Source organism: Oratosquilla oratoria, chromosome 4 (genome assembly GCF_046742065.1).
Source record: "Oratosquilla oratoria isolate Oo_2021 chromosome 4, ASM4674206v1, whole genome shotgun sequence".
Classification (NCBI taxonomy): domain Eukaryota; kingdom Metazoa; phylum Arthropoda; class Malacostraca; order Stomatopoda; family Squillidae; genus Oratosquilla; species Oratosquilla oratoria.
Window position 1 is genome coordinate 62,834,699 of NC_134780.1, and position 116,596 is coordinate 62,951,294.

Consider the following 116,596-nt stretch of genomic DNA (forward strand, 5'->3'; position numbering starts at 1 on the left):
AGATGTATAAATACTTGGAATGGCTTAGAGGAAGATGTAACCCAAGTTGGAACAATAAATGAATCCAAATCTAAATATGAGAATTGGAAATCAATGATATAAAGTTGGAACTGTTCGTGAATTTGAGGCTAGGTATAATCAATTGGAAAGTAGGGACCCAACGAGCGTTGCTCCTTTCCTGTGTACAAAAATTGGGTAAATAGGCACATACACACACAATTAGGTCAATATAATTAGGTAACTTATAATTGGGGAGTAAGAGACGAGACACAACGAACGTTACTACTTTCTGTATCCTATAATCCGGCAAATAGACACGGACACACACACACACACACACACACACACACACACACACACACACACACACACACACACACACACACACACACACACACACACACACACACACACACACACACACACACACACACACACACACACGCGTAGTTGGTAGAGCACTGAGCTGCCACAATAGTGGCCCGCAGCTCATGGTTCGAATCCTGCCCAGGGCCGAAATTATTTCGGTACCGCTGCGCTTCGGGTCGTTACTCTGACTCTCGTGGGCGGGGAGTTGGGTGTGTGTGTGTGTGCAAGGTCATAGCATTACCCATAGATCGGACCTACGAGCTCTGAGCTCTCTTCCAGGAGGGAAATAGCTGTCGATCACGAGTCCAACACGTGATCTAAAGACCAAGTGAATACACACACACATACACACACACACACATACGACTCGGTGGCGCGGTTGGTAGAGTCCCCGACTGTCCGGCGGTCCGGGTTCGAATCCTGCCCAGGGCTGAAATTATTTCAGTATCGCTGCGCTTCGAGTCGTTACTCCAACTCTCGTGGGCGGGGAGTTGGGTGTGTGTGTGCATGTAAGGTCACAACATTACCTATAGATCGGCCATACGAGCTCTGAGCTCTCTTCCGGGAGAGAAATAGCTGTCGGTCACGAGTCCAACACGTGATCCTAAGACCAAGGTGAATACACACACACACACACACACACACACACACACGGTGTAGTAGTAGAGTTTGCAACTGGTACTCCAGCGGTCCGAGTTCGATTCCTACCCAAGGCTGAAATAACTTTAGTATACCTGCGCTGCGACCCGGTACTCCAGATCCCGTGGGCGGGAAGTTGTGTGTGTGGGTGCGTGTGGGTGTTTCTGTGTAAAGTCACAGCTTTACCCACACATCGGTCATACATGAACTCTGAGCTCTCACCCGGGAGGGTAATAGCTGTCGACCACGAGTCCAACACGTGATCCAAGACCATACTGAATCACACACACACACACTGCACCTAATTGCACATAATGTACAAGAGAGTATCTACAGTCATCTCTTCTTTCCGTTTATGCTGCTCTAAGAAATAACACACGCGTAGGAAAAGCCGTTTAATTCGTTTCATATCCTCCAGAGGTAGACTCTTCTTCAATTGATTCATATGATCTTGTGTCACAAGTCTCAAAGTAAAGAGTTTTATCCATTGATCTAAGCACCGCCATCAAGTTGCCTTTACCTCTTCCACTGATGACAAGTCCCTTGTCCCGTAGAACGGGGATATATATATATATATATATATATATATATATATATATATGTGTGTGTGTGTGTGTGTGTGTGTGTGTGTGTGTGTGTGTGTGTGTGTGTGTGTGTGTGTGTGTGTGTGTGTGTGTGTGTGTGTGTGTGTGTGTGTGTGTGTGTGTGTATTCTGTGTTATTTGTATTCTTCTTCAACTCACTATTCACGTAAAGAAAATGTTCTTTTATGTTCATCAACAGTCTTCTTCACAATCTTGCCTGTGTGTCTGTTAGGTGACAAATCATTCAGAAACAGTACTTCAAGGTTCCTTTCCTCCTTCGCTTCTGTATTTGTTTCAGTTTCCATTTATATATTTTTCTTTTTTACTTTATCCCATGTCCAATAACTTCCATTATTTTGCCCATTGGAGTTCCATTTTTCACACTCAATATATTTATATATTCTGTCTAGATCCTTTTGTAATAATTTGCATTATTTCTAATTTCATTCTTTTCGTGACTTTTGCGTCGTTAGCAAACATGTTAGTGTAGATATTTTTGTAACCATCTACATTTTTTATTGTTCTCGTGACTTTTCCGTCGTCTGCAAACATGTTTGTGCAGTTCACTCTTTTCCTCGTGTCTTTCATATGATATTTTCGTGTGCATTTACCTAATTGTATACAGAAAAGAAGCAACATTCGCGGGGTCCTGTCTCTTTATTCCAATATATCATACCTAGCTACAAATTATACGGTTTCAACTTAAGATTTGAAATAATTTATTGTTCTAGTTTGGACCATGTCACTCTTTAAGCTATTCTAGGTATCTATGCATCTGTATGGAAAACCGTATTTCTCCACATCCTTTAAACATTTGGTCTTTCTCAATTTGTCCCCATGGCCTCTTAAAGCCTACTCATTCTTTATCAAGAGATCTGAATACTGTAATCATTTTGCTTCTTTCTCTTCGATCTTTCAACGTTGGCAATCCAGTACGTTTGGTCTCTCCTCATTTATCTGCTAGACTGGGGACCAGTTTGGTTACTACCTTCTGTATTCTCTCGATCTTGCTTACATCCTTCATTCTGTGTGAGGACCATGTCACGGACACATATTCTAATATTGAATGAATCAGGATTTCCATGAACTTTTTCATCATATCTTGATCCACTTAGTGAAAAGCCAATTCAATATCCTGCAGCAGTCCATGTGGCTCTCCACACAATCCTACTGCTATGTCTGTTAAATGACAGGTTGTATTTTACCAACACTTCCAAATATTTACATCTTTTATTTTTTTTAGGAATGTCCCCTTTTGGGGCTACAGGTAGTAGGACTCCTAATCCCATCCCCCGTACCGTTTTTTTTTTTTTTTTTTTTTTTTTTTTTTTTTTTTTTTTTTTTTTTTTTTTCTTTTTCTTTTACGACTGAAGTGGAAAGACTTGGTGGTAGCATTCTCTTCCCCCACCACAGGGTCGGCGAAAAAAGGAAATGAATAATCAGAGAAATGGTACAGGACAGTAACATGGGGTTGGGGGACAGCATAACGGAGGGATAGTCGTACTATAAAAGTGTCATAATTTCTCTATGAACAGAATTTTCCTCTATCACAGACAAAATGATGTGTGGCTCTGGTCCGTTGGGGCGCCCCATATAGACCCTAAAGTATCAACTGCATGCTACTTTGCCACAATAATATGCAGCCAATACCCCAGACGGGGAGTGGAATATATAGGAAATGGAATGGGTGGGAGTGGTTCTGCCTTTTCTTTTTGGCTACCCCCCGTGTAGGGGGAAAAAGCCTTTGGTGTATGTATGTATGTACTTCCAAATATTTCTCCTCTTTTGCTTTTGCAACGGATTTGCATCCCAATGTATAGTTAAATAATGGTCCATCAGAACTATTGCCCATTTGTATTAATTTTCCATTCTTGGCTCCGAGGGAACCTGCTGTCGAGATCTTGCGCACGCGCGCGCGCGCGTGTGTGTGTGCGTGTGTGTATTTACCTAGTTGCATTTACCTAGTTGTATAATACGGGAAGAGAGCTATGCTCGTGGGAACCCGTCTTTGTATCTTTCAGCATAGATTTTTTTCTCTATCTAAATTATTCTACGCTCTGTGTGGGAAGCTGGTTTTTTTTTTCAGATCTCTTCCATAGTCATCTTTTTTGAGTTTCTTTTTGTGTCCTCTTGTTTTTCCATTGTCCCATTTTAGCAAATTATTTTTATCAAGGATTTCCATTCCTTTCATGATTCTTTAGATAGTCAGTAGATCTCCTCTTTCTCTTCTCTACTCCAGTGTTGGTAATTCCAATTTGGATCATCTTTGTAGGTATGTTAATTTGGAAAGAGCTTGTGCCAACTTTGTCGTTGCTCTCTGTGTTCTTTCTAATTTCTTTATATTCTTTTTAGTACTGGGTATCCATAGTGTTGTTGCGTAGTCCAGTTTTGGTCTTATCAATGTAACTAATATTTCTTTAATCATTTCCTCATCCAAATAGTCAAATCCCACTTTCACTGACCTTAATTGGTTGAAGGTTTCTCCGACTATTTTGTCGATATGTTTGTCCGATGTCATGTCTTTGCTGATATTACTCCAAGGTCTGTTTCCGAGTTCACTTTTTTTACTTTTTCTTCACCAATTTTATAATTTCTTGATATTCTGTTTTTACTTTTTCCAAACTCCATTATACTACATTTCTTGATACTGAAGTTCACTTCCCACTTTTGAGTCCATTTCCAGATTTTGTCCAGGTCTAACTGTAATAATTCACAATCTTCCTCTGTTCTTACTTTCTTTAGTATTTTGCGTCATCTGCGAAGAAATTCATATAACACTCTACTCCTTCATCCATGTCGTCTATATATATGGTAAACATGATTGGAGCCAGCACCGAACCTTGCGGGACACTACTTATCATTTCTTCCCTTTCGAGTATTCATCTCTAATAACTACCCTAATTTTTCTCCCAGTCAGGAAGTCTTCCATCCACTCCAATAATTTTTCTTTGACGCCACCTATTGATTCTATTTTTCTTATTATTTTCTTGTGTGGTACCTTATCAAATGCTTTTTGTGGGTCTAGATAGGCACAGTCTGCCCATCCATCCCTCTCTTGTATTATTTCTATTGGTCTCGAATATAAGCAGATCAGGATTATTGTGCATGATCTTCCTTGTCTAAATCCAAATTGATTTGGATTCAGTATATCTTTTTCTTCCCATCTACTTTTGATAACTTTTTCACATATTTTTGCTACTGTGATTGTTAGGGAGACCGGTCTGTAGTTGGTTGGATTTTCCTTGTTTCATCCTTTATATATTGGTACAATATTTGCATTTTTTCTATCTTGTGGTACTTTTCCTTTTTTGAGTGAGCATTTGATTATATTGTATATTTTATCTGTTAACCTCTCTATACATTCTTTCAGTATCCAATTTGCAATTCCATCCGGATCATGCAATTTTCTGACATCAAGGTTTTTTATTTGGTCGCTAATTTCCTCCTGTATCACAGTTATTTCCTTCATGGGGAGGGGGGGGGGTTCTGTCTCTCTATTCCCTTACAGTTACATGAGTTCTCAATTTTGAATACCGATTTGAAATGATTGCTCATCATTTCCGCCATTTCTTGTTCTTCTGTATATTCATAATTTCCCTGTCGTAGTTTTTTCTATTACTTGTTTTTTTTTTTTTTAGTTTACCATTCACATACCTGTAAAATAGTTTAGGTTGTTCCTTGCATTTTCTATTATTTCTTTTTTATGGTTTCTCTTTTCATCTCTGCGTATTTTTACATACCCGTTTCTTAGTTTGATGTATGTTTGCCATTTGCTCGATTTTTGTTCTTTTTTCCATTTTTCCAAGCTATATCTCTTTTATCCTTAGCTTCACTACATTTTTTGTTGTACCAGTATTTTATGTATACTCTTTCTTGCTTTTGTTGTGAAGCATATTTGTTCATTCCCTCATTATAAATTTATTTTAGTATATTCAATATCTATTCTATCCTTGTTTCTTCCTTTAGGAGTTTTTCCCAGTTTGCGTTACGAAAGAATTTTTTAAGTTTCTCAAATTCGTTTTGTTGTACATTGGTCTTCTTACATACATTGGTTTCTCATTTCTTCTTAGGTCTATTTGCTCTTTTAGTTCAAATTCTATTAGTACATGGTCACCCTTTCCTATTGGTGTTTTGTAATCTATTCTGTCCACAATTTCAGGTTCTGACGTAAGTATTAGATCCAGTCTTGATGGTTCCTCATTGTTTCTGTATCTGGTATTTTCCTTTATCCACTGAGTCATTGTGTATTCAATGGTCATATCGAGCAGCATGTTGCCCCAGATGTCTTTTCCACCCTTTACTGCCATTTCTTTCCAACATATTTCTTTTGAATTAAAATCACCCATAATTACTATATTTCCTCTTTCCTTCAGTATATCAATCAGTTCATACTTTGTATCTTCCAACAGTTTGGGATGATCCTTTTTTGTCTAGAACTGTGTTTTGGGGAGCACATACACTACTACAAAATTTCTACTTTTCATGTGATTGCTTTCAACTTATAACTGATACTACATTATTTTTTCTTCTGTTATCTTTGTCACCTTTAAGTCTTTCCTAGTCAAAAATAATACTCCCCCACCCTGTTTTTCCTTTCTATTCTTCGTCCAACAGTTGTATAGACCTTGTCCCACAGTATTTGGTGGTAGAGTACTTTTTAATTTAGTTTCTAGTATTACCATTATGTCTGGTTTTTCTAATGCCAGATAGTCATTTAGATCAATCAGTCCTGAAATCTTTCTATGTTGGTATAGGCTAACTTTAATTTTTTTTCTTACGCTTCTTCTTCTGTCTGCTTTATTTCCTTTTTCCTAGTATACCATTTTCTCAGCCTCAGGTCCACCACTTCAAAAAAGAATAAATAATAATTCTTTTCAGTTTCAGTTCTTTTTTATTTTCTCATTTGCTTCATTTCTAAGTTCCTTCTCTCTCTATCTCTCTCTCTCTCTCTCTCTCTCTCTCTCTCTCTCTCTCTCTCTCTCTCTCTCTCTCTCTCTCTCTCTCTCTCTCTGCGTGTGTGTGTGTATGTGTGTGTGTACGTGTGAGCGTGCATGTGAGCGTGCATGTATTGTGTGTGTGTGTGTGTGTGTGTGTGTGTGTGTGTGTGTTTCTGTGTGTGTGTTTCTGTGTGTGTGTGTGTGTGTGTGTGTGTGTGTGTGTGTGTGTGTGCGCGCGCGCGTACATGTGTGTGTGTGTGTGTGTGTGTGTGCGTACATGTGTGTGTGTGTGTGTACATGTGTGTGTGTGTGTGTGTGTGTGTGTGTGTGCTTACATGTGTGTGTGTGTGTGTGTGTGTGTGTGTGTGTGTGTATGTGTGTGTGTATTCGTGTGTGTGTGTGTGTGTGTGTGTGTGTGTGTGTGTGTGTGTGTGTGTGTGTGTGTGTGTGTGTGTGTGTTCGTGTGTGTGTGTGTTCGTGTGTGTGTGTGTGTGTGTGTGTGTGTGTGTGTGTGTGTGTGTGTGTGTGTGTGTGTGTGTGTGTGTGTGTGTGTGTGTGTGTGTGTGTGTGTGTGTGTGTGTGTGTGTGTGTGTGTGTGTGTATGTGTGTGTGTGTGTGTGTGTGTGTGTGTGTGTGTGTGTGTGTGCGCGCGCGTGCATATATATGTGTGTGTGTGTGTGTGTGTATTTACCTAGTTGTATTTACCTAGTTGTATTTTACGGGAAGGGGAGCTATGCTCGTGGGGCCCCGTCTTCATATCTCATTTTATCTAAACTATTTTTAAATTCATGTATTGTTTTTGCACACACCACTTTCTCATCTAACTTGTTCCAACTGTCTATTACTCTGTGAGGAAAGCTGTTCTTTTTCAAATCTCTTCTATAGCTGTCTTTTTTTTTTTTTTTTCGTGTCCTCTTGTATTTCTGTCATCCCATTTTATCAGATTCTCTCTATCAGTAATTTCTATTCCTTTCATGATTCTGTAAATAGCTATCAAATCTCCTCTCTCTCTTCTTTGCTCTAGTGTCTGTAGTTCAAGTTTTTCTAGTCTCTCTTCATATGATAGTTTTGAGAGTGTTGGTGCCAATTTTGTAATTGCTCTTTGTATTCTTTCAAGTTTTTTTTTATACATTTTTTTGTACTTGGTGACCATATCGTTGCTGCATATTCCAATCTTGGTCTTATCAGGGTGATTAGGATTTTCTTCACCATTTCTTCATCCAGGTATGTAAATGCCACTTTGATTGTTCTTATTAAATTATAAGTTTCTCCAAAAATCTTATTTATATGTTTCTCAGGTGACATATTATTCATAACAATGACTCCCAGGTCCTTCTCATTTTCTACTTTTTTATTCCTTCTTCTCCTAATTTATATGCTCCTGTTATTCTGTTTTTGCTTTTTCCAAATTCCATTATACTACACTTTTTTGTATTGAACTCCATCTCCTACTTCCTACTCCATTCCTGTACTTTATTTAGATCTCTCTGTAGTGATTCACAATCTTCTTCAGTTTTCACTCTTTTCAGTAGTTTTGCATCATCTGCAAAGAAGCTCATATAGTTTTCAATTCCTTCATCCATATCATTAATATATATAGCAAACATTATTGGGGCCAGAACTGTTCCCTGCGGAACACCGCTTATTACTTCATCCCATTTTGAGTGCTGGTTTCTTATCACTACTCTCATTTTTCTTTCTTGCAAAAAGTCTTCCATCCAATTTAGTAGTTTGCCCTGTATTCCTCCTTCAGTTTCTAATTTCTTAAGCAACTTCTTATGTGGTACTTTGTCAAAAGCTTTCTTTAGATCTAAAAATCCACAGTCCGCCCATCCATCTCTTTCTTGTATTATATCTATTAGCCTTGAATAGAAACATATTAAATTGGTGACGCATGATCGTCCTTGTCTGAATCCAAATTGCCTTGGATTTAACACTTTTTTTTTTTTTTATATTTTACCCATCTACTTTTGATAATTCTTTCACAAATTTTTGCTATTGTACTTGTTAGAGAGACTGGTCTATAGTTGGTAGGTTCTTCTTTATTTCCTCCTTTATATATAGTTACTATATTTGCTTTTTTCCAATCTTCTGGGACTTTTCCTTCTTTCAAGGAACTATTTAGTATGCTATGTATTTTGTCTGCCAGTTCATTCCTGCATTCTTTCAGTATCCAGTTTGCTATTTCATCTGGTCCATGCGATTTTCTGACATCAAGATTACTTTGTTACTTCTATTTCTTCCATAGGGGGGACTTTCTCTTTCCATTCGATCTCTTCAGGTTGTATGTTCTCCCTTGTAAACACTGATTTAAAATGTTTGTTCATAATTTCCGCCATTTCCATTTCCTCAGTGTATTCAACTCCCTCTTGTCTTAATTTCTCCAAGTCTTGTTTGTTTTTTCAGTTTATTGTTTACAAATCTGTAGATTAGTTTTGGTTGATCTTTACACTTTTCTATTATATCTTTTTCATATTTTCTCTTTTCCTCTCTGCACGTTTGTACATATTCATTTCTATAACAGGTATATATTTTCAATTTTTCAGGTCTTCTGTCTTTTTTCCATCTGGTCCAGGCTTTGTCTCTTTTGTCTTTTAACTCCCTACAACTTTTGTTGTACCAGCATTTTACATATTCTTTTTCTTGTTTTTGTCTTGGGACATACTTTTCCACTCCTTTTTTGTAATTTTTTGTCAAAATACTCCATTTCTCTTCTACTGTTGTTTCTTCTTTGTATATTTCTTCCCAGTTTTCCTTTTGAAAGAATTCTCTTATTTTATCAAAGTTTGTTTTTTCATACATCATTCTTCCTTTTCTATATTGTTCATTTCTTTCCATATATTTTTCTTCATTAAGTTCCAGTTCAATCAATATGTGGTCACTTTTACTTATTGGTGTTTTATATTCAATTTTGTCCACTATTCTAGGTTCGGATGTAATTAGTAGGTCTAGTCTCGATGGCTCTTCTTCATTTCTATACCTAGTGTTCTCCTGTATCCATTGTGTCATTGTATGGTCAGTAACCATCTCAAGTAGAGCGTTTCCCCATGAGCCGTCTCCACCCTTTACTGTCATTTCTTCCCAGCAGATTTCTTTGCAATTAAAGTCGCCCATCATAACTATTTTTCCTCCCTCTTCCATCATCTTGTTAAATGTTATCTTTGTGTCCTCTAACATACTTTTATGTTCACTCTCTTCCCATGAGGCTGTTTTCGGGGGCACATAATTTATCACAAACTTTCTGCTCTTCTTATCTCTGTCTTCTACTTCCATCATTATCATCTCTACTGTATTCTTTCCATATGTGACACACTTCACGTTTATATCCTTCTTAGTCAGGAACATAACTCCACCCCCTTCCTTTTTCACTCTGTTTCTAATCCAATAATTATATGCATCATGTCCTACACTGTTGGGTGGTAGTGGACCTTTTAATTTTGTTTCTACAATTCCCATTATGTCTGGTTCTTTTTCTTTCAAATAATCATTCAGCTCATTCAATCCTGTTATTAATCCATCTATATTTGTGTAAGACACTCTTAGTTTTCTGCCACTTCCATTGTGTTCTCTGTTTCCCTTTTGTTTTTCTCTTGTTTGTCGACTTTCTTTAGTTTCATATTCACTACTCTCCAATAAAATCTCTCTTTTTCTGACTCCGTTCTTATCTCGTTTTTTTCCTTAGCTTCAAGTCTTTTCTGTTTTTCTTCCTCTCTTTCCTCTTTATTCATTTCCCTTTTTATCCATACCTTTTTATATTGTTCACTTGTTGCTAGTTTCCCTGTTTTGGATAAGATATTCTCAGCCGTAGTTTGTGACCTGAATTTAATCTTAATTGGTCTGGTCTTGTCTGTACTATATTTCCCGAGCCTGAATTTCTTTTCGATTTGTTTCATTATTTCTGGTTCATCTTCCTGAACTAATTCTAGTAAATTTCTTACTTTTTCATTTTCCTCTTTGATTCTTGTGGTTCTATCTGGGTTATGTTTCTCTTCCATTCCTAATATAATTATACATTTCTTTCTGTCTGCTAAGTCTCTTACTATATTCTCCTTCTGTCTCATCACTTTAATAACTGAGTTTTCAGTTTGTTCATTCATTTGCTGTCTGATTATGTCAGTGAATGCAACTTTGCTATTTTCTTGGATTTTTTTCCAACCCTCCTTGTTCTCCTTATTATTCTCCTTTAAGACTTTATTCTCATCTTTTACTTCTTTTAACTGTTTTTTTAATTCTTAAATTTCCTTAGTTAAGTTTTTGTTCGCCTTCTCTAGTTCTTCCAATTTTTCAACCCTCTGTACAATGTTGTTAACATCACCGAACCTACGCTCCAAGTCCTCGATCATCTTATCGACCTTCTCTTCTAGTCTTGTCAGTCGGGGGGGTTTGTGTCCCCCCCACCCTCTTTAAATCCCTGGAAAATATTCTCATCACTTTCTACTGTATTGCTCTTATCTATACTTCTAATCTTTACATTTTTATTAGACATTTCATCGTCGCTCAGCTGGTCGGGGGGCCGTTTGTTTACCTTTCGCCTGTCTGCCTGGGCCAAGTCCTCTCCTTCCTCATTTCCTTCCATTTCCCTCAGCAATCCCTCCCCTTCTCCTCTTTCCCTACTTTCCCACTACCCCACGAGCAATTTCCCCCCACCCTGTAAATACAATAGGCACTTCTCTTTGCGTTGGGATCCACGAAACTTCAATTTTCTTCAGAACGTCTTCTAAGCCGTCCGTTCGTTGAAGTGTGTGTGTATGTGTGTGTGCATGTACGCGAGCAAAATATATTAATTCCACGTCAACCAAGGGCGGAAGCCCAAGTACAACAACAGCCAGCGTAATGAAGGGGTGGACTTCATTAGAATGAATAAAACCCAATTTGGGATATAAGATACTAAAAACATCGCGTTGCTCCCTAATAAAATTCATCTTGAAAATAGCAGCACATACTAGGTTTCCCTTTACGAGAAAACATATAAAACGACACGAGAAAATTACTACACGGAATTACAAATAATATATTCCAAAGGGCAAATGTGAATTAGGGAAAACGAGGGTCTCTGGGAAGAAAAGCCCCACCCTTCTATAGTTAGTACTAATGAAAAAATATATAACTACACTGAACATGATAAGGGCACCCCACTGTCCATGAATACAGTCAAAACTTCGCCAGTGCCAGCTTCTCCTCAAGGGAATGTGCTTTGAAGTGTGACTCATATACCTAATGCACCTCTACACGGTCGTTATTCTCTTGCACACTGAGTACATTTAGCGTTGGGACACATTCGCAACACTTGTGATCTAGTGAGCTTCAAGGAATACCATGGACCACTGCAGGACCGGGTTATCCTCTTTGGGAATGATACAACATCTGTATGTCACTATGGTAGCTAAATCCGGTTCGGTCCAAGGAACACAGATGAACGAAGATTGAAATCAGTCTTCTCCTTCTTCCTCAATTATGTATGGAGACTGTCTCCTTCACACAAACGAAAACATAGTGCACATGATTCTGTATTCCTTAAAGAATTAATCACACTCATTCTTCAAGCCACCACGACCCACCAAAAAAAAAAAAAATAGTTTACAGGTCCTGGCCATGTTCTGGAAGATTCCAAATCATAACCCCTTTTCGGGGGTTCGGGGGTTCATTTACTAAACCACCACCACAATCCGTACGGTCCTGTTCACACTAGCGATTTCAGCCGCGGCGGTTTAATGACACTGTAAGTCGGTGGAGGCGTTCAGACACAACCGCGCAGTTTTTTCTTGGCTATGCGGTACTGCCGCGGTTCCCGTGCGGTTCAAACCACCAGCGCGAAAAGGGCCTAACATTACTTCCGGAAACCTCCTTCAAGGTCAAACCTGAATCTCCAAGTTTTCTTTTGATCTGCACCAGATGCAGGCAATGCAGATCATGTGTTCACTTTGGGTGACAGAAACAACACAAGCTCCTTACCCCTCCCACCTCCAACCCCTCCTGTAACGCAACAGGCACTCCATCGAAGCACGCACTGACGACGTTTATACTTGATGACCAATGTGCCGCTTCGGGATGCCACCGTTCCATTCAAAGAATATACGTTCCATCTTGCAGCAACAGCTGGCTGTATATTACGAAAATGATAGTCACTTTGAAAGTGATGCTACCAGTAGTGGAATTAGTGGTCATAACACTACAGTGTTTGCAGTGCTTAAGCTGAGATTTCATTGAAATACATCTAGTGTAAGACAAGTTGCCATAACAACTAAAATACCTTAATAAATCTTAATAGAAAAATACAGGTAGATCGCATACCAAAGTAGCATCTGTCTGTTGTAGACAGCTTTGGTGGATGAATCACACTCTAACTGGGAGCAAAATATTGTTATGAGAAGGAAAATGGATTTCGATACTTTGCGAAAAAAAAAAAAAGATAATCCAGGATGTTTGGGCCACGGATGTTCGGGCCATAAGCCAGTAACCTAGGACGTCTAGGACACGGAGGGTAGGACATTTGGGACAAGGGACAAAATATGAAAATACAATATTTTTAATATATTTTTTAATAATGAACCTAACCCAACATTATGTATATATATATATATATATATATATATATATATATATAATATGTACAGTATATATATACATATATATGTATATATATATGTATATATACATATATATATGTATATTTATGAATATATATATATACATATATATATATACATATATATATATATATATATATATATATATATATACCTTGTGTGTGTGTGTGTGTGTGTGTGTGTGTGTGTGTGTGTGTGTGTGTGTGTGTGTGTGTGTGTGTGTGTGTGTGTGTGTGTGTGTGTGTGTGTGTGTGTGTGTGTGTGTGTGTGTGTGTGTGAGAGAGAGAGAGAGAGAGAGAGAGAGAGAGAGAGAGAGAGAGAGCAATCTTTTATTCCGTGGCTCAAACCTCCACGTAAGGTCGAATCCGCGGACCGAACGTCCGGGCACCCTTGATAACAGATACCACTTGAGTAGCTATGAGGTGAGTTGGCGCCTAGCGAGGACTTTTGTCTCTCTGACACCACGTGGGAATATCGCGTGCTTTTGTCTCTCTGACACCACGTGGACCTTCTCTGTACACCTCGTGCCTTTGTGTACACCACGTGGTGCCAGCCCGCCAACCACGTGGGCCTTGTCCCTCAGTTTCTCATGCCTGGCACCGCGCCCGACAGGCAGCCCCGTGCCCAAGCCATGTTATCTCCGCCCTACGTTACCAGAGCTGGGTCACGTGATTGTTGCTCTGGAAGATGATTGGCTAGGTGCCCAGGCAGTTCGGGCAACCAGGAAGCAAGAAGGGTCGCGTGGGCTTGAGGTGCCGTTCAGTTAGGTGATGACACTGGTACATCCAGGACGTACCCTGTACCGCGTCCACCCTAAAGGTAATCTGCTTTTCCCCTTTCGTAAATAGACATTCACTGTGTTCCACCACAATCATTAATTACAAATAAAACAAACACAGAGCCCCACTGAGTTTATGTTACGCCTCACCCTCGTGGCACGGACTGTCATGGCTACGTGCTTACAATGTTGCACATACGTAAGGTGAATGCCATTATAGGACTACCATATGTGTCGATGAATTCTGGAATCCTGTTGAAGCGGCCAACCAACATAGCTTCTTTTTTATTAATTAAAGGAAAATAGATTATGTGAACCAATATTCGTACTACGTTAAAGTATGTTAACAAGGTGCTTTTTCTTTCCTGCCATTATTACCTAACCTAAAAGAATAATGATCAACTTTGCTCGAAACCCTGGTCTTTAGGCACCCCTACACCTTCGAATTACACTTCTATACGTCATAAACTTTATTGCAGTCCTCCACCACGCTGGTCATGATTCTGAAGTTCGCCCACATTGTAATTTTTAGCAAAAAAAAAAAAAAAAAAAAAAAAAAATAATAATAATAATAATAATAATAATAATAAATAAATAAATAAATAAATAAATAAATATATAAACTCAGAGATCTTCGAAGTCGTTATCTACAACCTTTCAAGAAGTCTTTCCTACTTCAAATCCGTTCATTACGGCAGGACCGATTCTTCTCCTGGTGGACGATCAATTTCGACTAATTCTTATTCTCCTTCCTTATATGTATGGGGTTCCCTGTGCTCAGCAGCGTTTGGCACATTAATATATATATTTTTTATTTTAACGTAAATCGCTCACATGTTGTTTCTTCTTTTTTTTTTTTTTTGCCTTGATGGTATTAGTTAGACATATTATCTAAACCCTTGGCAGGAGAATTATAGACTAGGTTTGGTGAAATATTCGTTTAATTATGGAGTTCTTCATTTTTACGGTAGTTTACCTAAGATAATAGCAGAGATAACACATTCAGACAAAAGAGACAATCCCTGAGGGTCTACAAAACTAGACTGGGCAAGTTTAAGGGCTAAAAGGGGTTTATGTTATTGACGTGAGTTAAGACAAAATTTTTTTTTATGATGCTAACTTTTTTTTATGATGCTTTGTTGTCCTATTTTATCATTCTTAGACCGACTGCTAATCTTTCCTTTCACTACAGTGTCACATCTTTACCCTGGCATTAACCATAAAAAATATTTAAAGGGCGCCATTGTGCCTAAGGATTAAGTGTGACATAAGGCTCTGGAGTTCCCGTTCATAAAGCGACCGCACAAGTATATCAAAACACTGAATTCCCCCAAAGCAACATATCTATAAGTAGATTCGACAATCCCCCCCCTCACCCGCCTGCCTGCCCAGGAGGACCCAATGTGCCATCAAGCCCATTTGAGTCCGAGCCCAGTCCACCAGACAAATCATCCTTAGGGTCAACACCTGTACCTTCAGTGAGTAAGCTATCCATGCCAACAGATACACGACCTCGCAGAGTGCCTCAGAAGTTCCAGACTTCGGGAAAGACTTCGCGAACACCTCCCACCGGATGACCATCTGCCCTTCTGATAGTCAACATCCTGAAGTCGCGGTCCATCAGGCGTTACCGAGGACTCTGAAACTATCTTTCTTAAGGTTACCCTTCACAAGGACACTGATCCAGCAAGCTCCTGGAGAGCCTCCCCCCCCCCACCATCCATGCCGACACACAACAACCACAACACCAACATCGACAACTACTCCCATTCATGCTCATACTTGAAGTTAAGTGTCGTAGTATGTAGCTATTGGCTCTGTATGTGTAATGTAGTAATAATGATAATAGTAATAATGATAATAATAATAATAATAATAATAATAATAATAATAATAATAATAATAATAATAATAATAATAATAATAATAATAATAATAATAATAATAATAATAATAATAATAATAATAATAATAATAATAATAATAGTAATAATAATAATGATGATAATAATAATAATGATAATGATGATGATAATACATACATATACAATAGGCTCTTTTCCCCCTTACAAGGGAGGTAGCCAAAAAACATAGGCACAAAAACCACTTCCACCCATTCCATCCCTATTACACTCCACTCCCCTCCACCCTCCCTCTTATCTTAGCACCTCCTGGATAACGGGTCATCCCTGCATCTTGCCCACTGTCCTGGGTCAGAAGCAGTGTTGCAAGACACAGCACATCCACAGCAAGGTCGCTTCATTAAATCGGCGACCCCCCCCCCCCTCTCTCTCTGTCCCCTCATGCAGAAAAGGAGACGGGGAGAAATACCTTCGGGCTGCGTCAAATTTTTCTCACACATACTCTTTCACCCCCCATCCCCCACCCATTCCACCTCATGGATCACAACATCATCCATATACAACCATTCTCCATTCACCCCTTGCCTTCTGTCCTCTCCCGTCCTTCCTCAACAAATATTCCCCTCTTTTCCAAAGCCCCTTTTACCCAATTCATCCATCTCATCCTAGGTCGCCCCCTTATATTCACTCCTTCCACACCTCTTTTACTAATCTTTCTTCACTCATTTTTTCTATGTGTTCAAACCATCCCAATACTCTTTCATCAATCCTATCTCCCAACTCCCTTTCCACCCCCGTTCTCCTCCTCATTTCTCACTCTATCCACCCTAGTAACCCCTATCATACTTCTCAGACACTTCATCCCAAACACATTCAAACTCCTTCTCTCTTCCTCTCTTATGTTCCATGTTTCTGCCCCATACAGTGCTGTTGGTACAATCACTCCTTCATACAATCTCCTCTTAGCATTCATTCCCAAATGTCTATTTCTCATTACACTTTTTAATCCACCAAGGCATTTACTCGTTTCTCCCAATCTACATTCTACCTTCACCTCCACCCCTCCCTTTCCTGCCACATTCGCACCCAAGTATCTAAAACTATCCACTTCCTCCAGTCTCTCTCCCTTGATACCCACTTCCAGTCTGCTGCCATTTCCACCCCTTGTACATCTCACCATCTTACTTTTGCCCACATTTATCTTTAGCTTCCTTCTTTCACACACTTTCCCAAACTCTGTCACTAGCTTCCTCAATCCCTCCTCTGATCCTCCTACAAGCGCAGTGTGGTCAGCAAACAACAGCTGGCTTATCTCCCACTTTTCTCCATTTTCTTTAACCATCTCCAATCCCTGACCGACTACCCTTGCATTTGCCTCTCGCACTACCTCATCCATTTATAAATTGAACAGCCAGGGCAACATAACACATCCCTGACGAAGTCCCAACTCTACCTCAAACCACTCATTTTCTCTATTTCTAATCCTGACACAAGCTCTACTACTCTCGTAAAAACTCTTGGCAGCTTCTAAAAGCTTTCTTCGTATCCCGTATATCTGCAATACCTCCCACAGTGCCTTCCTGTCATAAGCCTTTTCCAGATCCATAAAAGCCAAAAAAAAAAAAAAAAATCTTTCCCTTTTCCTACAGCTTTCTCACATATCTGTCTTACCACAAAAATCTGATCTACGCAACCCCTTCCTGTCTTAAACCCACACTGTTTCTCACCAATTACTCCCTTTGTTCCTCTCCTAATCCTCTCAATCAAGATCCTCCCATAAGCCTTCCCAACTACACTTAACAAGCTAATCCCTCTAAAACTACTACACTCACACTTGTCCCCTTTTCCCTTGTTGAGTGGGACTATACAGGTATTCCTCCGGCACTCTACCCTCTCTTAAATAAACATTAAATAACCTCACCAGCCAGTCCACCACCACTGCACCTCCTTTTTTCAGACATTCTGCATGACATCCATCCAGCCCAGGAGCCTTACCTGCTCGCATCATCTTAACAGCTGCCTTCACTTCATCCTTCCTTATTTCTCCTCCATTTTCCTCATCATCACTCTCATTTTCTTAGCACTTTCCACTGCAACTGCCTTTCTCTCCCTATCCTCCTTCACCTTTAGGAACTCCCTAAAATACTTTGCCCATCATCCTCTTATTACCTTCTCTTCCATTATCATCTCTCCATCTGCACCTTTTACCTTTTCTTCTCTGATTCGCCTCCTCTTCCTCTCTTAATTTCTCCAAAACATCTTTTTATTACTTTCAAAATTTTCTGCCATACTCTTACCCCATTTCACATCTGCTCTCCTCTTTGCCTCCTTTATCTTATGCTTTACTTCTCTTCTCATTTCTTTGTACCTTTCATATGATTCCATCGTTTTATTTTGTAACAAAACTGTGAAAGTTCGCTTCTTCTCTTCTACAACCTTCTTTGTTTCCTCATCCCACCACTCACTACCCTTTCTTCTATTTCATCCCGTCCTCCTTGTTCGACACACCATCTTTGCACACCTTGTGACTCCCTCCTTGAACCATTCCCATTCCTCCTCCACTCCTAGTTCTATTCTATCCTTCACTCCCTCCCACTCCTCTCTCAGCTTCTTTTTGTACTCCTTCTCCTTTTCTTTCTCCTTTAAGCAGTTCACTCTAAGCACCTCCCAAACTTTTGTCCTTTTCTTCTTTCTCCATCTATCCTTCACTTTCAACTTACTTTCCACCTGAACATTATCTGATATTCCCTCATTCTCTCCCCTTAGAACATGTATATCCTTAACTATTTCTATTATACTCCTCTCTACCACTACATAGTCAATTAACGCTCTATCTACCACCCTTCCATCCACCACCCTCTCCCATGTGTACTTATGCTTGTCTTCCTTCCTAAACACTGTATTTGCTATCATCAACTCTCTTTCTAGACACATCTCCACCATCAACTCTCCACTACAATTCTTTCCTGGAACTCCACATTTCCCAAACACTCCGCTTATTGGTTAATTTCTTACCCTAGCATTAAGGTCTTCCAATACTACATTGACATTTCTCCCTAATCCCTCTATGCACTCATTTAAATCTATCCAAAAAGCCTCCCTTTCTTCTACACTCTTCTCACTACCAGGCCCATATGCACTTACAAAAACCCACATCTCCTTTCCCAGTTTCACCTTCAACCACATTAACCTTGAAGAAACCTCCTTCCACTCCACTACACGTTTACCTATCTCTTCACTTACTAGTATAGCCACCCCTTCTCTTCCTCGCCCTCTCTTCACTCCTGAAAACCTCCCACTTACACTCCCAAACTCACACTCGCCCCTCCCTCTCAACTTAGTTTCACTCAAGGCCAACACATCCATCTTTCTTCTCACAAACATACTGCATATCTCTTCCCTTTTACTCTCATCTGTACCACATCCATGCATATTAAAAGACCCAAACCTTAGGGTACTGGTTGGAAATCTCCTAGACCCTCTTCTGCCTTTACTTTTTTTAGGGATGTCCACTGTGGGGCTACAGGGAGAAGGATGCCTAGTCCAAATTCCCGTCCCGCTTTTCTCGCCTCTTACGATTCAAGTGGGAAGACTTGGTGATTGTATTCTATCCCCCACCACACGGTAGGCGAAAAAAGGAAATGGATATTTAGAGAAACGGTACAGGACAGTAACAAGGGGTTGGGGGACAGCATAACGGAGAGACAGTCGCAATATACTAAAAGTGTCATCATTTCTTTGTGAACAGAGTCCTCCTCTATCGCAGACAAAATGATGTGTGACTCTGGTCTGTAGGGACGCCCCATATAGACCCTAAAGTATCAACTGCATGCTAATTTGCCACAATAACATCCAACCAATACCCCCAGACAGGGATATTATAATAATGATGATAATGATAATAATAATAATAATAATAATAATAATAATAATAATAATAATAATAATAATAATAATAATAATAATAATAATAATAATAATAATAATAATAATAAATGATAATAATAACAACAATAACAATAATAATAATAATAATAATAATAGTAATAATGATAATAATAATTAATAATAATAATAGTAATAATAATTATAATAATAATAATAATAATAAGTAACAAAATAAAGGTTATGTTTGATTGAAGAGCAAAATTCCATCAAGGACAAAATCTGCTAAAATTGCTAGAATCTGCTAGAATAAATCTCTAATCCCAAAGCGCCCAACGTGGTGGTAAAGGGTGGGTGTGTACTAGGCGAGGGCGCTGATGTCGGCTATACAGATTTACATGGGCTTGATCAGGTCAGATAAGTGTACCTGGACAGACCTGACCAAACCAACCACACCAAGTATATACTTGTATACTCCTTTGGAAAAAGAAAAGGATATATATATATATATATATATATATATATATATATATATAATATAATTGATATCTGCATTCAGTTACGTTCAACCGCTGTCGACTTTTAAAAAATGTAACACGAAAGAATGAACCTAAAACACTTACCACCACCTTTTCATCTGTCTTCCTGAGGTACAGTTCCACTGGTATATTATATCATGTCAAGTGTCATTCGACTCTACCACATATTCCCTATCCTCCATAACCCTTTCTTGAAAGCTTCATGATATTCTTGACACAGAAGACAGAAAGATCTTGATTGGAAAGCAAAATCCATCAAACTATCGCCCATATTGTAAAAATTATGCTTCAGCGGTATTTTTCATTATATTTGGGACGAATACACTTTAGTATGGTCTCCTTAGGAAGTAATTATACAACAATACAAGTTTACTGTTAGGTATCATACCATATTCTATCCAAATGAAAAATTGCACATCATTAAAATTGCTTCACAAAGTTATATCATCTGGGGTAGCTTACATAGGAATGAAGGAGACTGCAAGAGACCATAAGGCTTATACTAGGCGGTTCCATCATGTGGACATAGTACTTCTTATGGACGGGGTCAGTGTTTGTGGAAGGGGAAGAGAAATTTAGAAAAATTAAACGACAGTCATGTATAAACATAGGAACATAAGAATGAAGAAGACTGCAAGAGACCATAAGGCCTACACTAGGCAGTTCCATGTCCATTTAAAAGAGGGCTACTGCCGCTGGGCGTTTTTAAGGATATTTATTACTGTATGTGTTGGGGGTCAAAAGACGGGCAGTTGGACTTAAAGTTCGAGGCCTGCATTAGTAGTTAGGGATTTTTTTTTTTTGGGGGGGGGAGGTATTTATGATCAATATCTCAACCAACAAGGTTATGAAAGGAGTCGAAGGCTTAGTTGTAGGGAAAGTCAGAAAGATAGATTGACGCCATATGAGGACGGAGCCTTTATTTGTACGACGTTTCGCTTATTACAGCTTTTAGTGGTAGGAGGTAAACTGAAATAAGACGTAGTAGTAGAGATAGAAATTAAAATAAGTTCAGTAGCAAGAAAACTCTATGTAGATGCTTGTACGTGTTAGTCGTATTTCTTGTCGTCAAGGGTCAAAACAGGTCAACAAACCGACGCGTTGTCCCGAATCGTTTCACTGCGCATGCGCCCCGGCAGCTAATCACAATGCAGTATTTTACAACCAATAAGAACACAGATGTTTCACATTTACAGACATGGTTTAAGCCAATCACAGAGCACTTTCACCCAAACATTTCCTAGCTAGCGCGAAAATCTAAGTTCATCATTGACTGTGATGCAAAGTGTAAAATATCTCCAGCCAGCTATATTGGGTATTGTATAATTAGATTCCTCGTTGCACAGACTGTGTGTATTCGTTATCCTGTGTTCAATGATATGGGAACATTTTCTTTAATCCAAACTTTTTGTCTTACGAAGGACTGTTGTGCACGACATCGGATTCCGTAAGAGCTTAATGGAATTATAACTAATATTCCACCCTCCTTCAGTCGATAGGTGATATTTATGTATTGAAATATTTGTGGGAAAGGAAACAGGAGACAATGCAGTTGTAGAAATACATTCGGATACTCCAGCTTGATGTTTGGAGGATGTCTGGGCAGCTGCGTTAGTGTAGAGGTAATATCATCTGGGATCTGTTTTTGGTGCTGATACAAGGTTTTAGGTCTTTTGGTAAAAAAAAAAAAAAAAAAAAAAGAACTTATTTATGGTTTGGTGGGATTTGGTGCGTGGGAATTAAATGTTGCGTGTGGTGGGTTCTAAAAGAAGTTCATTGTTGCCTCTATTTACCACGGTCAAACACTCGACTAAGGCGTGGTGCGGTGAAAATAGCGGGTTGACGCTATCATCGTTGTATATATCCGACTACTAATAGTCACCGTTGGGTTGAATATAGCAAACTATATTGAATTTTTCTTCTTTTCGTTGTCTCTTGTTGTGTGTTCAGGGTAAGGCCCCGTGTTCTTATATGAGGGCATTATTACTTTATTTTTATATCATTACCACAAGTATCATAATTTCACCATCTGAATTATTGCTATTATCATTCTATCATTGCTACTGCTATTATCACTGGAACACATCTTCCCACCCAAATTATTCACATTCCCTGCACAGTTATATGAACTCAGGTAATTTCAAAATTGAGACGGGCTTCATTTACTTACAATTCACTACCCATCTATGATTATTGACTATAACCCAGTTATTTGTTTATAGGCTGGCCCAACGGCAGTATCGACCATTCTGGTCTCCCTCTACTTAAAGACTATTTCTTGACTCTGGGAAAAGTTATTCAATTTTAACTTAGGAGTTATGTAATGCCATTACATAACTCCATTACTAATGGGAAGCTGCCGTCACAGTAAGAAATTTGAAGCACTGCCATATTGTATTCTTTATAAAAAAAATACTGGATATCTTCTCCCCATCTGATATTACAAATGGGCTTGGTCACTCCCAATCCTCTCGATCCTACGTCATTGATGTACTTCAGTAACATGAGTGAGCATGGAGAAAGCGTTGGTCACTATAAAGTTGTGGCAATGTAAACAACAGGTGTACAATCGGTATCGCCAAGGTACTGCGGTATTATGTAAATCCCAGTCAATACTTGCCTTTTAACTACTACCTATCCTCCGATTCCAACTTAACAAAAACTCATGGTTAACGTAATGGAGGGTGTTAGAAAACTACATAACAACGGCAATATTATAATCTTGATTTAACAAGGCGTTTCTGGCGTGTAAGCGAATTAACGTCAACTATCAATTCTATGAATATCTACTCATTACAAAGAAATACCTTTCAGATGTGCAATTGTTTGTGTAGTTGATTTTATATGTATATGGGCACTTAATGCATACTTCTTTGTTCATTTTGTGTAGCAAAAAGATATTTTTTGCTGTCAGTTTTGTTTTTAGCGCTGAAACAGACGACAGCACCCTGCAACAGCTGTAGAATATCACTTTTAGCTAGATTTAGTTTTCCTTATTTCTGATTAGAAGATATAGAATGTCATTTTAATTATTATTCTATTGAAACGAATTAGTTAATATCGTGTGATTTTAGCATATTTTTTGTCTGTCATTATTTCTGTATTTATCGGATGCTGAAATACGTCACGGTCGAAAACAAAACAGTCTATGACAAGTAAGGATGGATGACATTATAGCAGGTAATTTCGAACGCTGAATTTCACAGCAGTGTGTCTAATAGAAGCTTGAATCACATATTTGATTTTATGAAACTGAGATAGAAGGCGGAGTTCTACTAGTACAGAGGATGTAATGGAATTTCAGTGAATATAGTAAAAGTAAAGGACAATGTTTGGTTTGATCAGCTGATCGTCAAGTCACTGGTAAACAGGGCTGAGTCATACAATACACGAGTACTTTATCCTTGTGTAAGAATTACAATGAATGGAAAACTGCAGTGAGCCACTATTGTGAAAACTGGACGTATACGGAATATATTTATATTCCCATATTTTGAACGAAAATGGTAACAGAAGCAATGATAGTTGTCGGATATTCACACTACTGTAACTATACTATTTCTTCATCCTTTGTTTTATTATTTGTAATTTCACTCATTTTAACTTGAGTTTCAATTGAAAGCTGTTATTGGTACATTTATGCCCATCGAATGCCTGTATGATTCTTTTATCCCATATGGTTGTCAATTACAGTTGTGTATACATATGCCAACTTGCCATACATGATACTAGTCTTGTGACTCATTCCTGGTGGCTCATGCCAGTATGTGTACCCTTAGGTGTAATACATTGTGAGAAGTAGATCATCCACTTCTATTCTCATTTAAGGACTTTTGGTTGGTATACGAAATTGCACAGTAGAATAAATCTAAATATTAGTATAATTTTCTTCTGTCCTATTTGCAAACCAAGTCTGTAAATGGATACAAGAAACGAATCCTCAGGAAATATCCAGAGATACACATATTGGAAAAGAGACCACAAATTTTTGTAAAATATAATTTCTTATTAGGTCATTGACATTGGTTTAGGAATGTTTACAGTGTTCATGATCGCACTTTAAATCATGTGTCTGTTTTTAACTTGTTGAGATGAAATGGTAGGGAGTTTATCAAATTTGTCAGAATTGTTTAGTTTGTGAAAAATATATTGTCAGGTTTTTGTTTCTACATATAAATTTTATTGTCCATAATATAAGTATTACTTTTCTCTGTCTCAAGATCAAGTTTTTTTTAGACAATTTTTTTTTTATAAAAATATTTGTCACAAACAAATTATAATAGTCCCAGTTCATTGTTAAATGCAAAACTCATTATAGAATGGGGGATGAGGTCAGATCTGACAAAACATTACTTGCTTAGAGTATAATAATACATGTCATTGTATTCATTTGTGAATATTAAGCTACATCAATCCATTGCCCCTGGTCTCTTGCAGAAGACCCACTGCCTTCAAGTAACAGGGTGCAGCCTCTTTTTTATTTTCTCACAAACTAAACAATAGCAATGGGGACCTTATAGATGAGCTCCTAAATGTTTTAACCTAACATTTTAAGAATGCATCCAAATTAAGGTGTGATGTGTTCTGTAATTCACCTCCAAACACATTACTTTATTTGCTGCCATATGTGGCCACAAATACTTTAAACTTTACTCTCTGAAGCCACTCTTCATACTTTTATTCAATCTACCCCCATCATCTTTCCTTATAGTTCTTATCACTTTGATTCTGTCCTAATTTACTCACAAATGTTTTCTGTTTCAGTCTCCTTAAAACCAGCCACAAATGCAGTGTCATCTACATATAACACATGATTCATATCCAAAGTTTCTATGCCAAACTAGTTTCATGGACTTGAAAGCTGTAGCCCCACAGTGGTAAAAAAAAATGTGGACTCTCATCTGTATCCTATTAGTGTGTAGCAGTTTCTCTTTCCCTGACTTATAGTTATAGGAAGATAGAAACACTCACTGGTTGTCATTCCCACTTAGGTAATAACTTAGAGGAGATGCACCTGAAATTGATGGGATAGATATCTTGAGTTTGGTCTGGAGACCAAATGTCAGCCTTTCAGGGTTGTGCCATTAAATGGAGGTGTGGGTGTTGATGAGTTCTGAAGATGTGTGGTAGGGAAATGATTCCACCTTGCAGGATTACCACTTACAAGTACTTATTGTTGGCCTCTGATAATATGTAAAGGAACGGTAGTTTGACTATTTAACTACTTTGTTGGTTGGGTGGGCAGGCATTCCATCAGGAAAATGGGAGTAATTTGAATATTAAAATACACATTGACCCTGTGGCATACAATACAAAATTTAAGTTAATGCTAGGCAGTTTTTTCAGCTGATGTTAGGACCCCCCTCTCCCCTGAAGAGGTTAAGGTTCACTTGACTAATTCTTGCTGATGAAGGGATACCTTTTGCTTTTATTTGGGCTAATGCCAGGTGTTTTTGTTTAGCTTAGGCTGAGATCGAGGCTAAATGTAATCAAGCTATTGTACATATATATATATATATATATATATATATATGTATATATATATATATATATACCAAAGACTTTTTTCCCCTTACAAGGGAGGTAGCCAAAAAACAAAGGCATAAAATCCACATCTCATGCGCAAGCTATTCACTCACTTATTTGATGTAGTGATGATGGGGCCAATGACAGGTGTGTGCACAAGGTGGTCCTGCAAGAACAATGTCAGAAAAGGTCATCTCCCTTCTGCCCATTTGTAAAACCCGTCAACCTCCTCACTTCCATTTGGAAGTTGACACTTTGTGTTTAGACTGCACCCAAGATATCTTTCAATTTAGGCTGTATTTCCTAAACCTTGTGGCACAAGGAGAGATGACAACCTGTGATTTTTCCCTTTCTACTTTCAGCCAGTAACATAGAAATAGCCATAGACTAATATAGTGTAGCAGTACTCATTGGCAGCTGTTGTAAGGCTGTATGTTTTCAGTTAGTAAAACTTGAGGTAACAGTTATTATTATCCAATGATGCATTTTCATGTCATATACTTTTATTCATCTGAAGGTAGTAATATTCAAACAGTTCATCAGGCAAATCAGTCAATCAGGTAGTTGATCCAGGTCTCTTGCAGGATAGCTACAGCTTCCATGTTTAATAGACAATTTGTATAATGATTCTTTTTTCTGAAGAAAATTATATTTGCATAACAATTTGAAATCAAAACAATGAACTGTGAGTAGATTATTAGGTAGATATCTTTAATATGAGTATATTATATTGATTTGGTTTAACATCACAAACTCCCCTTTATCAGGGGGCTATGATGGTACTCCTTACAGAGGACTTTGTAGCATGGAATTTAATGAACCATCCCCTTAGTTCAACCTGTATTATATTTCTTGTTTGCTTTTGTATGGGTTTTAGATGGGGCTTGTAATGCATTCATATAAACAGTTCAATTGACAAATAAGGTTTTAGAATGAATCATGTATGTATATAGACCCCACCAATGTATTTGATCAAATTATATATTTTTAGGTTTTGTTTGGTGTTATGTCATATAACATTCCTCTGATGTAGGAATCAGGAGTTAGTGGTAATGCTCATTCTGCCCATCATCCTATTGTCCAACTAAGCAAATACACAGCTGCATTGCTACTACCAGTTGTATTATTGTTTATGGGTCATTTTTATGGTTGGCTAGCTAGCATCTAGCCTGGGAGGTCATTTCATCCTAAAATTATCCCATAAACCAAAGGCAGGTACCTAATTGTGGCAATCCTGTGAGATGCATAAGAAAAAAAAAAAAACTTCCCATTTTCAAAACCTGTCAACCCCCACACTTTCATCAGGAGGTGGAGCCTTAATAAGGTGCTGACACTAAAACCTTTCACTGTTAAATTCAGCTGTATTTCTTACACTTTTTTCACACACGGGGAGTTGACAACTAGTGGCTTTCTCCTCTTCTTACCACTTTCAGCCAGTGACATAGAAACAAATTAGACAACGAAGCAGTGTGTGCAAACACTATTCAAGATTTTAAGAAAAAACTTGATGCTGAGAGATACAAAGATGGGTCACTACAAGCATAGCTCTCTTCCCGTATAATACAACTAGGTAAATACACTGATGAAACACAGGCTAAAGTCCAAAATTTCTTCTTGGAGAGATCGGTGGGAAGTTTGGAGGACCATTGCCAGCCACTGTTGGGCTGCAGGTTTTCCACTTGTGAAGGTCAAGGCAACAATTGATTGCTAGGTTTTTGATTTAATAGATTTTTAAGTGCATGGTTACCTTTTCATATTAGTAGGTGAATTCTTTGGCAAAAACATGTAAAATCAGAACCTGCCTAATGCAAAGCAATACACCTGTGAGAGGAGACTGTTTTGGCTTTCATACAGAACTAATCCTTGGTCTCAGGATCTCTTTCAACCTCCACTTTTTTTCCACCATTTGTTTGCATAAGGAGAGCCAATATCTTGTGACTGCTCTCCTTGTAGCCAGTGACATAACAATTGGAGTTGGTGATTTGAGGGGCAAAAATGAAAATAAAAACAAACCTTTTCTCTTTTTTTCTGTTTCTCCATCATTTTCTCATTCTTTTTATCTCATTCTCCTTTATTTCTTTCACATTTCCTCATTTTCTTTATCTCATTCTCCCTAAGGATGTTCTCTCATTCATTTTTTCTCATTCTCTCATTTACAAAATCTCATTTTTCTCATTCTCTCAATTATTCTCTGTCTCATTCATTATCTTGTAATAATTCTCTCAATCATTCTTTCTATAATAATTCTGTATTAATTCTCTCTAATTCTCTCAATACTACTCTCTATAATAATTCTCTCTATACTACTCTCTATAGTAATTATCTCTCTCCTTTCTCTCTCCTCTCTCTCTCCCCTCTCTCTCCTCTCTCTCTCCTCTCTCTCTCCTCTCTCTCTTCTCTCTTTCTCCTCTCTCTCTCTCTCTCTCTCTCTCTCTCTCTCTCTCTCTCTCTCTCTCTCTCTCTCTCTCTCTCTCTCTCTCTCTCTCTCTCTCTCTCTCTCTCTCTCTCTCTCTCTCTCTCTCTCTCTCTCTCTCTCTCTCTCTCTCTCTCTCTCTCTCTTTCTCTTTCTCTTTCTCTTTCTCTGTATGTATTTACCTAGTTGTATTTACCTGGTTGTATTTTACAGGAAGGGGAGCTATGCTTGTGGTGTCCTGTCTTCATAACTCGTTTTATCTAGACTGTTTTTAAATTCATGTATCATTTTTGCACACACCACATTTTCATCTAACTTGTTCCAAACATCTATTAACCTGTGGGGAAAGCTGTTCTTTTTCAGGTCTCTTCTATAATTGTCTTTCTTGATTTTCTTTCCATGACCTCTTGTATCTCTACTGTCCCATATTATTAGATCCTCTCTATCAATAATTTCTATCCCTTTCATGATTCTATAAATAGTTATCAAGTTTCCTCTCTCTCTTCTTTGCTCTAATGTCTTTAGCTCAAGTTTTCCTACCCTCTCCTCATATGATAGTTCGGAGAATGTTGGTGCCAACTTCGTAATTGCTTTTTGTATTCTTTCAAGTTTTGTTATACATTTTTTTGTACTTGGTGACCACGATTTATTGAAGTGACTAGTATTTTCTTCATCATTTCTTCGTCCAGGTATGTAAATGCCACTTTGATTGTTCTTATTAAGTTATAAGTTTCTCCAAAAATTGTGTTTATATTTCTCAGGGGACATGTTATTCATAATAATGACTCCCAGGTCTTTCTCATTTTCTACTTTTTTAATTTCTTCCTCTCCCAGTTTATATGATCCCAGTATTCTTTTTTTGTTTCTTCCAAATTCAATTATGCTACACTTTTTGATATTGAATTCCATCTCCCACTTCCTACTTCATTCCCATACTTTATTGAGATCACTGCAGCGACTCACAATCTTCTAGTGTTCACTTTTTTCAACAATTTCGCATCATCCGCAAAGAAACTCGTATAACTTTCAATTCCTTTATCCATATCATTAATATATATAGCAAACATTATTGGGGCCAGTACTGTTCCTTGTGGAACTCCACTAATTACTTCTTCCCAATTAGAATGTTTGTCTCCTATCACCACTCTCATTTTTCTCTCATGCAAGAAGTCTTCCATTCACTTCAGCAGTTTGCCCTGTATTCCTCCAGCAGTTTCTAATTTCTTTAGCAATTTCTTGTGTGGCACCTTATCAAAAGCTTTTTTTCAGGTCTAGAAAGGCACAATCAGCCCATCTATCTCTTTTTTGTATTACATCTATTAGCCTTGAATAGAAACACATCAAGTTTGTGACACATGATTGTTCTTGTATAAATCCAAATTGCCTTGGATTTAGTACATTGTTTTTTCCAAATGCCTTACCCATCTCATTTTGATCATTCTCTCACAAATTTTAGCTACCATACTTGTAAGAGAGACTGGTCTATAGTTAGTAGGGTCTTCCTTGTTTCCCCCTTTATATATTGGTACTATATTTGCTCTTTTCCAATCTTCTGGAACTTTTCCTTCTTTCGATGAACTGTTTATTAGACTGTGTATTTTGTCTGTTAGTTCGTTCCTGCATTCTCTCAAAATCCAGTTTGCCATTTCATCTGGCATCAAGATTACTCAAGTGATTCATTATTTCTTTTCTTGTTACTTCTATCTCTTTTATAGGGCAACATTCTCCTCCAACTTAACATCTAAGTTGTATGTTCTCCCTCGTAAACTCTGATTTAAAATGCTTGTTCACAATTTCTGCCATTTCTGTTCCCTCTGTATATTCAACTCCTCCTTGTAGTTTCACTAATTCTTGTTTGTTTTTCAGTTTGTTTACAAATATATAAAATAGATTTGGTTGATCTTTACATTTTTCTATGACATCCTTTTTGTATTTTCTCATTTCTTCTCTGCGTACTTGTACATATTGATTTCTATAATGATATATATTTTTCATTTTTCAGGTCTTTTGTCTTTCCTCCATTTTATCCAAGCTTTATCCCTTTTGTCTTTTAACTCCCTACATCTTTTGTTGCACCAACACTTTACATATCCTTTTTCTTGTTTTTGTCTTGGAATATACTTGTCCACTCCTTTATAAATTTTTGTCAAAATATTCCATTTCTCTTCTGTTGTTTCCTCCTTGTGTATCCTTTCCCAATCTGCTTTTTTAAAAAATTCTCTTATTTTATCAACATTTGTTTTTCCATACATCAATCTTCCCTTTCTATATTGTTCATTTTTTCCATGTATTTTTCCTCATTTAGTTCCAGTTCAACCAATATGTGGTCACTTTTACTTATTGGTGTCTTATATTCAATCTTGTCCACTATTTCAGGTTCTGATGTGATTATTAGGTCCAGCCTCAATGGTTCTTCCTCATTTCTATACCTAGTATTCTCTTGCATCCATTGCATCATTGTATGTTCTATAATCATATCAAGTAGTACATTTCCCCATAGGTCATCTCCACCCTTCACTATCATCTCTTCCCAGCAGATTTCTTTACAATTAAAGTCACCCATTATAATTATTCTTCCTCCATCTTCCATTATCTTATTTAGTGTTATCTTTATGTCTTCTAACATTTTTTGTGTTCTCTTCCCATGAAGCCATTTTAGGAGGCACATAATTTACCACAAACTTCCTGCTCTTCTTGTCCCAGTCCTCTATTTCCATCATAATCATCTCTACTCTATTCTTTCCATATGTAACATTCCTCACATTTATATCCTTCTTCATCAGGAACATAGCTCCACCCCCTTGTTTTACTTCTCTGTTTGTAATCCAATAATTTTATGCACCATGTCCTACTTAATTGGGTGGTAATGGACCTTTCAATTTTGTGTCTACAATTCCCATTATGTCCTGTTCTTTTTCCTTCAGGTAATCATTCAGTTCATTGAAGCCTATATTTGTGAAAGACACTTTTAATTTTCTGTTACCTCCATCCTGTTTTCTGTTTCCCTTCTGTTTTTCTCTACTATGAACCATTTCCTCACTTTCATATTCACTGCTCTCTAATAGAATTTTTCTTTGATTCTGTTCAGTTCTTGTTTTTCCTTAGCTTTGATTCTTTTTGTTTTCTCATTCTCTCTTTAAATCCATACCTGTTTATACTGATCGCTTTTTGCTAGTTTCTCTATTCAAAGAGGGATGTTGGTCACATAACTATAGTAATACTGCCCCTCCTTTCTGCTACCCTTCTTAAATCTCTTGTACCACCAATGCCTTCCTCTTAAGCTCAGTAATGTCCCTAAGGAGAGAGTGCTTACTGTTTGTGCTGAAATACAATGTATTCTCTCTCCTTTCATTGCATTTCATTTTGTGTCACATGTCAAGTGTTAGAGACCAATGATACCTTCTTGTGATGGCTCTGCAAAATGGATGACAATGAAAATCATCTCCCTGTTGCCTGTTTTCAATACCTGTCAACCCTCTTACCATCTCCACCTAGAGATATATCCATGAGGTGCTAGTACTTCATCTCCAAGCCATGCCCAAGATTTCTACAAATATGTACAGTATTTCCTCCATATAACCGGTGACCCCTCCCCTCTTTTTACTAGTAAAAGTAGATGACAATGAAACAGTCACACAATAAAAAAAAAAAAAAGGTACAAAGTTTCTTCCTAGGGGTATCTTTGAGAGGGCATGTTTGGAGGTGTTTTCCAGTCAGTGAGACTTGAGATAACAATATCTATTATCAAATGTTACATGTGTGAGAATTTATATTTATCTCTCAATTTTTGATGTAATTCATGTGTAAGGAAAATCAACTTGTTCCAATATAAAACAATATTTGGTTTAGTGTATTCTACTTCTACATTACATATGAAAATTAGCTTTAGGCAGATTTGTGAGATAGCATTGGTCAGGAAATTTAATTGCTTATATCATTGAAGATTGCAATTTATAAGAGCTTTCAGTTTTGTAATTTGAAATAAATGTAGCAGATGAAAAAACATTACTGTAAGGTTTAGGAACAAAATGTGTAATAGTGTATTTCTTTTAATTGCTCTACCAATAGGCCACATGGAAAGGAATTATGGAATTCCCTTGTGTAATATGTTTTGAGTAGATTGGTTTCCAGGATATGAAGATTGTGTGTTACATTGTAGTTAATGAAAATTTAGGATCAATTCTATGTTCACATATTCAGTCCAATATGAAATACAAATCCATGACATTAAAATCTTTTTAGTAGAGAATGATAAGGAGATTGGTGCGTAAACTTCCTGTGAGGTGTCATCGTACCATACTGTGGCTGGTCGCGACCTTGGAATACTATCTTGCCCGTTTGAAGTACATTATACAGGGCATTTGTAAGATGTTAGGTATGTTTATGTGTCTGTTAATAACTCATCCAGCCTGTATTGTGTATGCTGATCAAACAACCCTTTAAGCTTGTAGTTCAACTGTTTCTCAGGGTCTTGTAATTGTTTTTATGGTAACATTTAATGTATGGAAGTGTAAAATTTTTGAAGGACAAGGTCTTGCATGAAATGTTTTGGTGTCACATTAGTGGTTTGGTGTTGTAATATATATGTATTGCAAAACTTGCTGGGCTCATTGTGGCCTATGCTTTGTAATCCAGTTGTTAATTTGACGTTTTTTAATTCATTGCAGATTGTTAGTAGCCCTAGTGTATTCTTTGAAGTTATACATCTTGTAAACATACATCCTTTTTAAGTTGTTTTAAGTGTGAGAATTATATAATTGGTTTTCTACTTGGTAATTTATCTTATTTACTTATTTTTTTAATCCAATTTAACACTTTTGCAGCATGTATGACTTACGAAGGGACATTAGGAGAGCCAGAGGACTTCCCCCGATGTGAAGAGCCAGTTTGGATACTGGGGAGGAAGTATTCCACACTCACAGGTGCAGTATATTTACATTAATATCATATCCCAATTTCACGAGAAAATATTTTGTTTGACCGTTAGCATATGAGGAGGCCAATGTTGGCATCCTGATTATACATAGTTTGTAGTTGTAGCTGAGTGATCCCAAGCTCTCTCTAGAGATTCTGTATAGGGTCCTTGAGGTTCTGCTGCTCCACCCACCATTCCAAGCTTGCATGAAAAAGAGGAGGCTTCACTGTGTGTGCATGTTGACACCTGAGCTTATTCAAACAGAGGATTTGTGTGGTATATTAAGGATATATGAAATATGAGGAGGCTTGTTGAAGGCAGTGAGAAATGTGGAAGTGAAACTGGGAATGAGGGTGGAAATAGATCTGTTGGACTAGAGAAATCAAAGAGTGCTGAGGTTGTTTGGGCTTATGTAAAGAATGAATAGGGAAAGATAATTAAAAAAGATTGTTGAAAACAAAAGTCGATGGAGTGAAATTGAAAGGAAGCCCAAGAATAAGATGGGTGGATTGGATGAAGGGCATTTTGGAGGCACATGGAATGTCTGCTGAGCAGGGAAAAGTAAGGCCAAGAGATTGGAGCAAATGGATGAATGGATGATATAACCCAAATGGATGTTCTTAACTGCATAATTATTTTGAGGAGTTAGGGTGTGGGGGTGCCTTATAATGAAGCCATGGGGTCAAACCAGTTCTGACTGTAGGGTCCTACTATGGAAGTGCTGTGCCTAGTTGCATTGCCCTTGACTTAAGTGGTGTGGTGGGAGACAAGAATGATCTTTTATCCATGGGGTGCTGAAATTAGAGGAATGTAAAATGAATTTTGTATATGAATTGAGATTTTCCTTTGACTCAGCTTCACTCCATTTTTTAATAGGGAAAGGGGTCTGGTGTGTGTGTGTATTTACTTGTTGTATCTTATGGGAAGGGGAGCTATGTTTGTGGTGTCCTGTCTTTGTATCTCACAGTGTCTAGTTTCCTCTTAATTTGTGTATTGTTTTTGCACACACTATTGTTTTGTCTAGTTTGTTCCAGATGTCTACCACTGTGTGGAAAACTTATTTTTTTCCAGGTCTCTTCAATAACTATCCTTTTTTATTTTTTTTCCATGTCCTCTTGTGTTTCTCTTGTCCCAATTTAATAAGTCCTCTCTAGGACTTCTTTGCCTCTCATGATTCTGTAGATGGTCAGTAGGTCACCTCTCTCTCTTCTTTGTTCCAAAGTTGGTACATACATATACTAAAGGCTCTTTTCCCCCTTATAAGGGAGGTAGCCAAAAAACAAAGGCATAAAAACCACTCCCACCCATTCCATCCCTATCACACTCCACTCCTCTCCACCCTCTTCCCTCCCTCTTATCTTGGCACCTCCTGGATGATGGGTCATCCCTGCATCTTGTCCACTGCCCTGGGTCAGAAGCAGTGTCACAAGACACAGCACATCCACAGCAAGGCTGCTTCATTAAATCGGTGCCCCCCCCCCCCTCCATCCCCTCATGCAGGTAATTTCAATTTAGTCAGTTTCTTTTCATATGACAGGTTTGAAAGTGCTGGGGCCATTTTTGTGGTTGCTCTTTGGATTCTTTCAATTTTCTTTATATTCTTTTTGTTACTGGGTGACTATAATGTTGCAGCATACTCCAGTACTTATTAGTGTGACTAATATTTTTTTTAACCATTTCTTCATCTAAATAGGTGAAAGCCACCTTTATTGATCTTAGCAAGTTGTAGGATTCTCCGACAATTTTATTTATTTGTATGTCAGGGAACAAGTCATTTGAGATAATTACTCCCAGGTCTTTTTCAGATCCCACTTGCTTCACTTCATTTGTTCCAATTGTATATTGTCCTGATATTCTTTTTTTACTTTTTCTGAACTCCATTATGCTACATTTCTTAATGTTGAAGTCTACTTCCCACTTCTGACTCCATTTCTAAACCTTGTTTAGGTCTCTCTGTAGTGATTCACAATCCGTTTCGGTTTTCACTTTCCTCAACAATTTAGCATTCTCTGCAAAGAAGCTCATGTGTGTGTGTATTTACATAGTTCTATTTTACAGAAAGGGAAGCTATGCTCGTGGTGTCCTGTCTCTATATCTTGTTTTATCTAGACTGTTTTTAAATTCGTGTATCGTATTTGCACACACCACATTCTCATCTAATCTGTTCCAAATGTCTGTTATCCTGTGGGGAAAGCTGTTCTTTTTCAAGTCTCTTCTATAATTGTCTTTCTTGATTTTCTTTCCATGTCCTCTTGTATCTCTACTATCCCTTTTTATTAGGTCCTCTCTATCAGTAATTTCCATGTCTTTCATGATTCTATAAATAGTTACCAAGTCTCCTCTCTCTCTTCTTTGCTCTAATGTCTGTAGCTCAAGTTTTGCCAGCCTCTCCTCATAAGATAGTTCTGAGAGCATCGGTGCCAGTTTCGTAATTGCTCTTTGTATTCTTTCAAGTTTTGTTATATATTTTTTTGTACTTGGTGACTATGTCGTCACTGCATACTCCAATTTTGGTCTTATCAAAGTGATTAGTATTTTCTTCACTATTTCTTTGTCCAGGTATGTAAATGCTACTTTGATTGATCATATTAAGATACAAGTTTCTTCAAAAAATTTGTTTATATGTTTCTCAGGGGACATATTATTTCTAATAATGACTAATAGGTCCTTCTCTTTTTCTATTTTTTTATTTCTTCTCCCAATGTATAAGATCCCACTATTCTTTTTTTGCTTCTTCCAAGTTCCATTATACTACACTTCTTAATGTTGAATTCCATCTCCCACTTCTTACTCCATTCCCATACTTTATTGAGATCGCTTTGCAGTGATTCACAATCTTCTTCAGTGTTCACTTTTTTCAAAATTTTTGCATCATCTGCAAAGAAGCTCATATAACTTTCAATTCCTTCATCCATATCATTAATATATATAGCAAACATTATTGGGGCCAGTACTGTTCCTTGTGGAACTCCACTAATCACCTCATCCCAATTGGAATGTTTGTCTCTTATCACCACTCTCATTTTTCTTTCTTGCAAGAAGTCTTCCATCCACTTAAGTAGTTTGCCCTGCATTCCTCATACAGTTTCTAATTTCTTTAGCAATTTCATATGTGGCACCTTATCAAAAGCTTTTTTCAGGTCTAGAAAGGTACAATTAGCCCATCCATCTCTTTCCTGTATTATATCTATTAGTCTTGAATAGAAACACATTACAAAGGATTACAAAGGCGGAGCATGCCGACAGGAGACCTTTTGGTCCATATCTAGGTCGGATGCAAAAAAAAAATTATAATAATGATAAAATAAATAAAAACTGTAATAATGTAAATAACAAATAAAATACATAAATGCATAGGTATAGTTAGATAATAAACAAACAGGTAAATAGTAAATGATAATAAATTGACATATAACTAATACATACATATACCAAGGCTTTTTCCCCCTTACAAGGGAGGTAGCCAAAAAGGGAAAGGCATAAAAACACTCCCACCCATTTCATCCCTACATACACTCCACACCCCTCCCACCCTCCCTCTCATCTGAGCACCTCCTGGATGACGGGTCATCCCTGCACCCTGCCCACCGCCCTGGGTCAGAAGCAGTGTCGCAAGACACAGCACATCCACAGCAAGGATGAAAATCAGACAGACAAATGATAACAAAACAAAAACAAATAATATAAAATAAATTATAACACTGGCCTGCGAAGTTTCAAAGGTAAAGCATCTGATAACTGATTCTAGGGTAATTTGCTATGCAGAATCTAAAAATCACACTCATTTTGTTCAATCAGGTCATGTTTTTGAGATACGAGGCGGTAAAAATAATTAAAAACGCCATTTAGTGCTATTCATTCCCTTTAATTTTGGAAAAAAATTCTTGACAAAAGAAATAATTTTTTCTTGCATAGTTCAGAAGATAAAGAGGATATATTACAGAAAATCTAATCATGGATGAAGGGCCTTTTCAGTGACTTTCTCCTGTGTTGGGCAGCCACCACGTCTCGTTTCAAACACCAACAGTAGTCCGCAAGAAAGTTCACATCCCACCGACCTTGGTAGCGTTCTTCCATGACACGAATATCCTGGTGGAAACGTTCTCCCTGTTCCTCACTGAAGTCACCACAGTTCTGAGGGAAATAGTCTAAGTGGGTCTGTAGAAAGTGCATTTTGACTGACATGCGAGCCCCTAATTTTTGATAGATGTTCAAGAGCTCATCGACTTCTTTCTCGTATTCTGCACTTCGGTTATTTCCTAGAAAGTTTCTTATCACTGACTTAAGCGACCACCAAACGGACAGCTCAGCTGCATTCAGTGCATTGTCAAACATTGAGTCCTTCATAAGTTCCCTTATCTGAGGCCCATCAAAGATGCCAGCCTTAAGCTTTTCCAGACTGATCCGAGGAAACTTCTGCTGAAGAAAAGTAAATACCATGCCGTCCTTGTCCATTGCCTTCACAAAGTTCTTCATCAGTCCCAGTTTGATATGTAAAGGTGGAGTAAGACCTTGTTTGGTTCAACAAGAGAACGAGCCTGAACATTGTGTGAACCAGGTTCCAAACGTTGTCATGGTGGCCATTCTTGTCTGACAAAATGTTGATCATCAGCCCGACTATCCCACAAACACAAAAAGCATGGATACTTTGTGTACCCACCCTGTAGTCCCAAAACCAATCCAACTACCTTAAGATCTCCACAGATCAACCAACCATGGTCATTGTAGTTCAGAGCAGACAGTAGCTGATCCATGTTGTCATGAGTTTCTTTCATTTGCACCGAATGACCGATTGGAATTGAAGAGTATTTATTTCCGTTGTGAAGGAGGACTGCCTTGAGACTTCTGCTGGAAGAGTCGATGAACAGTCTCCATTCAGTAGCAACATAGTCCAGCCCCATTGATTGAATCAAACCAGCAATGTTGTTGCAGTAAACTAATGACGAGTCCTTCTGGGTTGGTGAAGAACTGTCTAAATTCTCTTTCACGCTCTCGGTACCAAAAGAATGTTGTCTCAGGTGCTAGCAAATTTTTCTCACGAAGACGAGAACCCAGAAGCTGTGCTGATTCCTTTGATAGGTTTAGATCCCGTGTCAGGTCCATTGAGATCTGCTTGTGTTAGAGGCACTGGCCGGTCATTCTCTTCTGGCATGTATTCTCCCTTCTCTGCCCTGTCTAGTGCGTTATCAGATTCCGATTCAGAGCTAGATTCCATTGCAACATCTGGCTCGGGAACGGGCAGGCCTGGACCATGAGGGACTGGTCGTATGGCAGACGGAACATTAGGATACTGAATACAATGCTTGTTCCTGCGGTTGACTCCTTTAAGATTAGTCATGCAGAAATAGCAGTCTGACACATGATCTTTACCCTCTCTCCAAACCATTGGAACAGCGAATGGCATACTCTTCCTTTTTTTATTTCTCCAATCACGCAAGTTCTCGACACATATTTTGCAGCTAACATGGGGTGCAAATGGCTTGTCCTGGTCCCCAAGCTTAACTCCAAAGTAAGCATGATATGCCTTCTTCACAAAATCAGTTATATTTGCTAGTCGACGAGGAAGAATCACATTACCACATATGTAGCAGAACCTATCAGGATGATTTGTGCATTTGCGTTCCATTTTCTGTCAATCTAAGATATGTGTCCAAAATAGAAACACAAGAAGCACAGATTCTTGTAAAAAGCACAGATTCTTATAAAATCAGTCACATTGATTGGAGATCACACTTTTCTAAACCATTTTCAGTTTCAGTGTTGTCAATGTAGTCAATGCAGTTTCAGTTTCCTGAAAGTAAACAAAAACATCATTAGGTTTCAGTATCAGTTTCGGGGTGCTACAGTATAATTTTTATGCAAAAAAAAAAAAAAAAGAATAGGCTATACCTGCAGCCTCGTTTTCCTTATACTTAGTACTATACAAGGCCCAAAAGTTGCACTTCTCATATCTCAAAAACTAGACCTGATCCAAGGAAATGGATGGCATTTTTGGATTCAGCGCACCAAAAAACCTATAAATCACTTGAAAAACCTTCGACCTTTGAAAAAAAAAAATTTAAACGCATGCCAGTGTAATCAGTACAGCATCTAAATGATTCTTAAAGCTTGGAACTGAACTACATTGCACTACCTGTGCAGGGAGTTTATTCCATTCATTAACTACACGGTTGGCAAAGTTGTTTCTACCTACTTCCAAATTGAATCTGTTTCTGGACAGTTTGAGACCATTGTTTCTTGTCTGATTCTCATTCAATGTGAAAATTTTAAAATCTTAAAGACCTGTATCAAGTCACCTCTGAGTCTACGCTTTTTTAGGGAAAACAGATTCATATGTTTTAGTCGATTTTCGTATGATTTATTTTTTATATTTGGAATCAGTTTTGTGGCTCGCCATTGTACTTTTTCCATTCTGTCAATGTCTTTAATGAGATTCGGTGACCATACGGAAACAGCATATTCCAAATGTGGACGAACTAACGATTTATATAGCTTGTTAATGAGTGATGGACTTTTGAAGTAAAAAGATCACGCAATCAGTCCTAGAATCTTATTTGCTTTCTCAGAGGCTGAAATACACTGCTTGGATGATTTGAGGTCGTTACTGATAATTACATCGAGATCTTTTTCACTATCCACTTTTGTTAACGAATTTCCAAATAACTTGTAATCATACTTACTGTTATTTTTACCTATGTGCATTACCTTGCATTTACTTGTGATAGGGTAGACAGAAAGGCACTGTGGGAGGTTATGCAGATTTATGGGATAGGAGGAAAGCTTTTGGGAGCTGTCAAGAGTTTTTATGAGAGTAGTAGAGCTTGTGTCAGGATTAGAAATGGAGAGAGTGAGTGGTTTGAAGTAAAGGTGGGACTTCGTCAAGGATGCGTTATGTTGCCCTGGCTGTTCAACTTATACATGGATGGGGTGGTGCGAGAGGTGAATGCTAGGGTAGTGGGTCAGGGATTGGAGATGGTTAAAGAAAATGGAGAAAAGTGGGAGGTGAGCCAGCTGTTGTTTGCGGACGACACTGCGCTTGTGGCAGGGTCAGAGGAGGGATTGAGGAAGCTGGTGGCAGAGTTTGGGAGAGTATGTGATAGAAGAAAGCTAAAGATAAATGTGGGTAAAAGTAAGGTGATGAGATGTACAAGGGATGAAAGTGGCAGTAGACTGGAAGTGAACATTAAGGGAGAGCGACTGGAGGAAGTGGATAGTTTTAGATACTTGGGTGCAAGTGTAGCAGGAAAAGGTGGAGTGAAGGTGGAGGTAGAATGTAGATTGAGAGAAGCGAGTAAATGCCTTGGTGGATTAAAGAGTGTAATGAGGAATAGACATTTGGGAATGGATGCGAAGAGGAGACTGTATGAAGGAGTGATTGTGCCAACAGCACTGTATGGGGCAGAAACGTGGAACATAAGAGAAGAAGAGAGAAGGAGTTTGAATGTGTTTGAGATGAGGTGTCTGAGAAGTATGATGGGGGTTACTAGGCTGGATAGAGTGAGAAATGAGGAGGTGAGGAGGAGAACAGGGGTGAAAAAGGATTTGGGAGATAGGGTTGATGAAAGAATATTAGGATGGTTTGGACACATGGAAAGAATGAGTGAAGAAAGACTAGTAAAAGAGGTATGGAAGGCAGATGTGGAGGGAGTGAACATGAGGGGACGTCCTAGGATGAGGTGGACGGATGGGGTGAAGGGGGCTTTGGGGAAGAGGGGAATGTCTGTTGAGGAAGGAAGGGAGAGGACGGAAGACAGAGGTGAGTGGAGAATGGTTGTATATGGATGATGTTGTGATTGCATGAGGAGGAATGGGCAGGGGGGTGGGGGGTAGGGTAGTATGTGTGAGTAAATTTTGACGCAGCCCGAAGGGATTTCTCCCCGTCCTCTCCTTATATGCAAGGGGGGGACGGAGAGGGGGGGGGTCGCCGATTAAATGAAGCGGCCTTGCTGTGGATGTGCTGTGTCTTGCGACACTGCTTCTGACCCAGGGCGGTGGGCAGGGTGCAGGGATGACCCGTCATCCAGGAGGTGCTCAGATGAGAGGGAGGGTGGGAGGGGTGTGGAGTGTATTTAGTGATGAAATGGGTGGGAGTGTTTTTATGCCTTTCCCTTTTTGGCTACCTCCCTTGGAAGGGGGAAAAAGCCTTGGTATATGTATGTATGTATGTAAATTTCATCAGCCACTTTTCAAACCATTGGTGTAATTTATCTAAATCTTCTTGAATATCTAATTGGTTTGAGTGATCATTTGCCACTCCGCACAGTTTTGTATCATCAGCAAATTTGGAAACGGTAGATTTTAGTCCATGGTCTATATCATTTATATACACTATGAATAGAAGTGGCCCAAGAACGGAACCCTGAGGAACTCCACTTGTAGCATTTTTCCATCTAGAAGTTTTTCCATTTAAAACAACTCTCTGTTTCAGCACTTACTACATGGTTACTAAGTCTATTCCATTCGTCAACCACCCTATTAGTAAACCAATTCATGCCTATTTCCTTCTTAAATCTAAATTTGTCCAGTTTAAATCCATTACTGCGAGTCCTGCCCTGTTGTTTTAATATAATGACCTTGTTTGCATCACCCTTGTTAAAGCCTTTGATCCACTTGAACACCTCTATTAGATCACCCTGCATCATTCCAGAGAGTGTAAGGTAAGGTGCCATAAGGCAAATTTCTGAGTCCATGTATCAATTTGGTCATTCTTCTCTACAGATTCTAGTGAACTGATGTCCATTCTGTGGGATGAAGACCAAAACTGTACCGCATAGTCAAGGATGGGTCTAACTATCACTAGATAGAGTTTGATAATTACCTCTGCACTTCTATTCGTTACCATCCTAGCAATGAAACATAATGCTCTGTTAGCTTTATTCCTGGCACCATTGCACTGTTCCCTGGTTTTAAGGTCCGGACTCACTAGAACTCCCAGGTCTCTCTCGCACTAAGTTTTCTCTAAAAGTGTGTTATCCAAGCTGTATCTATTTTCGGGGTTGTGTAGCCCTACATTTAACATGCTACACTTAGAGATATTGAAGTTCATTTGCCATTTCACCAACCATGTGAACAATTTGTTAAGATCATCCTTCAGAATCTCTGCGTCGTCTCCTGACCTAATTAGGCGTCCTATTTTAGTGTTGTCCGCAAACTTACTAACATCACTATTTATCCCATCATCTAAGTCATTTATGTATATTATGAACAACAAGGGACCCATACATAGTACATACATACATATACCATAGGCTTTTTCCCACTTACAAGGGAGGTAGCCAAAAAGAAAAAGGCATAAAAACCATTCCCACCTATTTCATCCCTAATACACTCCACTCCCCTCCACCCTCCCTCTTATCTTGGCACCTCCTGGATGACAGGTCATCTCTGAATCTTGTCAACTACCCTGGGTCAGCAGTGTTGCAAGACACAGCACATCCACAGCAAGGCCGCTTCATTAAATCGGCGACCCCCCCTCTCCATCCCCTCATGCAGATAAAGAGAAGATGGGGAGAAATCCCTTCAGGCTGCGTCAAATTTTTCTCACACATACTACCTCCCCCACACTCCCCTCACCCATTCCACCTCATGCATCACGTCATCCATATACAACCATTCTCCATTCACCCCTGTCTTCTGTCCTCTTCCATCCTTTCTCAACAGACATTCCCCTCTTCCCCAAAGCCCCCTTCACCCCTTCCATCCATATCATCCTAGGTCGCCCCCTCATGTTCACTCCCTTTACATCTGCCTTCCATACCTCTTTTACTAGTCTTTCTTCACTCATTCTTTCCATGTGTCCAAACCATCCTAATACTTTTTCATCAACCCTATCTCCCAACCCCCTTTCCACCCCTGTTCTCCTCCTCACCTCATTTCTCACTCTATCTAGCCTAGTAACCCCCATCATACTTCTCAGACACCTCATCTCAAACACATTCAAATTCCTTCTCTCTTCCTCTCTTATGTTCCATGTTTCTGCCCCATACAGTATTGTTGGCACAATCACTCCTTCATATAGTCTCCTTAGCATCCATTCCCAAATGTCTATTCCTCATTACACTTTTTAATCCACCAAGGTATTTACTCGCTTCTCTCAATCTACATTCTACCTCCACCTTTTCACCCAAGTATCTAAAACTATCCACTTCCTCCAGTTGCTCTCCCTTAATGCTCACTTCCAGGCTACTGCCACTTTCACCCCTTGTACATCTCATCACCTTACTTTTACCCACATTTATCTTCAGCTTTCTTCTATCACACACTCTCCCAAACTCTGTCACCAACTTCCTCAATCCCTCCTCCGATCCTGCCACAAGCGCAGTGTCGTCCGCAAACAACAGCTGGCTCACCTCCCACTTTTCTCCATTTTCTTTAACCATCTCCAATCCCTGACCCACTACCCTTGCATTTACCTCTCGCACTACCCCATCCATGTATAAGTTGAACAGCCAGGGCAACATAACGCATCCTTGATGAAGTCCCACCTTTACCTCGAACCACTCACTCTCTCCATTTCTAATCCTGGCACAAGCTCTACTACTCTCATAAAAACTCTTGACAGTTCCTAGAAGCTTTCCTCCTATCCCATATATCTGCAAAACCTCCCACAGTGCCTTTCTGTCTACCCTGTCGTAAGCCTTTTCCAGGTCCATAAAGGCCCAAAAAACATCCTTCCCCTTTCCTATAGCTTTCTCACATATCTGTCTTACCACAAAGATCTGATCTACACAACCTCTACCCGTCCTAAATCCACACTGTTCCTCACCAATTACTCCCTCTGTTCCTCTCCTAATCCTCTCAATCAAGATCCTCCCATAAGCCTTCCCAACTACACTTAACAAGCTAATCCCTCTGAAACTACTACATTCACACTTGTCCCCTTTTCCCTTGTAAAGTGGAACTATACAGGCACTCCTCCAGTCCTCCGGCACTCTACCCTCTCTCCAGCAAACATTAAATAACCTCACCAGCCAGTCCACCATCACTGTACCTCCTTTTTTTAGACATTCTGCATAGCATCCATCCAGACCAGGTGCCTTACCTGCTTTCATCATCTTAACAACTGCCTTCACCTCATCCTTCCTTATTTCTCCTCCATTTTCCTCACTCATCACGGTCATTTTCTTAGCATTTCCCACTGCAGCTATCTTTCCCTCCCTATCCTCCTTCACATTTAGAAACTCCCTAAAATACTCTGCCAATCTTCCCCTTACTGTCTTCTCTTCCATTATCATCTCTCCATCTGCACCTTTTACCTTTTCTTCTCTACTTGATTTGCCTCCTCTTCCTCTTTTAATTTCTTTCCAAAACATCTTTTTATTACTTTCAAAATTTTCTGTCATACTCCTACCCCATTTCACATCTGCTCTCCTCTTTGCCTCCTTTACCTTTTGCTTTACTTTTCTCTTTTCTTTTCTTTGTACCTTTCATATGACTCCCTCATCCTATTTTGTAACCAATCTGTGAAAGCTCGCTTCTTCTCTTCTACAACCTTCTTTGTTTCCTCATCCCACCATTCACTACCCTTTCTTCTATTTTCTCCTGTCCTTCTTGTTCCACACACCATCTTTGCACTTTGTGACTCCCTCCTTGAACCATCCCCAATCCTCCTCCACACCTAGCTCTACTCTATCCTTCACCCCCTCCCACTCCTTCAGCTTCTTCTTGTACTCCTTCTCCTTTTCCTTTTCCTTTTCCTTTAAAGAATTCACTCTAAGCACCTCCCTACCTTTTGTCTCTTTCCTCTTCCTCCATCTATCCTCCACTCTCAACTTACCTTCCACCAAAAAATGATCTCGTATTCCCCCACCCTCTCCCCTTAGCACATGTACATCCTTAACTCTTCCTATCATAATCCTATTTACCACTACATAGTCCATTAACGCTCTATCTACCACCCTTCCATCCACCACCCTCTCCCATGTGTACTTATGCTTGACTTTCTTCCGAAACACTGTATTTGCTCTCATCAACTCTCTAGACACATTTCCACCATCAACTCTCCATTACGATTCCTTCCTGGTACTCCACATTTCCCAACCACTCCATCAATTGGATCATTTCCTACCCTAGCATTAAGGTCTCCCAGTACTATTACATTGATATTTCTCCCTAAGTCTTCTATGCACTCATTTAAATCTATCCAAAAAGCCTCCCTTTCTTCTACGCTCTTCTCACTGCCAGGCCCATATGCGCTTACTAACACCCACATCTCCTTTCCCAGTTTCACCTTCATCCACATTATCCTTGAGGAAACCTCCTTCCACTCCACTACACGTTTACCTATCTCTTCACTTACTAGTATAGCCACCCCTTCCCTCCCTCGCCCTCTCTTCACTCCTGATAACCTCCCACTTACACTCCCAAACTTACACTCGCCCTTCCCTTTCAGCTTAGTTTCACTCAAAGCCAACACATCCATCTTTCTTCTCACAAACATACTACCTATCTCTTCCCTTTTACTCTCATCTGTACCACATCCACACACATTAAAAGGGCCAAACCTGAGGGTGCTGGTCGGAAAACTCCCAGACCCTCTTATGCCTTTGCTTTTTCTTTTTGGAATGTCCCCTGTGGGGCTACAAGGAGAAGGATGCCTAGTCCCAATCCCTGTCCCTTTCTTCTCGCCTCTTACGATCCAAGTGGAATTACTTGGTGGCAGTATTCTTTTCCCTCACCACAGGGATAAAAAGATGTCATAGAAAAATGAAAAGATCAACCAAAACTATTCTATAGATTTGTAAACAACAAACTGAAAAACAAACAAGAATTAGTGAAACTATGACTAGGAGGAATAAATACACAGAGGATACAGAAATGGCAGAAATTATGAACAAGCATTTTAAATCAGTGTTTACGTGGGAGAACATGCAACTGAGAGATGACGAGTGGGAGGGGAAAGTCCCCCATATGAAAGAAATAGACATAACAAAGAATGAAATAATGAATCACTTGATTAATCTCAATGTCAGAAAATTGCATGGTCCTGATGAAATGGCAAACTGGATTTTGAGAGAATGCAGGGACGAACTAACAGACAAAACACATAGTCTAATAAGCAGTTCATTGAAGGAAGGAAAAGTTCCAGAAAATTGGAAAAGAGCAAATATAGTACCAATATATAAGGGGGGAAACAAAGAAGACCCTACAAACTATAGACCGGTCTTCCTTACAAGTATGGTAGCAAAAATTTGTGATAAAACTATCAAAATTAGATGGGTAAAACATTTGGAAAAAAACAATGTACTAAATTCAAGGCAGTTTGGATTTAGACAAGGAAGATCATGTGTCACAAACGTTACTCCCATGTTCAAAAAAGGTGACAAAAAGAAGCCAAATAACTATAGGCCTATAAGTTTGACTTCAATCTTTGACTTCACCTCTGTTGTCTGCACATCTCTTGTTGACATTCCTCCTGACTTCCGTGGCCCGTTCATCCCCTTCCTCATTTCCTTCCATTTTCCTCAGTAATCCCTCCCATTTTCCTCAGTAATCCCTCCCCTTCTCCTTTTTCTTCACCTTCCCACTACACCACGAGCTTTCCCCTTCCCTACTAATACAATAAACTAGTGATGTGCCAGAACCAAAATTTTTACCGATACCGATACCGATACCGATATTTTTTTTAGCATTTTACCGATACCGATACCGATACAGGAATTTAATGGGTTACCGATACCGATACCGATACCGATACCGATATTTTGCGCATTGCTCACAATGCCTTGTACTTTATTGTGCACTTTTTCATAAAGCTCTGGGATAGTTGTGTTAGAGATGTATTTCCTGCTTGGGATCTTATAGTTTGGTTTTAAGTGATTAAGGAGCCTAGCAAATCCCAGATCTTCTACAATAGATATAGGTTGACAATCTATTGTGATCATTTCAGCAATATATTTGTGTACCTCTTTTGCTGGAGCACTGTTGATGTCCCAAATCTTTTTGTACTGGAGAGTAGCTTCAAGAGTTGGCTGTTGAGATACCTGTTTTGCACTTGAACAGCCTGTTTGACTTTGACTAGAAGTTGAAGTTGAAATTTTTAGCTTTTTGGTAGGTGGAACATTTAAGAATGAGGCAAGTGTTGGGTTTGATTCAGCTGCTTTTTTCTGCTCCAATTCGGCATTTCCAAACTCATCAGGATGTTTATGTTGAAGATGCTTTCTAATATTTGTTGTTGTTTGGGTTTGCCTGTTTATTCCTCCTCTGCTTAATATTGTATTACAGAAATTACAGGATACTTTTGAAGAATCATCTTTGCATACTGTCACTAGATTCCATATAACACTTTGCTTTGACTTAGGCATTATTGCTAATTCTGGCAATTCTAATTGTAATTTAATAAATTTATCACAATATTGACTATCTGAAAAATGCAAGTTCAAATATTAAATATAAATAAATAATTACAATAAATAAATATTAAGAATGAGATCGAAAAGGGTAATAGGATAATAGCCATCAGCTAGCTCTCTTCTCTTCTTACATAAGACGCAAATGATTCCACAACCACATGGCGTGAAAGACACCCTTTACTTTATATATTTATATAATTATTTATTTGTTTCATGAATGAAAGTAATTTAACTTAAATTTTCTCTCAAGGTATCGGTATCGGTATCGGTATTTATTTTTCAATACCGATACCGATATACCGATACCTTCTATTTTACCGATACCGATATATACCGATACCGATAGCTTGAAAATAAACCGATATTTACCGATACCGATACCGATACCGAAGCTTCGGTACATCACTACCATACAAGTATTCCCTTGTCATTGAATCCATGAAGATTTCGTTTTTTTTTTTTTTTCCTCCGGAGTCCAATTGTCGCCGTCTCTCTGCCGATCGTGTGTGTGTGTATTTACCTAGTTGTATTATACAGGAAGGGAGCTATGCTCGTAGTGACCTGTCTTTGTATCTTTCAGCATCCAGTTTTTTTCTTAAATTCTTGTATGGTTTTTGCACACATTGTTGCTTTGTCCAATTTGTTCCAGACATCCACCACTCTGTGTGGGAAACTATTCTTTTTCAGATCTCTTCTATAACTATTCTTTTTGGAGTTTCCTTTCATGTCCTCTTCTTTTTCTTTTATCCCACTAATAAATCTTCTCTGTCAAGGACTTCCATGCCTTTCATGATTCTGTAAATTGCCAGTAGATCTCCTCATTCTCTTCTTTGTTCCAGGGTTGGTAGTTCCAGTTTGGACAATCTCTGTTCATATGTCAGTTTTGAAAGTGTTGGTGCCATCTTTGTCATTGCTCTTTGGATTCTTTCTAATTTCTTTATATTCTTTTTTGTGTTGGGTGTACATAGTATCACAGCGTACTCCAATCCTGGTCTTATCAGTGTGACTAATATTTTCTTTACCATTACCTCATCCAAGTAGTTAAAGGCCACCTTTATTGATCTTGGTAAATTGTAGATTTCTCCAACTATTTTGTTAATATGCTTGTCTGGTGACATGTCTTTGTTGATAATTACTCCTAAGTGTGTGTGTGTGCATGCATGTATGTATGTGTAGAACAGTATTCTGACTATCTCTCCCACAGAACTTGATGAGCTACGGAGTGATGTTTCTTCTCGTCTGTGGATGAGTTATCGACGCAACTTCCCTCAGATAAGCAACTCTGGCTACACAACAGACAAAGGATGGGGTTGTATGCTCCGATGCGGCCAGATGGTTGTGGCAGAAGCACTATCCAGAAAACATCTTGGTAAGGAATAGCAGTTAAGGTTATTTGGACACTATTTATTCAAGAAAAGATAGTTAATGCTGCTACTGTTGCTCCATTCATATAATAACCTCATCAATATATAGGAAACCCCACCTAAGTTGGGTTAATTAGGGGGAACACCAATCTGAGATATCTGAAAATCCAAATTATCAGGGAAAAGTCTAAGACACTCTTATAACATCACAAAGAATGGCATTCATACACACTCACTTTTCAGTCATAATATTTCTGTACTTGTTGAAGAGGTGGAGTCTGTACTTGCTGAAGAGGTAGAGGCAAGTGATGAATTTCCTGTTGAAGCAACTGTGCCAACAGAGGAGGTGAATACTACTGAGGTGGTTGGGGATGCTGACTCTTTAGACTGGGTATGCATTCTTTTGCAGACTGGGTGTGCATTCTTTTGCAGACTGGTTTGAAGAATGAGGATATTTTTAGCTGGGCCATCTTTCCTACCTGCAGGTGAAAAAGCTGTATCTTCACAACCCTCAGCACTCTATTGTGGTTAGCCAGAGGCCTATCCACATTGTCAGTGAATCTGAGGAGTGTGCCTGTAGCCTCAATTCCTGCAGCTAAAGAAGGGCCAGCTTTGTGTTGTTCCTGCATTTCTTCCACAGGAGTCTCAGGGCACATCTTTTCCTCTGCTATCTCTTCCACTGTCAGGTGGTGGTACCCAGCCACTCCTGGCCTTCCTCCTCCTGCCACTCACCCCAGCCATCCTGTGCCAGTATGCCAGTGATAGTCTTAGAGCCAAGTGTCCAAATTCCCCCACATGTCTTAGTTGACATTCCAAGATATCCAACACTTAAACTAGGGCACAAGTGTATGACTTGTCCAATATCCAAGATAGATGCCTCCAACTCAGGCGGGGTTTAGTATTTGAAAAGAACTTTAATTTGAAATAGAGAATGATGGCCATTGTGGATGCATGTGAGAGAAAGAACATTAAGGAATCCATATAGAATGCATCTTAACATACTTTGTATTTCTGCACCAGGTCGAGACTGGAGATGGACACCAGATATCAGAGATGAAACATATCTACGTATAGTGAGCCTCTTTGAGGACAATAAATGTTCCACATTTTCCATTCACCAAATGGTTCAGCTTGGGGTAGATGAAGGCAAGGAGATTGGGGAATGGTATGGCCCAAACACAGTTGCCCAAGTGCTGAGGTGAGGAAGAACAAGACTGTATTAAGTAATTTCTTTACTTATACTTTTATTTGTTTTATTTTTTATTAGTGTGTATATACATATATAACAAAAAAATATTTTTCTTTTCTTTTTTTAAGGGAATGACTGAGGGTGAGATGTATGAATGGGGTAAAGGGAGTGTTGAGCAAGAAGGAAATGTCTTTTGAGCAAGGAAGGGAGAAGGCAAGAGATAGGGATGAGTGAAGAGTGGCTGTGTATAGATGATACTGTTATGCAAGGAAGGGAGGGGTAAAGGATGGGGAGGAGGGTGCTTATGTGTGAATGATATTCTGACACAGCCCAAAGGGATTTCTCCCCATCTTCTCTATTTCTGCATGAGGTAATGGAGAGGGAGGTAGTCAATTAAGTGAAGTGGCCTTGCTGTGGATGTACTGTGTCTTGTTACATTGCTTCTGACCCAGGGCAGTGGGCAGTAAAGGAAGCTGCATTGTTATAATCCTGAAAAGTTATACTCATTGTACTACACAGCTTTCTTTACTTTGTATAGAATATAAAAAAAATCAGATGGCATATAAGAGAGAAAGGCATGCAGCTTCCTTTACTTTGTATAGAATATAAAAAAATCAGATGGCATATAAGAGAGAAAGGCATGTACTGAGGTTGTTTTTTCAGAATGGCTAGTAGTAAATCACAACATATGTGACACCCTGAACAGACTCCTTGAAGTGCACAGACTATAGCTATCATCAGTACTCTTAACACATCCCCAATATCAACTCTCCACTATGATTTTTACCTGGCTCTCCAAACTTCCCAACAAATTCTAATGGTTCACCCCCTTCTTTAGCATTGAGATCTCCCAACACTACTACATTGACAGTCCTCCCAAAATTCTCTAAGCACTTGTTTAAATCTATCCAAAAAACCTCCCTTTCTTCTACATTCTTCTCACCGTCAGCTCCATATGCACTAACAAAAACCCACATCTCCCATCCCAGTGTCTCCTTCATCTATTAACCTTGGAAATGCTTATTCCACTCCACCACATGCTTTCTCATTTCTTACCAGCAGAGCCAACCCTTCCCTACCTCACCCCCTCCTCACTCCTGACACCCTCCCCACCACACTCCCAAACTCAAAATCACCCCTCCCTTTCAACTTAGTTTCACCTAATGCTAACGCATCCATCTTTCTTCTCACAAACATACTAATCTTTATCCTTATACTCTTATCTGTACCACAACCACATACATTGAATGCCCCAAATCTTAGAGTTTTGGTTGGAAATGCCCCAGACCCTCTTATGCCTTTGCTTCTTGTAGGATAATTTTACAAGGCAGGATATCTAGTCCCATCACTCCATCCCACTTGTCACCTTTTTGGACTTGCATGGAAACACAATAGCAGAATTCTTTTCTCTGCCAAAAGGGACAGAGGTGAAAGGAAAAAATATACTTAAAGAAGTGGTATAAGACAGTTTTAAGAAGGAACAGCATAATGGAGGAATAGTCTTAGTACAAAAGTAGCATCATTCCTCTAGAAGAAAATTTACCTTAAGATAGACAAAATGATGTGTGGCTCTAATCTATAGGGGCACCCCAAAATAGTTTTTAAAGCATTGGCTACATGCTACTGTGCAATTGATACTACACAGTAACATGTAGCCAATACCCCAGTATGTGAGAGTGCAATAATATTTCAAATTTTAATCATAATACACAGAGTACAAACATATTATGTTAAAAGCTTGAAATGTTATTGTAAGGAATTCTAATAAGAATGTTCAGGTTTTAGTGCAGGAGCAAGATTTTTTCCTCTTTTTGCTAAGCATAACAGTTCTTACATTACAGCTTGAAACTGAACAATTTTTCACAGCTTTGCTAGAGTTCAATTTCATTATATAGAAGTTAGAGAAAACATTGTGTGAACCCCTTCAGTATAGTGACACCACATAATCTGAATTAAATTGCTTGAAAAATTACCCAGAGCAAAGTCTGTAAGGTACATTATTATGGCAAGTGAGTTTATCAAAATATAACCCCAGTGGTAGGACCAATGACAGGTACCTGCATGAGATGGGCCTGCAAGATGGATATTGGAGTCATCTCTACTGTCCATCTTCAGAACCCATCAACATCCTCACCTCCACCTGGGGCTGCATCTCCAAGGGGGACACTTAACCTTCAGACTGGGCCCAAGACATCTTTCCATCAACTTCAGCTGTATTTCCTCCACCTTCTCATACAAAGAGAGGTGAAACCAACAACTACCTCTCCAAATACTACAAGCTGGTAACAGAAACAGTCTCACACTAATACAACACACTACCTTTTTTAGAAGTCCTGAAGTGTATTGCAAACTATTTTGGGGCTGTGGGTCTCCAGTCAACCTTGAGGCAACAGTTATTATCATAACCTCGTTGATATAGAGATGCCCCCTTAACTGAACAAAGTCATTTCATTAAAAAAAAAAATGTAAGGTGTATCATCATATTGAAGTGGTTGAATAACAATACCTTGCTGTGGCAGAAATGATATATTCCAGTTCTGGTTCCTCAGAAGTTAAAATTATATGTAAGGACATTGTAAATTCATGACGTCTTTCTATAGAAATTTTCTGTCTCTTGAAAGAATTTATTTATTTGTTTATTCTTAATGTAATTTTTTTTTTTTATAAATTTGGATATATTGAATACAAAATTTTTGTATCTATTCAACAGAAAGCTCACCCCTTTTGATGAATGGAATAAGCTCAGCATTCATGTAGCCTTAGACAACATTGTCATTATGGATGAAATAAGTAAGTGATTTCTATAATACATTTCAACTCATCGAGCATGGACAAGGTTTGTATATTCATAGTATGAAGCAAGAGGGAAGAGAATTAGCAAATGAAATGAGGTTTTGTATTGTTAACGTAAATAGAGGTCAAGAGGAATTTATATGTTTCAGTACTCATTGGAGTTTGAATTATTTTCTGATACATGCAGGGCATTTTCATGATGAATTTGGATGTGGAGGATCAGTGGAAAATATTACTATGTTTTATTACTGTAAGAGAGTACTTTTACAATACATTTTCCATATCATGGCATACTCAGTTTTGCTTCACTTTCATGAACTTCTACTTTTTTCCATTACACAAGAGTTTGATACTTGTATTTATGACAAATGATGTTGTGTGTACAAAGAGGACTTCTGACTTGATAGCTTCATTGATTATGTAAATGGACATTTAGATGACTACCTTGATGATTTATCTATATCCCAAGTGCTTCTTCCCATTTATAAGGGAGGTAGCCAGGCAACGCACATACCCACTCCCTCCTGTTCCACTTCCATCTAACACCTTTGTTTCCCTCTTATCTTACCTCATCATGGATGAAGGATCAACCCTGTCTCCTGCCTATAGCCTGGGTCAGGAGCAATGCAGCAAGACACACACATCCACAGCAGGGCACTTCACTTACACAACAACCCTCCCTCATCCCCTCATGCAGAAAATAGAGAAACCAGAGTGAAATCCCTTATGGCTGCATCAAAATATTGTCCATATACAACTATTCTCCATTCACCCCTATCTCCTGCCCTCTCCCTTCCCTGATGAACAGACATTCCCCTTTTGCTCAAAGCCCCATTCACCCTATCCATCCTTCTCATCTTCAGTCATCCCCTCATGTGCACTCCATCCACCTCTGTTTTTCACACTCTTATTGCTAATCTTTCTTTATTCATTCCATGTGCCCAGGCCATCACAGTAATTTCATTAACCCTATCCTCCAACTCCCTTTCTACTCCAACTCTCCTCCTCACCTCTTAATTTCTCACTCAATCCAACCATGTAACTCTGCCCCATACAGTGCCATGGGCACAATCACCCCTTCATATAATCTTCTCATTGCATCCATTCCCAGGTGCCTATTTTTCATTACATTTTTCACTCCTCCCTCAACATTTACTTGCTTCTTTCAATGTACAGTTTACTTCCACCCCCACTACATTTCCTGATACATGCAACCCCAAATACTTAAACTGTTCACTTCCTTCAGCCTCTCTTCTTTAAGACTTACTTCCAGTTTGCTGCCAACCTATCTTGTACATTTCATTTCATTTTACACACATTTACCTTCAACTTTCTCCTATTGCATGCCTTCCCAAACTCAATCACTAACTGCCTTAATCCCTCATTTGACCCCACCAAAAGCAGTGTTATCCTCAAACAACAACTGGCTTACCTCCTATTTACCTCCACTGTCTTTAGCCAACTCTAATCCCCTGTCCATCATCCTCACATTTACTTCCCATACCATCCCTTCCATGTACACATTGAAGAGCCATGGTGATATGACACAGCCCTGACACAGCCCCATTTTTATCTTAATACACTTTCCAATCCTAACACAGGCTCTATCTATATACCAAAGGTCCCCCCCTTACCAGAGAGATAGCCATGTCAAAAGTCATATACCCACTCCCACCTATTTCATTCCCACCCATTCCACTCCTTTCCACTACCCAGGCACTACTACTCTCAAAAACTCTTGACTGCTCTTAACAGCTTTTCCCCAACCCCATATATCTGCAATACCTCCCACAGTGATGTTTGCAAAAAATAAAAATAAATAAAAATAATGAGTAAAGAAAGACTAGCAAAAAGAGTGGAAAATGGTGGAGTACACATGAGATGACCAAGAATAAGGTGGATGGATAGGGTAAAAGGCATTGAGTGCCATGTCAATCAGGAAAGGGAGAATAAAAGAGAAAAGAGAATGGAGAGTGATTGGGAATGGATGAGAAATTGATGCAGCCTGAAGGGATTTTTTGTATGACCTGCACATTCTCAGGTGGATGAGGGGAAACATTACCTGCTTTGGAGGTGCTGTGTCATGTTCCATTGCCTCTGTCCTAAGTAGTGGGTGGCAGATAGGGATGACCCTACATTCACAAGGAGCTTAGACAGAAGGGACAACAATTGGGTTTTGGGTAGGTGTGGGATGGGTTAGGCTATGTCATAGCCATCCCCTCCTTATAGGAATGAAAGGGCTTTTTAGTATATGTATGTATGGACACATGGAAAGAATGAGTGAAGAAAGATTAGCAAAAGATGTGTGGAAAGCAGAGGTGGATGGAGTGAACTTAATGGGATAACCAAGGATGAGATGGATGGATGGGGTGAAAGGGGCTTTAAAAAAGAGGGTAATGTCTGTTAAGCAAGGAAGGGAGAAAACAGGATAGGGGTGAGTGGAGTATGGTTATGTATGGATGATATTTTGATGCAGCCTGAAGGGATTTCTTCCCATCTTCTCTATTTTTCACATGAGGGGACAGGGAGGGAGCAGCCTTGCTGTGGATGTGCTATGTCTTGCTGCATTATTTCTGAACCAAGGATGAAGGGATAACCCTTCATCCATGAGGAGCTAAGATAAGAGGGAAACAAGGGTGGTGGAAGGGAGTGAGTGCATGCCTTTGACTTGGCTACCTCTCTTGTAAGAGGGAAGAAGCACCTTGGTATATAGATAGATGTATGTACCTTGATTATCCCAAATGTCCTTTATATTCCAGAGTGTGGCTGTCAGAGTGGGTCTGACAGAGCCTGGAGGCCACTAATTCTTTTCATTCCCCTTCGCCTTGGACTCTCAGAAATTAATCCTATATATGTTAATGGTATTAAGGTAAGTAGTGTAAAGGGAAGGAAGTGAATAATCAGTGCTAACATTTTGCAATTTAAATTTACAACATGACTTTATCAAATAATTTCTTTTCAAAGGTAACTTAGATACCCTATACATTGGAAAATATGTTAGTGAAATGAGTTATCATATATCAATTCTGTAAGCTATGTATGTCCAGTAATCCCTCCTGTATTAGAACTGCCATTATCTATAGAAGATTTAAGTGAACTGTATATCATTTTGTATTGTATACAAGAACCTAAGATGAGAGGGAGGAAAGGTGGAGGATGGAAGTGGAATGGGTAGCTACCTCCCTTATAAGAGGGGAAAACCCTTTGGTATATAGGTAGATTATATACTATTTTGATTTCTTCAAAATTTAGAATTTAACTCTGGAGTGGCATATTGGAGACAGGGGGCTAATTTTACCTTGTATATCAAAAAACTCCCCCAAATCTAAACAAACTGTGGCCCAGCTAGTTGAGCTATGAAAGGGATTATTGTACAGAATGTTTTACAGTCACAGGCAGCAAGAGATGGTAATTTAATGTAAAAGAATCTGCCATGTTTGGTTAGCACCAGCCAGAATTATGATGCTTTTTTTGGAACTTGGATTAATCACTGTCTTCCTCATGCATTCAGTCATAGTCAGATAACATTCATCATTGATAAAAATTGTGTTTAACCACTTTGGTATGATGATGTCTATGTAGGTGTCATGAGGAGTGAGTGGGTACACAAGGATGCCAGTGTCAGCGTCTTGATTATATATATTTTTTGTAGTTCACTGGCTCAGTGGGTTAGGGCATTGTTACATGTGGCAGAGGTCGAGATGATGATGATTCAAATCCTGCTTGGGGCGAGTCAGACTAAGGGCATGGTTCATTAAATTCCACACTATAAGGGACACCGTCCTAGCCTCCGAATAGGGGGAATTTTATGATGTTAAACCAAAGCAATCAGTTGTACATGAGTCACCCCTGGTTTGATTACATTTTCTGTTTATTATTATCGTGAGTAAAAGAGAACAAGTAATACAGCAGTGACTTTATATTTCATAATGCAAGTAGCGTGATGCTTCGTACATTTGGCAGCTAATGCTGCATGTGAGAATTTGATTCATACTGAAGTGGTTAAACATAAACACTTTAAATGGGTTATTTATGTTCTCTCATAAGTTAATATTGAAAATTTTTAACTTCTACTATCTCTCTTTAAGGGACTCATTTATATATATATATATATATATTTATTTATTTATTGTATTTATTTTATTTATTTATTCATTTATTTATTTTATTTATTTATTATTATTATTATTTTTTTTTTTTTCAGAAATGTTTACGAATGCCACAGTCCTTGGGCCTCATAGGTGGTAAACCAAACCATGCATCTTACTTTGTTGGATACATGGGTAAGTTAGCAAGGGCAGGCTGTTCTGCTTGGTCACTTAGGACCTACCAAAGGAATATTTATAATTATGGCTGTATACATATACCATATACTTTCCTTTAACTTTGCTCTATATGTATGTATGAGCCCTCCCCCCCAAAAAATAATAAATCTGTCATATTTTATTCAGTTATTTTTATATGTTTAAACTTTAATTGCCCTCAGAGTATTCTCCATTTGAAGCAATGTACTGGTCCAGATGTGTTTTCCACTATTTAAAGCAGTCTAGGAACTGTTACTGCATTTTAACGAGTTCAATATCAATGTTATTTTCAAAAACGGTACGATCCAAGAACTCCTCATTAAAAATTCCACTTGCAATAATGTAGGATGCATCTACAGCATTCCCTGTAAATATTGTAGCTCCTGTTACATTGGCCAAACTGGTAAAGAACTACATATAAGGATGAATCAACATAGATATAGTATAAGGACAGGCCAAATGACTAGTGGGGTTTTTGTCCATGTAAGAGACACAAACCATATCATTGACTGGGACAGTGTTAAAAAAATTGTTGTTTGTAGTTCTGTTTTAAAAAGGAACATCATTGAATCCAATTTTATAGAAAGCAATTTTAATAATAACATCAATTTGAGTTTAGGATAATAAAACAGTTCCATGACTCTTAATTGTGCCAAATGTCCCTGTGGACTTTTCAGCCACATGGTTGTCTGTTTTTTGTTATTACTGTTTTATTATTACTATTATTATTTTCATGTGTATGTGTATGTTTGTATATAGTCAGAAGGTTTTATGTGTCTGTAACCTTCCCCAGTTTTCTTATTGTGTTCTATTTCTCTTTCTTGTACTCCAAAGATGTCATTATAGATGAAAATGTTTAGTATTCCGAACCTTAATTTCCATGCGGTTTCTGCATATATGTGTGTGTATATATATATATATATATATATATATATATATTATATATATATATACAAATATATATATATATATATATACATGATGCATGAGGTGGAGTGGGTGGGGGGATGGGGGGTGAGGTAGTATGTGTGAGAAAAATTTGACGCAGCCCGAAGGGATTTCTCCCTGTCTTATCCTTTTCTGCATGAGGGGACGGAGAGGGGGGTCGCCGATTTAATGAAGCGGCCTTGCTGTGGATGTGCTGTGTCTTGCAACACTGCTTCTGACCTAGGGCAGTGGACAAGATGCAGGGATGACCTGTCATCTAGGAGGTGCCAAGATAAGAGGGAGGGGAGGGGAGTATATTAGGGATGGAATGGGTGGGAATGGTTTTTATGCCTTTGTTTTTTGGCTACCTCCTTTGTGAGGGGAGAAAAAGCCTTTGGTATATGTATGTATGTATATGTATATATATATATATATATATATATATATATATATATATATATATATATATATATATATATATATACACATACATACATACATATACCAAAGGCTTTTTCCCCCTTACACGGGGGGTAGCAAAAAAGAAAAAGGCATAGAAATCACTCCCACCCATTTCATTTCCCATATATTCCACTCCCCTCCACCCTCCTCCCTCCCTCCTATCTTAGCACCTGGATTTTGGGTCATCCCTGCATCCTGTCCACTGCCCTGGGTCAGAAGCAGTGTCGCAAGACACAGCACATCCACAGCAAGGACGCTTCATAAATTCGGCGACCCCCCCTCTCCGTCCCCTCATGCAGAAAAGGAGAAGACGGGGAGAAATCCCTTCGGGCTGCGTCAAATTTTTTCTCATACATACTTCCTCACCCCCCATCCACCACCCACTCCCCCTCATGCATCACAGCCTCATCCATACACAACCCTTCTCCATTCACCCCTATCTTCTGTCCTCTCCCGTCCTTCCTCTATAGACATTCCTCTCTTTTGTAAAGCCCCTTTCACCCTATCCATACATCTCATCCTAGGACGCCCACTCATATTCACTCCTTCCACACTTCTTTTACTAATCTTTCTTCACTCATTCTTTCCATGTGTCCAAACCATCCCAATACTCTTTCATCAACCCTATCTCCCAGCTCTCTTTCCACCCCTGTTCTCCTCCTCACCTCCTCCTTTCTCACACTATCCAGCCTAGTAACCCCTATCATACTTCTCAGACATTTCATCTCAAACACATTCAAACACCTTCTCTCTTCCTCTCTCATGTTCCATGTTTCTGCCCCGTACATTGCTGTTGGCACAATCACTCCTTCATATAACCTCCTCTTAGCATCCATTCCTAGATGTCTATTTCTCATTACACTTTTTAAACCACCAAGGCATTTACTTGCTTCTCTTAATCTACATTCTACCTCCACCCCCCACTCCTCCCTTTCCTGTCACATTCACACCCAAGTATCTGAAACTATCCACTTCCTCCAGTTTCTCACCCTTAATGCTCACTTCCAGCCTACTGTCACTCTCTCCCCTTGTACATCTCATCACCTTACTTTGGCCCACATTTATCTTCAGCTTCCTTCTTTCACACACCTCACACTCTGTCACTAACTTCCTCAATCCCTCCTCTGATCCTGCTACAAGCGCAGTGTTGTCGGCACACAACAACTGGCTCACCTCCCACTTTTCTCCATTTTCTTTAATCATCTCCAACCCCTGACCCACTACCCTTGCATTCACCTCTCGCACCCCCCCATCCATGTAAAGATTGAACAGCCAGGGCGACATAACACACCCCTGATGAAGTCCCACCTTTACCTCAAACCACTCACTCTCTCCATTTCTAATCCTAACACAAGCTCTACTACTCTCGTAAAAACTCTTGACTGCTCTTAACAGCTTTCCTCCTATCGCATATATCTGCAGTACCTCCCACAGTGCCTTCCTGTCTACCCTGTCGCAAGCCTTTTCCAGATCCATAAAAACCCAAAAAACATCCTTACCTTTTCATATAGCTTTCTCACATATCTGTCTTCCTACAAAAATCTGATCTACACATCCCCTACCTGTCCTAAAACCACACTGTTCCTCACCAATTACTCCCTCTGTTCCTCTCAATCAAGACCCTCCCATAAGCCTTCCCAACTACACTCAACAAGCTGATCCCTCTGTAACTACTACACTCACACTTGTCCCACTTTCCTTATGTATATATAGCTGTGTGAATTTTTTCTATTAGGTGATGAGGTTGTCTACTTGGACCCACATACCACACAAGATGCAGGCAGCATTGGCACCAAAAGTGATGAGGGGCAGCTAGAACTGGACCATTCATATCATTGCTTCAACCCCCAGCGTCTTATCGTCACCCTTCTTGACCCTTCTTTATCTTTGGTAAGTATTTAACTATTTCCTACATACATATACCAAGGCTTTTTCCCCCTTACAAGGGAGGTAGCCAAAAAGGAAAAGGCATAAAATCATTCCCAAAGTTAACTATTTCCTAATTTATTTATTTTATTTTTTATTTTTATTTTTTCTCCAGAGGTGCAACTCCTTGTTAATGGATCCTGGACTGGGACCCAGATTTCTCAACTAACTTAACACCCCCTCCCTATCTTTCACTCTTTTTCTCTACCTCTATGTCTATCTCTCTCTCAGATAGCTGATAACTGGTAACCTCTCTTGTCTTCCATGCATATTTTGTTATATGCTCTTGCATTAGGCATTGGAATCATTATAACAATTATGGTGACTATGGTAAAACTGTATGGATTACAAGTAAATATACTGATATTAATATTGTGACTGTTTTGCAGTGAAAATATATAATAACCTTTTAAATCATATAGAGCAAATAAGGATGTAGACTGCCAGCTTAGTTTCCTTAATGTCAAGATTGTAATATACAGCTCTCCTGACAGTTTTCCAATCATCAAACAGACTTTGATGTCTTAGAAAAATGCTACAGACCTTCATGTAATACAAAGTCATTGTGCCAGTTAAATATTAGACATATAAACTATAACTTCAAGTGTATGTTTGTCTTTTTCCCAAGGGCCTATTCCCTCTTATACTGGTGGTAGCTGGCCAAGGCATGCACTCATTATTCCAACCCAATCCACTAACCATTATTTCCCTCTCATCTTAGCTGCTTGTGTATGAAAGGTCTTCCCTGACTCCTGCCCGCTACCTGCGTAATTGAAATTGTCTTCTCAAATTGTAGTGTTTCTACTGTGGTACTGAGAAGGAATATGATGACTTGTGCAACCGGATACGTCAGGAGCTGGTTGATGGAGAGAAGACCCCACTCTTTGAACTCTGTGTGACTCGACCTGACTACATGAAAGAAGATGCAGCTCTTGGGGCAACAGGTGGGTTGCAATCTCAGATAACTGTGATAAAGACTGTTTCTGAAATATACATATATATACATACACCCATACATACCAAAAGGCCTTTTCACTTTTCACATTGTAGGATGAGGTGTACAGTGTCTTCTATGTGGTGATTGCCTCTGTGGCTAGGCCTAGAGAGGCAACTAAAAGAATCTTGACCAAAAAAACATGTTTGTTTTTTGTTTTGTTTTTTAATAACTCAGCAAGGAAAAGAACCATATTACAATAATTTTTCTATGTTAGAATATCAAATAAATCAGTATACCCCTCACTTAAGGTTTTCTATGGTGTTAGGGCACTTCCATTTTCTGTGGTTTCATGTTTTGATGTGTTTTATTTATTTTACAATGTACAGTTGCCCCACTTAGTTTTGGCACAGTTTTAAAAATGTTTCGGACAAGAATAGCAACTCGCCCAGTATTCTTTTTTATTACATTTTCGTGTCTGTTCATTTACATGCTTGTTTTTTTCTTTTTCTTTGCTAAATAGAAAAATATGACAAACAACGAAATACTCAAAATGGTGTAGCAGACGACACATTTTTCTTGACTTACTAATGACATCTATCACTCTTATTTGACAAGTAATACGATTAATATACATTGCAGAGGAGAGAGAGAACGCAGGAATCGGTTCACGTAGTGATTGATGGTAGACTAACAACCAGCTTCAAGCTGTGATTGGTGTTGAGTGCAGTGACAAACTAACCAAAACTAACTCGTATAGTTATAAGTTATGTTATAGCCCTATTATTAAATCAGTTATTTTCCTTTATTCAGCAGAGGGCTTGTGATCCAATTATGTTATGTTTGTGATGCAAAAAAAAAGTTTTTTTTTATCACTTTTTTTTTGTACAAAAAAAATTGTTTTTTATTTATTTATTTATTTATTTATTTTTTAAATCTCATACAAATTTGTTCAGATATTAAATATTTAGTATATAAAAACAGGTGCAAGTATGTTATTCATCCCTCCACATATGTGCATCTATCTTATTCAAAGAGACATTAGACAGAGTATAAAAATAAACAAGTAATTGACCATTTTAGTCACTGTCAGATGCTGCAAGCCTGCAACAAGTGTAGATACTGTATATGGGCCAGTATGGCTATTGGCTGGCTACCTTACAAAATTTACCTTTTATCTTAGCATACTCTTCAAAGATTAAACACTCCAATTTCCCATAGTGACCCTGGATGTTGCCTAAACACAGATCCGCCACTTGGACAGTGGAAAAGGGGTTAACATAGTAATGGGGGGAAACTGTTGTACTCCCTGCCACCCATCAAGGCTTACTTTCTACCTGACTTTTTGCTCGATATCCCTTAACTTTAACCTACAATCATACATAACATACTTGGGTCACAAGCCCTCTGCTGAATAAATAGATGAAAATAATTGATTTAATAATAGGGTTATAACATAACTTATAAGTATACGAGTTATTTTTGGTTAGTTTGTTACTGCACTCAACACCATTCACAGCTTGAAGCTGGTTGTTAGTCTACCATCGACCACTATGTGAACGGATTCCTGTGTTCTCTCTCTCTCTCTCTCCTCTGCAACATATATTAATCGTATTACTTGTCAAATAAGAGTGATAGATGTCATTAGTAAGTCAAGAAAAATGTGTCCTCTGCTACACCATTTTGAGTATTTCGCTGTTTGTCACATTTTTTAAGGTAGTTACTATTTAGCAAAGGAAAAAAAAAAGGCATGTAAATGAACAGACACGAAAATGTAATAAAAAAGAATACTGGGCGAGTTGCTATTCTTGTTCGAAACATTTTTAAAACTGTGCCAAAACTAAGTGGGGCAACTATACATTGTAAAATAAATAAAACACATCAAAACATGAAACCACAGAAAATGGAAGTGCCCTAACACCATAGAAAACCTTAAGTGAGGGGTATACTGATTTATTTGATATTCTAACATAGAAAAATTATTGTAATATGGTTCTTTTCCTTGCCGAGTTATTTTAAAACAAAATATATAAAAAAATGAAAATATCCTCTTTTTTTTTATATAAAAAAACAGCATATTTTTTTTTTTTTTAGTTGCATCTCAACTTATGTATGATTGTAGGTTAAAGTTAAGGGATATCGAGCAAAAAGTCAGGTAGAAAGTAAGCTCTGAGCCTTGATGGGTGGTGGGGAGTACAACAGTTTCCCCCTATTCCTATGTTAACCCCTTTTCCACTGTTCAAGTGGCAGATCTGTGTTTAGGCAACATCCAGGGTCACTATGGGAAATTGGAGTGTTTAATCTTTGAAGAGTATGCTAAGATAAAAGGTAAATTTTGTAAGGTAGCCAGCCAATAGCCATACTGGCCCATATACAGTATCTACACTTGTTGCAGGCTTGCAGCATCTGACAGTGACTAAAATGGTCAATTACTTGTTTATTTTTATACTCTGTCTAATGCCTCTTTGAATAAGGTAGATGCACATATGTGGATGGATGAATAACATACTTGCACCTGTTTTTATATACTAAATATTTAATATCTGAACAAATTGGGACGAGATAAAAAAAAATAAAAAATGCGATTAAGATTTTTTTTCTTTTTTTTTTGCATCACAAGCTGTCCACCATTCAGCCTTAAAAGCTGGATGGTGGCCTGAATAAAGTCATGCTCATGTGGTTCTTGCTTGTCACGGAAGAAATTTCATTAGATCTGACTCTTAGAAAGTTTGGTGGAATATGTGGTTTGGTGGTCAGTCTTGTAGTGCTTGTTTTGTGATCCAAGTTGCATTTACCTAGTTGTATTATATGGGAAGAGAGCTATGCTCATGGTGACCCGTCTTTGTATCTTTCAGCATTAAGTTTTTTCTTAAAATCTTGATTGGTGTTTGCACACACTGTTTTGTTGTCTAATTTGTTCCAAGTATCTATCACTGTGTGGGAAGCTGTTCCTTTTCAGATATCTTCTGTAACTATCCTTTTTTAGTTTCTTTTCGTGTCCTCTTGTTTTACCATTATCCCATATTTACAAGTCATTCTTATCTAAGACTTCCATTCCTTTCATTATTCTATAGATAGTCAGCAAGTCTCCCCTTTCCCATCTCTGTTCCAAAGTTGGTAATTCTAGTTTGGACAGTCTTTGCTCATGTCAGTTTGGAAAGAGTTGGTGCTAGTTTTGTTGTTGCTCTCTGTATTCTTTCTAATTTTTTCTTATTCTTTTTGGTACTGGGTGTCCATAGTGTTGCTGCATACTCAAGTTTTGGTCTTTTTAGTGTAGTTAGAATTTTTTTTATCATTTCCTCATCCAAATAAGCAAATGCCACTTTAATTGACCTCAATAAATTGTAGGTTTCACCAAATATTTTATCAATATGCTTATCCGGTGTCATGTATGTTCTTGTGTGTGTTGCAAGGTGTAGGTGGCTGATGTAATGTCTGAGTAGTACTACCCGCATGTTTTTGTTGCATTCAGTTGGTAGAATTTGTGTTATGTGATAGGATGGATGGATGGTATTCAGGGCCCTTGCAGAGAACTGTGCACCTCTCATTTTCTTGTGCTGCTGTATGGGGAGGATTTTGGTTTTGATGTTTCCAGTCATTGTTCTTAATGCTTTGATTTATAAAGTTTGTGGGGTGTCTTTGATTTCTTAACAGTAGTAAACCGTGTCAGGAGGTATAGTTGAGTTTGGCTCTTATGATCTGTTTGTATACTGTGATTAGTTTTCTTATGTTGACCAAAACTTGAGTGCTCCAGATTTTATTTTTATGTTGATTTTCACAGTCAGGTCCTTGACATTTTCTTTCCCTGACTCCTCAGTTAACCCCTCGACTACGATGACCCCTACATAGGCATCATGAGGTGCAAGTGAGCATATGAGGATTATATTTTAGTTTTATCAGAGTGATCCGCATATTCTATGAATAGGCTTGATTGCATTTTCTGTGGTTATAAACAATCTGGGTGAAAGAGAATTATTATAACAGCTGTAACTTAATATTCTATAACATGTATATTGCAATGAATCATCATACATCAGGCAACCTAATGTGCATTGAAGAGGTAATGCATCTACTTCACCTCCCACCTACTTTTCTATTGGCCTCCCTCACTTTGTATTTTGCTTGGACCCTCTTTATACTTCTAATGTATCCAAATTTTTTCTTTGTAATCATTCCTCATTTGCTCACTTCTTTTCTGCCATAACTGCCCTCACCTCTTCATTCCACCATTCACCAACCTTCCTTGTGATCCCTCCTGTCCTCTTCACTCTACTCAGTCTTTGTGCACTTCTACTCCCACTTTTAATTTATCTTTATTCCATACCTCTCCCACCTTCACCTGGTGTTTTCTCCTCATTCAACATTTCAATTTTAGCACCTGTCTTCCTCCCATTTCTTTTCTCTATTTTACTTCCATCAGTTCATGATTATATATCCCATTGCCCTCTCCTTTGAACACATTCATGTCCAGAATTCCTTCAGTTCTCCTTTTAAGCACCAGTACATAATTCATTAATGCCCTTTGTTTTGACTGCCTTCCACTAACCACCCTTGTCCACATATATTTATCTTTCATCTTAAAACATCTTTTTAATATCATTTTCCTTTCAGTATATATCTTCAACATCTCTGCTATTGTTCTTTTGTGTCACACCATACCTTCCCACTACTCCATCTACTGGATTATCTCTTACTCTAGCATGAAGATTCCTCAGTACCAATACATTCACATTCCTCCCAAAATTCTCCACACACTTAAATCAGTCCAAAATGTTTCTTTCTCCTCACTTTTCTCACTACCACGGCTGTATGCACTCGCAAGTACCCATGTCTCACCTTTGTCTTCATCATCCTTGATGACATTTTTCTCCACTCTATCATGCATGCATGTCTCATCACATACTATTGCCACTCTGTCTCACCACTCCTGACACCCTGCCATCCATGCACCCAAACTCTAACCCATCATTTCTCTTTCAGTTGCATTTCATTCAAGTCTAACATCCATCTTTCTTCTCATAAACATACTACCCATTTTTTTTTCTCATTCGCATATACATTGCACATTCAAGAACCCAGTTACTAGTTCTGGCTGGGGTCTTCACACCACCCATTGGCCATGGCCAATCTCCTTCAAGAGGCTAAATACAGACTGATTATGTGTATACAGATTACATATTTACATATGTACCTATATTTTTTGTGTATAGATTAATATATGAAAGCAAACCTCTTCTTTTATTAGGTATAGAAATGGAGGACCATCACCTTGAATCTGATGACGATGAGGAATTTGAAGTCTTGCAGTGATTCAGCACAAGTCACATAGTGCAAATGATGGAGCATGATTTTTCATTGTGTATTGTGGTTATGATTGCTGTTATCAGAAATTTAAGTAACAGTTTGATATAAATAGTTATTGTTCAAGGTATATAAAACTATTTAAGAAATGTTAAATCTTCAAAATTTGAAGAAAAAATAATACATACATACATACATATACCAAGGCTTTTTCCCCCTTCCAAGGGAGGTAGCCAAAAAATAATAGTAATAAAAAATAAATAAAAATAGAACAAAATTTAAAATTCAAGAAAGGCTCCCATGGGGTGAACTCACATCAGTTGAGTCAGGATTTCTCATATATAAATATATATCAAGGCAAGTGTGAATTGGAGTAAGTGTGTGAATCTGTGTTAGACTAATGTGTATTTTTTGTATAAAGTTAGATGGACTTGTTAATGCATGAAGAATTGTACTGCAATTAGGGGGCATGGTCTTGTATATCTTCTCAGATGAAGCAACAGCTTGAAGTCTGCGTTGTATTTTTGTATGCATTTTATCAAAGTTATTTTGTACTCTGCTTCAGGGTTAAGCCTATTGCTTTGAATACACAATCACTTGGATGTTCAAATATGTTAAGACGTGCTTTGTTCACAGTCAACCATGATAAACACTTGGTACATGTACATGTTACCAGAGGGAGCAGAACCCTATTATGTTTTGTGAACTAAAAGGTCTGGGGTTGAAATTGGAAAAATTATTCCAAGATCTCAGTTGGGGAGACCCATTCCAACTTTGTCTTCATTTAATCTTTGACTCTTACACACTTAGCATGGGATGGATCTTTCCTTTAAATGCTCTCACATTCTCATACTTGTTTAGATTTATGAAAAAGAACACTAACAACTCAGGTGATTATATAGTGTTTTGTGACACGCACACACACACTCACTCAAACATCCTTCTCCCAAATATGGGGAGTGCCCAAGTCAAAGCAGACACGTGTGATAGTTGATTTTTTGTATTTGAATTTTTCATGATTTTGTCATTATCAGTGTACTTTTTTATACATCTTATTGTTTCTCCCAGGCTAACTGTACTTGTCAAAGAAAATTTGGGTTTGTTTTGTATCATCTGAGTTCCTTTGAAAGTTGAAATTGCTGAAACAAAGTCACATGTAAATTAAGAATTTTTCACAGGTGTGTAATTGAGTGGTTTGAAAATAGTGTAAGGTTTGGATGTTGTTCATTGCAAATTGATGCAGGCATATATATTCCCAATGTAAATACAAATGTAAATATGCCGCATGTCCTTGTCCCTTGCTTGCTTCTCCCTTTGTTATCAAGCCTTTTTATCAATGTTGCAGTGCTGCTCAATGGAGAACAGCAGAAAATAAAAGTAGATTGATTTCCCACCTTAAATATAGGTTCTATAGAAAATAATTCATTGGCTATATTAAAGTTTTATTCTGTAACATAATTTATTTTGTTTTTTCTTGCTTTAAATATCCTTTTTCCTGCACTTGATACATCTGTTCACAGATTTACCATTCCCCATGCTTGATGTTGTCATGCATTTGACATGAACCGAGTACAGTTCAACGAATTCTTTAATTCAAACTAGTTTACAGTAATTACATACACCGATTTTTCTTCTCCAGTGTCTTACTATATTAAATTTTACCACATTCAAGGTCTCCACATGTGTATGAAAGTATGTACTATGATTAGCACCATTATTTACCTTGAAAAACAATAACATGAAGTGAAAATAATATAATGAATAAACAACTGGTTACAGTGTTCACAGGTGTATAAAAATTGCAATATGCATATACAGGAACATGAAATATGTTAATAATGGATGATGGTTTGTTTGTAATAAAAATATCATTGAAAATAATAATAATAAAAGATCAATTGATATATTGAAAATGTTACTATTTCTTTAGTAAAATCATACAAATACTGGTCTTCCCATATGAATCATGTGTACCATCAACATACAATATTGGTGGAAATTCTGAAGTGCTTCCTACAAACAAGTGTTGTCTCCTTGTTCCAATGTAAATTCTCTGAATATTTGCTCCATTAATAATAATAACAATTGATGCCTTGAGTGTTGCTAACTGGAAACCTGCCCCTGGCAATGGTACTCAGGTTCTCCCAAAGAACTCTCTGGGAAGTAACTTTTGACTGTGTTGTATTAGTGTGAGTCAGTTTCTAGTAATAGGAGGGAAGCAGTCATTAGGAGCTTAAAGAGGGATCTTGAGCTCTGTTGAGAGATTGTCAACCCCTTAATAGTGCATCTCCAGATAGAAGTAGTGTTGTTGAGTTTTGATGATGGGTAGCAGGGGGATGGTTTCCGACATCCATATTGCAGGACAATACCTTGCAGGTACTCATCACTGGTCCCTACATTTGCTATTCAGCTTACAAAACCAAGTTCTTTATACATAATCCAATTCTGATAAAAAAACAAAAAGATGGGCTTCCATATACGGAAGTATACTAGCAATAAATAACATAACATAACTTCAACTGTTATGTGCAATAATTAGCAAGTCGTAGCCGTGGAACAATATTCATGGACTGTAGTTCTTGAAACAAAAGCTTGCATGCATACGGAATGCGGATGGAGGAGACATTGGCAGAGGATCGGCAGAAATGACACCATCCCGAGTACCCAAGGAGACCACATGAGTTACACACATCAACATCAAAGGCATCTGAAGATATCATCAGTCGTTCCAGGAGTAGCATACTGCCAAAAGACATTTCAGGTAGTGAGTAAAAACAATAATGTAGATGAAAGATAAAATCAAGAACATAATCACATCATCATGGTGGCATTCTTTATTCTGACTAATGCCTGATGAGTTCAGTCACCTGAGGGATGGACCAGTGTGAACAATATTATTAATCAAGATCCACTTTAACCTCCAGGTACATATCAGCAACATTATCTACACTATAAAAAGGAGAGAAACTTACCTTGCTCCATGACCAATCAGACAATCTCGTTCCATTTCACCCAATCGCAGTCCTCCATCCCTAGCTCTTCCTTCTGTGGGCTGTCGTGTAAGCACAGCCCGAGGCCCTCTTGACCTAGCATGCATTTTATCCATGACCATGTGTTTCAATTTCTGGTAGTAAACAGGACCAAAGAAGATATAACCTTTGAGCGTCTCGCCTGTGATGCCACTTGTCAAAAGATCTTTACCCTGAAAAACCAAGTAACAGACCAAGAATCACTGATGAGGCTGTTTATGCAATTTTGTAGATTACATTTAGATGTTGGTAGCACTTCTATCCAAGAGGACAATAGCATCATACCTACGAGGCAGTCATAGAAGTAGTAAAGGAGAGGATTAACGAGGGGACAGTATTATTAAGAGAGATCAGCATTCTTTTGTTTGAAGATTAGTCCAATCATGAAAGTCTGTTGTATGACCTGTACATACATATACACACACACCAAGGGCCTCTTCCCCTTTATAGGGGAGGTAGCCAGCCAAGCCTACCCAACCCCCACCCATTTCACTCTCATGCACCATCTATTATTTACCTCTTATCTTAGCTCCTCATAAATGAAGGGGTCATCCCTGTCTCCTGCCCACTGCCTGGGTCAGGGGCAATGTCAAATAGGATATATCAGAGTGTGGAAAGCAAAGGTGAATGGAATGAGTTTGTGTGGAAGACCAAAAATGAGGGGGATGGATGCATATGAAATGTATGTCAAGCAGGAAAGAGAGTGTGCAGAGACATACGTGAATGGATGAACAAGATATAAAGGGATATTCTTCTCATCTGATTCATATATTATTTTGATTGAATAAGGGGAGGCTGCCACACCATGTTGTCAAGGAGCTGGATACTGCTGTACTGCCTTTTGACCTAAGGAGTGTGATGGAAAATATGAGAATCCTTTATTCTGGGAGTTTTGAGATAGTAGGGGTGGCTGAATGGGTTTTATATGTATATAATGTGGGTCACAATATAATGGAGCATTGGGGGTAAGCCAGGTCCAATGGTGAAAGTGCTGTACCTCCCTGCACTGTCCCTAACACAAGCAATGTAGTGAGCCTAAGGGATGAACCTTCACCCACTAGCCTCAATATGAGGAGCTTTAGTATACAGTATATTTACATATGATAGATGTGACTCATAACCCTGTCCTGCTGGAAACACAAGCAAGGGGTTGACCAAAGAAGCAATGGATACATACATATCAATGGCTTTTCCCCCCCTTACAAGAGAGGTAGTCAAAGGCATAAATCCACTCCCATACATTTCATACCCACATATTTCACTCCCATTCACCACCCCTCAATGGCTGGATAGGGTAAATGGAGCTATTAAAGTTCATGGTCAAAAAGTAGGCAAGAATGACAAGTGTGAAGATTCTTCTCTCCAAAGTCTAGTTATCTCTCTTTGCAAGAAATTGCAAATATGTTGAAAATGAAACAAAATATAATCTTACACTAATACTTAGAATATATATATATATATAAATAAAATACCTGGTAATTAAATCCATGATCGATGAGATCTTCCATGATTTCCCGGCATGGAGTACCACCAAAAGCTGTACCATAATTGAATTTGCCTTTCAATGCTGCTGCTTTACTGCCGAGCAGCTCCAGCAATTTCCCAACTGTCATACGGGATGGGAAACCGTGGGGGTTCATAATCATATCAGGATACAGGCCTGATTAAAAAAGAAAAGGGAAATTTCAATTACTCATGGATACCCTATACAACTAATGTTACACAGCATTTTTTGCTTAACCTCTTCAATACAAGTCAAAATCTCATGGGCAGCATTAGCTGCCTAATGTACGATGATGTATCACAATACTCACATAAAATATAAAGATACAGCTGTATTACTTATTCTCTTTCACTCTGAATATTAATAACCATAGAAAATATGATCAAGTCAGTTCACAAAATATGGGGGTCACTCAGCTATAACTACAAAATAAATATAATCAAGACACCCGATTTCAGTAAAGCTCAGTTCATAGGACTACGTCAGGAGCTTCAGCTTACAGATTGGGAGGCAAAATTAAACGAAAGACCTGTAGATCAGATGTGGGAAATATTTCAAAATATGCTCACTAAGATGATTCAAACTTACATTCCTTTTAGGGACAGACGTCCCCCAAACCAGGCTCGCCCAAAGTGGCTCGACAAAGAAACTGAAAAAAGTATTGCTAAAAAGAGACAGGCTTATAAGAAATATAAGTGCTCGGGTGCATCTAATGACTATGAAAATTATGTATCAATACAGAGAGATTTAAAAAAGACAATAAGGAAAAGAAAACGACAATACGAAATGAACATCGCTGATAAATCCAAAGAGAATCCCAAAGAATTCTATAGTTACATTAGAGATAAAAAGGTTGTTAGGAATCACATTGGTCCACTATTATCTGCTGACGGTCAACTTGAATATTCAAATGAAGGAATGTGTAATATCTTAAACAATTATTTTAGCTCGGTATTCGTAAACGAAACACCTCAAAGTGAATTCCAAACTGAAACCTGTGAAAAGTCTGGGGTAAACTTACTCACTACGGTATATATAACAAAAGAAAAAATTAAAAGGTGTATAGACAAACTCAAAGTTAATAAAACACCAGGCCCTGACGGTTGGCATCCAAGAATCTTAAAGGAAATTAAAAATGAGATTGTTGTTCCATTAGAAATTATTTTCAAGAAATCCATCATATCCGGAGATGTCCCAAGAGAATGGAAGCTAGCTAACGTTACTCCCATATTCAAAAAAGGTGACAAAAAGAAACCAAATAACTATAGACCTATAAGTTTGACTTCAATCGTAGGAAAAATAATGGAAACTATCATCAGAGATGCTATCGAACATCATTTAGAAAGTAACCGTTTGATAAATGATAGCCAGCATGGTTTCAGACGGAAACGTTCTTGCGTGACTAACTTACTCGAATTCTACAACACAGTTATCTCGAATTATGACAAAAGAAACAATATAGATTTAATATATCTAGACTTTGCAAAAGCTTTTGATACCGTCCCACACGAAAGACTACTTACTAAATTAGCTTTGCATGGAATAAGTGGTAGCCTATTAGGTTGGACTAGTAATTGGTTGAATGGTCGAAAACAGAGAGTTGTTTTAAATGGAAAAACTTCTGAATGGAAAAGTGTTGCAAGTGGAGTTCCTCAGGGTTCTGTTCTTGGGCCACTTCTATTCATAGTATATATAAATGATATAGACCATGGACTAAAATCTACTGTTTCCAAATTTGCTGATGATACAAAACTGTGCGGAGTGGCAAATGATCACTCAAACCAATTAGATATTCAAGAAGATTTAGATAAATTACAGCAATGGTCTGAAAAGTGGCTAATGAAATTTAACACAAGTAAATGCAAGGTAATGCACATAGGTAAAAATAACAGTAAGTACGATTACAAGTTATTTGGTAATTCGTTAACAAAAGTGGATAGTGAAAAAGATCTCAGCGTAATTATCAGTAACGACCTCAAATCATCCAAGCAGTGTATTTCAGCCTCTGAGAAAGCAAATAAGATTCTGGGACTGATTAAGCGATCTTTTGATTTCAAAAGTCCATCACTCATTAACAAGCTATATAAATCGTTAGTTCGTCCACATTTGGAATATGCTGTTTCTGTATGGTCACCGAATCTCATTAAAGACATTGACAGACTGGAAAAAGTACAACGGCGAGCCACAAAACTGATTCCGAATATCAAAAATAAATCATACGAAAATCGACTAAAACACATGAATCTGTTTTCCCTAAAAAAGCGTAGACTCAGAGGTGACTTGATACAGGTCTTTAATAAAGGGAATTGACATCAAAAGTGACAAAATTTTCACATTGAATGAGAATCAGACAAGAAACAATGGTCTCAAACTATCCGGAAATAGATTCAATTTAGAAGTAGGTAGAAACAACTTTGCCAACCGTGTAGTAAATGAATGGAATAAACTTCCTGCACAGGTAGTGCAATGTAGTTCAATTCGAAGCTTTAAGAATCAGTTAGATAAATACCTAAGTAAGATGCTGTAATGATTATAATTTATCTTATATTATTTGTTTTTGTTTTGTTATCATTTGTCTGTCTGATTTTCATTTATTATTAGTTATATGTCAATTTATTATTATTTACTATTTACCTGTTTGTTTATTATTTAACTATACCTATGCATTTATTTATGTATTTTATTTGTTATTTACATTATTATAGTTTTTATTTATTGTTTTATTATTAACATGATTTTTTTTTTCGCATCCGACCTAGATATGGATCAAAAGGTCTCCTGTCGGCATGCTCTGCCTTTGTAATCCTTTGTAACCAATGCTGGCATCCTCATATACCATCTTGGACCTCATGACGCCTAAGTAGGTGTCATCATATGGAAGAGGTTAATACTGACTTTGTACTGGTCCCTCAGTGCCACACCTCAAATCACAAAGCATACATATACCAAAGGCTTTTTCCCCCTTGCAAGGAAGGTAGCCAAAAAACAAAGGCATAAAAACTACTCCCACCCATTCCATCTCTACACACTTCACCAGTATCCAGCCCCTCCCTCCCTCTTTTCTTGGCTCCTACTGGATGACAGGTCATCCCTGCATCTTGCCCACTGCCCTGGGTCAGAAGCAGTACTCCATAATATAAACATATACCAAAATACATACATATACCAACAGCTTTTTTCCCCTTACAAGAGAAGTACCATAAGTCAAAGGCATAAATCCACTCCCACCCATTTCATCCCCACGTACTCCACTCCCATTCACCACCCCTTCCTGTCTCTTTTCTTGGCTCCTCCTGGATAACAGGACGTCCCTGCAATTTGCCTATTGCCCTGGGTCAGAAGCAATGAAGCAAGACAGCACATCCACAACAAGGCTGCTCCATTTAATTGGTGACCCCCTCTCCATCCCCTCATGTAGAAAAAGAGAAGACATGGAGAAATCACTTCAGGGTGCATCGAAATATCATTCACACATACTCCTTAACCCCCCCCCCATCCCCCACCCACTGCCTTTCATGCATCACAGCATCATCCATACACCACCATTCTCCACTTACTCCTATCTTTTGGCTTCTCCCTTTCTTCTTCAATGGACATTCCTCTCTTTCCTAATGCCCCTTTTACCCCATCTATATACCAAAATACATACATACATATACCAAAAGCTTTTTACCTCTTACATGGGGGATAGCCAAAAAGAAAAAGGCATAGAAACCACTCCCACCCATTCCATTCCCTACATATTCCACCTCCCTCCCTCTTATCTTGGCACCTCCTGGATGATGGGTCATCCCTGCATCCTATCCACTGCCCTGGGTCAGAAGCAGTGTCGCAAGACACAGCACATCCACAGCAAGGCCACTTCATAAATTTGGTGCCCCCCCCCTCCATCCCCTCATGCAGAAAAGGAGAAGATGGGAAGAAACATTAAATAGCCTCACCTGCCAGTCCACCATAACTGTACCTCTTTTCTTCAGACATTCTGCATGGCATCCATCCAACCCGGGTGCCTTACCTGCTCTCATCATCTTAACAACTGCTTTCACTTCATCCTTCCCTATTTCTTCTCCATTTTCCTCACTCATCACTCTCATTTTCTTAGGGCTTCCCACTGCAACTACCTTTCCCTCCCTATCCTCCTTCACATTTAGCAATTTCCTAAAATACTCTGCCCACCTTCCTCTCACTGCCTTCTCTTCGATTATCATCTCTCCATCTACACCTTTTACCTTTTCTTCTCTACTTGATTTGCCTCCTCTTCCTCTTTTAACTTCCTTCCAAAACATCTTTTTATTACTTTCAAAATTTTCTGTCATACTCTTACCCCATTTCACATCTGCTCTCCTCTTTGCTTCCTTTATCTTATGCTTAACTTCCATTCTCTTTACTTTGTACCTCTCATACGATTCCCTCATCCTAATTTGTAGCCAATCTATGAATGCCTGTTTCTTCTCTTCTACACCTTTCTTTGCTTCCTCACCCCACCACTCACTACCCTTCCTTCTATTTCCTCCCACACTCCTTGTTCCACAAACCATCTTTGCACACCTTATGACTCCCTCCTTGAACCATCTCCATTCCTCCTCCACTCCTAGTTCTACTCCATCCTTCATTCCTCTCTCAGCTTCTTATACTCATTCTCCTTTTCTTTCTCATTTAAGCAGTTCATTCTAAGTACCTCCCTACCTTCTGCCCTTTTCCTCTTTCTCCACCTATTCTCCACTCTCAATTTACCTTCCACCAGAAAATGATCTGATATTCCCCCACTCCCCTTAGAACATGTACATCCTTAACTCTTCCTACCATACTCCTGGTCACCACTATATAGTCCATTAACGCTCTATCTGCCACCCTTCTATCCACCACCCTCTCCCATGTGTACTTATGCTTGACTTTCTTCCTAAACACTGTATTTGTTATCATCAACTCTCTTTCAAGACACATCTCCACCATCAATTCTCCACTACGATTTTTACCTGGAACTCCATACTTCCCAATCACTCCGTCTATTGGTTCGTTTCCTACCCTAGCATTAAGGTCTTCCAATACAACTACACTGACATTTCTCCCTAATCCCTCTATGTACTCATTTATATCTACGTAAAAAACTTCCCTTTCCTCTACGCTCTTCTCACTACCAGGCCCATATGCACTTACAAAACCCACATCTCCCTTCCCAGCTTCACCTTCATCCACATCAACCTTGATGAAAACACCTTCCACTCCACTACACCCTTACTTATCTCTTCACTTACTAGTATAGCCACCCCTTCTCTCCCTCGTCCCCTCTTCACTCCTGAGTACCTCCCAGCTACATTCCCAAACTCACACTCACCCTTCCCTTCCATTTTAGTTTCACTCAAAGCCAGCACATCCATCTTTCTTCTCGCAAACATATTGCCTATCTCTTCCCTTTTACTTTCACCTGTACCACATTTATATATCGAAATGCCTTCTAATAATGGAAGTGGCCAAGTCAAAGCATACACCTACCCTACACTCATCCCACACCCATCTAAAACTTATTTGTTGTCCCTCCATCTTAGTACCTTATGGATGAGGAGTCACTCCTATCCCCTGCAACAGTTTGATGAAATAAACCATTTAGGTTATGAGAAGTAAGAAACTGAGGATGAATCCATAGAGCTTGTATCAAGGAGTGATCAATCTGTCAATAAATCAATGAAGGTTGTACGTCTTCTGCAGGAAAGACCAGAGACAATGAATGAAGAAGTGATTGTACCCACAGTGGTGTATGAAGCAGAATTGGAATATAAGGGATATGGAGAAAACAAGACTGTTTTTAAGATGAGGTGTTTGAGAAATATGAAAAGTATTTCAAGAACAGATAGCAAAAAATGTGGAAGTGAGACAGAGAATGGGTACAGGAAGTAAGCTGTAGGATAAGGTTGAGCAGAGAGTGCCGAGGAGATCTGGGTATATGGAAAGAATAAGGGAAAAGAGTGTGGAAACCAAGTAGGAGGTAGTGAACTTAGAAAGAAGACCAAGAATGAGATGGAGTGAAGACGTCTCTGGATGCACATGGTATATCTGTTGAACAAGGGAAAGAAGAATGCAAAATGATGGTCTTTGCATCTGCTTCATAGATGAGGAATGTACATGTGTATGTGGGGGGGGGGGAGTTTGGACACCATATGGTGAGATGGTAGGTGTAAATCACTTTAGGTACTGGACCTTACTGTGGAATAGCTGTACCTTGCTGCACTACTTTTGACCCAAGCAGTGCGGCATGAGCCAAGGCAGCCATCTATCCCAACTGTTACAACAGGAGTGGTTGAATGAGTGTTATTTCTTATTCATGTGGGTGAGGAAAGGGCCCTCAGTGCATTTATAAGGTCTTTTACTAAGGGGTGGAGGGATGACCTAGTCACAGCATACACTCACCCTTCACTCATTCCATACCTATTTGTTGACCCTTGTGAATGAAGAGCCATCCCTGTCCCGTTTAGGTCAGAAGCAATGCAATGCAGCATGACACAGCATATCTTCAGCAGGTCCTGACAGTCCAAGCTGGTTTACCCCCTATCACTTCATTACATGGCAACCCTCCCCTCTGATCCACTCAATTAATTACAGAACACAGGTAGAAATACCTTTGGAGTACAACAATTTCTTATCCATTCACAACCACTTTCCACTCAACCCTATCTCTTGCCCTGTTCCCTATTCAACAAACATTACCCCTGTAACTATGGCTCCCTTCATGCCTCACACCATCTATCACAAGTTCACTCCATCCACCCCTATTCCACTTTTTTTTTTCACTAGTCTTTCTTCATTCATTCTTTCTGTGTTCACAAATCATCCCAGTATTCTTTAATCGACCCAATCTGTTAGCTCTCTTTTCATCTTCATTCCCTACCTCACCTCTTCATTTCTCACTGTATCCACCTTCATGATCCCCGCCATATTTTCTGCCTTCATCAAATTCCAAGTCTCTACCCTATACAGTGTCATGGGCAAAATCACCCTTTTGTACAGTTACATATATGTGCATACAGCTGTACTTTGGAACTAATTTCATTCCTGGAAGCTGTTTGAATTCTAAAAAGTTTGAGTTTCAAAGCAATTCTTTCTTTGAACTTGAACATTAAGGGACATATACAGTACAAAAAAAATTATATTCTAATTCTAAAAAAATTTATCAAAGTATTCTAGGACACTATCCTTTTATGAGAACATATACACAAAATGCAATACAATGATATAGCTGTCTTTGTGTTCAAGTTCCAAGGAAAGTTCAATTGGGGTCACTTTTTCTCTAAAAAAATAATTCAGATTCCAAGTTGTTTCACTTCTGGGCTACTAGAGCTTCAAGGTACCACCATATGCACTTGAACCCCATTACTCTCCAATATGCTATTTACTGATTCATACATATACAGAAGCCATGTAGCAGCAGCTCCTTCCAACCACAACCTGGGCATTGTCAAATATTCATGCTTCCCACCGAGTTCCTTAAACAAAATATCATAGCCAGTCTCTTGTCAAGGAAATAATTGCTCTGCCTTTAAGGACTATTACACCAGTTTGTCTCTAAATGCCTCCATCACACCTTTGATGAAAACCTCAAACCTGTCTGTCATGGACTAGTGGAAGGAATTTGCCATTGCTGCCTGATGGTGGTTCAAAAGAACCTGCAGGATACCTATCCACAGACTGAATGAATACTGTACAGCTTTATGGCTTGATTATATCCTGGATCACGAGGGATTTTCTCCTCGTGATCTAGTGACAAAGGCAGTGAAATTGATGGTGCAGTTGTTGAGATTTTTGTCATGAGTTGTTGTTGTTGTTGTCGTTCCCTAGACTGTCTGTCCGAGCAGTCCCGTCTCCCCAAGGAAGGCCACAGCCGAAACTGGGTTTTCCCACAAATCCTTTATAGAGTGTATGTTGTGTTGTTTGCGTGCATGAGTAGGCTCCCCCTGCCATGCTGTTACACTCCATCTCACAGTATCTCATCATATAACTGCATGGTTAACCCTCATGATGTTCGATGTATAATACTGTATTGTGTTTACAGTAATAAGTTACATCAGGTTTGTTAAGGTAGGGTTCATATGTAGTATGTGACTTTATGGACCTGGAGACATGCAGGTGGAGAGCAGGGGGGTATAACAAATGGTTGTGATTCTTCCCTAATCACATTTTCATTTCCTTAACTCCTGTGAATAATGGGGCTCATCCAAATATACATACATACATATATATGCTAATAAGAACATGGGTATGTGTGTTCACTTATGCAAAGTAGACCACTTGGAAAAAGAAACTAACGGAGCAGAGCGCTTTCATATATTACATCTTCAGTGCAAAAAGTACATAGTAATAGAAATGCATAGATTATATTTGCATGAAAAAGGAACAAGGACAGTTTGAATAAGGGTAGCAGACAATTACCCCATGGAAAGTGGTAGGTCAATGTCAATACACTAATGATGGTGGGGCGACATTAGGTCACAATTGCAAGGGTCAATGCGTCCAGTAATGATGGTGGGGTGACATTAGGTCACAGTCACTGGGTTAAATTTTAATAAATTTTACATACATAGTCACAGGGTTACATTGTAATCAATTTCGCATAGGTCAAACTGCCAAACCCTTAAACATTAGAATTGAACAATACATCCAGTTGATTGGGGTAATGCCCAGGCAATCTATTATACTAACAACATAATAGCAAGAAACTTAATAGTGTAGTTTGATCCATACCACAAGTGATCAAAATACCAACCTACACCAGGGCTTATATAAACTTGATAATTTCATTTGTCAAGAAATAAGCAAAATAATATCAGGTAAAATGTAACCCTGCGACTGTGACCTAATGTCGCCCTACCATCATTAGTGGGCGCATTGACCCTTGCGACTGTGATCTAATGTCGCCCCACCATCATTAGTGTATTGACATTGACCTACCACCTTCCAGGGGGTAATTATCCACTACCCTTATTCAAACTGTCCTTGGTCCTTTTTCATGTATATATAATCTATGCATTTCTAATACTATGTACTTTTTGCACTGAAGATGTAATATACAAAAGCGCTCTGCTTCATTAGTTTCTTTTTCCAAGTGGTCTACTTTGCACACACACACACACACACATAAATATATATATATATATATATATATATATATATATATATACATACAGTGGCCGCGAAAAGTTTGGGCGCAAAATTATAGGTGCCCCAACTTTCCCCTAAACTCAAAACATGCGAAAAATACAACTTTCCACCCAAACTTTTCGCTATTTTTCAATGCTAGCGTTTGTACCCGTATTTAGCCGAGACAATACCCACTATTTGGCAACTCTGTTTAGGCGCACTCGATGTCACATGGAGTCAGTTTCTAAACATCTCTCACGGAGAGTAGTCTTTTTTTTGCGGTGGTCTCTGTTTTTGTGCCTTGATATCTCCGTAATGGGAAGTGGTAAAGAGCTGGAAAGAGACACAGTTGTTACAATCATAACCCTCTATAAGGAGGGTTATAAGTGTAAAGATATTGCTACTCGTGTGGGAATTGGAGTGCGTCAAGTGCAAAAGTAGACCAAGAAATTTCGAGACGAAGGAAGTGACATCATTCCTACTCCAAAGCATCGCTCTGGTCGGCCAAGGAAGATATCAAATCGTACTTCTACGGTTCTAACTGCCTCCTACGGTTATTAGGAGGCAGTTAGAACTGTAGAAGTATGATTTGATATCTTCCTTGGCCGACCAGAGCGATGCTTTGGAGTAGGAATGATGTCACTTCCTTCGTCTTGAAATTTCTTGGTCCACTTTTGCACTTGACGCACTCCAATTCCCACATGAGTAGCAATATCTTTACACTTATAACCCTCCTTATAGAGGGTTATGATTGTAACAACTGTGTCTCTTTCCAGCTCTTTACCACTTCCCATTACGGAGATATCAAGGCACAAAAACAGAGACCACCGCAAAAAAAAAGACTACTCTCCGTGAGAGATGTTTAGAAACTGACTCCATGTGACATCGAGTGCGCCTAAACAGAGTTGCCAAACAGTGGGTATTGTCTCGGCTAAATACGGGAACAAACGCTAGCATTGAAAAATGGAGAAAAGTTTGGGCGGAAAGTTGTATTTTTCGCATGTTTTGAGTTTAGGGGAAAGTTGGGGCGCCTATAATTTTGCGCCCAAACTTTTCGCGGCCACTGTGTATATATATATATATATATATATATATTTATGTATATATATATATTATATATATATATGTGTATATATTTATATATATGTATATATACTATATATATATATATACAGTGGCTGCGAAAAGTTTCGGCGCAAAATTATAGGCGCCCAGACTTTCCGCTAAACTCAAACATGCGAAAAATACAACTTTCCGCCCAAACTTTTCGCTATTTTTCAATGCTAGCGTTTGTACCCGTATTTAGCTGAGACAATACGCACTACTTGGCAACTCTGTTTAGGCACACTCGATGTCACGTGGAGTCAGTTTCTAAACATGGCTCACGGGGAGTAGTCTTTTTTTTGCGGTGGTCTCTGTTTTTGTGCCTTGATATCTCCGTAATGGGAAGTGGTAAAGAGCTGGAAAGAGACACAGTTGTTACAATCATAACCCTCTATAAGGAGGGTTATAAGTGTAAAGATATTGCTACTCGTGTGGGAATTGGAGTGCGTCAAGTGCAAAAGTGGACCAAGAAATTTCGAGACGGAGGAAGTGACATCATTCCTACTCCAAAGCATCGCTCTGGTCGGCCAAGGAAGATATCAAATCATACTTCTACGGTTATTAGGAGGCAGTTAGATAAAGATCCAACGCTCACAGCTCGAAAACTGAAAGAAAATAACCCTGCACTGCTGCATGATGTGTCTGTAAGATGTATTTCTGATCATTTAGCCAAAGATTTACAATACCGTAGTTGCTGTGCTAAAGTTCTTCCCCTCCTAAGTGCAAAAAACATACGTGATCGCATAGCATTTTGCAAGAAATATAAGGACTGGTCCTTAGAAGACTGGGAACGAGTATTGTGGAATGATGAGTCAACGTTTGTGGTGTTGTCGGGCTGCAGGTCGAAGCGTGTGAGGCGCCCCAGGGGGTCTGACCCTAATGACCCTCGCTATACAGCTAAAGTGGTGAAACATGCTGCAAGTGTTATGGTGTGGGGATGCTTTGCATTTGGTGGAGTTGGCAATTTAGTGTTTCTTGCACAAAATGAGTGTGTAAATCAGCACACTTATTTCGAGTTATTGTGTGATAACCTGCCTGAAAGTTTTGAAAAGTGCAATGCTAGTTGGTTTATGCAGGATGGAGCTCCTGCTCACACAGCTCGGTCTGTTACCCAATGGTTAGAAGACTGTGGTGTTGATTACTTCAAAAAATGGCCTGGAAATTCTCCAGACCTAAATCCCATTGAGCACGTATGGCATATAATTAAAAAACAGCTTCAAGATCGTGACGTCTCCACTGTAGCTAAGCTAAAAACAGAAATACAGGATATTTGGGATAATATTATTCCTCAACACGTACAAAACCTGGCAAGATGCATCCCGGCACGTTTGGAGAAGGTCATAAAGCTTAAAGGAAAATCGCTTGGTAAATAAGGTATGTAATAAGCCATTTATAGGTCTTTAAATGATTATTTAAATGTCATAAGTGTTTACATCTGTGTCTCGTTAATTACGCGCCCAAACTTTTCGCGGCCACTGTATATATATTATATATATATATTATATATATATATATATATATACAATACACAAATATGCTACATGCTCATACTATCTACTTAAGATAACTTTTCTGGGCAAATGCTATGCAATTCACTCACCTTGGTCTGTAAAGGGAAGATCTTCCTGTTGAACAATCAGTCCTGTAACACCCTTCTGTCCATGCCGTGAAGAAAACTTGTCACCAATCTCTGGCCGCCTTGTCTGACGCAGGAGTATTTTGATGAGGTTAAACTCATCAGGATCTGAGGAGAGCATAACCTTTTCCACATACATAGTACCAGGTCCTTTGTGCCCCACAGGTGTGTCTTTATATTCAACCTCTCTTGGACCTTCTTCTCGAGTGTAAGAAAACTGAGTTACTGTTGGCATTTGCTTATTGACCAGTACCTGTCGTGGTTTAACAGGAGCACCAACTCCTGCTATACCATCACTTTCAATTACTTCATGTTTCCAGATGGGCTTCTGCTGTCCACCTTCCAAGACCTGCATTAATGGGCCCTGCACTTTATCAGATGTCTGGTTAGCATAACGTTTGACAGAACATTTGGCATTGCGGTAAACAATACATCGCCCATAGCCACGATCAAGTGAGCATTTGTTGATAATGATGGCATCTTCTATGTCATATCCAGAATAGCTCATAACTGCCACCATTGCATTATGGCCTGCAGGCAAGTGCTCAAAATTTATCAATTCAATGGTACGAGTCTTGACAAGAGGGCGATGAGGATAAACTAAATTGTAGAGTAGTGTATCAATTCGATTACGCTGGTTGTAACCAATAGTACCCATTGCCTGCTTACCCATAGCACACTGATATGTGTTACGAGGACTTTGATTGTGGTGTGGATATGGAATGAGTCCGGCACAAACGCCTAATATTGTGAATGGTTCAATTTCCATATGAGTTGTCTTGGCTGATATCTCACTCTCATACATAGCAATGTTTGAATCATTCTCTTCATTAACATCTAAATATTCTACTAGCCCCTCCTGCAGGAAGTCATCGAAGGACATAAGACCTCGAGTTAGCTTTTTTATATGTGTCTCATTAACAGCTGGACGCTGTCGGGTAACAATGATGTATGGACGGCAGAGACGACCCCCATCAGAGCTGATATAAACACAACGGTGCTTAGAATGAGGGTAGATGGATACAAAACCATTTATGACTCCATGACGCCGCATAGCTCGAAAAACCCTCACAACACGCCTATGGTTCCTCGTCACACCCATGATGTTGCCATTTAGGAACACAAGATACACATCAGGATTGGATAACTCTTCCCCTGAGAGAAGATTGATGTCTTCTACACCACAATTGAATGCAAGGTGAACAATTGGCTCAGGGTCTACCTCTGTTGTTATGTGAGTCATGAGTGCAAGATTCTTCACCAAACCACAGGATTCACCCTCTGGTGTGTCAGAGGGACAAACCATTCCCCACTGTGAAGGCTGCAAAGATCGAGGTCCACTAACTTTCCTTGTTTTCTCAAATTGCGAGTTAACCCTTGTCATCATGCCAAGACAGGAAATATAGGATAATCTAGCTAAGACCTGTGTTACACCCTGACGTTCCATCTTGAATCGTTTGATTGTCCAATTACCTGTAGATATGGCAACTTCCAAGCCATTGGTGATGGCATCCTGACTAGACTGCATGTACTGCACAGCATCAAACTGGGAAACTTTTCCTTTCTTGCCTAAATTGCTGTCTGCCCTTCTCTTCAGGTCAGAATTGAATTTCTTGAACAAATCTTCAAAGAGAAGAGATATGAGAGACCCAGCAAGTTCCAAACGCTTATTACCATAATAGTCTCGGTCATCAATGGTCCTTGTGTCTCCCTGGGCTTCAATAACCCTACGTACCATCAGGGCAAGGTAGATGGATTTCATTTTAAAATTGAATTTTTCAACTGGCACATGTGCTAGAATGGTAGTGGCTAGAAGGTCTCTGGCTTCATCTACAGGTGTCTTCTTAGGACCACGGTCAAAGAAACGTTTCTGTCGTACTTTATTACCAATGTACTTCAGTGCTTGATTTTGAGTGTAAACATTGAGTCTTGCACATTCCTCTAGAGAAGCTGCAAAGGAGGTCATGATGCGATCCTCAGTACCAATCATCTGTACAATTTCTTGATCACTTGCGACTCCCATAGCTTTGAAGACTATACCAATGGGGGCATCATCTGTAAGAGTGTTGTGCTTGAGATAGTATTTACAAGACTTCATTGTGACATTAGTCCTTGACTTCTTTTCATGGGTGGATGATGTCACTTGGCATGTCAACCCTCCCTTCTTATCTTCCTCTACAATCATCCTATTTTTTGACAGCTGTTCTTGAATCAAGATTACCTAGAAAAAAAAGGTGTATGTGAATATTTGTTTGCAATGTACAGTCTTGCAATAAATTTAATTTCTTTCCCATATGACAGAAAAGTTGCACATAAGTGCAAAGCGAAACACTATTTTGACATATACTCAATGAAGTTTTCAAAATCTAAATTAATATAAAAACATAAATTAAGGGATAAAAATAAGGCCTTTATTTGAACTGTAGTATATAATGCATTCTATTTCTTTGTTATCTGAGTGAAAATAATTATATTTATTTAATTTCAAATTTCTATGTTAAAGACATCCTTGTGAAATATAATATACTTATAGGTTTATTCTCAAAACATATGACTTTACAGAAAACAGTAGCATGAAAACTTCAAAGCCAGTAAAATGCTGTTAAACAAGTACATGTTATTTTGTCATTTTTGTTGCTTTTTCTAAAAAATCAGTATTCTGAATACTCATATGTACATTTAAGTTATGTCTCACCTTCTCTTGTCCTTTGATAATAAAATATCCACCTGGGTCATGTGGACATTCATTGTATTTGGCCAAATCAGCATGAGTACGACACTGAGCCAAAACACAATTTGAAGATCGCAGCATTATTGGCATCCGACCTTAAAAAACAAAAATGTAATGATTAAAATGATAAAGAAGTACATGAAAGGGAGGATATAAAAAAGAAGATCAAAACAAAAATAGCAAATCAAAAAAGCAATGATTACTAATAAATTTCTTCAACAATAAAATCTGTGTGAAAAGCTAGTCTTTTCATTCATCCAAAAACTATTTTTGTTGTGTGGTTCTCTATCCAGCCTACACATGTTAACTGGGATTTATCAAGCAATTTTAAACTACATGATTTATACTACCACCACACAGTCCATGACTAAAAAATAAAGATTCTAGGCTTTTTTATTACAGCCACATTCTACTACACAAGAAGCCTATATTCAATTCCCTTTGACTATTTCTTTAGGATCCTATATCATGCCTTAATACTCTACCATTATAGGTTCAACTTACCAATTGGAATGTCTCGTCTGAATATTCTCTGGTCACCTCTCATGTACTCAACATCTACCATGATGGGGGCAGAGTAAGTTATATCTCTTAAGCGGCACTCATGTGGAGCTGTCTCCTTGGCAATGTTCATACCCTCCTCAATGTTGGGCTTGCCAACACGCACATCCATATATCTTAAGAATACATAGAGTTAATCATAATGTAATCATAATAAACCTAACCTAAATATATCTTACTACCACTTCTTTATCACAAAATTTTTAAATCACAAAAAATGAATATGTACACATCAATGAATACTGGAAGTAAAACTATTAGTCTTATTCTTTTCTAACCATATCATTTACCCAGAATTACAAAATGGTAAACAATAACATACCAAGTATATGTACAAATACCAAAAGGCCTTTCAGCCCCTTGTGTTAAAAAGGAGGATGACCAAATGAAAGCATACACCCTCCCATTCCATTAATTTTCAATATCTACCTGTATTTTGAGGACAGTTTTTATTCCATTTTATGTGAGTAATATTAAACCAGTATCTAACACTGAATTTGTTTCTGTTATCTTATAGTATATAATTTTTGTGGCTCAGTTATACTGCAAGCTGAAGTGGCACCAAGGATTGAACTGTATTTTGTTGTCAATAGCCAGTGCTTTAATACTTGGAGACAACATTATGCTGAAGAGATGGAGTCACAAGGATGTTAAAGGAAAGATTTAAGGATAGCAAAAAGGAAGAACAGAAGTTGAGAACAAATGGTTTTCTTGAGTGCTGTCTCCAAATATGGAAGAATGCTGGTGAGTGACGAGATTAGTGTGTGAATGAATGGAATGAAACATCATTATGGGTTGTGACACGAGTCTTTCGATTTTGTACAGCCCTGGTAGTGAAAAAAGGGAGGAGAAGAGACAATAGTTTTGGAATGATTTATGTGAATGTGTGGAAAGAGTTGGAATGAATGTGAATATAATAGTGATTATAGATTTGAATGTTAAGAGCAGATTAGCTAGTGGATGAAGTAACTGGAAGGAATGGTGTATTTTTGGCATTGATTACTATCCAGCCATTACATGAGCCAGTGCTTACTTGACATAAAAGAGAGGATCCACATCACTGGTGACTCTACTGTTTGCTTTGACAATGTTCTTAATATCCACATTGATGAAATAGTTGAAGGAATCTATATGCTGCTTCACTAAGCCCTTGACTCTCAAAAAGGCAGGGACAAGCTTCCATTTATCCTGTAAAATAGAAATATTATTTGTAGTCTATCTCAACCTGTTCATGTACCAAGGGCTTCTTCCCCCCTTCTAAGGGAGGTAGCCAGTCAAGGCATGCAGCCACTGCCATTCACCACCCTTAACCCCTTCGTTACCGACCCATCAACCTTACGTAAACAAACATTTCAAACCTTCCCACGAATGGCGTGTCACGGGGAGTACGCTCGGTTCCTGGCGGGTGCACTCAGCCGTGACACGCAGGTGTCACAAAACACATATCCGGTACTCAAGGGGTTAATGCATGGTACTACATACATATACCAAGGCTTTTTCCCCCTTACAAGGGAGGTAGCCAAAAAGGAAAAGGCATAAAATCATTCCCACCCATTCCATCCCTGAATACACTCCACACCCTCCCTCTCATCTTAGCACCTCCTGGATGACGGGTCATCTCTGCACCTTGTCCACTGCCCTGGGTCAGAAGCAGTGTCGCAAGACACAGCACATCCACAGCAAGGCCGCTTCATTAAATCGGCAACCTCCCCTCTCCGTCCCCCATGCATAAAGGAGAAGACGGGGAGAAATCCCTTCGGGGTGCTTCAAAATTTGCATTTTTGTTATTGGTAGTGCCATGCAAAAAAAAAAAAAAAAAAAAAAAAAAAAAATTCATGGTACTACCAATAACAAAAATGCAATTTGTAGTACCATGCACTATTAAAGCCATTTCTATAAGTAGACCACATGGTGTTGCATACTCTGAAAATAAATTGTTTATGAATATGTATAAACTTGAACAGGCTGAACAGCTGTTATGGAAACAAAAATGAGCTTAAACATTTTCTAATATATATTGAAATAATTCCTTATATATTTTGGCATTTTATATAAAATATAAAGATGACCCAGACCTAGTAAACTGAATAGATATATATGCCAAAATTTCACACCCAGAATTACTGACAAAATAACAAAATTCAAATAGCCTTTCTTCAGCTGTAAAATAAATACCAATATCAAATTCTGACAGTAGTACTATTGGTCTCAATGAAACAAACTATCTTGTATTATACATAAAACAATTTCTATAACTGAAATACCTAGACCTTCAAAAATTTTAGGGTTCCTACAGTAGTAACTGGGTCCAACAACTTGCAAATGGTGGTTTTGTGAGATGGATACCAGAAAGAAACATCCCTCTGCTGCCTATCTTGAGAAGCCATCAACAACCCTAACCTTCATATGGAGATGCAGCCATTCAATACCTAAATTGGACCCAAGGTCTCTCTATCAACTTTTACTGTATTCCCACATTTTCACATCAGAAGAGAAGACAAATGGGAACTGCCCCCCTCCCCCTGCTATTATAAATCAATTGGCATAAAAACCACCCCACATTAATATAACTCAGACAATAATACAACATTTCCTCATAAAAAGGGACCTACGAGAGTTCCCGATTTCAGTAAAACTCAAAGCAACAGCTGCTACAACAACACCAATAATAATATCATCATCACCATCTTTACTTATGCAACTCAAGGCAGCTGTGCTAAAATGAAAACTGCAATTTTACCCAGGAATATTACTAAAAACACAATAGGATGAGTAATTTGCTGTATTTATTACGTACAAGTATTGGAGTATATTACCATAATACACATATAGTATAATGATTCTTCATACATACACCAAGGGCTTTTCTGTCCTTACAAGGGAGGTAGCCAAAGTCAAAGGCATAAATCCACTCCCACCCATTTCATCCCCTTATACTCCACTCCCATTCACCATCCCTCTTTTCTTGGCTCCTCCTGGATGATGGGTCATCCCTGCATCTCGCTCACCATCCTGGGTCAGAAACAATACAGCAGGACACAGCACATCCACAACAAGGCCACTTCATTTAATTGGCAACCCCCCAATATCCGTCCCCTCATGCAGAAAAAGAGAAGATGGGGAGAAATCCCTTTGTGCTGTGTCAAAATATCATTCACACATACTCCTTAATCATCCCCATCCCCCACCCATTCCCTTCCATGCATCACAGCATCATTACACAACCATTCTCCACTCACCCCTATCTTCTGTCTTCTTTTCAACAGACATCCCTCCTTTCCCAATCCATCCATCTTGTTCTTGGTCACCCCCTCATGTTCATTCCCTCCACCTCTGCCTTCCACACCTCTTTTACTAATCTTTCTTCACTCATTCTTTCCATGTGTCCATGATTCTTCACAATAATAATAACAATAATAATTAATAATAATAATTAATAATAATAATAATAATAATAACAACAACAACAACTGTTGCCTTGAGTTTCACTGGCTGAAAACCTGCAGTCACATGTTGGCCTTCCCATAGATTTCTCTGGGAAGAAACTCATATTAGTGTAGAGCTATTTCTACATCACTGGCTGAAAGTAGTATGTGGGAAGAGTTGCCAGCTCCCCTTGTGTGAAAAGGTGGAGGAAATATAGTTGAAGCTGATAAAGATCTTATGGTTGGTCTGGAGACTGAATCCAGATGGAAGTGAGGGAGTTGACTGGTCCTGAAAACAGGCACCTGGGATATAACTCGATCCATCTTACAGAACCATCACAAGCTAGTACTTGTCACTGGTCCCTCTATATTTTGAGTTATGCAACAAATTAGTATACTGCACGATGTGAAGATATACTTAATTGATAATATTAGTTTAGTTAATTAACATAGTAGAAACCATTTTATAGTCTTACTGGTTTGGCATACCTAGACACTCTCCTCGTTAAAAAAGACAATTAATGGAAATCTAAAGTGTATAGGAAACTATCAATAAAGATGGTTGTTATATTTCTACTCCTACCACTATCAGGAGAAGCATATTGTGTAATCAGGGTCTGCAGTACAAAATATTTTTACAAAGGATGCCAATACATCCAAGAAAAAACTTATGAAACTGAAATTTCCAGAGTTCATCATCAAACTATGCAAAACAAAGATGGAAAAATTAATGGACAATCATTATAGCCATGGCTGAAGCGGTCACCTTTGCCATATGCATTTCAACTGTTGGGGCAGATGACAGTCACTGCTTGGAATTGGAGAGGAGTGCCAGATTCGAACCAACACCTAAGCAAATGCACGACCAGCATACTTCTGAATACAGCACCAGCACACCATGGAAGTGGTGTGCCAAACAAGAAAGACAATAAAAGAATTGACAAGTGTTCTTTTGGTGGGGGCTGTGGTGCAGAATAGCACACCTGCATGCCAACTGCTGGCCTACAGTGGGGTGGAAAGCATTCTTTTGTGTGTTTGTTATCTATTGGGGGATAAAAGCACTGGCCAATTAAAAATATATTCATTATATTTACATAACTGTGATGGCAACCTTGATATCACATATTACTAAAGAAGTGTACAACTACAGTATATGATATATCAATACAAAATTAAATATCAATTTGGTTGATTAAAGTATATCAATGAAATATCAGTTTTTATTGGTGGAAATCAATAACAAAAAATCTTGCTAAAGATTATACACTACCAAACAAAGCTTGATATGAGCTGCAAGATCCCATGTTTATGTCATCTAGTCCCCCCTGTCAATTTGAAGATACAAATGACTACCTTGTGTACACCTAATTGATATATCAATATATTAAATAATAATTTTGTAAATAAAAATATATCATAAGTAAAATAAAAATAACATTAAAATATATTAAAATACAACAAAACCAGCTGTCAACAACAACCCTGATGACCTCTAGAATTACGAAATGCATACCCCACAGGAGGTAAGGCTAGAAGTTAGGTTAGGTCTGACCAATATACAATAGAGCTCCGAGTTGTTGCTATTGTATTCCTTTTAGTGACTTTTTGTTTATTTGAGTAAATTTCTAAAAATGCACACCCGTATGATTTAGCAATAGAAAATTAAATATTTATTTTGTAGATTATGCCTTCACTTTTTTTGGGGAATGTCCCCTTTGGGGTTACAGGTAGCAAGACTCCTAATCCCATCCCCTGTCCCATTTTTTGTTGTCTCTTACGACTCAAGTGGAAAGACTTGGTGGTAGCATTCTCTTCCCCCACCACAGAGGAGGGATTGAGGAAGATAGTGACATAGTTTGAGAAGGGTGTGAAAGAAGGAAACTGAAGATAAATGTGGGCAAAAGTAAGGTGATGAGATGTACAAGGGGAGAGAGTGACAGCAGGCTGGAAGTGAGTATTAAGGGTGAGAGACTGGAGGAAGTGGATAGTTTTAGATACTTGGGTGCGAATGTGGCAGGAAAGGGAGGAGTGGGGGTGGAGGTAGAATGTAGATTGAGAGGTGAGTTAATGCCTTGGTGGATTAAAAAGTGTAATGAGAAATAGACATCTGGGAATGGATGCTAAGAGGAGGTTATATGAAGGAGTGATTGTGCCAACAGCACTGTACGGGGCAGAAACATGAAACATAAGAGAGGAAGAGAGAAGGAGTTTGAATGTGTTTGAGATGAAATGTCTGAGAAGTATGATAGGGGTTACTAGGCTAGATAGAATGAGAAATGAGGAGGTGAGGAGGAGAACAGGGGTGGAAAGGGAGCTGGGAGATAGGGTTGATGAAAGAGTATTGGGATGGTTTTGACACATGGAAAGAATGAGTGAAGAAAGATTAGTAAAAGAAGTGTGGAAACCAGCTCAGGTGGAAGGAGTGAATATGAGGGGGCGTCCTAGGATGAGATGTATGGATGGGGTGAAAGGGGCATTACAAAAGAGAGGAATGTCTGTTGAGGAAGGATGGGAGAGGACAGAAGATAGAGAATGGAGAAGGGTTGTGTATGGATGATGCTGTGATGCATGAGGGGGAGTAGGTGGAGGATGGGGAGTGAGGAAGTATGAAAAAATAATTGACACAGCCCAAAGGGATCTCTCCCCCGTCTTCTCCTTTTCTGCATAAGGGGATGGAGAGGGGGGGTCGCCGAATTTATGAAGTGGCCTTGCTGTGGATGTGCTGTGTCTTGCAACACGGCTTCTGACCCAGGGAAGTATACAGGATGCAGGGATGACCCATCATCCAGGAGGTGCCAAGATATGAGGGAGGGAGGAAGGTGGAGGGGAGTGGAATATGTAGGGAATGGAATAGGTGGAAGTGGTTTCTATGCCTTTTCTTTTTGGCTACCCCCCCATGTAAGGGGGAAAAGCCTTTGGAATATGTATGTATATATTTTGTAGATTATAATACATCAATGTAATATACATTTTTCTTGGTAGAAATCAGCAACAGAAAAGTTGCTAAAAGTGATACACTAACAAACAGAGCCATGGTGACTGTATGAAATATCATTTTGTTTTGATTGATGCAGAGGTTGAATAAATATGATAAATTCATCTAACCTAATCTAACCTGCATTTAGTAATGTGGTACCTGTAATTCTAAAGGTCATCAAGGTCATTGTCCCCATCAGGGATGTTGATGGCTGGTTTTGACATCTGATCGGACTGTGGAGTGTAAAGTTTCACTGCTTAAAGAAAAGCATGATGTTCAGCTCTGTAGCATTGTTTTAAAAATATACAGTGTGGTGACGTCACTTAGCATGGGAGAATACCTGGTACAAAACGTCATCGCCATCGTCAAACCGACACTGATGGGACTGGATAGATGACAACACGATGTCTCAAATCTATTGTCCCAACTCTGTTGTGTACATATTGTACAGGTACTCCTCGTTTAACGACGACAATTGGGACCAGCGCGCCGTCGTTAACCGAATTGGTCGTTAAGCGAGAGTGTATACATATACGTACATGTACTGTAACAACAATGTCCAGCAATACATGTATCTTTATTTTCGTGTATTTTCCCTCTTTTATACAGTACATTAAAGCTTTATTTACTGTTTATTTATGGTGGTTAGGTTCCTAAAATTACCGTATATGACCAAATCCGCGTATGCTGACATTCCATATTGAATACCGGGGTATTTTTTTAGTTTCGACCATGGGCGCAATATAGCAATAGAAAATTAATTATTAATTTTGTAGATTAAAATGTATCAACGTAATATGCAATTTTGTGGGCGGAAATGAAAGTAAAAAATACCTTGTATAAGAAAATATGCTAATGAACGAAGTCGGTAGCATTGGCTCGGGACGCCATCTTGTCGTCTGCCAACATCTCTCACGACGACGAGCCGGATGACATTTAATTTGCAGGTAATGATTTATTAAACACAGGTTAGGTTAGACGAATTAATTTATCGTCCTTTCATTTCTTCGACATCGGCATCTATCATAACAAACATGGTGTACCATTCGTCCGACATGACTTCGTTACTTACGAAATCTGTTTTAGCATTTTTTTTTCATTTCCGCTCACAAAATTGCATATTACGTTGATACATTATAACTTACAAAATTAATAATTAATTTTCTATTGTTATATTGAGCCCATGGTCGAAACTAAAAATTTACCACTACCTGTATATACTGTACCCCAGGTAGTTTTTGCAGCTTGCAGGATGGTAATGTAGACCTAAGCTTCAGAACACTTTACCTCACAGCTAATATCCACCGTAAAAGTTCATTTATAACATCATACAAATTTGCCTCAGCCAACTTAATTATCGTATACGACGTCGTAACTTCGGGAGATTTACGTTAAACGACGTCATAAAGCCCGTCGTTACTCCGAGTTGTCGTTAAACGAGGAGTACCTGTATTTGCTTTTACCAAAGTCTTTTTTTGAAGAGACATAGTCCAGCACCGAAAAAGCTCTGCCTGAATCGTTTTTATGCATTGAAAGCAACTGCTTACAGCTTTCCTCACACAGGTCCTACCAAATCTGGGGTAGTGTTGTGCCCTGAAGTTCCCTGGTGATGGGTTTGGTACAGTGCCCTCAAGTATCTTCCAGGTATATATATTGATGTAACATTCTCTGTGTCTTTGGAAAGAGTATAATTGGAGGTTTTTCAGCCCCTCCCAGTAGTTGCTGAGTCTCTGTCAATCCTCCTGGCAAACACTCATTGAACCTGTTCCAGCTCTTGGATCTCATTGATCTTATTTGGCGACCATAGCTGGCAGGCATACTCCATCTTTGACACCACTAGGGTCTTCCATAGAGGTAACAGGTGTTCTGGTTTTAAAGGTTTGTGGAAGCCACCTACTCCTTTTTCTACAAAATTTTGCGGTTTGGGTTATGTGTTCTTTGAAATTACAATCACTGCTCACCCAAACTCCCAGGTCTTTGAGTACCTCTTTTTCCTCTATTATTTCCTCTCCCACTTTGTATATAAAATTTCTGCGATCCATGTTTAGACCATATTTCAATACCTTAAATTCATTGTGGTTAAATTTCATGTTATTGACATCTGACCACTTACAAATTATTTTTAGGTCTTTTTGCAAATTCTATGCATCCTCTTCAGTACATATTGCTTGGGATATTCTAGTGTCAACAGCGAATGATGTCACCTTTGAGTCAGCTATATCTTTGTCTATGTCATTGACCATGATTAGGTATAAGAGTGGTCTGAGCACTGAACTTTTTGGCACTCCACTGATCACTGTCGAGTCTTTGGAGTGTGTGCCTTCCACTACCACTTTCTGTTTTCTATTAAGAAGAAAGTCTCTGAGCCAAATACCAAGCTTACCATTTATGCCATACTTTTTTACTTTGTGTAGCAAGATCCTGTGATCCACCTTGTCAAATGCTTTCACAAAGTCCAGGTACACTACAGCTTGTTCTCCCCACTTGCTACTCTCTTGAGTACATTTGCATAATGGTCCAGGAGTTGGGAGAGGCATAATCGACCATTGCAAAAGCCATGCTGGCCCGGGTTGAATTGGCCAGTCCTTTCCAAAAATTTTACTATGGACTTACAAACCCCCTCTCAAACACCTTGATGATGTGGGAGGTGAGGCAAATAGGCCTGTAATTGGAAACCATACCCCTTGAACCACCTTTGAAAATGGGGGTAATTAGGCCTGCTTTAAGTGCTGATGGTATGGCACCTTCCTCTAGTGATTTTCTCCATATTATACTGATCGGAGTAGCTATCACCTTATTACACTTCTTTAGGAACACTGCAGGTAGTTGTCTGGGCCTACTGCTGAATTTGGTTTGAGTTCATTGATTGCCTCTATAATGTCCTCAGATGTAAATTCTATGTCATTTAAACAATTCTTGTTTATCCTATCTGTTTCAAAGAAATCTGCTGGGTTTCTTACCACTTCTTCAGGTACCAGTACACTAAACACACTTTTGTACTGTCTTACCAGCATATCTGCAATCATAGCCAGGTCATTCACTAGTTCACCATTGTATTTTTCAAGTGGACCAATTTTAAACTGTGTCTTCAGTTTCTTTTGTGCATATGCATGAAAATATTTGGGATTTACTTTTATCGCCTCTATTGCTTTATTTTCTTCATATATCCTCTGTTTTTCATGTGACTCTTTAAGTTTGTATTCTAGTTCTTTAACCTTTTCTTCTATGTTTTGATTGTTATTTACTGGATTTGACTTGTACATGAGTCTTTTAGTCAGCTTACTATGCCTCCTCATTAAGATTTTTCTATCCTGGGTTATCAAGTTTCTGTCCCCTTTTTTATACTTAATCAGAATAAATTTTGTCCAGGACACCTCGCAAGCCCTTATTAATATATTTAGCATTTCTTCTGAGGTTTTAGTTTTCACTAATTTTTCTCCGGTCCACCTTTTGTAGGTCATTACTCAAGGAGTTCCAGTCGATTTTGTCGCTATGGAAGTTCAGACTGCTATGGATGTTCTTCACTCTATTGATATTATTGTTTGCATCCTTCCCTTGAGTTATCTCTGGTATGTGGGTATGTACTTCCACCAGGTTGTGGTCAGACATGATGGTTTTGGTCACTCTTACTGTGTATATCTTATCACTGTGATTTGTCAATACAATGTCTGAAGTATTGCTCAGACGTGTAGGTTGTGACGATTTGCTCTAAATGGGGGTTGTCTGCGAGCCTTACCAGTTCACAAGCTTGCATTTGATCACTGAGCACATCACCTCGCACATTCCTCGAATGCCAGCTTATCCCTGGTAGATTCAAGCCCCCTAGCACTAAAAGCTCATTTTCATTTTTTTCTATCCTCACTCTAATTCTATTCAGAATGTTGGTGAATTTATTAGTTTTGGAGTTAGGTGATCTATAAACTAATGTTAGTATCAACTTTATTTTGGGCACTTTTACTTGTATCATTTCATTTGAGCTGTCTGAGTATGTATTAAGCACTTTTGCACTTGCAGCTAAATCATCTCGGAGGTATATCACTGCTCCCCTGTATATTGCATAGATATCATATAGAAGATATTTCCCTAGTGTGTAGCCTGTGCTGACCTTACTGGGAAACCTGGAACTGGCCACTGATGGTGTGAATGCCATTGAAAGTATTGCAGCCTTGCATTGAGCGCTGGTTGTACTGGTGTCCCAGTTACAACCATCATTTGCTGCTGCTGTGGATGTTGTTGTTTTTCCACTAATAGTAAGATTTGGTTCATCTGTGCCTGAAAGGCTTGTATTACCTTTGCTGATTTCCACCAATAAAAATGTATATTACATTGATTATAATTTATAGAATTAATAGTTTCTGACTGATATATTTAGATGTGGATCATGTGCACTTCTTTAGATTTACCAAATACCATATTATATATTATAATATTGGTTTCAAAATACTCATAATGACAAGATCCAATATTAAAATATAAATAAGAATTACATATGTGAAACTAGCAAACATCTTTATATTTACCATTTCTAGTAGCATTTTTCTGTGCTTCACACTAAATAATTTTATAGTCTTCAATGTACCACCGTTACATACGTATATATTGTTTCCAAGCATCTTAGCATGCTGGCAAACATACCTAACAAAAATACCCACTATCCATACAAACTCCTTTATCCACTTGTTTAATCGTAATCTCACAGTTCTAGTACAGGTCATAATGGTCATGATCTAGCATATAAATGCGTTAACAAATCTTGTTCAGCCTATCTTCATAACAAAATTTTCTTGGATTAGTTGTCCAACAACTGAACCTTACCTTTATATTTTTCACGGGTTGAGCTAATGTGTCTCTGTCCATACCAGCCCATTCTGGTATGACATTTGGAAAGATTTCACCCATGTTTTACAAGATTGTTTACAAGTTTAACATTTACATATGATTAAAAATGTATATTTTACCCCCTATTGGCAAATTTTAGTACACCTCAACTCCACATGCAGTTTGTTTGTGTTTGAAACGAACTAGTGTAAATATAGCGGAATGCGCTAGATTGCTTTGTGGTTTTCCTTATATGCAATAAATATTGATACATGAGATAAATATGTTTTATATTATACCGTTAGTTTACCTTTCTATCAGTTTCTATAGCAACAAACTCAAAGCTAGTCGATACATGGAAAAAGTTTATGCCGACTATATTCTTTATTATAGTAATGATAATAATAATAATAATAATAATAATAATAATAATAATAATAATAATAATAATAATAATAATAATAATAATAATAATAATAATAATAATAATAATAATTAATTAATTAATAATAATAATAATAATAATAATAATAATAATAATAATAATAATAATAATAATAATAATAATAATAATAATAATAATAATAATAATAATAATAATAATAATAATAATAATAATAATAATAATAATAATAATAATAATAATAATAATAATAATAATAATAATAATGATAATAGTAATAATAATAATAATAATAATAATAATAATAATAATAATAATAATAATAATAATAATAATAATAATAATAATAATAATAATAATAATAATAATAATAATAATAATAATAATAATAATAATAATAATAATAATGATGATAATAATAATAATAATGATAATAATAATAATAATAATAATAATAATAATAATAATAATAATAATAATAATAATAATAATAATAATAATAATAATAATAATAATAATAATAATAATAATAATAGTAATAATAATAATAATAATAATAATAATAATAATAATAATAATAATAATAATAATAATAATAATAATAATAATAATAATAATAATAATAATAATGATAATGATAATAATAATAATGATAATAATAATAATAATAATAATAATAATAATAATGATAATAATAATGATGATGATGATGATGATAATAATAACAATAACAATTTGATTTGGCATTGAATCAATATACATGAAGTGCAGATAATGAAAATAACACATAGTTCGAAATAACAAATACAATTGCCGAGGATAACACAAAAAAAGCATGTAAGCTTATTTCCATTGTGGTCCTCATTAGACTCTTTTTCTACACAAAGTCACACAGACAACATATATAGGGGTTAAGGGGACCAGAGACAGTCATGAGTAATACCAATCAGTACATATATGACACATAAACATCATTATAGGTTTGCTAATACTACTAAAATGTTCTTAACACGTAGGATATTGAGACCATAACTTGAGTATCATCACAATAGGGAACATTGCATTTTGCATCAGTAACAACAAAATATTCCTAAAAGGTACCAAAACAGTATGAGCGAGTACCAGATCAGTGTAGTACCATTAATGATAAACTAAGATTAAATATCAAGGTAGCAGGCCATCAACAATATCAACATGTTGTTATAGTGAATGCTACATGGCAGCTTGTGTCACCTATTGATTAATTCCAAAATTTACCTGTACCTCAGGACGTAGTGAGTAATTACACATTAGTTTGAGCACCAGGAAGTAGTGCATTATATCCTAAAAAGCGCCAGAAGTAGAGTACAGGGGACCAGTACTTGTATGATTAAAACAACAAGGATATCAAGGGAAAGGTCCAATTACCTTGTTGCCTGGTGCCCTGATTCACCAGGCTTGTATTATGATCAGATCATAACTGTTCTCGAGCCATACCTGAGACATATACAAATACTATGACAAACAAAACAAAGGTGGAAACCAGTTTTGAACATCAAACATTTTTATACTGAGCTAAACCTCTGAAGGACAAAAGGGGAGGTCAGAACAGTTGAGTGAACGCAGATTTAGATGGTATTACTCTTGGAGTTTGGTACCCTCACTAGGTTAGCAGTACATACAATCAAGGCTGTTCTCGGTCCATAGCTGAGACATATAGTAATCCTTGACTTTTTTTCTTGAAAGCAACCTTGCTATTTGACTGCTTAATGGACATAGGTAGTGAGTTCCATAGTTGAATACCTGTGAAGTGAAAGCTGTTTTTGGTGAAGAAACCTGCATGAGTTACAATAAAAAACCCTTGACTGTTCCGGGTTCGGTTCTCAGCAGATAACGTAAAATTACAGCTCACATATGAAGGAGCAGAATTATGAACGGCATTGTAAATGTAGTGACGCGCCGCTGGTCAAAACCAGATTGGCCGCCACACAACTACAGGATATGATAGGTAAGGTGGAGGAGAGGGGGGGAGGGGGAGGGGTGTGTGTGTGTGTGAAGTAAAGTAGGAAATGGAAGGAAGTTGGAGATTAATAGGTGTGGGGCAGACCCACTTGCTGTTTTAATTATTGATAAATTGGCCGCCACACAACTCGAACTAGGCCTATATAATCGTTGTAGTTGGCAAGCGTAGTGAGCAAAGACTTCCATGCCCAGCCAGACCAGCCAATCAGAAACTCGGAAAGCTCGCCAGAGTCGGCCGCCACACAACTCGAGCTAGGCCTATATACTTGCTGTAGTTGGCAAGCATAGTTACCAAAGACGTCCATGCCCAGCCAATCAGGAACTCGGAAAATTTGCCGGGTTCCCACCAGCCTCCTTTAAAAGGGGGTAACCTAGCCGAGACGAGCAGTTCACTCCAGGGCACGTCATCTCCAAGCAGCACTCCTCTCCAAGCAGCACTCCTCTCCAAGCAGCACTCCTCTCTAAGCAGAACTCTTCTCCAAACAGCACTCCTCTCCAAGCAGTACTCCTATCCAAGCAGCAGTCCTCTCCAAGCTTCAAGTTCCCCTTCGCTCTCAGATTACGACCTTTCCCCTACGAGCTTAGTGTTCATTAAAAATCCGAGTGCCTTAGTGTTATTGTGAGTTTCATTTCCCTGGGTTGTCCGAACCATATCACAACAAAGTGGTGACCCCGAGCGAGGACAACCAGGAAGATGGCAGGCTCACAGGTTAAACTTCCAAGTTTCTCCCGTGACTTGAAGAGCTGGCTAGTTCACGCCGAGGCGTACTTAGCCACCCAGAACGACGTGCTGGATCAGCAAGCCTTCGGAATATACATCGCCGCACTACCGACGGACGTCATTGCTCTCGTCCGTGACGTCGTCAGTTCATCACCGGAGGAAAATAAGTGTGCAGCCCTCAAGAGTGCCCTGAGGAAACACCACGCCAGGCCCGATAACGAGTTGTACAAGGAAATTCAGCTCAGCGAACTCGGAGACGACCGACCATCACAACTCTTCAGGAGAACTGCCACCCTCAACGCACGGGCAAGGGTGCAGTTGCCCAAGCAATTCCTCCGGTCAATACACCTCGCCAAGATGCCGGAAGCCCTTCAATTAAATCTGGAAGCCCTAGCTGCTGACAAGGACGATGACGCCTACTGCTCCATCGCCGACAGGATGTACCAGCGCCATAGGTCCTTACAAGCTACGACACACGCTCCGCTCTCTGCGAGAAGCATCGTTTACAGTGATGATGCGATAAATAATATAAGTGAAGTGCGCAGTGAGAAACCAGATGCTAGTGATCGCGGGATTCACGGTTACAACCCCCCAACCAGCTGTCCCCCAGACATTAGTGCAGTGAGCAAAACCACTCTTTCATCGTACAATGCCAAGGATCAAAGTGTGCAGCAGCTACGGCAGGAAATCACCGACATGAAAAAGTTGCTGAGTCGGCTTTTGGACGAAAAGGAACGCCATCAAACACCACGAAGCACTGTCCAGGGGCAGGATAGTGGCCCCTGCTGGTACCATACCCGTTTCGGCAACAAGGCGCTCAAGTGTACACAACCTCGTAGGTGATCGGGAAACTCCAGACGCGGGGGTCGGTAAGCACTCCCATCCCCCGCTAACCATGCCCACACCCTCCTCTTAGTGCGTGATAGCCATACTGGCATATTCTTCGTGGTGGACACGGGCTCAGCCGTCAGCATCATGCCTCCGACAAAAGACCCGAGCCAAGGTACTAGCCTTCCGTCGTACGACCTACTTGCAGTCAGCGGTACATCCATCGCCACGTACGGCAGCCACTACAGCGTCATGGACCTCCAGAATGGCAAGTTCCCTTGGACCTTCGTTATCGCAAATGTCCGTCAACCCATTCTTGGCTACGACTTCCTACAATACTACAAAATGGCAGTCAGCGCCAAGGATAACTGCTTGTACCATGCAACAAGACGCATACCAGGAACTACCACCAACGCCACTTCTCCTAAAGTATCTTCCCTTCAGCCAGCTGGCGAATACACACGTATCCTACAAGATTTTCCCCAGCTGACGTCTCCATGCAAGGCCACCACTACCCGCCCCCACAATATTATGCATCACATTCAAACAATCGGCCCGCCGGTCTACAGCTAGCCTCGACTCCTCTCCCCAGAGATGTTGGTCGCCGCCAAACAAGAGTTCCAAGACCTCCTTGAGCAAGACATCCATCCATCGGAGAGTGCGTGGGCATCGCCACTCCACATGGTCCCCAAGACATCTCCACCACCCAACCAGTGGAGGCCTGCGGTGACTATCGCCAACTTGACCGCATTACCAAGGCCGACCGCTATTCCATTCCGCACTCCCAAGACTTCCACTTCAAGCTCTCCGGGAAGCAAGTCTTCTCCAAGATCGACCTTGTTAGGGCATTCCACTAGATTCTTGTGGCACCAGAGAAAATCCAGAAGACAGCCATCGTCACTCCGTTCGGCCTTTTCGAGTGGAAAATGATGTCGTTTGGTCTGCGTAATGCCGCCCAAACGTTCCAACGGTTTATGGACCACGCCCTCAGAGACTTCAACTTCGTCACTGTCTACATCGATGATATATTGGTGGCCTTTGACAATCACGACCAACACCGCCAACACCTCCGCCTTCTCTTCCGCCGACTGCAAGAGTATGGCCTCCGTATCCACCCGTCTAAGTGCCTCATATGAGTGCCATCACTCGACTTCCTCGGACATCGCATCTGAACAGCAGGCCTGTACCCTTTCCCTCAGAAGGTGGACACCATCATAGACTTCCCACAGCCAACATCTGTCAAGATGCTGCGCCAATTCCTAGGGATTGTCAACTATTATCATAGATTCATCCCCGATGCAGCCGCTAAACTTGCACCACTTAACGACCTTACCAAAAACCGTTCCAAACTGTCGGTCGTACCCGTGAAGTGGTCTCCTGAAGCTATCCAAGCATTTGGGCAGGTCAAAGTGGCCCACACCCCCACCTTCCTTACCACCGACGCCTCCTCCACATTGATAATCGCAGTCCTCCAACAGAGGGTCAACGGACAGCTCCACCCAATTGCATTCTTCTCCAAACGACTGGACCCTTCTCAAATGCGCTATAGTGCATTCGACAGGGAGCTTCTGACCATATTTTCAGCTGTAAAGCATTTCCTCTGTTTCTTAGAAGGCCGGCCATTTACCATCCTTACCGACCACAAACCGCTCACCCATGCACTGGAAAGAATCTCCGACCACCACTCACCAAGAGTCTCCGGGCAGCTGTCATTCCTGTCCCAATTTGATACTCACATTGAGTACATCAACGGAGAGGATAACCAAGTGGCCGACGCCTTGTCCAGGATTATCTCTAGCATCCTCCCTGATCACCACTACGTCGACTACGCACGCATCGCCGTCTCCCAGGGTAATTAAGAGGAACTCCGTCTCCTACCCCTGCATGGCACCTCCTCCCTGCAGCTCCGACAGCTCCCCAACACTCCTGCACCATTGTAGTGTGACGTCTCTACAGGCAAACTCCGGCCGTACATCCCTGCCTGTCATCGTAAGGATAAGTTCTCGGCATTCCACGACCACAGTCATACTGGTGTCTGGGCAACACAACATCTCCTCACGGATCGGGTCGTCTGGCCAGGCATTTAAAAGGGGGGGGGAACCTAGCCGAGACGAGCAGTTCACTCCAGGGCACGACATCTCCAAGCAGCACTCCTCTCCAAGCAGCATTCCTCTCCAAGCAGTACTCCTCTCCAAGCAGCACTCCTCTCCAAGCAGTACTCCTCTCCAAGCTTCAAGTTCCCCTTCGCTCTCAGATTACGACCTTTCCCCTACGAGCTTAGTGTTCATTAAAAACCCGAGTGCCTTAGTGTTATTGTGAGTTTCATTTCCCTGGGTTGTCCGAACCATATCACAACATAAACATGATTTAGTTTCAGCTGCTGGACACGATATTTTACAGGTAACATTCCTACTTTGCTAAATTCTTCTATACCATTAATGAAACACTTTCAATCATGCTTCACTCGATAGATTAAAATGTTCATTTCTTCATTATTCTTCCCTTCATTATTCGTTTTTTTTTCTTTCTTTTTGGAGAAGTTTTAAACGTCGCTTCAGAAGATTTGCACTGTGGCATTGTGGCATTCGGCGGGCACCATAAGTGTAATATTGCGATATTAGACTGAGATACTAGATGCTAAATATTTTGTGATTTTAGATAGGAGGCCTCAGAGTGATAGCAGCAAAATTACTTAAACTGAAGCTAAGAGAAAAACCAGAGTAATCAGGAAAAATAAATGTATAGAATACGGTTTTCTAGGAAAGGTAAACAACGAGGAAATGTGCCGATCATGTAAGGAAGAGAAGAGAAACCTATCCAAACAAAGGATACCAAAGAAGATGCAGGAAATACAAAGGAAGAAGGATGCCAAAAAGGCAGTAAGCCAGTAGGTGTAGATGAGGAGGGATTTTAGTGTGATAAATGCAATCATTGGTTCCATACTACCGGTACATGCCAAAAAGTAAGTACGGTACTGATTTCTATGAAGTACTTAAAACAAAGAACAAGTATGGCTCACACAATGCAAAACCGACTTAAAGACAAATGACCAGAAAATTAAGGACTAATCTGAAGAAATTAAAAGGCTCACTAAAAAACTAAAAGACATGGAGGAGAATGGGATAAGTCAAAACAATAGTTAATTGATAAGACAACCAAGAAAGTTTTAGAAATAACCAAGAAGGAGGAATCTGTACAAAAGCAGTAAAAATGGCCACGAGTGAAGAAATAAAAATGTCACAAAAGGAAAAGTTGATGCGGAGTGGAAAGAACTAGAGGAAAATAAATTAAAGCCAAAAATATAGTAACCTGTTGTAGTTATGTTCGGACAAGCCTGGGAAATGAGACTCACAATAACACTAATACTAAGATTTATTGGTTACTGGGCTCGGAGGTCACGGACGAGGGCTCGTAGAGGGAAGGTCCGGAGTGAGGACCTCATCAAGTGTCGTGAGCTGGTGCGAAGGGCCATTTGAAGCTTGGAGACGTTACTTGCTGGAGAGGAGCTGCGGCTGTAGTGGCGGCAGCGACGGTGGCTGCGACTGTCGTGGCGGCAGCGGTGGCGGCTGCGGCTGTAGTGGCGGCAACGGCGGTGGCTGCGGGTGTAGTGGCGGCAGCGGCGGTGGCTGCGGCTGTATTGGCGGCAGCGGCGGTGGCTGCGGCTGTAGTGGCGGTAGCGGCGGTGGCTGCGGTTCCAATGGCGGGAGTGGTGGTGGCTGCGGTTGTAGTGGCGGCAGTTGCGATGGCTGCGGCTGCACTGGCGGTGGCTGCATTTGCACTGGCGACAGCGGCTGTGGTGCGGCGGCTACGGCGTCCACCTTCAAGTGCCGGTCATGCTTACGTGTTTAGTGTGTAAGCGATGTTCGCGGGCAGTGGGGTTGGCCAGAGCAGTCCGGGTCTGCGGGGCTGGGTAGGCCGGGGCGGCGGAGCTGGGCTGGGCATGCCTGGGCGTGAACTAGCCAGCTCTCTAAGTCATGGGAGAAAGTGGGAACTTTAACCTGTGAGCCTGCCATCTTCCTGGTTGTCCTCACTCGGGGTCACCACTTTGTTGTGGTTAAGTTCGTTCTAATTTGGGTGGTGTTGTGATTAGGTTCGGACAACCCAGGGAAATGAGACTCACAATAACACTAATACTAAGATTTAATGGTTACTAGGCTCGAAGGTCACGGACGAGGGCTCGTAGAGGGAAGGTCCGGAGTGAGGACCTCATCAAGTGTCGTGAGCTGGTGCGAAGGGCCGCTTGAAGCTTGGAGACGTTACTTGCTGGAGAGGACTGCGTCCGAGGAGACTTGCTGGAGAGGACTGCTGCTTGGAGAGAACTGGTCCCGAGACGACTTACTGGAGAGAACTGGTCCCGAGGCGACTTGCTGGACTGATTGCGCGATCTTTTGATTTCAAAAGTCCATCACTCATTAACAAGCTATATAAATCGTTAGTTCGTCCGCATTTGGAGTATGCTGTTTCCGTGTGGTCACCGAATCTCGTTAAAGACATTGACAGACTGGAAAGAGTACAACGGCGAGCCACAAAACTGATTCCAAATATCAAAAATAAATCATACGAAAATCGACTAAAGCACATGAATCTGTTTTCCCTAAAAAAGCGTAGACTCAGAGGTGACTTGATACAGGTCTTTAAGATTTTAAAGGGAATTGACAACATCAAAAGTGACCAAATTTTCACATTGAATGAGAATCAGACAAGAAACAATGGTCTCAAACTGTCCGGAAATAGATTCAATTTGGAAGTAGGTAGAAACAACTTTGCCAACCGTGTAGTAAATGAATGGAATAAACTTCCTGCACAGGTAGTGCAATGTAGTTCAGTTCGAAGCTTTAAGAATCATTTAGATAAATACCTAAGTAAGATGCTGTAATGATTATGATTTATCTTATATTATTTGTTTTTGTTTTGTTATCATTTGTCTGTCTGATTTTCATTTATTATTAATTATATATCAATTTATTATTATTTACTATTTACCTGTTTATTATTTTAACTATACCTATGCATTTATCTATGTATTTCATTTTGTTATTTACATTATTATAGTTTTTATTTATTATTTTATTATTAATATGATTTTTTTTTTTTTGCATCTGACCTAGATATGGATCAAAAGGTCTCCTGTCGGCCTGCTCCGCCTTTGTAATCCTTTGTAAACTGCTGCTTGGAGAGGACTGCTGCTTGGAGATGTACCGGGAGAGAACTGGTTGTCTCGGCAAGACGCCGTTCTTTCAAAGGAGGCTGGCAGCTTAGCGACGGTCCCGAAGAGCTTTCCCGAGTTTCTGATTGTCTGTTGGCTGACTGGCCGAGACATCTTGCTAACTACGCTTGCCAACTACAGCGAATATATAGGCCTAGCTCGAGTTGTGTGACGGCCAGTCTGGTTTTGACCAGCGGCGCGTCACTACAAACCTACTGTATAACCTGGTTGAATCGGGTGAAGAAGAACCAAATAAAAGACAAAGTAAAGATTTGAGCAGACGTAATGAGCTATTTGAGAGCTCATTGAAAGCAGAAAACTTCAACATAAAAAAGTAATCATACATACATACATATACCAAAGGCTTTTTCCCCCTACACGGGGGTAGCCAAAAAGGTAATCAGACTAGGCAAAAGAGTAGAGGAAAAAATCAGACCAATCTTAGTAAAGCTAGGCAGTGAAGATGAGAAATGGGAAATACTGAAGAAAGCTAAAACAAACGAGATAAAAAAGAAAATTGGGATTGCAGCAGACATGATCAGACAGCAAGACCAACACAATAAACTAAGAATGGCCTTAAAGGAAAAAAAGAAGGACGGAAATGGGTGGTATACAAAAAAACGGAAAGCTCCTACAGTCAGAGTTCCAAAACAAACAACAAAACATCAGCAACAAAAAAGCAGAAAAAGAAACACCATCACAAAACACGAACTAGAAAATACCTCTCATAAACGCACAAACTCTTAGTAATCACAAACTAAACGAGCTTCTGGGCATAATAAGTTAATACACCATGCTATGTACCACCGAAACCCAGCTAAATCTAAGAACGGTCACAGCACCAGGCACTTACAGTTTCGCCGACCAAATGAGAGAACTATCTGACCAAAAAGGAGGAGGCCTCATGATAATTTACAAAACCATCAACAACTTAACTGTAACAAAACAATAGACTAACAACTCAGTCACACTCACAATACAAATAGCATATAAAAAGGCAAAAATGTCTCTAATACTAGTATACTACACCTCAAACAACTAAGAGAAGTATCCGCATGTCATCAAAGAAATAGATAAGTTCAATTTCAGTCAAGAACAAAACTCAAATTATGTGACATTAGGAAACTTCATCGCTCACTCAGGTATCATTGGACCACAAACATTAAACAACAAAAATCAACAAGTCCTAGATCTAATGGAGAAACACAACCTTATATTATTGAATAATGACCCAAACTGTGAAGGAGAAATAACATGGGTTAGCAGAGGACAAAAAAGTGCCATAGACTTCATCTTTACAAATCATAATATACATAAAACATTCAGAGCAATGAAGGTAGATGAAGCTAAACAGCACTACGACCTATCCGACCACAACTTTCTTATCGTACACTGAAATACTTAGCACGCAACCTAAACAAAATAAATCCACAAACAAAGCCACATACTATTACAGCACCACGAGTGAAGACCTCATGATATCTGGAAGTCACAGATTCACTGAAAAGAGATCAGAATGAACACAGCACCTTAGAAAGCATAGAAAACTCCATGATGATGGAGGCAGAAGAAACACTAAAGAAGAAAAAGAAAACCCGCACATAGATAAAGACAGCCCCATGGTTCGGGGTGGAAATAATGAAGAAAATCAAAAGAACAGAGAGCTATAAACAGGAAGAAAAGAAATACTCAAGATGCTAAAGAAAAAGAGGAACTTTGGGATCTCTCTCTCTCTCTCTCTCTCTCTCTCTCTCTCTCTCTCTCTCTCTCTCTCTCTCTATATATATATATATATATATATATATATATATATATAAACGAAATCCAAAAAGAAGCAAAAAAAAAAAAAAAAGCTAAGTCACTGTAAAAAAAACTAGACAAAATTAAAAAGGAAAAAGACATGACAAATTATGGAAGTACATAAACAGCTTAAGTTCATACGACACAAACAAAACCACAAGAGACTATGCAGCATATGATGACAACAAAATCAAAATAAACAAGAACTAGAAGAGAAAATTACAACTTTCTGTAAAGACATATATCAACGACACACAAAACTCATTGAAGACCCTTGGACTGCAGAAGTTGAAACCAAATACAGAAAACAACACCAAAAAGAAATTGAAAAGGGCGCCCTAGTCACAGACATAGATTATACAGTTAACATCCCAGAAATTCTAAGACAGCACTATGACTATACCTTCAACATCACAGAATCAAGTACCAAACCTATGGGCACAAGGAACATCACAGCACAGAAACTAACTAATAAATAAGAAAGATAAAAATGGTAAACCAGGAGGTTCAAACGGCTTAAACAGTGAAATGTTTAAAGAAATAATAAAAGATGCAGAAGCCACAGCTAAACTTCTTGCAGCCTACAATTTAATAATCAAACAAAACAGAAGACCTCAAATCTGGAAAACCTCAAAAACAAAGCTCATCCCAAAAACACAGACCAATAGCCTTGATAGACACATTTTACAAAATATTAATGGGCATTATCAAAGAAAAACTGGATAAATACTTACACTACAACCAAAACCTTCTTGAAACACAAAATGGTTTCACACCAAAAAGAAGAATAACAGACAACATCTTCATGCTACAGCACAGCATCACAGAAACTTACAAGAATAAAAAACCTCTGATCGTCATTTCAATAGATTTCACCAAGGCCTTTGATAGTGTGAGAAGGCAAACTCTAATAAAAGCACTACAAAAATTCAAACATTCACCCAGACATCATAACTACAATAACCAACATATACTAAGAAGATGACACCAAGATAATGATAAATAACGAGGAAACGTGCAAAATGCAAATCATTAGTGGTATCAGACAAGGATGCAATGGGTCCATCACACTTTTTCTATTGATAACAAATCTGATCATCAACTACTTAGACCTCCATCTAGTAGGCTTCAATAACCGTATCACACAAATTACATTTTTTTTTTGCTGATGATGGACTCCTACTAACAAGTTCTCTAGAACAAGCGGTACAAACACTCACATTACTAACTGAGATTGGAGAAGAGTGTGGTTTAAAAATAAACAAGACAAAGAGTAATATCCTAACCTACAACCTAGCAGAGTTCCCAAAAGAAATTAGTGGAATAAAAGTCACGGAGTCCATAACATACTTAGGAATAAAAATAACGAATAAGAGGAAATGCCTCAAAGAACACATGAATAACATCTTCAACAAAGCAAACTCATTTGCTAATCAAACAGCCTTAATAACGGCAAGAAGCTGCAACAGGATCAGCATCGGCAAAGTGTTTTGGATAAACGTCGCTATCCCTAGTATAGTCCACTCAACTGAAGCAATCTTCTTCACAAAAAACGAATTCAACAAACTACAGACAATAGAAAACAAGGCATACAAAGTAATATTCAGAGCACCACCAGCAGCAGTCCTGAGAGCAGAGATCGGACCTTCTTCAGCATACACCAGAGACATGCAAAACAAGCTCTCATCATTGGAAATGGGGGGAACAAGCTGGTCAAACTCATTTTTCAAGACCTATATGAAAGACAAGGAAATTACTGGGCCAAGCAACTACGATCGTACTTGCAAAAGCTAAACTTAAACCTAGAGGGTCTTAAAACGACAAAAAACAAAACAAAAAAAAACAACCTCAGAGCCCGGATAAACGACATTAGCAGACATATGGAAAGCTGAACTGACAAGTAAACCCTCCTTATCACACTACAGGCGATGAAAAAAAAAATCAAATAAAAACGGAAGATCAAATTTATGAAAATAACTTAGAATTTGCCATTCTATTCCACGCCAGGACAAACACATTGAAACTAGATTGTAGAAATCGTCACACCAACCAAGACACAAACTGTCCCCTGTGCGACCGGAACGAAGAAAACCTCGAACATTTCTTACTAGTGTGTAACGAGCTATCATCGATTAGAACCTGAAACAAACTGCTCCAACAACCTTAGCACGAGAACAAAGACGAGATCTTTATGAAACTGTTACTGTTCGATGTTGAAGCAGAAAACCTGGAGGCGAACCGCCAAACATTACAATCTGGAAATACAGAGCCACCAAAGTCCGAAAATGAACGAAGCTACTACTGCTACTACTACTACTACTACTACTACTACTACTACTACTACTACTACTACTACTACTACTACTACTACTACTACTACTACTACTACTACTACTACTACTACTACTACTACTACTACTTTTTTTTTCTTTCCTTTTTTAAGGAAAACACGACCTCCATCCTCGTGGAACTGTGTGGTGGAAGCAGCGGGATCTGTCTCCCACAGACACAGTTCATTGGCCCCTCTCCCGCCAATGACTGTGGTCGACAACCCTTTTATTTATCCATTTAATTTTTATTAACAATGCCTAATACAAAAGTTCATTTATCCTACTGTCAACCACCGTCTGCTCAAAATCTAGTTCTTTTTTTATGTGCCGATTTGGACGGTGGGGACCTTGTACCTCTCAGGCACAAGAGGACTGATCTTAGGAGTGAGAATGACAGTCTACATCTCATCCATGAAACAATGCTGCTTTTGGTTGTTGTTTCTTTTCAGCCATTACCTCTGCCAGCCGAGCGTAGAATGCCTTTACTCTAGGACCCATCCCACCTGAGGTCGTAAAGGTTATAGGAGTGAATAAGCCCTGGTCTACATTCTGTATACGCTCTTCGTACATCCTGATCTTCTCATACTCGTTCCGGAAGTGAGATGCCTCAATAGTTAGGTTGTTGTAACAGGGGGCCATCGGATCAAATATTCGCATGTCAAAGAAAGCCAATTGTCCCCGTGTCCAGAAACCTCTTGCACTGACATCCACTCTTGCTTCATCTGATGTGTTGGATGTGCGGTGTCTGAAGTTCTCCCCTCCTAGTGGGAGTAATGTTGGTTCGATAGTCACATCCTTGCACACCTCCTGAAGCATTTGGGCAGTGAGATCTCTTACCTCTACTACTACTACTACTACTACTACTACTACTACTACTACTACTACTACTACTACTACTACTACTACTACTACTACTACTACTACTACTACTACTACTACTACTACTACTACTACCTTTTTCTAACACTAACTCTATCCTCGTGGCACTGTGTGGTGGAAGCAATCATGATCTGTCTCCCAAAGATATATTTCATTGGCTCCTCTCCCGCCAATGACTGTGTTCGACGACCTTTTTATTTTATTTAATATTGCCTAATACAGAAGTTCATTTATCCTACTGTCAACCACCGTCTGCTCAAAATCTAGGTTTTTTATATGTGTTGATTTGGGCGGTGGGGACCTGGTACCTCTCATCCATGGAACAATGCTGCTTTTTGGGCGTTGTTTCTTTTCAGCCATTACCTCTGCCAACCGAGCGTAAAATGCCTTTGCTCTAGGACCCTTCCCACCTGAGGTCGTAAAGGTTATAGGAGTGAATAAGCCCTGGTCTACATTTTGTATACGCTCTTCGTACATCCTGATCTTCTCATACTAGTTCCAGGTGTGGGATGCCTCAATAGTTAGGTTGTTGTAACAGGGAGCCATCGGATCAAATATTCGCATGTCAAAGAAAGCCAATTGTCCCCGTGTCCAGAAACCTCTTGCACTGACATCCACTCTTGCTTCATCTGATGTGTTGGACGTGCGGTATCTGAAGTTCTCCCCTCCTAGTGGGAGTAATGTTGGTTCGATAGTCACATCCTTGCACACCTCCTGAAGCATTTGGGCAGTGAGATCTCTTACCTCTACTACTACTACTACTACTACTACTACTACTACTACTACTACTACTACTACTACTACTACTACTACTACTACTACTACTACTACTACTACTACTACTACTACTATTTTTTTTAACGACCTCCATCCTCGTGGCACTGTGTGGTGGAAGCAATCAGGATCTGTCTCCCACAGACAAAGTTCATTGGCTCCTCTCCCGCCAATGACTGTGGTCGGCGACCCTTTTATTTTATTTAATATTGCCTAATACAGAAGTTCATTTATCCTACTGTCAACCACCGTCTGCTCAAAATCTAGGTTTTTTATATGTGTTGATTTGGGCGGTGGGGACCTGGTACCTCTCATCCATGGAACAATGCTGCTTTTTGGGCGTTGTTTCTTTTCAGCCATTACCTCTGCCAACCGAGCGTAAAATGCCTTTGCTCTAGGACCCTTCCCACCTGAGGTCGTAAAGGTTATAGGAGTGAATAAGCCCTGGTCTACATTTTGTATACGCTCTTCGTACATCCTGATCTTCTCATACTAGTTCCAGGTGTGGGATGCCTCAATAGTTAGGTTGTTGTAACAGGGAGCCATCGGATCAAATATTCGCATGTCAAAGAAAGCCAATTGTCCCCGTGTCCAGAAACCTCTTGCACTGACATCCACTCTTGCTTCATCTGATGTGTTGGACGTGCGGTATCTGAAGTTCTCCCCTCCTAGTGGGAGTAATGTTGGTTCGATAGTCACATCCTTGCACACCTCCTGAAGCATTTGGGCAGTGAGATCACTTACCTCATCATGTCGCATGCAAATGAATCCACTCTACTTGGATATCATCGCATGGTCTGGAGTAAACTGTACACCACAGGAACATCTGTTAGGCGGCCCTTCCAATGGCCATCCATACCTCAGGGCAATGTCATCCGTGAATTCTCTTTTGTTTAGGGTGAATCCCTTTGCCCTGATTGGTAGTGCTGTCAGCCAATTGGACGTTCCAACTTCCTGCGCCAATGTTATCTTTCTTTTTTATACAATTCGATACCGAGCTAAAAGTGCTCGAAGTTCCTCCTTGTGCCTCTTCCCTTCCCTTTGAATTTTTTTCTTCTAATTTCTCTGATTTCCTCCATGTTAGTCTCCTTCGTTGATCTTGTGACACTATGTTGTTTGTCAAGAAGGACGTGATTTTCAGGGATTTTCGGTGTTCTATGTCGGCAAGGTTTAGCGGGTTGGAGATACCTAGCCCTCCCATTCTAGGTGGAAGTTCAATAAGTTTTCTTTCCTCTTCATTTATTGTCCGTCCGTTGGTGATAACCGGAATTAGTTCGTTTCTGATGGTTTCTTCAAGGGGTCTTAGTAGGTCGATGATGTTCGGTACCGTCCTTAATATGTAGTTCCACTTATGTTTAACACCATATATTAATGCGGCATATGCCGCCTGCGGTTCGGTCTTTGCAAAGTTGGCTAGAAGCTTAACTTTCGCCACCCATTTTCATTAACTTTCTTTTCAACATATTGCTTTTTAAAAGATTCTGAGCCGATCACTGTACCGAGATGTCTTTCCCCCTCTCTTGTTACCTTCACTTCACTGTTCTCATAGAGGATTTTGGCATTGTCAAAGTACTCTGTCTTCACTATGAGGACGGACTTCTTTGCATTCGGGATGTAACGCAAGCCTGGGCCGTGTGCCAGCACCAGATCCTACAACTTTTTTAAGTCAGCAACTTTTCCTCCCCCCGTGAGATCATCTACATATGCTACCTGTTTGACCCTGGTGTCCTCATATTGTATCTTCTGCTGCAGGTGCACAAGACCGAGCACGTACATTGCCATGGCCACCGGGTCTCCCTGAGTGGTGCCTTCCGCGGATTTGATGATCTCCACTTTCGTTTCTTTTTTCTCAACCCTGTCCCTGTTGGTGACAAATAGGTTTGCAGGTTCTCTGTATGTGTTCTCCACATACTTGGTCAATACTGGGCATTTGATTTTGATGTTGTGTATGGTAGCCTCTCTATTTAAGTTGTTGAATGCATCACTACTACTACTACTATTACTGCTACTACTACTACTACTACTACTACTACTACTACTACCACTACTACTACTACTACCACTACTACTATTACTACTACTACTACTACTACTACTACTACTACTACTACTACTACTACTACTACTACTACTACTACTACTACTACTACTACTACTACTACTACCAATTTTTTTTTTCTTGGGCTTTGAGTGCACATGTACAAGTAATGTGGTGGTGAGACTACATACATAAAACAATTACTATATAGGGATTAAGTACCACATATATTATATTGGGAATGATTACTACTTATACTATAAAGAGAAGAATGACCATACTATAAAGAGAAAAATTATTACAGGACCATGGCCATGGAGAAGGGAAATGGCGAACACGCCCTGCAAAGGTGTTATCACACTGAGCTATTTTTCCTCCCACATTCTACCTCCAACCTCCATTTGAATAACTAGAATATGACTTCGCTTACAGAAATCTAGACTTCTCTAAGAACATTTCAACAGTATGTCTAACATTTGTATAAGTTTACAATCTCTTAGTTCATCGTTCAGCTTTACTATATCTGACGAAAACATGATTAGATATTTGGAGATTTGAAAAAATAAAATAGTGTAACCAAAGTCGTTTATACTCAAACGAACTTTCAACTGTCAGCGCTGGTAAAGCCCGTGGAAGCCCAGTGTGACAAATCTAGGTTGGTGCGAGTTGATCAACTACAGTGTGTGAGACAACGCCTTTTGAGTAGCGTTACATACTCTTGCAACCCAGCAGCAACCCATAACTCGCATCTCAAATAAAAATATCATCTTTAATTTCCTCTATGTACACGACAAAGTTCTAAACGAGCGAAAAGTTGTACTAATAGAGACTTTGTCGTCACATGTTGCTTTTCATGCAATGTTTCCATGATTGTTCAACGTGATGATGGAGGTAAACGCGAGAGTACTAGGTAGAGATTTGGTGCTGGCGAATGGCAGTAGAGGAAATATGAAATGAGCCAGTTGATGTTTGGGGATGATACTGCGTCTGTGGCTAAGTTTAAGAATAGATTGAAGGTGTGTAATAGGAGAAAGATGAAAGTAAATGTGGGCAAATGAAAATTGGCAAGATGTACAAGGAGTGATAATGGTGGTTCGCTGGAGGTGAAAGTTTGGAGGACGCGGTTTTAAATATTTTAAGTCATGGGGCAGTGAATAGAGGAGAGTAGATGGAAGTGGACTATAGAGTAAAGCAGGCAAATAGTTATTTGGTGAGAGGTGTGAAAAGTGTTGTGGGAATTAAGTATCTGGGAATGAACGCAAAGAGAAGGTTGTACGAGCGAGTGATTGTGACCGAGGCGTCGTGTGGTGAGAAGACTTGGAAGTTGAAGGGGGCAGAAAGGAGAAACCCAAACGTGTTTGATATGAAGTGTTTGAGAAGAATGGAGAAATGTAGAGGAAAGGCAGAGAGCGGGAATGAAAATAATATCGAATAGGGTAGATCAAAGAATGCCGAGATGATTTGAACGCATGTCAGAGGAAAGATAAACTAAAACGGGTGTGGAAAGCAGAAGAAGAGTGACTTGAGGGAAGATCAAGGATGAGGTAGATGGAAAGGGTGAATATAGGGGAGTTCTTTTGGGTGGGCGGTTTTGGAGACGATGAAAGGCTTATTTGCTCTGTGAGTTGTAGTAAAATGTGTATTTTGTATGGGAAATGAGCGATGAGATATGGATGTCGAAGTCGTTTGGATTGAAAGGAGAACTACTGATGGAGATCTTTGAGGTAGGTTAATGTTGCATCGACTAATGGAAAATTTCGGACTGATTTTTGCGAATGATCTCATGTGATGCCGATTGGGAGGTTTTCTAGTCTATGTGGAGGAGGGGCCATCGGGGTAGTAAGAGCGGATAACAACTAATGAGGGTGCAAGGAGAAGGATAAAATGGTAGTTATGGTAAAGGTCTGGTTTGAACGACCATTCGGAACCGAGGTTCAAGTGTGCAAAGGTATTGATAATAGTTTGAAGGTGAAATACTATGGGTTCTTCATTGTTAAGGAGAGACAGAGTGATAAGTACTGTAAGTATTGAAGTTACCAGTTTACCATGTGGAATAGTCATAGTGTCTTTCCAACGGGGTGTCGGACGTTTAAGATTTCTTTGTGGAAGGCAAGGTGA

General features: G+C 39.1%; 2 protein-coding genes across 7 annotated transcripts; one reads left to right on the forward strand and one right to left on the reverse strand.

Moving 5' to 3' along the window:
• Positions 1 to 23,215: 23,215 nt before the first annotated feature.
• LOC143024886 (cysteine protease ATG4B-like) lies at positions 23,216 to 68,042 on the forward strand. 5 transcript variants are annotated; one of them, XM_076184254.1, is made up of 12 exons: positions 23,668 to 23,685; positions 32,364 to 32,493; positions 32,942 to 33,040; positions 48,589 to 48,753; positions 49,769 to 49,946; positions 52,648 to 52,727; positions 55,490 to 55,599; positions 56,935 to 57,013; positions 60,159 to 60,313; positions 61,146 to 61,293; positions 65,101 to 65,148; positions 66,529 to 68,042. In XM_076184254.1, the coding sequence occupies exons 1-11, from the start codon at positions 23,683 to 23,685 to the stop codon at positions 65,130 to 65,132; spliced, it is 1,179 nt and encodes a 392-aa protein (XP_076040369.1). In that variant the 5' UTR covers positions 23,668 to 23,682; the 3' UTR covers positions 65,133 to 65,148; positions 66,529 to 68,042. The 5 variants fall into 5 exon arrangements, with proteins under 5 accessions (XP_076040370.1, XP_076040366.1, XP_076040368.1 ...); XM_076184251.1 differs by lacking the exons at positions 23,668 to 23,685; positions 65,101 to 65,148 and adding an exon at positions 23,218 to 23,359 and having other exon boundaries at positions 32,361 to 32,493; XM_076184253.1 differs by lacking the exons at positions 23,668 to 23,685; positions 65,101 to 65,148 and adding an exon at positions 23,246 to 23,359.
• A 391-nt stretch (positions 68,043 to 68,433) lies between these two features.
• Polr3B (RNA polymerase III subunit RpIII128) lies at positions 68,434 to 97,698 on the reverse strand. 2 transcript variants are annotated; one of them, XM_076184249.1, is made up of 8 exons: positions 97,496 to 97,698; positions 87,312 to 87,466; positions 86,222 to 86,394; positions 85,682 to 85,812; positions 82,951 to 85,207; positions 71,086 to 71,273; positions 69,557 to 69,786; positions 68,434 to 69,326 (listed from the first exon to the last, which is right to left on the reverse strand). In XM_076184249.1, exons 1-8 carry the CDS (start codon positions 97,577 to 97,579, stop codon positions 69,107 to 69,109), a joined length of 3,438 nt encoding a protein of 1,145 aa, XP_076040364.1. In that variant the 5' UTR covers positions 97,580 to 97,698; the 3' UTR covers positions 68,434 to 69,106. The 2 variants fall into 2 exon arrangements, with proteins under 2 accessions (XP_076040364.1, XP_076040363.1); XM_076184248.1 differs by lacking the exon at positions 97,496 to 97,698 and adding an exon at positions 97,201 to 97,230.
• Between the last annotated feature and the right edge of the window lie 18,898 nt (positions 97,699 to 116,596).

What these genes read in the sequence shown, in the direction of transcription:
- LOC143024886 (XM_076184250.1), top strand. An exon ending in GGGCATTTGTAAGATGTTAG is followed by an intron (nt 32,494 to 32,941) that starts GTATGTTTATGT and finishes ACACTTTTGCAG; the next exon opens with CATGTATGACTTACGAAGGG. An exon ending in ACAGTTGCCCAAGTGCTGAG is followed by an intron (nt 49,947 to 52,647) that starts GTGAGGAAGAAC and finishes TCTATTCAACAG; the next exon opens with AAAGCTCACCCCTTTTGATG.
- Polr3B (XM_076184249.1), bottom strand. Translation starts at nt 97,579, where the DNA reads ATGGGTGAAATCTTTCCAAATGTCATACCAGAATGGGCTGGTATGGAC. An exon ending in AACCCGTGAAAAATATAAAG is followed by an intron (nt 87,467 to 97,495) that starts GTAAGGTTCAGT and finishes TCTATTTTACAG; the next exon opens with GATAAATGGAAGCTTGTCCC. An exon ending in CTGATTGGTCATGGAGCAAG is followed by an intron (nt 69,327 to 69,556) that starts GTAAGTTTCTCT and finishes GTCTTTTGGCAG; the next exon opens with TATGCTACTCCTGGAACGAC.